Source organism: Eleginops maclovinus, chromosome 16 (assembly GCF_036324505.1).
Source record: "Eleginops maclovinus isolate JMC-PN-2008 ecotype Puerto Natales chromosome 16, JC_Emac_rtc_rv5, whole genome shotgun sequence".
Taxonomy (NCBI): domain Eukaryota; kingdom Metazoa; phylum Chordata; class Actinopteri; order Perciformes; family Eleginopidae; genus Eleginops; species Eleginops maclovinus.
The window spans coordinates 4528617-4672795 of record NC_086364.1 but is presented as its reverse complement, the minus strand read 5'-3'; the positions used below and the strand labels follow the sequence as shown (position 1 = coordinate 4672795).

The 144179-nt window shown below is 38.8% G+C and overlaps 6 protein-coding genes and 1 long non-coding RNA gene across 9 annotated transcripts in view; 4 read left to right on the top strand and 3 right to left on the bottom strand.

Annotated features, from left to right (window-relative positions):
* The window catches only part of casc3 (casc3 exon junction complex subunit), a 17833-nt gene extending 6667 nt beyond the window's left edge, over positions 1-11166 (top strand). Inside the window, 7 exon segments of the mRNA XM_063903522.1 lie at positions 186-618; positions 620-1061; positions 1936-2109; positions 5513-5611; positions 5693-5865; positions 6796-7015; positions 7980-11166. Coding sequence (XP_063759592.1) covers positions 186-618; positions 620-1061; positions 1936-2109; positions 5513-5611; positions 5693-5865; positions 6796-6942 — 1468 coding nt within the window. The 3' untranslated portion in view covers positions 6943-7015; positions 7980-11166.
* On the bottom strand, positions 2451-19274 carry LOC134877879 (uncharacterized). Of its 2 annotated transcripts, none has more exons than XR_010167627.1 (3): positions 19084-19274; positions 3742-3841; positions 2451-3044 (listed from the first exon to the last, which is right to left on the bottom strand). It is a non-coding gene; the product is annotated as an uncharacterized LOC134877879 (long non-coding RNA). The 2 variants fall into 2 exon arrangements; XR_010167628.1 differs by lacking the exon at positions 19084-19274 and adding an exon at positions 18862-19021.
* On the top strand, positions 18421-55517 carry rapgefl1 (Rap guanine nucleotide exchange factor (GEF)-like 1). The gene is made up of 16 exons (XM_063903524.1): positions 18421-19287; positions 19883-20145; positions 36412-36490; positions 39388-39586; positions 40275-40372; positions 41137-41249; positions 41439-41606; positions 42386-42483; positions 42693-42815; positions 43706-43884; positions 44434-44524; positions 44788-44838; positions 45031-45118; positions 46990-47054; positions 47629-47683; positions 48304-55517. The coding sequence occupies exons 1-16, from the start codon at positions 19085-19087 to the stop codon at positions 48426-48428; spliced, it is 1998 nt and encodes a 665-aa protein (XP_063759594.1). The 5' UTR covers positions 18421-19084; the 3' UTR covers positions 48429-55517.
* Positions 55518-59371: 3854 nt separating this feature from the next.
* LOC134877876 (nucleoside diphosphate kinase B-like) lies at positions 59372-65695 on the top strand. The gene is made up of 5 exons (XM_063903551.1): positions 59372-59598; positions 61978-62110; positions 63697-63798; positions 64661-64773; positions 65421-65695. The coding sequence occupies exons 2-5, from the start codon at positions 61994-61996 to the stop codon at positions 65536-65538; spliced, it is 450 nt and encodes a 149-aa protein (XP_063759621.1). The 5' UTR covers positions 59372-59598; positions 61978-61993; the 3' UTR covers positions 65539-65695.
* Positions 65696-69403: 3708 nt separating this feature from the next.
* On the bottom strand, positions 69404-94784 carry LOC134877855 (MBT domain-containing protein 1-like). Of its 2 annotated transcripts, XR_010167624.1 has the most exons (19): positions 94682-94784; positions 92393-92630; positions 91595-91728; positions 84391-84502; positions 83539-83618; positions 81400-81517; positions 80761-80895; positions 80089-80177; positions 79082-79180; positions 78014-78149; positions 77181-77236; positions 76939-77043; positions 76579-76726; positions 76210-76292; positions 75394-75631; positions 74670-74738; positions 74429-74448; positions 74130-74312; positions 69404-73150 (listed from the first exon to the last, which is right to left on the bottom strand). XR_010167624.1 is itself a non-coding variant. In XM_063903523.1 (18 exons), the coding sequence occupies exons 1-18, from the start codon at positions 94700-94702 to the stop codon at positions 73041-73043; spliced, it is 2154 nt and encodes a 717-aa protein (XP_063759593.1). In that variant the 5' UTR covers positions 94703-94784; the 3' UTR covers positions 69404-73040. The 2 variants fall into 2 exon arrangements, 1 of the variants encoding a protein (XP_063759593.1); XM_063903523.1 differs by lacking the exon at positions 74429-74448.
* Positions 94785-96305: 1521 nt separating this feature from the next.
* On the top strand, positions 96306-113798 carry LOC134877992 (uncharacterized). The gene is made up of 9 exons (XM_063903729.1): positions 96306-96624; positions 97738-97866; positions 100331-100413; positions 101154-101313; positions 106988-107134; positions 107580-107711; positions 108461-108684; positions 108791-112818; positions 112963-113798. The coding sequence occupies exons 1-9, from the start codon at positions 96427-96429 to the stop codon at positions 113037-113039; spliced, it is 5178 nt and encodes a 1725-aa protein (XP_063759799.1). The 5' UTR covers positions 96306-96426; the 3' UTR covers positions 113040-113798.
* An 8585-nt stretch (positions 113799-122383) lies between these two features.
* Positions 122384-129366, bottom strand: LOC134877873 (uncharacterized). Its single transcript, XM_063903548.1, has 5 exons — positions 129105-129366; positions 128886-129010; positions 128368-128653; positions 126374-126428; positions 122384-125798 (listed from the first exon to the last, which is right to left on the bottom strand). Exons 1-5 carry the CDS (start codon positions 129292-129294, stop codon positions 125729-125731), a joined length of 726 nt encoding a protein of 241 aa, XP_063759618.1. The 5' UTR covers positions 129295-129366; the 3' UTR covers positions 122384-125728.
* Between the last annotated feature and the right edge of the window lie 14813 nt (positions 129367-144179).

Sequence of the window (144179 nt, the reverse complement as noted above, 5' to 3'; positions counted from 1 at the left end):
GCTCGTTGACCGCAGACCTTATTCAGGCATCTAACCAGAAACACATTTAAAAAGTATTGACTTCCGGAAGAAGGAGCAGGAAGAGTTCAAATGCTCACACAGTGTCGGTATAATGACTAAATCATGCACCCCTCTATACCAAGTAATGGTCTCTTTATCCTGTTATCATGATGATATCTCTGCAGACAGAGTGTGTCTCCGGGCAGAGACAAGCGCTGGAGGGACGGAGGAGAGCGACCGGTCCGATCCTGGCACAGCGGAGGAGGAGGAGGAGGGGTACACCGAGGAGGAGCTCCATCCTCCTCCACATCCCCTTCCAATCTTCCTCTATCTTCCAATCAGCGGAGCAGCAACGCCTCCAGACAGCCTCCCCCCCGCAGCAGACCATCTCATCCCCAGCAGAATCAAATGCAGCTGCCGCCTCAGTCCCAGTACAGGAATAACGAATCAAACGCAGCCCAGATGCACCCCAGAGAATGGCCGGGCCCTAAAGCTCAGTGTGAGCCCACAGGAGACAGGGGAGTGGTCAACCGGGGGGGGCGTGGTGGGGGGAGGGCGCCCTCTGTGCTGGTTGAGGACATTACCGTCAGCCACGGAGGTGCTAAGGAAGTGGACTCCAGGCGTTGTAACCACGTCACAACCAGGGTGTTACCCGTCTGCGTCTCCGAGGCGACAGCAGCAGGAACTACGAGGGAGCGGTGACAGGTCTTCCTCTGCCGCTGACCCCCCCAAACAGTCAGCACAGACCAATCGGGAAGCCTCCCCCCCTGCAGAGCGGCCGGTGGAGCGTAAATCTTACTCTGCGGCCCGCAGGACTCGCTCTCGGCCCTCCGACCTGGGCAGTAAACAGCCGTCTATTGAGGAGTCTGCAGCTGTAGGGAACTCCTCCTCCCCCGGAGACGTGGGGGGGAAGAGCTGGTCGGGGGCAGGCAACGGGCCGAGTCTGGCGGGAGGAGGTGGCGGCGGGCTCGGGGAGCTTGACCAGGACGTGGCTCAGCTCAGTCTGGTTGGACAGAGCTGGAGCCCCAACCCAACTTCGTACTTCCGCTCCGAGATGAGGGGTGAGTGCTGCGCTGTTATCACCCCCTTCATGCTGTATAAGGCCTCAGGGCTCTCCTGGTCCGGCATCGGTTCCTCTGTGCATGCATCAGTCTCGTCTTCCAAAAGCTATCATAAATGGACCTTTTTAAAGGGAATAGTAACAGACAAACATTTCTGTTTCAAAGAGAACATTGTTTTTTCTTATCCACCCCGACCATTTGCCTATCCTTTGTGAAATGTCTCGTTCACAACCTGTAACCTGTATGCGAGTTTCTCAATCATCACATATCCCCCGTCACTTTCAGCCGTTCTCTGTAAGCTAGTGCATCGATCTTAAGGCTTTTTTATGCCACTTTTTACCATTCCCCTTCTAAAACATCAAATTAAGTTACTTTTTTAAGGCATAATTCCTTCAAATTCAAAACTCGAGGTTGATCACAAACATGCTTTCTTGAAGCAGGTGGTGAGACGAGATAAATAAATCTTTCACTTTCAGCAACGTCCGTATACTAGAGTACTATACTACTTTCAGCTTTATTTTTTACATCTGTGGTTTTTTTCCTCTATACATTAACCTGATGAAGTATTTTAGTCCTATGAGATTAAGGTATCAGAAACATTCTGAGAAAATGTTAGACATGTAATGAAACTCATCTTTGAAACTGCTTCTTTCTCAGTTTTTAACACTTTGAATCAGAGCAGAGGGGATGGTATAAAACGCTGTTGACGATGAACACTTTAGAAATATTAACCGTAAGAAACTGACTACAACTTCCATGATCAAACTCTGCTTCATCAGCACACCAAGATCCAGCTTTCTTCAACACAGACCCAAAAGAAAACGAGAAAATGAAGAGGGAAAATATGACCTGTAATACTGTTTCCTGTCCGCAGGCCTCCCCAACACCATGCACATCCCTGGCAGCCCGCCTCAGTTCTCCAACATTGAAGAAATCGGTGTCGGCTCAAACCGAGCCAAGCGATACTCGTCCCAACGTCAGAGGACCGTACCAGAGCCGGCACCGCCCATGCACCTGGGGGTGATTGAGGGGCACTACTATGAACCCAGTAAGGCGTTAACCTGATCAAAGCATCAAATTCTTCAGTGTTGCACTTCCTCCTGCTCACCAGCAGAGAGCATGAAAGGTCAAGCATAAACAAATGTATTTTGTTTACACATTTGTTTATGTTGGGCAGATTTGTTTACTGTTTCCCAGCACTGGTTTGGTTCCCAAATGTGTTGCTCTTTGAATCCAGCCGAAACGTCTAGCCGACCAGTGAGCAAAGTTAACTCCTAAACCGAGGTCCAACAGATGCGATTTTGAATGAAACTACACTGTAAAATTTATAGTAAAAACAGAAATTCTGTAAACCTAATTAAGGTCTTTCTCAGAGATAAACACAGTACGCTATATTACAGTATTTTATTGTTGTATTTGAAATGATCAGTAAATTACCGACAGCTGTGTTTGCCAGAAATTCCTTGCAAAAAATAAGCAAAATATATTACAAATTACGGTTGGTTGGCATAGATTTTACATTCCGTAATTGCTGATGGTAAATTACAATGAAAAAAAAACAAATAAGCTCACAGTAAACCAAGATACAGACTATCATTGACAAAGCTTAAGAAACTATCTTTGCATTTAGGCATTCTCTGTGAAACAACTGTTGGAACTGGCCCCGAAGCAAGAAACTAGTCCAGTTAACTCAGAGTAGTGTTGAAACCTTGAAAATACAGCATGTGTCCATATGTACAAAGGATAGCGGCAGTAAAGGTATTTTATGGTGGAATGAATAAACATCACGGAAAGATGTCCCACTTGCCCTCGATCCATCAAGAGTAATGAGTCACAGAGTCCAGACCTGAAGAGGGCGCTCACCATGGGGCAGGCTCACCCAAACATGGTGTCCATAAGACCGGAACTTAAAGCATGCATATCATCGGTTTTGCTTGAAGACTTGTATGTTCAGGTGTTCACTGTGGACTGGAATGATCGCCTCTGCAGACAGAAAACAGACACAAAGCTTAAGTTAGCTAGGATTGTTGTAATGCTGCAGAGACACATTCACAACCTTCTGATAAACTGAGCTCAAATTAACTCTACATAATGAACCTGGCACTCTCAAATATAGTTCTGCAGATCATTTTTATAACAGAATCAGAGCTGGAGTTAAAAAATAGAAATGTCTTGATCCGATCCAATACCTCTACCGATCAAAGGCAATTTTGAACTGATCCATATTGGTTATATGAAACTGATTGAATAGAACAACAAATGTGTGATTAAATCAGCAGCAGAATAGATAACTTAAGCTGCCCATGGCTAACATCAACAGAGGTTCCTAATGTAATGCGTTGGGCTCTATTCAGTCAAATATAAATGTAATGCTCCAAATCGTGACATCATGATGTATTAGACAGAATCTTGTAAAATGTTTGAGAGAAATTTAACACAGTTGTTTAAAGGAAATGTTTCACAGCAATAGAAAATAATTTTAGGGAGTAAATGATTTGTTTAAGTGAACACATGCAGCTGTTTTGTCTGGGATACAGAGTATCAGCACCGGGATTAGGTATGGAAGACCATCAATATCAAATGACTCGGATCATTATTAGCATCAGCAGCATTTACTTCCCTTTGTCGTCTTGCAGCCTGAATACAAAGGTGTTACCACTCCTCTCCTACCACGGCTTACCTCTAATAAGGTGTCCGAGTCATTGGATGTTTACATCATTTCCGCCTGAAGACTCACAAGTTCTTGATCAGGGGTTTGATGTGGGCTGGCAGGATCCTTCCTGCAGCCATAAAAAACAACAAAGAAAATCATAGTAAAGATGATGATAACAATAATATTAGGATAACTATTTATATAGTGCTTCTCACAACAAAAATAAAGAGCTTTACAATAACAAGTATAAGAAATAAAAAACTAAGCATTAGAGAAGTCAAGAGAAAGAAATGATGAAATGCTCAGCAAAGAGTAGGTTCAACCTTTTGTAAACAGTCACATTTATAAACATGCTTTAGTAAATCTAATAGATTGAGGGAGAAATTGCTGACATTCTGAGAGGCTGTCTCCTGATGAAGAAACATCAAGAAGCGGTTGCAGTACATGCAGGTGTAATAATCGAGTTGGATGGGTTCAGATTTTTTCGTTTTGTGTTGGAGCATTTGATGTATTGATTGCTGACAGCATGCCAACAGAATGTTAACAAATATAATATATTATTCAATTTAAAATACAGTTTGATTTTTATCTAAAAAAGTGTTGCCCATTGGAAACAGTAATGAGTAAAAATAATGTTCTCGTTTTTTTTACCGTCAAATTAGACACATGGACGTATTACAACATATTTAAACATTCGACCTTGATCAATCAAAAGGAACAAATCTAATATTTTTAACATCTTGTTTCTGTAGAATGAAGTTCTTGCTGAATAGTAAAAGGTTTTAGACTGTACATTTAAATGTTCTCCCCAGCAAAATGTATGATTTAAAAGGAATAATACCGTTCATTTTAAAGTATTTACATTTTAGTTATTTTATGGTATTTTGTCCGTTAATTTTTACCTCTATGTATTATTAACAGTAAAATGTTGTTTTCTACATATTAAAGCAGTACAATGTAAGGTTAGGTACTTAATGTTGGATTACGGTGATTCACTGCATCTACTACGGCGATTTACTTTAGGGGAGTTTACGGTCTTTAGCGGTTTTGCTATTTGCCTTTTTTTTTTTTACCATAATTCTACTTTTTTTTCTCCGACGGGTTCAAAGTCGTCAGCAATAATGTCATCAGCGCTGTGCAGATCGTCTATATCACTACCTTCACTAACTTTAGAATTCCCTCCGCAGTAGTTTAAGTCTGCCATGATTGCTCTAAAAAAATCCAAACAATGCCACGTGTATATTCTGATGCATTTCATTGGCTAAGAGGCCGATAATTAATGCAAAAAAATACCAGAGAGCTCTTTTACCAAAAATGACGTATCTGCTTTCCCTGCTTCAATGGTAGACTGATGCAACAGAGCCCCCGGCTTTAATGGGTTAAGACTCACAAGAACAGGAACATTTCAGTTTTGCCAAAAAATGTTTTATTACACATGAACTATTTCTGCAATACCTCCCTTTGGGGGATTTATACTTTGTATTCACTAACTCCAGCTGAAAGTGAATTTGAAAGACAAGAAAGCCGGGTTTACCCTGTTTTTGTTGTTTTAAAATATCAAGAACTTCGATATCAACAGTGTTTTGGATATGCAAAGATTTAGTTTTGTGTATTGTTTTCAAGTGTTTAGGGGTTGATGATAATTAGAGTGTAATATTTAGCTTAATTTTCTTTATAAAATGGATTAAAAACTGGAGTGTCGTATTATAAGCTAGTGTGTATTGTGGATTAAAAAGGAGTACAGAACTTGAGGAAAGTTCTGATTATTGTTAATAACATTTCTCCGCCTGTCTTTCAGTGTCGTACCAGGGACCAATATATGCCCACGGTGATGGACCCGCCCCCATCCCGCCGCAGAGCATGCTGGTCCAGCCTGAGATGCACATGTCCCACCCCGGTCAGTCTGTTACCCTCTGCAGTTTTTAAAGATAAAGCACTTGTAGCTCCTTGTCACTTATTTTCTCCTCCTTCACCTCAGGTCTCCATCCCCACCAATCAGGCGGCCCGATTGCTAACCCCGCCCTCTACGGAGGCCCGCCAGTTTCTCTGCCGCCGGGGCCGGGGCAACCTCAGCAGCTGCTGCCCCCGCCGTTTTACCCACCGCCGGGCGTCATGACCTTCCCGTACCCCGCCATGTACCCGACTCCACAGGTAGGAAGTCATCATTTCACCCTCATAATTCTGGGATAATAAAGCTTTATTCATCTCAGATTTTCAGGTGTCAGCCCTCGAAAGTTTTTGTAGTCGACCAATAGTCATCAATTCAGGCGATTAGTCGACTAACCATTGCACGTTTGTTATATTATGATTATTAAAATGATTCAGTTTCAAAGGCTGATAAAGAACGTAATTATAACAGCATGGTACATTATGCTTTATATACAACATAAAGTGAAACTGTAAAAATGAACCTTTGAAATAAATGTTACACTTAGAAAGCGCATGAGTCTCAGCGCACCGCACGGACGTCAGCGGTGTGAACAGTTTCTATCATTAATATCTGAATATATTATAGCTTTATATATGTTGATACAGAGCTAGGCTGCTGCCTGACTCGCTGCTGTTTTCCTCCGAGTCTGAGAAAGAACACACGTTGTTGGGGATAATCGTGGTTTGTTATGATGCCGGCATTCAGAGAGCTGCGCTCCGATGGCGTGCATATTGAAGGCAACTTTATGCCTGCAGAGTTTGTATGTCACCTTGTGGGGCTCATCCTTTACATGATCAGAAAGATCCCAAACTTTGGATTTCCTGCCTTACAAAATTAACTGAGTGACTAGGCACAGCTCTGAATGAAGTGTGAGGGGTTTCCAAGCTGTAAAGCACACGCAGCTCACACGTACCCTAACCCTTTGATGAGTAGGATCATTTAAAATGATCCCACTAAGACTTTTTTTGCCGACCAACATTAAGTCGACTAATTTGAGCAGCCCTGGTGTCAGAGCATCAATAAGAGTAAAACAAGAAGAGGTAATACAAGGATAATACACATTCCCTTCATTATTCTCATCTATGCAACAGGAAAAGTGTAAAGTTGTGTAAATGTTTGTGCTGGTGATAACAAAGCGTGGTGTCCCTCAGGGTCAGGCCCAGGTGACGTACGGCGGCGTGACGTACTACGACACCATGCAGCAGCAGGCCCAGCCCAAGCCCTCGCCCCCCCGCCGCACCTCGCAGCCCGTCACCGTCAAGCCCCCCCCTCCGGAGTTACGCTTCGCCTCAGAGTGACACCGCTCCCTCACTCCCCCCCCCCCCCCCCTCGCCATCCAGTCTCAGCCTCACTCCCATCGGAACACTACAGGTGAGTCACTTCCCTTCAGTCTTTAATTTGACTTTAAAGAGTCAGCCTTTAAGCACTTCCGGTTCGCTCGTCTGGAGGGTTTTTTGCGTGTTATTTGGGAAGATGTGTGAACTAAGTGTTGTGGTTAATATAAGCTTTGAAAACGTTCGTTCTATGAAATAAAATCAGTAATTAATCAGACTGAGACTACTAAAGTCATCGCGCTGACCCCAGCGTCCGTGATGTAGTAACTGTTTTTTGTCTTTCTTTTTTGTAAATTGGTTGCTTTTAAAATAGGAGGGAATTTTAAACTTTGTTTCTTTAGAATCTCATATCATTGAATTTAATTTAATTTTTCATGGAAAATATCTACTTTAATCTCTGAGATTATAAATGTCTTTTTTCCGGTTGACTTGACCAACTCAACAAAGGTTTTTTTCATGTAAATGTAGTTGTACCACTGATTTCTCAGAATGTTAAGTGTCTTTCTTGGAAATATATAATTGTTTTCGTGAAAAATGACCACTTGAATCTATGAGAATATCAATGTTTGTTCTCTTGCATTTAGCAATGTATTATAAGGTTTAGGTTTTTTCTAGTGAATTAAAATCTAAAGGAAAATCCAACGTAACTTTCACTCAAAGATCCAACGTAACTTTCACTCAAAGATCCAACGTAACTTTCACTCAAAGATCCAACGTAACTTTCACTCAAAGATCCAACGTAACTTTCACTCAAAGATCCAACGTAACTTTCACTCAAAGATCCAACGTAACTTTCACTCAAAGATCCAACGTAACTTTCACTCAAAGGGGTGTTTTTGTACTTTTCCTGCAGTATAGTAAACGATTACTTCCTCCCCCTCTGCTGTGATTGTGTTATATGAAAGTGTTGGGGGAGAACTTTCTGCCACTGTTCACAATATTAGCTTTCTGTAAAAAAAATCAAATTTTTCTCCTAAAATGAAATGTTTTTGTGTTTGTAGGAGCCGGGTGGGGGGTCAGTGAGGAGCTGCGGTCCCCACCAACACTGTCCAGGAAGCGGGGGGGGGACTCGCAGCAGGAACATTATCCTTCTTTTTTATTGTTTTCCCCGTTTTCTCCTCTTTGTTCCCGACCCTCTAGCAGTGAGGCAGACTGCTCTGTAACTCGGCAGCCGCAGGGTTGATGCCACCAACGTGTCTTTGAGCAACAACAAAGCTGAACCTGGAAAAGTAAAAAAAAAAAAAAGTCTCCAGAACCCTTATGAAGCATTTAACATGGCACACACGCATGGACCGGCTGTAGTTGTGAAAGGTATTTTATTTATTTTGACGCGGAAGTTTCGTGTTGCGTCGGACTGAAGCAGGCAATATAAACGGTCTCCTTTTTTAAAATCTGATTATCACACTGTACTCAGCTAGTCCGTTTTATTTGTCCTTTTAAAGTAATCAGAGTTAATGTGCTGTTGGAGAATGGGTTGAGTCTGAACGCAGGCGACCCGGTGCTTCCTGTTACAGCTCACTTGATGGTTTCAGGTTTTTTGTCCCTTCTCACAGGCTGACAGGCAGTTCCTATATTCAAAGATCTCTGCATTCATTACTATAAATGACTCTCAAAGTCAGAGGTTATGTCTATAAATGTCATGTATATTCAATTTAATAGGATATAAAACAGAAGCAGCAGATGTTCATATTTGAGGCTCAAAATAATATTTTCTGTGGTTACCAAATAAAACATGTTAAATCAGTGTTTAGTACCAAACCCTGTAAGGAAGTGAGAAATGTTTATTTTTCTGATATAAATGGTTTTCCTCTGTTCTATTACCTACGAGGTTTTTTTCCAACAATATTAGCACCAGTATTCTGCTTTTATTCTTTGCATTACAAAAAGCTCAAATAGGGAAGGAGGCAATATAAAAAGTTACGAGTTGTAAATGTACGAGAGAACATGACGTTCCAGGGAACATTTACGTTTTTGTTCTTGTCATTTTTTCTCGTAAAGTTAACGTAGATTTTTTTGGACAGTGTACCCATTGAAGTTTAGTTTTTTGTTTACAGAAATGTACATGTTTGTTTCCGACTTTGAAATAAGAGAGCAGCGGGAATCCAATTCTTCTTATTTATTTTTTGCTAAAAATTCAAATTTCCCTGAAACAAAAACATCACACAGAGGGACTTTAAAGGTTTGGATCAGAGTTGTGAAAGCTTCTAGAAACATCATCCTGGCAAAAAAGTTTTTTCCCGTCAGCCACTGCTTCATTAACACAGAAGTCAAAACCATGTAGCTCAGACTTTAGAAGTGGGTCATTATCAAACCAGCTTTTTATGTTTTATTTCCCGACGGCAGCTTTTCACTGAGCAGAGTGGAAGTGTTGGCCGTCTGACAGAAGCGTTTATGTTGCTGTATATAAAAAAATCTAAATGTGTATATAGAGGCTTGAACAGATGAGAGAGCAGTAAGCATATTCTAATAAAACTACTAGATCTGATTCAGAGCAATCGGCAGGGACCTCGAATGTTAACGGTGGATTTAATTTAGGGACAACAAAGGAGCTGTGTGGCTTTAGCTATGATTTGTATGATTACTTTTCCTTGTTTAATTTTAATACTGTTTTTCCTTTTTTATTGTTAGTAAATGCAGGAGTGTCATGAGGATGTATTTGTTTTCACGTACACTGAGGAAACCACTTTATCTAACAAAGTATTCATTGTTTGTCCTGCAGCAGAAATACACTTTCAGAGACAGAAGTTTAACCAGAATTAAAGTGTATTTCTCACGCGTTCGCATCTTGCAGCGCTTTATTTTACGTCTACGGTAAAGAATGATGTGATGGTGGTTTTAAAAGCAGAAAGATTTCAATCATTCAATGAGAATCTGTTAAAACAGGTCAATAAAGAAGCTCATTTCTGCAAGAAAAAGTAAAACAGTTTCTGGAGACGTCTCGATGTTTCACTTTAGGTACTGATTACCATTTCTATCGAGTATTCCACTGAAAATATATTCAATTAATCTACAATTAAGGGTTAAAACAAGAATTTATAGAAAGCCAATCTAAATTTCCGAGGTTAAAGTTGTGAATATGAGGAGAAAACTGATATTCTCAAATATAAGGGAAAGTATGTGAGAGTTTTGTTTATTCTGAACTGTGGAATTTCATAACCTCAGGGAATATTCTTTGTTTTCTTTTAGTCATATTTTTTCTTGTAAATGTACCTCTTTAATCTCTGAGATTATTCAAATTGTTTTATGACCTTTTCTTATTTTAAGAGGACTGCTGATGTCGTTATTTGGTTTTTTTTTTTGTTCTCAAATTTGTGAATTTCTCCAAGTATATTATAGTTTATTCAACACTAAATCCCATTAAACTATTATTGTACATTTATGATTTTCCCGTGGGGAGGAGAAGTACCCCTTTAAATGTGGAAATTTGAGTATTTGCTCCTTAATCTAGAAGAATATTCCAAATCCTTTTTTCAAATGAACTATTAGTTTGAAGTTATCTCGTGTTTTTATTCATAAATGTAGCACTTTTTCTTGACATTTTTTTCTTTTATGTTGAGATTTTTTCTCGGAAACTTACAACTTTAACCTCGGGAACATGATTTTTTTTTTTCTTGGAAATTTGCGGCTTTTATTTTCAAATTCTCTAAGACCTGTTTTTTCTCATACATTTACCACACAATTGTTTGGAAATTCTGTTCAATTTCAATTATCAGGATGTTTAACCAACATACCCTTTTCAATTATTAGGATGTTTAATCATCATACCTTTTCAGTGTTTGTTTCAGATATTTTTGCTTTCAAAATTCATAGTTGTAATTCCTGGAGGGATGGAGCGTGAAAACGTGTTTTGGGGTGATGCATGACGCACATTCAATCTGCCTTATGAGAGGGTGAAACTCGTTAGAGTCTAATTGATTCATCAGCGGATTATAAATGTTGTGGATGGTAGAAACATTAAGGGGCGGACTCGTTTCAGTCCAACCTTTTTTTCTTTCTTTCTGAATTGCTACTTTCATGTTCGAGAAGAAAGTGGTTTGGCGGCAAATCCGTGGACTGGGCTAACTGTTGGCGGCCATGTTTGTTCCTTTTAATGTTACGGTGAAAACTGCATCCGTGGTTTGTTTTTGTTTGTTGGTGGAGAACGCTGTTATCCACACAGAGGATCAATAAAGAAAATGATTGAAACTTCCTGTTTTTCTTAGCAAGTTATTTTCCTCCTTTACTTCCTCCTCCTCTCTTCTTTAGTTCATCCTCTTTTCTCCTTTCTCTCATCCATCTTTCCTTCTTATTCTCTTTCCTTTTTTTACTTCTTTCCTTTCTCCCGTTCTTTCTCATCGCTTCCTTTCCTCCGTCGAATTCTCATTCCCTTTGTCTCCTCCTTTACTTCCTTTATTCTCTCACATTCTTGCCTTTGCTTCTTCCATTATTATTTCTTCCTGTTTTCTTTCCTTTCAATCCTCCTTCAATTCCCCTTTTCTACCTTTCTTTTTCTACTTTTCTCCTCATTTCCTGCTTTCCTTCCCCTCTTTTCTTTTATTTCATCCTGTTGCTTGCTTTTTACTTCTAAAACCTTTATTTTATTCTTCCATTTCTTAATTTCCCTCTTTGCTTTCATCTTTCACTCTTTGCTCCAACCTTACCTCTTCTTTCTGTCCTTAACTTCTTTCTTTTGATGTGACCTTTCTTTTCTTCTTCCTCACCACCTTTCCTTCCTCCTTTTCACTTTAACTTGTTTCTTCTTATTATTGCCTCCTATTATTATTTCTTTCCTCCTTCACTTTGCCCTTTCTTTCTTTACTTAATTATTTTGTTACTCCTTTCCTCATTAACTTCCTGCTTCGCCCCCCTCCCTTTTATTTTTCCTCCTTTTTTTGCTTACTTTTACTGCTTTCTTATTGTCTTTCCTCCTCTCTTCTCTCCCTTGCGTCCTCCTTTCTTCACTTACACTTATTTGTTATCTAATCTGTATTTTTCCTACCCTACTCAAACACACAAACACACTTACTCCCACACACACCTGCTCTGACCGTTAACATGAATATTAATCAGCTGGAAGAGGGGCTGTTATGTAAACTGTTTAATTGACAGTGCTGACAGCCAATCAGAATGCAGAGCTCCCGATGAATATTCAGCAGCTGAACACAAAGACGCGCTCTCTAATTTAAATCCTTCATTAGACTCACGCAGCATCTTTCAAACACACAACTTTATTCAAATGTATTTTCCTATTGATGATGTAACTAGGTGGAGCCGTCTGATTGGCTTCTTATCAAGGATGTAATTGCCACTTGACCACTCATACGTCAGCATTACTTTATTGTCTTTATATCTGTAATTCCTTCTCTGCTTCATTTATATCTTCTTTTCTGCTTTTTTTCTAAATGTTTTTCCTTTTTTACCTAGGTTCTGTTTGTTCCTACATCCTTTCCTTCACATGATTTTGTTTTTCTATTTTTAAATGTATTTCTTTTTTTTTTTTGGCCCCTGTCCCTTTTAATTTTTTTAAAATTAATTAATTTTCCTTTTTTCTTCTCTTTTAATTATCTTTCTTACATATTTTTTTTTCCTCAATATCCTCTTCTGGAATTATTTTTCTTTCCCCTTTGTAAATCAATACCCTAATTTCTTTTCCTGTTATATTGCTATTATTATTTTTATTCATTTCTCCCTTCTTCACATTTTTTACTTTTTGTACTCCATTTTATGTTTTTAAAATGTGTATTTACTTTTTATTTTTGTTACTCCTATTTATCCATCCCAAAATGTATTTCCATGTATTTACCAATTGATTCATTTTACTTTATATTCCATATTCCTTGTATGTATTATTCATTATACTTTTTATTCTTTCTTAAGTCATATCCTTTTTTCCTTTCCTCGAAAAAATATATACTCATCGATTATTTAAATCTCATATATGTCCTTTTATATTATTTTAAAAAATACATTTCTACAATGCTTGTTCTTTATTTATTTCCTTATTCCCCTATTCCCTTGTTTATTTATTTATTATTTTTTCATGGTTCTCCTATGACATCTCTGTAATCGGATCGACAAACTAAGGTTTATTCATTGGTTCTGTGGCATTGTATGACTTTTGAACAAACACACACACACACACACACACACACACACACACACACACACACACACACACACACACACACACCATCCACACAGTGTAACGTGAGTCATGTGACTGTCTGTCACTCGAAGCCACTGACCGTGTGCAGAAGCCCCCATTCTGTCATCCTACTGATCCCTCACACACACACACACACACACACACACACATTCTGCTCCAACAGGAGCTTCTGATGTTTTAGTAGAAGAAGCACTCACATATTTTAAGTAGCAGTACTAATACTACAGTAGCAAAAGTTAAAATACTTATTCTGCATCAGATTCTACCATTGGGGATCCCCCCTGCTGAAACGCCTCCATTGGACTCCTTTGTTTTCTTTGGGATCATAGTCACATCACTGTGTAACATCTGCCTTTTTGTTTGGTACACATTGTACGTGATAGGCTAAGGGGCATCTCTAAGCGGTTGACCAATCACAACTGAGCCGGCCAGCTAACCAGTCGGAGCAGGCTGGGCTCTGAGAAAAAGAAAGAGCTTTTTGAACATTAAAACATGGAAACTTTTCACAGTAGAGGAATCATACAAAAATGAAACCTGAAAATTAGCATAATCGGGCCCCTTTTAATCCTAGATCACAATCAAGTTTTTTTCCCCTGATTTATTTCCATTAGTCCAGACCACCTTTCCGAGAACCAGCGCCTTATCGTGGTGGAGAGGTTTGTGTGCCCCGATGAACCTGGGGGCTGTGTTGTCTGGAACCTTGTGTTCCTGGTAGGGTCTCCCATGGCAAATTGGTCTCAGGTAAGGGGCCAGACTAAGATTGGTTCAAAAAGACTTCATGAATGAACACACTTGGAAGCGAGGATACCCGGCCCGGAGGACGCCCGGGGTCCCCTTCTGGAGCCAGGCCCAGAAGGAGGACTCAGCGAGCGTCTGGTGGCCGGGCTTGCCACGGAGCCCGGCCGGGCACAGCCCGAATAAGCAACGTGGGCAACACCTCCGCTTCTCCGTCCCGCGGGCCCACCACCTACGGGAAACAACGATGGGGTCGGGTGCGCTGCCAGAAGGGTGGCAGTGAAAGCAGAGGGTCTCGACGGACCAGACTCAGGCGGCAGAAGCTGGCTTTGGGGACGTGGAATGTCACCTCTCTGGGGGGGAAGGAGCCGGAGCTTGTGCGGGAGGTGGAGCGTTACCAGTTGGATCTGGTGGGGCTCACTTCTACGCACAGCGTCGGCTCTGGAACCTTACTTCTGGATAAGGGTTGGACTCTATTCTTCTCCGGAGTTGCCCAAGGTGCGAGGCGCCGAGCGGGTGTGGGGATACTCACAAGCCCCCGGTTGAGTGCCGCTTTGTTGGAGTTTACCCCAGTGGACGAGAGGGTCGCCTCCCTACGCCTGCGGGTCATGGGGGGGAAAACTCTGACTGTGGTGTGTGCTTATGCACCAAACAGCAGTTCAGAGTATTCGGCCTTCTTGGAGACCCTGAAAGAAGTCCTGTATGGGGCTCCTGAAGGGGACTCCTTAGTCTTGCTTGGCCATAACAAACACCATGTTTGAACATAAGGATGCTCATAAGTGTACGTGGTACCAGAGCACCCTAGGCAGAAGGTCCATGATCGATTTTGTAATCGTATCATCGGATCTGAGGCCGCATGTTTTGGACACTCGGGTGAAGAGAGGGGCGGAGTTGTCAACTGATCACCATCTGGTGGTGAGTTGGGTTGAGTGGCGGGGGAAGCCTCTGGACAGACCTGGTAAGCCCAAACGTGTAGTGCGGGTGAACTGGGAACGTCTGAGGAGTCCCAAGTCCAGGAAGCCTTCAACTCACACCTCCGGCGGAGCTTTTCAGGCATCCCTGTGGAGGCTGGGGACATTGAACCAGAGTGGGCGGTGTTCAAAGCTTCTATTGCCGAAGCTGCGGCGGGGAGCTGTGGTCTCAAGGTCTTAGGTGCCTCAAGGGGCGGTAACCCTCGAACCTCGTGGTGGACACCGGTGGTTAGGGAAGCCGTCCGACTGAAGAAGGAGGCCTTCCGGGATATGTTATCCCTGGGTACTCCTGACGCAGTTGTAAGGTATCGACAGGCCCGAAGGGCAGCAGCCTCAGCCGTGGCCGACGCAAAGCAGCGGGTGTGGGAGAAGTTCGGAGAAGCCATGGAGAAGGACTTTCGGTCGGCACCAAAGTTGTTCTGGAAAACCGTCCGGCACCTCAGGAGGGGGAAGCAGGGTACCATCCAAGCTGTGTACAGTAAGGATGGGGCGTTGTTGACCTCAACTGATAGTGTGTTAGGGCGGTGGAAGGAACACTTTGAGGAACTCCTGAATCCGACAACTCCGCACTCTATGTTAGAGGCAGAGCTGGAGTATGAAGGGGGATCAATTCCAATCTCACGGGGGGAAGTCACTGAGGTAGTTAAACAGCTCCACAGTGGCAAAGCCCCGGGGGTGGATGAGATCCGCCCAGAAATGCTGAAGGCTCTGGGTGTTGAGGGACTGTCATGGTTGGCACGTCTCGTCAACATTGCGTGGAAGTCGGAAACAGTACCGAAGGAGTGGCAGACCGGGGTGGTGGTTCCTCTCTTTAAAAAGGGGGATCAGAGGGTGTGTGCCAATTACAGAGGCATCACATTACTCAGCCTCCCCGGGAAAGTTTACTCTAAGGTGCTGGAAAGGAGGGTCCGGCCGATTGTCGAACCTCAGATTGAAGAGGAACAATGCGGTTTTCGTCCTGGTCGTGGAACGACGGACCAGCTTTTCACTCTCGCAAGGATCCTGGAGGGGGCCTGGGAGTACGCTCATCCGGTCTACATGTGCTTTGTGGATTTGGAGAAGGCGTATGACCGGGTTCCCAGGGAGATACTGTGGGAGGTGCTGCGGGAGTATGGGGTGAGGGGGTCTTTGCTCAGGGCCATCCAATCTCTGTACTCCCAAAGCGAGAGCTGTGTCCGGGTCCTCGGCAGCACGTCGGACCGTTTTCCGGTGAGGGTTGGCCTCCGCCAGGGCTGCGCTTTGTCACCAATCCTGTTTGTGATATTCATGGTCAGGATTTCGAGGCGTAGTCGTGGGGGAGGGGGTTTGCAGTTCGGTGGGCTAAGGATTGCACCACTGCTTTTTGCAGATGATGTGGTCCTAATGGCTTCATCGGTCTGTGACCTTCAGCACTCACTGGATCGGTTCGCGGCCGAGTGTGACGTGCGGTGAGGGGAGGCAGGTGAGGCCGTGCCTCACCTGCCTCCCCTCACCGCACGTCACTGGTCCAGACGTACTAGTATTACAGTGTAAAATACTTTGTTACATGTTAAAGTCATTGGGTGTCTCATTCACTGTCCCTCAGGTTGTGGCATGTGTGTCTGATCTCCTTCTCTTAGGAGTATCTTTAATTTTGAAAGGTCGTTAACCTCTTTGAAATCTGGGATCACAGAGTTCAATTTGTTAAAGTACTTGTTTCTTATCTCCTTAAATGTTCCACACTTTAGGAGGATGTGCATCTCTGTCTCGGTCTCACCTGTCGTACAGTGACCACATGTTCTGTCTTCTTTTGGTTGCCAGGATCTTTTGTGTCCTCCTATTTCGATTGCCAGATTGTGGTCACTGAGCCTGTACTTGGTTAGGATCTGTCTCTGCTTTCTATCCCCAGATATTCTGCCAGTTCATCATCTCTTTTTAGTGCCAGTTAGCAATCTAATCTACTCTGGCTTTTAGTTTATTCTTCCCAATGTTGTAAATAGTTTTCTTTACATTGTGTTATAATCAGTTTGACTGTGATTGGTTTTTGGAGAGCAGTGTTGTTGTGAGATTGGTCAGAGTGGGTCTGAGAGGGGGCAGTTAGCTTCAGCACCAACTGACATAGGGAACTCTTTTCTGGGTTTAGCTCTTGACTTTGGAGGGCTTTGCAGTGGAGGGTGTCTAGGGGGCTGGATTTAAGGTGGTTAAAGAAGGTGAGTGCTCTCTTTTGAGTGTTAATGATCAGTGGGTATCTGCCTAATTCTGCTCTACATGCATTTGTTGGTGTTTTTCTCTGTTCATGTAGAATGTATCTGCATATAGAGATTCTGTTGGATGTTTGAGTTATAGCTCTGGTGACTATATATATATATATATATATACTTATATTCCACTCTTCAGGTGATTGAGGTGGTGTCAGTTTACTGTAACACATTGTGTGTGTGTGTGTGTGTGTGTGTGTGTGTGTGTGTGTGTGTGTGTGTGTGTGTGTGTGTGTGTGTGTGTGTGTGTGTGTGTGTGTGTGTGTGTGTGTGTGTGTGTGTGTGTGTGTGTGTGTGTGTGTGTGTGTGTGTGTGTGTGTGTGTGTGTGTGATCACATTACAGCTCATAATGAAAACCCTATACACACAGATCGATGACGGGTCATGTGACAGTATAGTGGATCAATATTCAGCAGATCTTTATGTTACACACACACACACACACACACACACACACACTGTTATATGTCCTGTATATACTGTTGAAGACCCTCCATGACATAATACGATTAAGCTAAAAGTCTAAGCCTCAAAAACACCAGACAATGCTCCTCATTTTCAAAATGCTCCCACTTTTGTCCTAATTTTCCCCAAAACGCACTAATAATCTTTTTGCTTCCCAGATAACATATATTTATTTGAAAAATAAATCCAATATTATATTATTTATAACAAACATTCTCAATTCCTTAAAAAAATATTTTAACATTTTCCGTGACCCTTTTTTTGCAAAATGATCCCATGTCCCACAATCATCAATATCTTTTAATGAAAGTCCATATTTTTCAATACTTTCAAAGCAAATATAATAACCTGATTAAAAATAATCCAAACTTTCAAAAAAAGTGTCCCATATTCTTGTTCTTATTTTTACTTTTTTTAAAGAGAAAAATAAAAGATGTTAATCTATATCAAAATATTGTATAAAATAAGTGTATTATTTTAAGTGTAATATAATACAAATAAAATGATTTAAACTAATATTACATCTATTGAATGTTATGATTATCATGGGTTTTGGAAAAAATATGAAGTGGATTTAAACTGCAATGATAACATTAACTGCAGATGTAAAAAGATATAGGATCCTAATTTCCCCTGAGATCTTGCGATGTTTTGGTATTTAGAATAAATGCACTGATGAGTATTCCCGCTGCTTGTCGTCAGGGATATTCTCATTTCCATCAATTTTACAGCACTGGAAGCAAATGTGCATGCGCGCGCCCTTGCTGTACGTGAGTCGGGAGCGCGCAGCTGCAGCAGTTCAGCGTGTGTAAGGGGAGGGGGGGGGGGGGGTGGGGGGAGTGTGAATGTTACGAGTCACTTCTCATTCCACTAATTTAGCAGAGAGAGCTGAAGAGGGGGGCGGACTGTCGAGGCTCTGCAGCAAAACACCAGAAAACCTACAACACGCAAACGCACCGGCGGGCGGGTTCATGTGCTCCAGGTGAGCGGGGAGGGAGAGGAAATTACCCCGCAACGTCGATCACTACTCCGCCGTTTATCCCGGAGATATCACAGAGAAACCCGCACCACACGCACACGGTGTACCGAAGAAACCCCTGCGGGACAGCTGCAGAGGCTCACGGCCGGGAAGGGGTTCATATTCTCGGGGTGTTTGTTTCTATTCCTTCCGCCCACGGACTGGAACTCGGTGTTTACGCGGCGGCCGCAGAGAACGAGGAGCGCGGCGAGGAGGAGTCGCTGCAGCCGGAGAGGAGCGGCCGAGCAGCGGACACACGGAGCAGCTCTCTGGGTGTTTTCCTATTATTTTTTTTTAAGGTAAAGGGTTAATAACACTGTTCGGTGATAATACCTGAAGAGGAGTCTAGCGCCCGCCTCCACCCCTAATGGGGTAAAAATCGGTCTGTTCTGCAGCCTTGGAGGGTCCGCTCACACCTGCTCACTGCGGGGGCTGTATGATGTAGCCCCCGCCTCTGCTCCGGTTCTCTGCATCACCATCACCATCCTCAAACGTCCACCATCTCTGCCCCCCCCCACTACACACACACACACACACACACACACACAGACCCACCATGCCTGCAGGGATGAAGCCGCTGGAGAAGTTCCTGAAGAAGCAAACCACGGCGCTGACCCGGGCCGGGGGTTTTGTCGGCGGGGTGGCGGATAAAGCCAGCGGGGGAACAGGGGCGTCCCGCCGGCGGGCAAGCCTGTCCCGGGTCGTTCCCTTCTTCCGGGAGACTTCACCTGAGAGTGGCCAGGCTCGGGAGGTGTTCAGGTAAGGTGTTTTATTTTATTTTTTATACGAAGATAAACTCATAATAGTTTATAGTGTTTTGTACCTGCCATGGCCATAGCGACTTGGACAGAGGCCCCTGGGTCAAAAATGTAGCAATGGTCCCCTAAATACAAATGCAAAGTGAAACTGGTCTATGCTTTTACACGGAACCGGAAATCAACCAAACTATGATTTGGGTCTGTTATTAGGGCAAAGTTGTTACTGAGGTCCTATTGAATTCCAACAAAATCTTTATTCCCTAAACACAGAGGTGAAGTGATAATATTAGTCATGTGCGGATCAGCACCTCCATAAATTAGGATAGTGTCTGTTGTTTAAACTGGTTTAATAAAACCTAACAGCTGTCATGCCTAATGAAAAGCATTTGACACAAAAACATGGAAATGTAATTTCCAGGACATTAAAGTTAGGGTAAGGTTATCGTTAAAAGATGTTCCAGAAGTTGGTTTCATCGTCTAAAACTTTGGTTCAATCAGGTCCTCATCAGTGGTCAACCTAAAAGATAGTGAATTTAATCTTTAGTTGCAGCCTTGTGTTACAATCCTTTAACTTTTAAACATTTGTCCCCCTGCAGCCCCGACAGTGAAGACCCCCCGTCCTGGCCCTCTGCCACTGGGCCCGGTCTGGTGTCGGTACCCGGGTCCGGCTCCGGGGACGTCCGCAGCCCGTCTCTGTCCAGCGACGAGCAGAGCTCAGAGGCCAGCCTAATCACAGAGTGCGTCGGGGGAGGAGGAGGGGTAGGAGGAGGGGGGACACCTCTTCCTCCCGACACACCAGACAATATCACCCTCGCTCTGCTGGACAGCGCGGCGGGAAAGCGATCCGGAGTCTGCACAGGTGAGAAGCTTTCTACGTATGACAAAACTGGATCTACACAGTGGTGCTCTGCCTTATGAAGAAAATGAAATACAACGATATATTTATGAAATACCTCGATATCGCCAAGACATTCTAGGGTTGACTGTGGGTGCTCTCACAAAATATTTATACAGTGAGATGTGAGATGTAATGGGTAAAGATGAGAACACTGTGGTATATTCAGAAAATTACATACATTTACACTGATGCAATATTACGATCCTAAATCTAAAAGGAAATCTAGTCTTATATCCCAATAACGATATGATTTTGATAAATAGCCCAGCCCTACTTAGTGTATGTCGCTGCTGCTGTTCACAGGGTTCATACTGGGTTACAGGATTTAAATTTTTTTTGACTTATCTTGCAGTTCTGAAAAGATTCACAATGTTTTTTGAAATCCTACCGATTCCTAACCAGAGGTGGATACATACTCAGATCCTTTACTTGTTTAGAAGTGAAGCTGATTTACAGACTTCTCTTTCTCAATGTAAGTCTATGGAAAAAGTGTTTTTGGGCCCATTAACACCACAGACACAAAATTTGTAGTAATATTACATATCGTATGTAAACATTAACTGGTTACTATAAGTGTTTATTGAATGTAGAATGATAAAATGTATGATAATTACTTCTATAAAGTACTAGAATACTACTAAAGAGTGGAATAATATGGAAATACTCAAATAAAACGTAAAATACTTGAGTAAATGTACTAAAGTACTGCTGCAAACTCTATTCTCAAGGCACTGTTATAACGTGGTGACCTGGTGTAATAATTACGGACTCGCTGTGATCTTAATCCCGGCAAAAACTGTCATGTAGTTGCACGATTAAGTCCAATATGATAATCCTTATTAATTTGATCGATATCGAGATCTTTATCAGGGTTTTAATTAGTTCTGTTAAAAAATATCTTTTTTCCTTTCATATTTAAGTAAACATGAAACTTCTTTTAGATCCATGTTGCTGCACCATATTATAAAAGTCTGACACAGCAATATTTTAAAATAAACTCCCTGATCACTGGCTGTCATATATGGAGTGTTTTTTTTAAATATGCAGCATCGTTTTCCCTAGGCAGAGGACAGATTTGAAATCGCAGGTGATTATGTTTCATGTGGAAATCATAGTTAAAATTTAATTTGTGAAGCCTGAGTTCATACATTCAGTCAGCATCTTTCAGATCTGTTTATTACAATTCAAACATCAACCCTTTTTTTTGGGTTGTCTCTGATATTTTCAGGCTGATGTTTTCATTCTGGCATAGCTGTGTTTGGCTGCATATATCTTACACTAGTTCATATTTTAAAAACACTATCAGACGAAGAGTATTTGTTATTTTGATTATTCTTATTCTGTTGCTGCTTATACTGAATTTCCCCACGAGGATTAATAAAGATACATCTTATGTTATTGCATCATTCAAATTGTTTTTCAGGCTGAAAGGAAACGTCATTTTCCAATGTGTGAATATTCTGTTTTGGTTATTTGATTTGTCCCGTTGGACATTTTTCCCTATATGTATGCCAAAGAGAACTAGATTAATTGATAGCGAGAATATTTTTTAGGTTCAGCCTTAGACTTGATGCATGAACGTGTAGCGTGCAGAGGGAAAGGAGCAGCTGCTGCAGGGAGAAGTGAAGGGAACAAATTGAATTTGACATTTTTAGGATTCGTCCTCGACGTTTAGACACCCAACTGTTTCTGTGAGAAAAATACCAGAACAGGCCTGTTTTCTGCAGGATGCTTTATAGTTCATATAATACAGACTATTCCTGGTGTGTGTGTGTGTGTGTGTGTGTGTGTGTGTGTGTGTGTGTGTGTGTGTGTGTGTGTGTGTGTGTGTGTGTGTGTGTGTGTGTGTGTGTGTGTGTGTGTGTGTGTGTGTGTGTGTGTGTGTGTGTGTGTGTGTGGTTACATAATCACTGCCGTCCTCTTTCAGAAACGCAGCCTGCTTATTACAGCTGAAGTGGGTGTGCATGCATGCGTGTACGTATGAGTTCCTGCAGGAATGTTTGCTTTTGTGTGCGTGTGTGTGTGTATGCGTGCCTGAAGCAGTGATTGGTGCCTGTAAATGACTACAGGGTGTGTTTGTGTCCACGTCTCATTTGTATTTTTCCAGAAACCAAAATACAAATATACATAAAATATGAATCTACTAATTCAATAAAAATTCAATAAAAAATAAACATACCTCTCACAATCTCTCACAATCCAAGCACACCATTCTCTCTTAAAAACAAGGTTATTACCTGTGTGTTAACTGCAGGCCAATCTACTCAGATCACACAAAGCCTTACTGCCTGCTGAGTTATCATATGTCACGCTGACGATCAATGTAGCGTTAAAAAGGCACATTTGTATGCATAATATCCTAATAGCACATTCTGGTTCAGCCGGCTCGCATAAATCAAACAGGTTTAACGTTCGCCATCGGACTGGACAAACGGGAAATCTACTCTCGTGAACACAACATTTCCAGAGAGTTATATCAGTTTATTGCAATCAAAATAGCAGACTCTGATTATTTGGGTTCATATAGCTGTAGAAAAACAGATTAGCGGTGGATAGAGATGTCTAGGTTTTGATAATAGACATTTTTTCTAAGTTTTTGTTTTTGTGTGAAAATCAAGCTGCTCTGGGATTTTTTTTATTTCTGCGTACTGTTTACTAAACACTTTAAAGCACATTCAAAGGACTAAATCTGGCATGTGTCTCAGAGATTTTAGTGTTTAGCTAATAATAATGTGTCTCAATTCGGCTACTTATGTCGTGCACTGTGAACATGTATGCTGTGGGTGAATTTCGACTTTGCAGTGTTTTCTTAAATCCCACGGCTGCTGTGCTCTGCCGGAAGGGAAGAATGCTGCTGCTAGCTAGCTAACAACAGTTTTTTGCAGTACCAAATTATAACAGCCTGCTCAATTATCCCTTTATAATTAACTGTGACTTATTTTTGGCACCAGTATTGTGGTACGTAACTTAAATAGTGAAATAAAAACACATGTATAACTTTCTTATTTGTAGTGCTGTGTCCACAGGAGCAACCGCAATCACAGCTAGTCAAGTAACTTTTGTTACGTAACCAAGATGGTGATGTTGAGTTTGAGAAGTGTCCAGTGATGCACGGTCTTTATTTTCACTTACATTTTTATTGACATTTTTATAAATGTACAAAACCACATATAGATCAGTATACAATTGTATTAACCCATTTAGGCCTAAAACTCCTGGAAAAAATGCCTGTAAAAGCTATGGGTGATTTTAGAAGACCCCCCTAAAACCTGAAGTGTTTCTGGAAATTCAGCAATTGTGTCAACGCCTACTAAATAATTGATTTCTCAGCCTCTGTAGCAGGTAGAAACAAAATTCAAAAAGTATTTGAGAGCTTACAGCTGTGGCTTTCATGAGTGGTCTCTGCAGGTAAATCGACTTTCACCCCTGGGGTGCGGTAGAAATAACTCTGTGGATTAGAGTGGTAATTCTCCGTCCTCCACTCGGTTTCAAAACCTTCGAACTCATGGTCATCATCGTCGCCGTCTTCAAACATATGTCTTAACCATAAATCCCGGTCGATTGGTTCGACGGGTTCAAAGTGAAAATAGGCAAGAATAACTGTAAACCTGTAAACGTTGCTAAATCTTATTGAAGCTAAAGGCTCCCAATAAACACTCCTTAAGTCTGCTTTTCAAAAGTACAGTTAGCTTGTAGGCTAAAAGGTAATTTTCCTGTTTCCAACATTAGCTAGATGTAGCTACATGTATCATGGTTTGGGAGAGTGGTTAGCTAGCTGACTGTAGCGTGAAGCCCTTGAGATGTCGAGGGCTGCAGCTATTTTGCAGGAGGACTATTTTGTAGGAGGACTCCTCCAGTTTCTAATTTTCCATAAAGAGACTTGTTTGCATTCTTTGACGAAGTTCAGACCATTGATCTTCCAAGGAATATTAGACATCTTTCTTTCTTTCAAAACGACAAGTAGACTAACTTTACTGAATTTACTACCACTGTACACCAAACAGTGGAGATCACAGGGACGTCTTGCAAACCCAAGTGAATATCTCACGACTTTATTCAGATATTGAGCTTTTCCGGGACATTGAAAACTCTTGAAAAGTCGTTTTACTATTGGTGCATATTTGAATTCACTTTATTTAACTACCAATTTGTTGTATTTTAGTTTACTGAAACCAGCAGAAAACTGGGTACAGGGTTTTGTATCAGTTTTGACAGCAACTGTTTTATAAGGAAATCTTTATAAATTAGAAGAACAAATGATGGATAATCCATTGGACGCTTTTAAAACTAAAGGGATTTTGTTACACGCATAAAATCTCGTTAAGCAGCTACATTAAAAACACGTCTTGCCATAGCTAGTTGACGCTAGCAATGAAGCTAAATGACATATACTTACATCTCAGTCCATTTAGCTGACCCTTTAACCAAACCCACTTACAATTACTTTAAATTACACTTGGATGTGTTTACGCAACAAATATGATGATATTCAACACTGTTGTTGCATATGTTTCTGACATCGTGCAGCCCTTAAACCCGACTCTGTGTGAGAGGACTGCAATAGATTTATTCCTGCATCCACCTGCCGTCCCTGTGAAGATATTTCAAAGATGTCATTAAAGGAACAAAGAGGTTCAGATATAAATATAGCTGTGTGAATGTGTGGTTCAGAGTTATTTTCAGCATCTTGAAGACAAAGATAAACCTCCTGTGTGTTTCACTTTAATATTTGGTCAAACATGTTGAAGGAAATTCTGCAGTGCATATAAAACAAAACGTTATATTTTATTAGAGAACACACTTTTACTAAGTCATGAGGACACCCCGCTGTTACTCGACACCATCATGAATAATCCACTTCTTGTTAAACTCTCTCAAAGGAAGCATTATCAGCTGTGTGTGTCTGTGTGTGTCTGTGTGTGTGTGTGTGTCGGTGTTTGTGTGTCTGCCTCTCAGTAGTTTGTCTTTGAGAGGCACGGTTGCTCCTCACAGGTTTGATGTCTTTACTGTAGGCCTGCTGCACATTTTACACCCTAAAGATATTGCACTTTTATAGCATTTTCATTAATATTCACGTCCTGCGATGTGTGAGTTTTTACAGATTTTTCTCTGAAGATGACGCTGTGAGTGAACAGTACTGTATAAACTATAAACCATAAAAATATATATCATGCCTAAAAACAAACAACAAGCAGAAAATCACCATAAAGATTCAGATGATTGTTTTCTAACATTATTATTAATATTATTGTTATTATTAACAATAGTAGTTCAGGCAGTCAGCTCGAGCACCAATGATACATTTACTCGTCCCTCTTACAACCAACCAAACACATTCTCCTGAACCTGCCGCTCTATTGAAGCTGCCAGATCTGCCTCTGCCTCGCTAATGCTACTGCTGCTTCCACGTTACTTTTCACCCCAGCTCCCACCTGTAGGCCCGGGGGGGATAGTTATCTAATCATCACTCAATGTTCTATGTAAATCTGTGGAGCGATGAGGCCGAGCCTAGACGCCAAACTCACACTGGATGCTTATCAAGAAAGTTTTGAGTTTTCTGACTGAATTACTATTACAGGAAACTTAGATTAGAGTTTATTCATCACACATTTTGGAAATTGTCTTGTTAAAGCAGCACCCTGTTAACAAGGCATTCCGCATTAGATAACAAACAAATATACTGTATATATTTATAGAATATCCACAGTATACAAAATATAAATATGTACAGAATAAGTTTGAATACACTATACTAGACCATCCTTCTACTATAGACATATAAACATAGGGAAACTATTTCGCACAGGTGTGTAAGGTAGTTGCAGTTTCTTCAGAATGAAAGTGAAATATATATAATACATAATTTGTAGCGCCTTTAACACGTCAAGATTTCCGTTTTTACAAATGGACGAAGGGATGGACAAATGGGATTTTTTTGGTAACGTCAGTAGTTTAAGTAGTCAGAAGTATAACATAACATAGGATGCTATTACTTGTTAGGTGTTAAAGTGTTTATGTTCATCATGCGTATCTGTGTGTGACTATCAAGCCTATTTGTGCCTATCCTATATGAATTGAGTACAGAAATCTATATTTGTCTTACTTTGCAACGCTAAGTAAAGGTAAAGCTAATTTAATTCACACCCACACATGTACAGACATAGACACCTTAATGAATACTTACAGAGTATGGGAACCGCGGCGCATTCTGGGGCATCCGTGGAGGATAGCATCTATAGCAATAGCAGCGGCCTTCTACATAAATCAGTGTTTTTCGGTCATCAGTGGTTTTGCTTCGGAAAATGAATAGAATGTGTCTGGAAAATAAACCCCCTTACACAGAAAAGCTCAAAGCAGAAACAAAGGAGCGTTATTGATAGAAATAAAATAAACAGATATTAAATATTCAGAGGCCCATGTCAAGTTTACAAATGGGTGGTACAGAACATTTAAATCTACATGTCTTTTTCAAACATATTTTTTATTTGAACAAGACAAGAACAAATATACAAATTGTCATATTTCCATACTTTTTTGTCTTGCTGCACTGATAATGAAACATTTCTAGTAAACCCAGCATACAATTCACAAGATCAAAGCAATTAATTAATTAAGATAACAAGGCACGATGGTTTGGGGGACCTGTCCTTGATCCTCTTGAATTCATTATACACTACATTATTGTAGTAGCAGAGACATTACAGGCATCCATCTCTTTAAAAATGTTTTAGTTAAAACAGCTTACGTTATGCTAACTGAACGGCAACAAAACGTTGGCATAATAAATCTCCCAGTATATGTACGCATACTGCATTATTTCCTGTTTTTAATCATATTCCCAGAGAAGTGGTTTGTGTTACTGTAGTTCAGCAGATGGCTGACATCCAACACATTCGGCATCTCTTGCTGATGTTTGCTACGTCTCCCTTGCTTCCCTGTTAGATTAAAAGAATGAAATGTTATCCCATGGTCCTTTTTTGTTTTGTTCGTTGTTCATAGAATAGGCTGCTATCGCCAGTAACATAACAGAGCATTCTGACCATATTTAAAATGAAGTCACGACTACTCTGCGCACTGTATAGGTCAATTAAATGTTGCGTTCGCTGGTATCCTCTAAAGAAGGATGACTTGCCATTGATCATGTCACATTCCCATTACCTGTACACGCTAACAGACACATAATTTGATTCAACGTTTTATTATTGATGTAAAATATTTAAAGATCATAATCCACCAGCAGGACACAATTAGTAATACACTTTACCCTACAGTGTAGACTGTGAATTTATTTTTAAGATAGGGTCAGAGATTTTTTTACTCAATGTATGGACTTTCTGATGGATTGAAGTATCGCTAAAGTTCACCAAAACATGATATATTCATTGTGGCAAGAAAGTAAAACAAGATGTTTTAGAGCTGCATCAAGACAAAACAATGACAAATAGGATCAACAATCATAACAAACCTTATCTATAAGGATCTTTAAATTTGGTTATTGGAGAACATTTGGCCTCCTTCAGCAGTTTCCTCTCTGCGAAAGATTCTAATAAAAGTCTACGTCAGAAACGTGATGCAGATGTGTTTGTACCTTTTGTTGTTATGATGATCAAAAACATTTTTCTCGCCATTAGATGCATGACTCATTCTCAGGTAAAGAGCTGCTTATCCACATCTAATGGCCTGCAGGAATGAAAAGAACATTTGAGAACATTAACTCAAGAACGCCCAACCAAAATATCTTAAGAGGGTGGAGGAAATAAAATAAATCTTTAGGTAGAACTTCTGCGTGTTCTGGGTGTGTCGCTCAGACAGTAAGGATAAGAAAATAATGATGTGAACGAGTGTGTACTTGTACACAACTGCACTCCATCCTGTAAGTTTCATCACCTATGTTTATATTTATTTCAAATTTGACATGGACAAAAAAGTTGTTATCTATAAAATCAAAAGTAAAAAGAAAAGTTTGAAAGAAATAATAATTAAAAATGAAATCAAATTTTGATTTGTGCCTGTGTAAACATGTACAGTATACATTCATTACATAACATTTTGGTTTATAAACTATTGGTATCTGTGTAATGTTCCGTTTGAACAATGTGCAGCTGCTGGTCTCTCCCTCAGTGAGACTTGCTTTATGCTGATGATGTTGTTCTCTACTGTCTCAAACTGAAGTGTGCACATAGTACAAAAGTTCTGTTTTTAAATACACCCCAGATGTTGATACCAGTTTACCCTTTAAAAAAATACAGTATTTACATATACATAATTTGTCAAATTAATTGATTGCTATTTTCTACATTCCATCCATATTACACCGTTTTCATACCCGAGTTATGCAGATATTACAACCACATTAAACCTATGTTACAGCAATAGTTCACACATCATAGTAACACTGTTATTGCACCAATAGTACACATTATTAAATCCCTATTACACCCATGTACCCCAATATCACACCCATATTATACCGATGTTATTTCACCTATATTTCACTGTTTTTAGACCCACAGTACACCCATGTAACAACAATATTACACCATAATTACACTGTTATTACAGCCATTTTACACATGGACACAGCCTTTCAAATCTGCTGTCTTCCCGTTTTGTGAGTGTTTCTGGTTTTTGCTCAAGAGCGACCTATTACAATAGTGTCTTCAATGACCTCTGGTCTCAGACCGTAATAATTATCTCCACTCTACTCACCTATTTATCATTTCTTAATCAAATAATCAAGCCTTGAATTATAACAGTTACAGTGAACAGCGCAGAGGATTACATAAAGCATTGAAAGAACACACAAACAAACAGACAGCAGTTGCTAGGGGCGACCACTTCACAGTAATATCACTGCGCGTGCATGCAAGTGTGTATCTCGCAAGGAGGAACAGCAAGACGAAAAACTTTCCTGACAGTTTTATAAGAGGAACAAACCTGGCAAAGCTTTTTACACACACACACACACACACACACACACACACACACACACACACACACACACACACACACACACACACACACACACACACACACACACACACACACACAGGTGCAGGCGTGTCGAGGCAGGTGTGTGTTTATTTAAAGTTTCATGCAAGTGTGAAAGGGGGACAAGTTTGGTGAGGATTTCTTCACTGATGCCCTTCCAGACTTTTTAATACCACTAGGAATTCTTGTTATTCTCTATTGTTCTCTATTGCACTAATTATTTCACCGTTTTGACATTAAAGGGGCCCTTTTATTCTTTTTGGGGTTCTCCCTCTCCTGTAGTGTGTTATATATAACATTTTGTATGTAAATGGTCTGCACCGGCTAAAATCTCTGTGTTCCATTCGTAGGAGTTCCCCAAAAAAAATGTTTAAATGTATCTTATATCACTTTGCTACGTGAAGAAAAACACGTCTAAAAATCCTTGCCATGTCGTAGCACTTTTAAGACTTTTGAAAGATGTATTCAGCACTGGTAACGGCTTTATTTTTAGATTAATGAATTCAGTGCCATTTTCAGTGTCTGCAGGAGTTACATTGTTCCTGTGATGCCGGGTGTTTGATTCCTGAAGCCACTTCATGAACATGCTGCCCACTCACTCACCTTCCTCCTCCTCAGCTTCCTGTTTGCGAAGATGTGTGTGTGTGTGTGTGTGTGTGTGTGTGTGTGTGTGTGTGTGTGTGTGTGTGTGTGTGTGTGTGTGTGTGTGTGTGTGTGTGTGTGTGTGTGTGTGTGTGTGTGTGTGTGTGTGTGTGTGTGTGTGTGTGTGTGTGTGTGTGTGTGTGTGTGTGTGTGTGTGTGTGTGTGTGTGTGTGTGTGTGTGTGTGTGTGTGTGCAGATACATAAGAGGCTCTTTAGCACCTGTTCACATAGCAACCAGCTCTCAGACAGACGTGGAGGAGGGGGGGTTATGTTCTTGATGATATATCCATCTCTTAAGTTCAGCTTCTTCTCTTCATTGACATTACATACATTGTTAACATGGCTGTTTATTTCTTTATGGTTTTCATTATCAAAACTGTACCACCTTTATTATAGTCGTGCATATAAAGCTTCTTAAGACTGAAATACGGAAACCTCCAACTTCTCTGCAGAAAACTATAAAATTGTTGCAGTACCTCCCTTTTGACAATGAGCGTGATATTAAAGGTGCCCTATTATGCTCATGTTCAGGTTCATATTTGTACGTTGTGCCTCTGATGTCTCCATGCTTTAATGTTCAAAAAGCTCTTTATGTTTCTCATACTGCCTGTGCTGCAGCACCTCTTTTCACCCTCTGTCTGAAACCAGAGCCCAGTCTGCTCTGATTGGTTAGCTGACCGGTTCGTGGTGAATGCTCAACTGCTTAGATATGTCCTGCCCCTTAGCCTATCATGTACAACGTGTTGGAGAGCTAGCCAATAGGTTCGCCAGTGTTCCATAGTATTGTCATTATGTGACGGAAGTAAACAAAGGAGTCCAATGGAGGCCGGAGTTTAGCCTTTGCAGACCATTTACATGCACAACAAACCTAAACAACACACTACAGGAAGGGATAAACCCCAACATCATCATAGGGCCCCTTTTAGAGAATGAAGTCTTAATATTGTCTTAATAATAAAATCATATAGTTATAGCGTGTTTATAATCCAGCAGAAAGGATTCGGGCATGTAAGGATCTACATGCCAGAATCTAAAGGAATTTTGTATGCATGTATGAATATAATATATTGCTCAGCAGCTACATTATAAACAACAATCCTTGTTAAAATCAGCAGCAGAGCAACGTTAACGTTAGCTGTTATTAGCATGCTACAAATGTCCCATGACATCACATATCATTTAGCTGACCCTTTTATACAAAACGACTTACAACTGATGCACTCAAACATGAAGATACAAACTCAGAACAGCTAAAAACCTGCAAGTATATTAGCTTCAAATAAGCCTACCATTTAAGTGCTACTTTTTATTGTTTTAAAATTGTTATTATCTTTCTAATTATTACTATTAATTGTACTTGTATCATTTATTTTGTATTTAGATGTATTGTTATGTTATTTTGTTATAATGATGAGCTCATTTCAGATAAGAAATATTCAGAAAGGGTTATTTATAAAGTACTATAATGTGTTGAAATGTAATTTCGTCTTGAGCTATTTCATGTTAGCCGTTTTAACAACCGGTGGGCATCACAGTTAAAGGAAGTGCCATTGAGTTACATCATAATGTGTTTAAGTTATAAAAATGTAATTCTTTAAACCAAAAATGTGCATATCTTGAAGGAAAAGTTTTTTTTCCATTGATACTGTATATTATTAGCACCTTAAACCTGTGACACCTGGAACTATTGTCCTAAGGAACCCTAAAGCTGCCTTTTATTTAAAATTATTTTAGGTTTGACTGTTTTAAGTCTCATGTGGGGCAAATCAATAAGACAATAATTAAATTTAATGAGGTAACGTATTTAAAACCATTGATCAATAGAGATTACAGAGCAATTACTGCAGATTCGATAAAATATGTGAGGATTTGTCCTCCAAGACATGTACTTGTACTGGAGTATTTTAACATTGCTGTCTTGGAACATATACTGAAGTATAGTGAATACTTTCTATAACTGCAGTATAACCTCAAAGAGCGTGTAGGCGTTTACATCCCATCAGGATTCACGCTTTCTCTCCTTTTCCTCCCACGTTCACACCATCTCTCTCTCCTGCAGCCTCACATGGGTTTCACTGCAAATTCATTAACATGTGAATGTTTCCCATACGGTATATAATACACGTGACCCACACGTGAGCTGATATTGAATGATTTCTGGGTTTGGTCAAGTATTCAATCTTAACTTGTTTCAAACAAATTACATTGAATTTAATGTGATATTAATAATTATATGATAAACTGATGTGAGAATTATGACATTTTTAATTAGGAATTAAAGCACACTATAAGGTTTAATTAAGCTCGCCAGAAGTTAAGTGACTAATTAAAAAACTATATATATTTAAAATAGAAATACATTTGAAACACTATTATAATTTACAATCATTGCTGTTATTTTCTGTGAGGTACAAAAATAGAAATATATTAAAAATGAAATAATACACAAAAAATGATAATAAATAGCTGCTTTATTTCTCATAAAGTAACAAATATTGAAAAAGATGTATCTTTAAGATCCAATTTTAAACAACTACTATTTTTTGTGAGGTACAAACACTCTGTAAATGTAGGACACCTACTTTTTTATTAATATTCTTCTAATTCTGAAACTGTCAGGTAAAAATGACATTTTTCACAGTTCTGTCAGAAAATGGAAAACAGTGCCAGAAGGAATTTGAAATTAGGAGAAGTTGCAATACTTTTACTATTTCTAACTTTATAATACAGTAAAGTACAATGGTATTGTACACAGCTTTTATTTTATTGGCTAAGATACATATTTAATCAACACAATGCAAATATAAGGATCTGCATAAAATCAATATTAAAGGTGGTAAATATATATACAGTGGAGGAAATAAGTATTTGATCCCCTGCCAATTTAGGTAGTTTACCCACTTACAAAGAACGGTTTATTGTAACAGGGAGAGACAGAATATCAACAAACAAATCCAGAAATGTACATTAAAAAAAGATATAAATTAATAAGCATTTAATTGGGGGAAATAAGTATTTGATCCCCTTGCAAAGCATGCCTTAGGGGAAGGAGGTTATCAGCCAATATTTTATGGTTCATGGCCCCCATCCATCCTCCCCTCGATGTGGTGAACCTCCCTGTCCCCTTAGCAGAGAAACCCCCCCAAAGCATAATGTTTCCAACTCCATGCTTGACGCTGGGGATGGTGTTCTTGGGGTAATAGGCAGCATTTCTCTTCCTCCAAACACGACATGTCGAGTTGGAGCCAAAGATTTTGACTTTGCTCTCATCTGACCTCATCACCTTCTCAGAAGCCTTCTCTGAATCAATCAGAGGATCATTAGCAGACTTCAGACGGCCTGGACATGTGCATTCTTGAGCAGGGGAAGCTGCAGGATTTGAATCCATTACGGCGCAGTGTGTTACCAATAGTTTTCTTGGTGACTGTGGTCCCAGCTGCATTCAGATCATTAACAAGTCCCTCCTGTGTAGTTCTTGGCTGACCCCTCACCTTTCTCATGATCATTGATGCCCCAAGAGGCGAGATCTTAGATGGTGGAGCTCCAGACCGAGGACGATTGATGGTCATTTTGTGCTTCTTCCATCTTCTAATAATCAAACCAGTTGTCTCTTTCTCACCAAGCTGCTCGCTGGTGGTCTTGTCTTCTATTCCAGTCTTGTGCTGGTCTACAATCTTGTCCCTGATGTCCTAGACATTAGTTCCACCATGATCACAAGACCTGTCTCTGGTCTTACCCTCGGTGGAGAGGTTGTAATCTGATTTATTCACTGTGGACAGGTGTCTTTATCCAGGTAACGAGTTGACATCAGGAGTACTTTCTTAATGATAGAGGACTTATGTAACCACCCCGTGGGAGCCAGAATCCTTGTTGTTTGCAAGGGGATCAAATACTTATTTCCCCCAAATAAACGCAAACAAATTTAGATCTTTTTTTTAATGTAAATTTCTGGATTTTCTGGGGGGATATTCTGTCTCTCACTGTTAAAATAAACCATAAAAATTACAGACTGTTCATTTCTTTGTAAGTGGGTAAACTAACTAAATAGGCAGGGGATCAAATACTTATTTCCTCCACTGTATATATATATACTCTTAAGAGTTTGAAGGGTTTCCCTTGATTTTAGTTTCAAGGGGAATATGTTTCTTTTTTGATGTAGCTATGCTAGCATGCTATGCTATGAATCAGAATAGTTTAAGTACGAGGATTTTGCTTTGTTGTAAATGGTGCATACAAAGACACAGAAAGAGGAATGTTGTTTGAATAAGATAATAAAAAGAGCAAAAAATAGTAATATTAAAAAAGCTACGATTGTAAATAATTAAAAATGAAAACAATAGTTACACCCCCAAGATAAAAAATATATAAGAAACTGAGTACAGTAAAACAAATTATAACAAATAGTATTTTTTCAGTCTTTGTGCTAAACTTGGCTGACATAAAGCTGATATCAACAATCTGCTACAATCAACAGAAAATAATCTCCAAGTATTCCCAATATTGATTAACCCTAAATGTAACGTTTAATGCAGAAATGTGAGAAAATGCTGTGTTCAGTCTTTCACATACGGAGATGTTCTGCCATTCTTATATTATCATAGTGATTATCTTTTGGTTGAAACTGACAAAACTTAAACTAAATTAAATTTAAATATATCTTCCAGGTGCTATGTGCTGCAGGCTGCTCATAATCACAGTTAAATATCATTACATTTTACTTCAGATTTGATCTTTAACACAGTTTGGTTAGTTTCAGTCTTTGTGTTTTCGCTGCCCTGCTCTCTGCCTGCAGGCTCACATTGTCAGCAGCTTTGGCTCCATGTTTCTCTTTCGTATTCAATCGGCCTGTACAGCAGAGAAACTATTTTCTGATATTTTATACACCAAACATTATTCTGTCAATCATCCGTATAAAAAATGAACACTTAGTTGGAACCTTTTTGCCTGGAGCCTCCATGAAGACAAACGGTACATAAAAAAACAGATACATGTGAATTATAATACAACGAGAAACAGTAACAGATATAAACATCTGACAATAAAAAATATCATGTAGTTGGGATTAGTCTAGTGTAGTATTAATTGTATGAAAACACACACACACAACACACACACACACACACACACACACACACAACACACATACAACACACACACACACACACACACACACACACACACACACACACACACACACACACTTACAACACACACACACACACACACACACACACACACACACACGTATGACGTTCTTTCCACTCACTGTCGGTTGTCTCTATGGTAACCGCCTGCAGAGAGGCGGACCCCGACACGCCCACTGCAGCATGCATCCCACACACACACACACACACACACACATACACACACACACACACACACTCACACACACAGAGTGCATTTTAGTAAATGCGATCGTTGTGCAGCATTCAGACAAAATGTTTTTCTGTTTCTTTAAAAATAGAAACAGTTCTGGTTCTGCACATTCGAAACAACATGGCCTACATTTAGTGTGTGTGTGTGTGTGTGTGTGTGTGTGTGTGTGTGTGTGTGTGTGTGTGTGTGTGTGTGTGTGTGTGTGTGTGTGTGTGTGTGTGTGTGTGTGTGTGTGTGTGTGTGTGTGTGTGTGTGTGTGTGTGTGTGTGTGTGTGTGTGTGTGTGTGTGTAAATATATGTTATGCCTCTTTAACAGTTTGGTATTTGACTTTCTGATTTGTTTATTTTTTTACGAGAGGAAATGAAAACCTTTATTTTTAAATGTGGCGTTATACTTGGAGTAATGTTGTAGCCTTAGTTTTGACATATTTTCTTCTTTATTTCTGTACTTATTTATTACATTGAAGTTTCAAGTCTGCAAATGACTAATGTTCCCACTTTTGATGACTGCTGATTATTTCCTATCTTGGTAATTCTTTTAATGATGTCTTTTGATGTCTGATACGTTCACATTAATATGAAATGAAACAGATAAAAGCATTCATTTCTGAGAGGCTGGAAACGGAATTTAAAGACATTATGTTGTTGAATAAGGTTTTGTTTGGATTACATTTAACACATTTCAGGTTAGTGTTTTAAAACTAAATACAGTATGTTTTTTCCAATAAATATCTTAAAGCCATAGTTTATCTACGAAAAAACACTCCAGTAGAAATATATACCTGCTCAACTCAAATATTGATGAAGTCATTCGTTTTGTTAAATTCTCCAAAAACTGTTCAGAGATCGATCAGTGGATGCTGATCAGAATAGCCTCCAGGGGCAACTGAAGGCTATTTAAATGATGGATTAATGATTTGATGTTTAAAAGATCAAAAGAATTGTAACAATATCCATTTATATTTCTCAAAGATGAGATAATCACTTCATTAAGATATAAAACAGAAAATGTTCAGCCTCTTAAATAGGGAGGTGTTCAGCTTTTCTCTGACATGTTTTTGTGATGAATGTCACGATTGTCTTTCTTTTAATGGCTCAGGTGATTTGATTCGAGTCTTCGTGTGTCTGCTGTCTTTTTGGATCATTAGCGATATGTTCTGGGTGGTGTTCAGGTACAGTCTGTAAATCTAACCTCTCTGTGTTTTTGTCTCCGTGCAGAAACCTTGCTGGATGACTTCATGTTGACACATCCCATCTTCATGGCGGCCGACAGGTTCCAGCAAGTCCTGCTGCAGCAGTATCCTTCACACACACCCTCACACACACATACCTTCCTTTCTGTCTGCATGGCACCTAATGAACATGCAAACACGCATGCTGCTGCATTCTGCTCACAACCACTGTTTATTCTGATTCAATGGATGTTTTTATTTTGAAATTGTTTGGTTAGGTTCAGTCTTTGTGTTGTTGGGCCCTGCTCTCTGTCTGCAGGCTCACACTGTCAGCAGCTTTGGCTCCATGTTTGATTTTCCACTTTAATCTGTACAGCCAAGACAATCTAAATGCACTATGCAGATTCCCATGAAATGTCTCCAGAGGATGGACCATTTAGATTTAAAAGACCCCCTGAACCCTCTTGTTGCACCACCCTTAGGGAAAACATAACATTTTCGCTTTGATGCTTACAAAAACCAAGCTGAATGTCCATTATAATAAGTTCTTTAAACAAAAAACATGAAGTGTATCTGATGAAAAACACAACATAAAAATGAATATACCTTTGCAAACTAGAACAGAAGTATGTAATAAAAAACAATACCATTTTAAACAATTAATATCATTACTTCCCCGAATTATAGAGGGATGGAGATTTTTTTATTTTCCTTTTTGCATTTAATTTCTCACTGAATACCATGACGTCATGAGTGTTATTTTGTCAGATTTTGTTTTATTTTAGTCTTTTACCAAGTTTTAGTTTTAGTTGACTAAAAGTCTGAGCAGTTTATATTGTTCATATTTTAACCTTGTAAAACTCAAACACACACACAAAAAAAATATAAATAACAAATCATTGCTTTTGAAATAGTGAAAAAAACCAAAGGTGAAAGAAGTATTTTACATCCCGACCCCGACTTTAGACCAGAAAAGTAACGACTATAATAAAGATGAATTCCTTTAGTCAACTTAAAGTTCACTTAAGCTAGGACTCGATATGTACTTAAGTAGCAATACTACAATGTAAAAATACTAAGGTACCAGTAAAAGTTCTGAATTCAAAATTGTACTTAAGTAAAAGTACAAAAGTATAAGCATTTAAAAGTACTTGGAAGTACCAAAAGTAAAAGTACTTGTTATGCAGAAAGGCACATAAAAACACCATATATTATTTATTATTTAAAAAAATGGTGCATTAAGTAAAGTACAACCTTTGCCAACAAAATGTAGCAAAGTATAGAGTAGCAGTAGTAATGTTAAAATACTCAAGTAAAGTACAAGCCTCAGTCTGGTCTGTGGAGATGTTACAGTAAAAGGTGATATTAAAACAAACGGTGAATAAAACAGCTCCTTCAGTGCAGACAGAAGAGTCCATGAAGCAGGATGAACTGACACTTACAAACTCACCCACACAGGGGGGGGGGGGGAGAGGAAGCGGAGCAGAGAGGTGTGTGGGAGGAAGAAGAGTGGGAGGGATGGACGAAGACAAACACTCACTTTGGTTTTTTATTTCTTCCAAAGAAAAACAAAACAGAAAAAAACGTCTTTAGTTTCAGTAAGGAATAGAATCGTGAAGATGAAACGCTCAGGGCTCACTCAGTCGGTAAATAAGGATGTTTTTGCACATTTGATTTGGATGAAATACAAGGAAAAGTGATTCATGGAGCCATGGATTTAAGTAAAGATATGCGTGTATTATCTCTCAAAACTAAACTGAATGTACCTTTTTGAAAAGCATCATACTAAATATTTGATGACTTTATTTTTAATATTCTACGGGAAGTCTCGGACGGATTTGTTGGCAAAAGAGCTGGAAAAGTGAAGAAATGTTTACCTGCACTAATAAGCAATATTATACTAAATATTACAATATCGTGATTTAGAACAGGTCAGGAAAGCAGCTCATTATAATTCATTTTCACATTAAGACGTGTCTGTTATGCGAAAATGATTCAGTCTTCTGGATGTGTGTGTGTGTGTGTGTGTGTGTGTGTGTGTGTGTGTGTGTGTGTGTGTGTGTGTGTGTGTGTGTGTGTGTGTGTGTGTGTGTGTGTGTGTGTGTGTGTGTGTGTGTGTGTGTGTGTGTGTGTGTGTGTGTGTGTGTGTGTGTGTGTGTGTGTGTGTGTGTGTGTGTGTGTGTGTGTGTGTGTGTGTGTGTGTGTGCGCGTGCAGTGATATGTGGGTCATCATGGCGGCGTCTCTGAAGCTGAAACATTGAAACTAAATTTAAATATTTAGTAGGGCCCTTTTTTTTTTACATTTACAGCTTCTCTGGCGTTATATTTTATGGATTTTTCACCCTAATATCAATACAAAAATCCTCACAAATCCCTTTCAAATTCAAATATCAATAACAACAATAATAACTTTGTTGTTATCACTCAAATGTCTTTATAGAGTATAACTCGTCAGTGTCTGCCGAATTTGTATTAATTGAATAATGATACTAATAATATTATACTATGGATGTAAGCTTTATCTTTATTACTAATAGAATGATAAGGATATTAGCTTTATCCTAATAGGCTATTATTTAAAACTTCTGATATTTCTGAAGCCTTATTAGTGTGATTACTGTACACAAATATCAGCTGTAAACACAGTAAATTTACATGCAAAAAAACTCTGCAGCTGCTTGATTTATTAAAATCTCCTTCACACATTTTTTTATTGTCCGTTTCCAATGACACATTTAAATATGAGCTTTTACTTGAGAATTTTCAGTTAACCTCTTTTTGTTTTCCATATCAGGATTTGAAAAATGTTTAATTTTACATTTCCATATGAAGTTTCTCTGTCATTTTTAAGTATTAATTAAATAATTAATTTATATATTATTATTTATTATTTTGTAAAGCTTTTTTGTAATGTATCTGCCATTTTTCCCTTTTCACTTTGGGCCGGCGTGAATTGACCCTCCGCTTGCTGGTGTGGTAAAGTTTCTAAACTCCAGTTCCCGCCTTAACTTGACTCCCTCAGATTCAACCTGGAGACGGAGGGGAAGCAGGGCGAGAGGGGAGGGAGGGAGGCACAGGGGGAGAGGAAAGATGGAGGAGGAGAGGGTGAAGGGGGGATGGGCCGAGCAGAGCGGAAGCAGGCGGTGCTGAACGTCGCCTTCCGATACCTGGAAACCTACAGAGAGCTGCTGCAGGAGGAGCGCAGCAACAGCTTCCCAAAGGTCAGTGCTCCTCAAATCTCACATTTGTTAATTATTCTTTATTTCTTATATACTCCACTTTATATTTGTATCATTTTTTTATTTTTGTTATTCCTCTTTATTTTTTATATTTATATTGCTTATCTTTTTATTCATTCTTTAATATATTCCCTTTTCTTTTCCCTCCAAAAATACTGTATGTATACTCATGGTTTTTAAAACATTTGTTTTCCTTGTTTGTCCTTTTATATTATTTTATAATTATTTTTCTTATTCATTTATTTTTATTTTTGTATCGATCTCACACGCATGCATCTACATATAATTACATACAGTATTTGAATATGTTTTTTTGCTCGTGATCTGAGTCATTTAAAGGTGTAATATTCAGCTTTTCTGCATTAAAATGTATAATAACAAGTGAACCTATTTATTTATTGATATTTACTTAAGTTCTTCTTATTTGTTAAAATCATAGAAAAATGTCCATAGTTTCTAAAGTAAATCTAATAAACCATTTACTAATGTTTATTATGAATGTGATTTATTGTTACATTTGTATTAGATGTGTTTTCTTAGTACTTCATCTCTATTTTTCTCTGTTTACCAGAGGTGAAAACCCAGTCAATGCTATAATTGATTATATGTTTATGGATAAAGACGTTACTGTTGGTCATTCTTCGTGAGACAACAAACTGTGTGTGTGTAGGAGCTGTACATGTGTGCGGTTCAGGAGCTGAGCCAGAATCCTGAGCTGGTGGAGGACGTTCTCAAACTGCAGAGATGGACCGAGATCTTACACTGCCCGTAAGACACACACACACACACACACACACACACACAGTACACACACAGTACACACACAACACACACACACACACACACACACACACACACACACACACACACAAAACCATACACACAGAGAACATCATACGATACTCACAGTGAAACTCACTCACTGTGATACACATACGCATACACAAAAAACACACAAAAAACACAGACATGGACACTCAGTAAAATACACACAGTAAAACACACTCATAACAATAATACACACACACTGACACCCAAGGTAATAAACATACTAATGCAGACAGTAATACACACACTCACACTCACGACGATACACACAGTAATACATACAAACACTCACAACCACACACAATAACACACACTCACAACTTTCAAAAATACATACAATAATAAACATTACACGCTCATAATAATACACACAATTATAGACACAGTTGTTCACACTAATACACTCAAGGAAACACACAATAATACAAAGAGTGTTTGACATGATGTGATGTATATGAACTACATAACAATAATGAATATTTATCACATGTATCAAATATAAAAGTGTGTATAAATCAAGTTTAGATTTTTTGTCCTGTATTTAAAATAAATTCACAATGTGTTTATAATAATTATCATGCAGTAATGATCATACACTGTTTTTATTATAAGTGTTATCACGTATTATGAGTTTATAATAAAGATGTATCACATAATTATTACACATTTATCATGTAATGATTTGTATATTATATGTACTATAGCTCCGATGAGGAGAAGGAGATCAGGAAGAAGCAGGTCCGTCCTCTCTTCAGACACTTCAGACGCATCGACGCCTGTCTTCAGCCCAGAGAGGCCTTCAGGGGCTCGGACGAGAGTACGACACACACACACACACACACACACACACACACACACACACACACACACACACACACACACACACACACACACACACACACACACACACACACACACACACTCTCATGCTTTTGTTCTTTTGAGATGCAGTACAAACAAAATGTCACTAGTTGGCGCTCTAATATCTCTATATCTGTGTGTGCAGTCTTCTGCAGGGTGTACACCCCGGATCATTCCTACGTCACCATCAGGAGCCGTCTGTCCTGTCGGGTCGGAGAGATTCTGGCTCTGGTCCGAGAGAAGCTCCAGTACAGTGAAGACCAACCGGTTCTGCCCGGAAACCTCATCCTGGTGGCCGTAACATCTGCTGGAGGTCAGCGCACACTGACTTTGACCGTTAACAATATGTTGCATTACGTTATGTTTACGTTTTGATCTCTGATTGTCTTTCATAAAAGGATGTCACAAATCGTATTACCAGTGAAATTCCATTATTCTCGGTATCAATTCGATACCATGGTGAAAAAACAATAAAATAATAATGGTATACTTTAACATACACTCAACATAATCCTTTTTAATATCTACTTTATATTGCTGTGAAAACATCTTCAATAACTGCATTTCTCATAATTCAATGTATTCAACCCAATTAAACACATCATGATATGTTTATAATTTACGTACGCCCAGTAGAGCTTGAACTACTACGTGTTTTAGCCAAGCGGGACTGCATCTGAGCTGTTAGCAGCTTACAGCTAATGTTAGCTAGCTCACCTGGCAATTTCCACAAAGACTTATTGTTTACCTGTAGCATTATCAGGTACAATATTGGAGAAGATCTGTTTTTATCACACACGTTTCCCAAGACAACAGTTCTCTTTTAGTTTTTTGATACCCCAGTACCTGTTGTGCTGTAAAAAATACTTCTTTTTTTTTTAGACATTTAGCATCAACTTGGTACTAAAGTATCTGTTCTTGTGACATCCCCAGTTTGGGTTGATATTCAAAATAGGAATTCTCTATTAGGTTGGTAATAATAAGCTTAACCACATACTAAAAGTAGTAAAAGCACAGAATCTGAATATTTTGCAGTGGTCTCTTGTTTCTGTATATATTCCCATGTTGACGGATTTGTGTTGTGTGTTTCAGAGAAGGCAGTGTTTCGTCCCAGTGACGAGGCCGTGTTCACCACGCTGGGAGTCAACACCCACCTGTTCACCTGCGAACCCACCGAGCTCGAGTCGCTTGTGAGGAAAAGATCCCTTTTTTTGGTTTATACAGAAAAATGACAGAAAACATGGTTTGGTTTTCTTTTTTTAATTATGACTAAGTATCACATTTATGGTAAACAGTTTTAGTTTTGGAATACCTTTTGTTTCTATATACTTGTATTATCCACAGTGGTAAATGAGAATGATTTAAATGAAAAAGTATGATGTGTTTCCTGCACCATCAGCTCCCTCTCCCTGAGGAGATCCACTGGACGCCCGGTGACAGCAAACTCCACGACATGTCAGCAGAGGAGGTCTCCAACCAGCTGGTGGTGTTTGACTGGGAGCTCTTCAGCTGCGTGCACGAGGTTAGCTGCGTGTAAAAAAAGAAGTGGTATTAGATGTTTGTTGAAACCTCCTGTATTCTTGTGAAAGTGTTAGGGTAAAAGTGATTTATTATACTACAGACACCGTTTTCTTTTTATTTCAAATGAATTAAACAAAATGAAATGCCAAAAAAAGTACTTTAAAATCCTGTTTTGGGGCCAGTTATGTTTTTTGAGTAATTTGCATTGTTTTTATTTAATTTTTTAATGTTCACATTTTAGTCAACAATTTTTTCCATTTTCATTTGGCTGTATCTACAGAGCCGTGCACGAGGTTACTGACACGGTTTCTATCGCCACCGTGTGGATTTCTCTTCTCGTTACTAAACACAACAGTAGAGCTTGTCCATGCAGAGTTTTAACACAAAAACTGAAGTCATTTGAATTCTTAATACTTTTGGAGTGTCTCCGTGACTCAAGTTGTGTTCAATACATTACTATGAGGATTTGAGCTGTGAATGTTAATTACTTTGCAAGTTCATACGTTAAACAGTGACTCATTACATTTCTCTGGGACCCCGTATGTTTAAAACAATTTTTAATTTATTTCTTGACTCTTTCTCGATTGTCCATGACGGGGACGTTTCTTTGGGACTTCTTCAATTTGTTTATTACTTTGTAAATAATTGTATAACAATGAGAGCTTTTCATCGGGAGTCTGTTAGTTACTTTGTGATTCAGAAAGGTTTTCTTTGAGACCACACATCTTTCTGTGACTACGTACGTTTCTCTGTGACTTTGTAACTGTAAATATATTGTGACTTCGTAAATGACTTTGCGACTCTACGTTTTTTTCTGCGTCACTCCATATTTTTAGCAAATTCCTCGTTAACAGCTCCATTTGTCTTCTTCTTCGTTGGTGTCTCCTGCAGGTGGAGTTTGTGTGTTATGTGTTTCACGGGGAGCAGTCTCGCTGGCGCCCCCTAAACCTGGAGCTGGTACTGCAGCGGTGCAGCGAGGTGCAGCACTGGGTGGCCACAGAGATCCTGCAGTGCCAGTCGCTGCCGAAGAGGGTCCAACTGCTCCGCAAGTTCATCAAGATCGCAGCGCTGTGAGTCCACATAGCATTTACTCATAGTTTGATATCATTTGAATAATGTTGTGTATTTATATGGGGTTTTTTTTGCCATTGGTTTTATTAATTTTATTTGTATTGATGACAGCACTTAACCCACGTGACAACACTTACTGAATAATTACAAACATACATATTTATATTAGAAATACTAACTATTTTGCACATTTCTGAACAATACTACTTTTCCTCAAACTACACAGCTTTCCATTAAGTCAGATATACATTTTTTGTCTTGTACTTTCTTTTTTGTATATTTATATATATATTTTTTTGTTTTCACAGTCATTTCTGTATGCTCTCTGTTTGCTCTTATTTTACAACATCATTGATCTTACTGCATCTATGTTTGCACATTTATGCACCAAAGAAAATGCCTTGTATGTTACTAGGCCATACACCTGATTGTGAGCGATGAAGACAGAAACACTGTGTGTTCTCAGCCCTAATGTGTGTGTGTGTGTGTGTGTGTGCGTGTGTGTGTGTGTGTGTGTGTGTGTGTGTGTGTGTGTGTGTGTGTTTCAGTTGTAAGCAGCAGCAGGACCTGCTGTCCTTCCTCGCTGTCGTTCTGGGCTTGGATAATCCAGCTGTCAGCCGACTGAGACTCACCTGGGAGGTAGGACACACACCTGATGCCGCCCTGCTTCACCTGCACAAACACACCTGCTGTGTTTATGTTAGTCACTGACTTACACAAAGATCAGAGAGTGCAGGTGTTCTGCCCTCATTCTATTCTATAATATTTAATTATTTTTAAGATTGAAATGAGAGAAGACTGCTGACAAGGTTTATTTCAGTTTAGTTTAGTCCTTAAACAAGTATCCTTTAATATATCATTACCTTATACTTGTTACATATGATGTTTGTGTGTGTTTTCAGGGTCTCCCAGGGAAGTTCAGGAAGCAGTTTCAGCAGTTTGAGGGCACAGCGGTGAGTACATTTAAAAAACAAAAATATATATATATACTGTATATATATATTTAACATCCAATGACCTTAATATGCTTACTTTTTATTAATCTTGTGTTTTGAATCCAGGATTTTAACTTGTATTTGAGTATTTCCCCCGAAGGGTATTTGTTTTTTACTGCAGTAAAGTACCTGAACACTTGTGATTTGCAGGATCCCTCCAGGAACCACAAGTCCTACAGAGACCTGATCACCAGCCTCAGACCTCCTTTGATCCCCTTCACACCTCTGCTGCTCAAAGGTGAGGCTGCACTCAGGACATCTGGGCTTATTCAGACATCATTTAGTATCAGAACAGGCAATTAAAAAAAAGAAAGTGGAATAGCATCAAGACATTTGAGTAAAGTTTCTAAAAATTGGGTTTAATGCAAAAAAGTTCAAGTGGAAACAAGACGAATTGGAAATAGTCTAAGAAATTGTGAAAAAACACAGAAAAAGTGGAAAGGCTTAAAATGTGAAAATATAGCGCAGAATAAAGTTTAAAAAGTTAAAATATCTTGCTAAAATATCGCAAAACATTAAAAACACAAAAGCAATCTTAATAATCCTGAAATCTCTCCATCTACTGTTCCCTGCGGTGTTAGGTTGGTGTATGGATGAAGGATTTAGTAAAAAAAAAACAATGCATTATATTTCATTTGTGGAGTTCAAAAGTTTAAAATTGAACTTCTTTTAAACTTATCTTCTTCTGCATTTAAAAATATAAATACTGCTGTATGCTCTCACACAACAACAACAACAACAACTGAGTTTCCTCAGTTCATTAAATAATAATATTAATAGTTATTATTATTTAGACATATACATTATTTATTTATAATTAGTTTTGAGACTGATTGTCCTCCAGCTGTGGAGCAGATGTGAAGCCGTGTTAGCACGTACACTCCTCCTCACTAATTAGCACTTCTGGCTAATCAGCCCAATTTTACCCTTAAACTGCTACACACAAACACACACACACACACACACACACACACACACACACACACACACACTTCAAAGACTCCTCTTTATCGTCGCTTTTCCTCTTTTTTCATCTCTTCTTTAATTACGTCTCATTCAACATTCACACATACATATTCAAACACGCAGACGCACGCCGGCACACACACAAAAAGCCAGTGCACAAACACACTCGTACACACATAAAAACACACACTCGTCTTTCCTCAGCTTTCACTCGTTCAGTTAGAAACGACTTTAAATAGGATTACTGTACACACTGTACGCCTCTTACTGTGTGTGCGTGCGTGCGTGTACCTTAGTGTGCCTTAAGCTCCCTGTCTCCATGGTTACTAGGAAAAGAGAACGGAGGAAAGGATGGAAATGAATAAAATGGTTCAAATGAGAAAGAAGATGTGTGTGTGCGTGATGTTGGTGCGTTTTCTTTTTACTATATGAAGTGCCCCGCGCTTTGAAAGCAAACCACCACCAGAGGGCGACCTCTTAGTTCCACTGGCTGTCATTAGGGATACTACACTACATATTTAATTATTTAATAACATTTTGATGCTCATTTCAATCAAAACCAATGAGAATTGGCTTAATGTCTCACAGCATACAATAACATTTTTTATTTTTTTTAAATATAGAAGTGCACCCATGTGGAATATCATATTTACTTCTACTTAACATTCAGTTTACATACCTGTATTTTATCAATGCATTCGGCAGCATCAAATTATCTATCCTAGTTGAAACATCTTAGGGCTTTCTTTTTTACATCTTAAATATCCATTTGTAACAATCGTAACATTTACCCTAATGTAAAATTGTTTACTGTGTAAATTAAATATTAAATGAATTAAAATACAGTTCTTTTGTGAAATGCTGAAATATTTTTCCCAAAACAAAGAATTACAGACACAAAGATTAGAAATACTAAAATACAATCAAATACAAATACATTTAGAAGTTCTTTAATATTATCTTATTATAATTCTTGTTATTTTTTATTGTTTACTCCTTTAGACATCAATTGAATCAAGGATAGAATCTGAAAAAAAACAACCCTAAAGCGATGTATTACGATTAACAGAATCGAGCTTGTGTTTTTAGTTTGACTCAACCTTGGACTCATTAATGAAGTGCTTTTTGTTTTCTGTTTCTCAGACTTGACGTTTCTTCATGAGAGCTGTAAGACCTTTCACGGAGAACTGGTCAACTTTGAAAAGATGGTGAGTCAATTTAAATAACTGTTTAAATTCATATTGAGAAGAAATTCATATGTGAATGTTGTTGAACCTTAAAGGCAAGCATAGGTTTGTGCTTTAGGTTTGTGCTGACAGTAAATATATATAAACATTATCCTATTGTCGCTGTGAGCCGTGGGGCTGCAGAAACAAAATGATTCTTTATTATAAACAAAATAAATGGATGAATAAATCAATCTTCCCCTAAATTAGCCAAATAATATTTCAATTAAAGGTAGGCAGTATTAATTAATTAAAGGTGACTTTCTGTTTTAATTTGCTTTTTAATTTTTCAACATTTTCATTAATGACCTTATTCTTATACATTCTTTTAAAATGTTACTTTTTGTTTATTTTGGCTTTTATCATAAAATATTACATTTGCATTCATTTGTAATTAAACTGAATTTATTACAAAAGAAATGATTTAACTTATTTTTGCGTGTATTTATTTTATTTTCCATCCTTTTCAAAGAAAAGCTTTAACAGTAAATTGTCAGGTCATGATTGTCAATGATGGACACTACACTGACACGTCTCTCTGTTTCCCTTCCTGCAGCATAAGGTGGCGGAGATGGTGAGGATCATCAGGCGGTACCGGAGCAGCCAGCTAGGTAATACACTCTCTACATCTAAAACAGCTGATATACACCAACCAGCCACAACATTATTGACCACCTGCCTAATATTAGGGAGGTCCTCCTTTTGCGCCCAAAAAGCCCTGTCCCGTTGAGGCATGGACTCCACTACACATCTATAGTTGTGCTGTGGTTGTTCACAAGACGTGAGCAGCAGATCCTTTAAGACCTGTAAGTTGCGAGGTGGGGCTTCCATGTATCAGACTTGTTTATCCAGCACATTGATGGATGCTCGATGGATTGAAATCTGGGGAATTTGGAGGCCAAGTCAACACCTTGAACTGGTTGTGGTGTTCTTCAACCTGCTGAAAGATGCCACTGCCATTAGGGAATACAGTTTCCATGAAGGGGTTAACATCATGAGCCTGATGTTATGGCTGATCGGTGTATATATTAAACAATAGTGTATCAAATGTATAATAAATAGGATATCAAATTAAATCAAATGAACTATAATAAAGAATACTGAGAAATAAACTCTGTAAGCAAAAGTAGATGTTTGTGTTTTCTTGATGGATACTATTCACTTTCCATGAAGTGTTTCTAACGTCAGTGTGTTTTCTCCTGTTTCCGTGTCTTCCTGCATCACCTGGTAGCCATGGATACAGAGACGTCCCCCTCCCACCTGCAGACAAAGGCGTACGTCCGGCAGCTGCAGGTGATCGACAACCAGAACCTCCTGTTCGACATGTCCTGCAAACTGGAGCCCAAAGACACATAGAGGGGGGGAAAAAGATGGGAGGGAGATAAATGGAGGAGGAGGAGAAAGCTGTTGTTCCAGCAATTGCTGCCTGGAAACAATAAAGCTAACGGATGTAAACAGAGTCAGAAATAAGGTAAAGACGGAATCTCAAACTGGAACCACACTACATCCTTCTCTTCATCTACTTCCACCTGGAACACAACAAATAACGTTTTACGAAGACTTCTTGATCAGCAACATGAAGAGAGTTTGTCAAACTGGACCAACAACTCGATACACACAAACATTTTTTTCCTGATTTTCGTGATCCAGTCAGAGCTCGTATTTGAAGATGCTTGACCCGAATATAAGACAATAGGACAAACTACGCGGGAGTTTATATCTTTTACAAAGCGAAAAGGCTACACAGTCTTTTTCTAAACAAGTCTTGGAAAACTCTCAACGTGTTATGGCTGCAATTTAAAAGTATTTTTTGCTTAGGAAGGTTTCTTTTAGCTAAACGCCCAAGTCCTCAGGAGGAACGCAAGTTTTAGAACCAGATTTCACAGCCTCCAACGCTGTGTCCAGTTCTCTTTGTACATATTTGGAAATGACCCGACAGTACCTTAATGGCAGCCATGATAAGATCCGGGGGAATAGTGTAAGTGCTAATGGAAGCTTCCTCAGTGCTCCGTTATCTCTTTTAGCATACGACCATACTTTAGGAGAGGAAAGAAGATAATGCCCTTCCACAATTTCTTGAAGCAACAACACCTAAAGGCAAAGCTCATCACTAACATCCAGAGGGATATCTTCTTTTACTTTTCCAATCAAGGTAACGGAAGAGCAGATTAATGTTTTTCTACTATATGTCCGCAGCCGTTGGATGTTTTTATCATCTTTTATTCGTGTCAATACAGTACTTTTCGAAGGGTGCATCTCAGATCTACACAAAGACAGCTGCTTTGGGTCATTTTTGGCACCATCAACCAGACGCTGCACTTCAAACCGATGGCTTGTTGATCCAACGTGTTGGGAAGCATGTCAGAAACACTGGAACAGAAATATATATTTTTTTTTTATCACAAGCATAATCCATACAAGCATCTTGCAGACGGATCGATTCTTTATCCAACAGACGGTGCAATTGTGGAAGTTTGGTTCTCCAGGATATTTTCTCAGAGGATGCAGGACACTTAGAACCTCCTTTACACCTGGATTTAGTGTGCTGGGAGATTGGATCAATAGACACCTTGGGTCGTTTGACCAGATGTCTTAAGTAGTGTAAAAGCTAATGCATCCTGATGCGTCTTCAACAAGGACCAATCAGGGAAAAACGTCATCAAAACTGCGGGTCTCCTTATCTTTCTCATCTCTAGTTGGTTCTCAAATCGCTTACACTGAAACTATTTTGATCACTGGCTTATCAAATGTTAGAAAAATGTCCATCTCAGTTTCTCGAACAACTAATTTATCCCAGATTAATCGATAATACAAATATTTGTTAGTTCAAGCCAATGTCTGAACATTACAGTTATGCCGTAGAAATAGGTTACGAGTGGGCTTAACATCCTGGAACACGGCGAGGATTGTTTTTGATTAATTTTTTTCTTTTAATTCCTGGCAGACAAGACAAAGGTTGGCCTCCTGCCCAATAAAAACAACCACCAATAAACCATATTTGCAAAATGAAATAATGTGAGTGTGATCCGATCAAAGGCTGTAGTTTGAGATGCATTTAGAGAAGCTTCCTTATGCCAGGTGTAAATAGGGTCTTTATCTCTTCAGTAACAACCAGAAACTAAATAATTCTAGTCACTCTGAACCTTCGTAGAGACCCGTTTGATTGCTGATGGAATCTGTCAACTTCAAACGTCGCAAGTTTACGCGCAAGACGTCTGCGCTCCGAAAACTGGATTTCAGGTCTGACTATATTTTTCCATCAAATTTACAAACTCTTTAATGTTGAATAAAGGGCACAACGGACATTGTGGATCTGTAGCTGAACTCTCAGCGGGGGATTGTATCCATGGTCTACATCCGTGGACTGCTGACCTCTGATCTGTGGTTCCTGTCAGCTGCCATATCCCACACAGGGCTGTCAGGAACTTGGTTTGTTTTATCTGATTCCTCCGTGATTTCTCAGACTTACTTCAGCACATCGTCACGGTGCGTTCATGGACTTTGATCAGTTGACAGGAAACGTTTCTCAGAGGACGTTCAGGATGTATCCTCGCTGGATGAGAGTGTGTAGATGCTGGTTTTCTACCCAACATGATCTTAAATGTTATGCTGAAGACGTTTGGTCCTTCCTGCTTTTTGTTCCAGGTCTTTGATGACACACATGAAACGTCTCTTTACAGTGTTTGATGATCCAACCAGTCTGTTTGAGTATTGACGTTGCACTCGCTTTAAAGGACCATACCGCTGTTTTTTTCTACATGTTTGAACCATTTTAATCTAAATCATGTTCACACTGCCGAAGCACTACTCAGTGTTTATTTTTCCAATATGGCGTAATTCTTTCGAGACGGCAGCAACTATTAGTTTAACAAAATTGTCATGAAAAGCTGGTTTATGCGTATATCTCTAGCATCAAACATCAGTCAAATTCAATATTCTAGAGAAATATTGACAGACTTTGTCCAATAGAGAGTACAAATGACCATCTGTTTTCTCAGAATAAGACTACTTCTAAAAATGTGTTCTTAAACTATTAAGAGGATAAATACATAGTGTGCATATCTAGAAAACATAGACACATTTGCAGATAAACAAAGTTTAAAACAACGGTTTTGTCTTGGTAGACGCAGTGAAATAACTTGAAAGATACAATTAATCAACACATAATATTACAAACTAAACTCAATGAATTACACTTTCTAGGTAAACTGGCTAGAACATGTAAAACTATAATATCACTCTGAGGGCGTAACTCTCTGCCAAGGCAAAAGGTGCATTCAGTTGTCCTACAGATGGTCCTATTCCCCAAGATGGAACCTTTTAACTAACAATAACACAGACCCTTCAAAGGAGATGTGTGTCGGTGGTCTAGTAGTTATTTAATGAATAAATTATCCCAATATATTTTGACACAACTTGGTTAAATGTATTGTATGCCGTATAACCACCTGGTATTTATGTGAAATGTAAAGGTTTATTCTTTGGCCCATTCTACACACTTTCACCAAGTTTCATGAAAAGCTGCTGAAGGCAAACAAACTGAAAACATGACCTCCTTTGGGGAAAAAAACAGCTATGGTCCTTTAATAATGTGACTGAAAATGCTAACAAGTGGATTGAACTGATTACCACAAGACAGCCTATCAGCTGTGTTTACGGGACAGAAATACTCCAGGGAGATGAATACAATCGTACGAGAGGGTTTGACAGAAAAAAACCTTTTATTTTTCCTTTTTTCCTCAGCATTTGGGATCTAACTGCTGTCACATTTTAATGACCAGTCAGCTGTAAGGAAGGACCTGATCAAAGCTGCCCTGCCATTGGTCTGTTCTGATGGCAATAACAGGAAGTGGAGCTTGTTGGTCAACCTATCGCAGCAACAAAGCACTTTTGCCAAACCTCAGGGCTCAGAGACACAGAGAGGTTTTGTTTACTCTTTATTCTAGATTTTCATTAGAGTTCAGTTCAGTTGAGTCCAGTTGTGTTGCGATCAATTGGTTCCGTGTTTGTACAGCTGATCACTCTTCAGTCATATTTACTATAATAATCGAAATCTACAGAGTTGTTGTTTTTCTGCTGTGATCACCACCAGGTCTGAGTCCAGCCTGAACGCTCACACATTGGTTAAGATCTTTTCTTTTTGCAGAGCACTGAAGAGTTTCCCTCTCAGATGTTGTACATATTATATATTAAGAAGAAAATATTAATATATCACTTTGCTAATACTCTGCTGCTCACAAACATACATTTTTTAAATAATATAATAATATTTCAGAAAGAAGTTCTTGCGATGATGTAATTTTATACATTTTGCTATGTTATGATTACAAAGTCATTATTTATAATGTCGTCATATGCCTAACATTCATTCGTAACATGCACATTCATGTATTCGTAATATTTGAAGATGACGTCACATTTTATTGCAAAATAATGTGTTATATGATTTTAAAAAGTAATTTGTCATAATGAAGTCGCTTTTTTCATAAATAATTCACAATGAAATCATTTAATTTAATTTCATCAGATTCTCTAAGTATATAGCAAGCAATACAAGAAAACAATCCCGCGGTATTCTTGAATTATCAGTTATATATATAAGTTAATTACTAATCAAACTTATGAATAACTAACCGAAATAATGTCTTAAGTTTAATTCATACATTTCAATTCTCTAATTCTAAAAATAAACTAAAAGGTGAATTATTTTGGAATAAAATTAGAATATGAAGAAATAATGAGTATATTTGACTCTTTTCACATGAACTGAGCCGTTATCAAAGAATATGTAAACAAGCCTCCTTTACATTCGACATCTATTTAAGGATTTACAGTTCGATAGGTACATTTATTTGCATAAACACATTTTTTACTTTATGGTTGGGCTGAGACTTCAGTGCGTCAGAACGGTGCACGCGTTTGTATAAATTATCTAAAAAGGTGTAAATGGTTTTAAAAGTGTTCTCTGTGCTCAGCTCTGGTGGCAGTGAGACTTTGTCATTCTCCATCTGTACCATAACATCCTGTTTGTAAGAGCTCAGTGAGGCAGATCCCTTCCAGAGACAAGTCTGCCGATTCAGGTCAGAACAAGAACAAGCAGTTCAGCTTTCAGACCCAACAGCATAATTAAAGTCTGCTTTATTTCAACCTTTACAACCTGGCTCTTATTTTGGTTGTTTGGTGACTTTATGGACAGAAAGAGAAACTTTTGAAAAACGAGATTTCAGTTTTCAACATTTCAAATATTCAAAAACATGACGTGTGAACTGAGGCAGCTTGATTCTGAACGGGAAAAAATCTGCAAAATGTCTAGCTGACAAGATCTTATAGCTAATATAAAGTTTTAAAAAGTTCACAAGTTTGTTGGAACAGCAAACATTTTTGAAAACAAAAGAACAGGCTTTTGAGAACAAGTTAAAACTTTCTAGAATATGTCTTCAATCATTCAAAAAGAGTCGGACTTCAGAGAACAAGAGTCCATACCTTTTCGAGGATGCAAATTCAACCTTTCAAAACATTTGAGAAGACAAGTTTCAACTTTTGAGAACAACAGTTTGAACTTTGGAAAGCTAAAAACAAAAAACATAAGTTTGACTTTCTTGTTCACAAGTTCAAACTTTCAAGAACACTAATTCAAAGTATTATAAATATGCTAATCTGAGACCAACATTTTGAGAACCACATTTTGTGTACACAATTTTGAACTTTCAATGAAACCCGTATCAACTTTCTAGAAGAAGTGTTCAAATCATGGAGAGGACTAACTTTCGAGAGCAAGAGTTTGACATTTAAGCGGGACTTATTTGTAGAACGTGAACACTTTTTTGTTCAAAATCCCATACTGAGTCTGAGAATGCATTTACAGGACTCAATATTTGCTGTTGAAGATTTTGTTGAGATGTTTTTGGTGGTTTGGTCGCCTGAAAAGTGTGAAACCCAGTGAAGATGACACCATCACTAGTCTGCCGGTGGCTCTCTCAGGACCACTTCCTGGGTGATTGGCGCTTTATGATTATAGATCCCTCCTTAGTTTTGGGCAGAAACAGAAATGTTGAATCCCAACTTTCTCTAACCCTAACCTATCTTTAACGTTTCACATGACCTAAACAGACCAAACCTTCCAGATTTCGAACGTTTCGCAGCTTCTGCCTGTAATTCTGCTGGGATCCATCGTTTTTGGAGGCGGACGGTCTCTTGGGTCGAGGCTGTCTGCTGTGACGCCGGCATTTAAACAGTGAATAATTAAAAAAGTGTACATACTGCAACCCTGTAAATAGGCAAATACTAACGGAGACTCTATTTTATGTATCAGCTGAAAGAGAGTGATGCTTACTCGATGAGAAATATTTGATTTGATGTTTTTTATTTGTAAAAGAGAACATGTACAGTGACGATAGAAAGAGAAAGAAATGATGATGAATATATGACTTTATGAATTGTACAGTTTAATCTCTTCAGTTTGATTGTTCTGTTATTTTCTATCTAAGCTTGGGGTTGTTTCTGTTAGTTTTTTTGTACAGAAGTGGCTGTTTACATCGATTACAAGTCCTTATTTCTGTGAACGTCAGACAGACAATTTGATTGGAGCCGAGATCTGGGAGGAGGCGGGTCTTGCAGGATTGGTGTCATATTAACGAATATTATGGAAACAATTTGGAACAAAGTTATTCTGTGAAATAAATATTGGAGCGACTAAGGACATATTAAATCCTGTAATTGATATATGCTATGTTATAGTGTTATTTTCTTTTTGACAAACAGTTCACAGTATTTAATATCCCACAAAGGGTTCATTTTATTTGTAAATTATATTAAAAGCCATATTCGTGGGATAATACGTTGCTCATTGTATTAGGAAACAATGCAAGATCAAGATTTCATTAGAGATTCATTTACTTTGAACCTGTATTTCATAATAGGATTCTTTTTCCTATATGACTTCATCATCCTCATTTCTTTTTTTCCCTCCTAATCATGAACGTCTTTCCCAAAATGATGATGTTATTTTTGAAACCACTGATTTACTTTCGCATCATAGTGATGTACTTTATTGTGTCATCTATTTTTCTGCAAAACCAAGCCATTTTCCAAAGCCTTGTAAAGAATGTAAGGATCAATGAAGGTGTTTTTGCAGTTTCCCTAAAAGTGAGACTTTTATTTTGAAATAAGACTTAAATATAATATAAATCCCTTGTAATTTTGGGGAAAATTGACGAAAAAAACCCAACAATTTAAAGCTGGATGTGTTTATTTTTTGGTGAAATTAATATTTGTATCTATTTATTACACTTCATCTAAACTACTGTATGTTTAAGTGTTCTTACAGTTTAAGTTTCTGAATTGATTTGAAGTTCAGCATAATTGTTGAAATAGATTTTGATCTCGTCTCCTCCAGACTGACGCTCCATCTGCTGGCACTGAAATAATAAAACCTCTGGACAACAACACATGTGCGTTAGAGTTGTATTTACCAGCCAAACACTACACTAACACTACTAACTATTTTATGTTAGAGGAATCGTTTTATTTTAGCATGCTAACTTATGTATGTCGTTGTTTCTGCAGATATTCATTCCTTAACCAAAGTATTTGGATGTGCTAATTCTTACCTGTTGATGGTGCCTTCATCTGATAGACTTCACATTTGCTATGTGTATTACTAAGCACAATGAAGGGGCCAAAACTGCAGTTCCTCTAATGGCCACTTGAGGCATTAAAAGTGAGTCTCTGCATAGACCCCATGTACAAATGCCCCACTTTATAGCAGAAATAAACATGTTTACTGCCTGATACCAAAAGTGTTTTTGTGTTCAATAGATAATTTTGGTTTTTGAATACAACGTCGCTGCTTTAATTATATTAAGGCTTAAAGTTAATATAATATATATAATTATTTGAGGTGTGGACAAAAAAAATAAAAGCTTATAAGTCTCTTATGAGTGTCAGTTGAATTAAATATGTAACGCAATATAAGAAAGAAATGAAGTGCAGTGTCCGTGCCCGATAGAGGTTCTGGAAAATTGCTATTATATATGTGCATCTTAGTAAGCAGTACATGTTACATGGCATGGACCACAGGAAACTTAATGTGGGCTGCCAAGCATCCAACACATGCAGATTTTGCCATGGCACTGCAATAGTTCCTGCAACACAGCACACAGACAGCACGTACAGAGTGGTGATGCACTCAGCACCTTTCAGGTTCATGTGTCCCGAATGTATTGCCATGTAAGATGGCAGTCGAGTGGCTGCATTTAAGGGGAGGTGTGTTTGGATTTCAGCTAATAGGCTCCCTTCTCTCTGCAGGATTGTAGCAAGGACCAGCATGCCCCCTGGGAGGAGAGCTTTCCATCCCTGATTAGGAGAAGGTTTATATTTAGGGTCAAATGTGGGGGAAGGTTGGAGCTCCAGATTAAAGATATATATCAGAGGGTGTGTTTGCATGTCGGCAGGTGTGTGTGTGTGTGTGTGTGTGTGTGTGTGTGTGTGTGTGTGTGTGTGTGTGTGTGTGTGTGTGTGTGTGTGTGTGTGTGTGTGTGTGTGTGTGTGTGTGTGTGTGTGTGTGTGTGTGTGTGTGTGTGTGTGTGTGTGTGTGTGTGTGTGTGTGTGTGTGTATTAGTTTCAGCTGTTATATAACAGTTTGAGGACAAGACCCCTCCATTACATAATACATCACACCTGTTAACCCTCCAGTAGGTGGTTGCTGTGCTAAAATAACTATTATAATTCTGGATTCTCAAAACCTGAGTGGAATCCCCAGAGTCCTAAAAATGAAGCCAATTCCAAAGCGCCTAAACCTGCATTTTCTCTGATATCCAGCAGGGAGCAACATCACTGGTTGCAAAATAAGTCCCAGAAATCTAGGAGAAAATGATTTCTCATTTGAAATGTTTTACCTCAGTAGTCATTTTCCTGGCGGGTCCCTGGTCTCAACCTCTAGTTTCAAGTCTTCTTCAATACTGCGTGATGAGTAAAATGGTAAAAAGCAGCATTTGGTTCAGGGAGGGGCTATTTTGTGACACACAAGTTAAGTGTACCAATTTTGACCCCTCAAAATGTCTTGCTCAGTGTGGCATTGTACTATGCTTCACCGTCTTGGTCGGTGTTGGCTCCAAAATGTTAAAATGATGTTAAGTATACAAGTACATGTATTGTAAGCCTACCCACTGTCAAGTCAAAGTTTTATATTATACTATTGCTATTATTTCTAAAGCTTTAACATGTAGGCGTTACTTATATGTTGTAGCTGCCTGACTTTAAGCTAATACTAGCTAAAATACAAATTCATATTTTGGAATAAAAGAATAAAGTAGGATTACAAACTTGAGTGACACAAAAGAAACTCAGAATTGTAGTTACACCACTGTTCTGTAAACTAGCCTCACTAGCTTTAGCCTCATCTGTTGACATCTAACATTAGCTTACTTTGCCCGCTAGCAACAGTTGTTATTTTAGCTAACAAAAACTAGAAGTTGTCTTTTTCTACTTTTGCCTGAAGTCAAGGACAATATTTTTCCTTCATCTATGTGAATGGAGATGGTAAACCTTCCACAGTTATTGTTGTTAGCCATTAATTTGCTCTTCCAGATTAGAAAAAATGGTTAGCGACAGTTTCTAGGTTGTGCTAAACTTAGAAAGTGGTTTGTTGATTCACATGCCATACTTTGTCCAGCCCATTATACAAAGATAAAACCTGCATGGAAACAGAATCTGAAGCTCTCTGATTGGACGGTTCTTTTACATATGCTTTTCAGTAAAATCTGACCATGCCCACTGCTCTAGTTGGTTTATATCCTCTGTTATGGCCTAATGGAGAGGTTTCCATATTGCGCCACATAGTCACTAATATATGGATAGACAGGTGTTGCAGTAATAATGATCCCATTCTTCACAGGCCTCATTATCTTCGGAACATTCTGACATTAAAATTATATTTTTTTCAGACAGACAAATGAAGAGAAAATTAGCTGTCTGTGTAAGTGTGTTGGATGGGTGTGTTTAATGTCTCCACGGTTCTGAACTCATTCACCTGCTGCTTCGCTCTCTCACTCAGATATCCGGTGTTCAGATCACCTGCCGCGTCTGTGAGTCTGTTTATGTGTTGCTGCAACACAAAAACTGTACTGCTGCAAAATCAAAATCATGATGCGAGTCATGGAATGACGATAGGTCTACATTTGATTTACCTTTAGCCGCCTCATGGCTCACTTTTCATCATTCCACTAACTAGCAAAACATTAGAAATTGGAACGTATTCTGTTTGATATCTTGGATCACTTAAGCAGCTGTTGTGTGGTGTTTTCAAAAGACCCAGGGGATTATGGGTACAATGCTTTTATTACATATCATTTAGCTGACACTTTTATTTAAAGCAACTTACATACACTTCACTATGGGAGCAATTTTGGGTTAAGCATTTTGACCAAGGACACTTTGACGTGTTAGCTGCAGGGGGTGGGATTGAGACGATTTAGACTATGCTAGACAAACGTCAGACCCACAGGTCAGACTGAGTGCATTTGTAGTTTAACTGACCTAAATTAAACAAAAGGCAACATAATTGTTCATGTTTGTGAAATTCAGAAGGCTTGCTTTTTCAAAAATGTCATATATTTTCGTAAATCTAAAAATGTCCTTATATTCAACAAATGTCCCCACTTTCTCAAACTGTCCTTATTTCCAAATTGGTGTTTACTTTTGCAAATGTTTAGAGTTATAACAAATACATTTTTAACTTTTTCCTCAACTTTAAAAATGTGTTTATGTGTTCTAAAAAGACCTCAACTTATCCAAACATCTTCACTTTTGACAAATGGTCCCAAAAAAATGTCTTACTTTCTGAATAGGTCTTAGCTTTTAAAAATATGGTACATTTAAAGAAATGTCCTAATTTTTCAAAATTGTCTTCCCTTTTATAAAATGTTTTCCCTTTTGACAAAATGTTTCACTTTTTGCAAATGTCTGCACTTATAATAATACACAAATAATATAAATCTAATTTAATTATTGAGATTTTTAATGAGAACACAAGTACTTAATAATGTTATATTGCAGGTGAAGTTTCTTAAACTAAGGACATTTTTTTATAAAGTTATTTGTGATAAATGTCTTTTACCAAACATCTTTACTGCCTTGTCTTTCCCTAGACAGCTAAAAATGCACTGTGTACACACACACACACACACACACACACACACACACACACACACACACACACACACACACACACTCACACACACACACACACACACACACACACACACACACACACACACACACACACACACACACACACACACACACACACACACACACACACACACACACTGTTGAGTGCTGAAAAAATCTGTCAGCCAGAGACACAGATTCAGCCACTCAAACTTGACCCGCATAACCCACCTCACACTTTTGACCCCCCCCCCATACGCAGTCTTCCCTTTAAATAGAGCTTCTCTTGGTGTCTTCGGCCTCGGTGATCACATCCCTGCTGCTCGTCTTCACAAGCTCTCCTCAACCCAAAGCCAAGGTAGATATCAACACACTCTCTCTCTCACACACACACACACACACACACACACACACACACACACACACACACACACACACACGCACACACACACACACACACAAACACACAAACACACTCACACAAGTACACTTACATAAAGTATTGATTTACTGTTACTCAAAGTCAATTTAAAACTTCACATAATCTCCCCAGAAGGTTTTAACTGCAATCAGGTTGAAGATGCATGCAGCACATAATTTCATGCTGCTAATATAGTAAACAAACAAGTAGTAAAAGCACTTTTGTTGGACAGTCAGTTAGATATGTACACGTGCATCTGCTGCATTGAGACGCTGGACAGCTGTACACTGGCAGTAGTGTATTCAATGACTAAACTAAAGGGACACCATTTTTCATTTGTTCAGGACTCAAATTAGGGTTAACAAGATTTTCCTCCATTCAATTTATAATCTGTGGATGTATATCAGCCTTGGCCAAAACCACTCTTCACAAAAACATTTAGATTTGATTTTGAAATGTGCAGTTCCATGTTTTTTAGAAATGCACAGAGACGTACAAAGAAATAACAGTTTTGAATGAGTGCACATTTACAGCAGAAAGGTTCCTGCAGTGAAATTTAAACACATATTGAGCACACATCATCTTTCCTCCACACACTTGAAATCATCATGAATTATTTCACCAGCTTATAATAAACGTAACTCTTGTTTGAGCTCAAAGAGATCATACAATTAACATTAACATATGTAGTCTCTCTGTGCGGTTAGTTGAAGTTTTGAGATATTTGATTATTTCTACTAAAGAAGTCCTGACAAAAACTGTTGAGATTGTAAATAATCATGTTTCTGTAGTAAATGCATTTCAAATGCAACATTCAGAGCACCATGTGTTTTCAAATAGCCCTTAAGCTCACAAGATGTGCAAATAAAGAACAAACAACTATGACATAAAGATAACTTTTACTGAAACCCATTGAGTTATTCAAGTTTTACATTTTCTTTGAAGATGAGCTAAACATTTTTTAAATGTTTCGTTTTGTATAACTAATACTATTACGTGTTAGCATTTCGCTAGCCTAGCCTCAAAATGGAACATAACTAAGGAGACAATTGACAATTTTAGTGTGAGTTCAGGTTTGTTTTGATTATGTTTATGACATTTATATTTAATATGGATTCATAAAACTCCAAATCAGAAACATACATGATACAACACCCTCAATATTCTGATAGAAGGACAAAAAAAAAACCTCAAAACATTTAAACAAAGACAAAACTTCACAAAAATATTTGAAATGTTTTTTAAACTTTGCAGTATTTCTTTTTCATTTTATTTTAGTTGTACCTATTTTATTCAAACAACTTTAAAAATATATATATATTGGAGTACAATGTGTATTTTATTCTAACTTGTATATATATAAATATATATGTTTCAGAATTTTCTTTTTTCAGAAATTGAGCAACTGTGTGTCAGTATTTGTGTACTTTATTTTGCGAGGGGCCAAAAAGGACACGCTGACTTTGATAAATTAGCAGACCATGACCTCGATATTTGACCCTGAACCCTAATTATACTCCTAGAAACCTCACCCCTGCAGTGTAGAGGGGTTTTTATTTTCCGCTGTCTCAGCCTGAATTCCTCCCACAGCCACCTGCTGATATCGGCTTAACATGAGCAGACACAAGCTGGCAGTCTGTTAAAATTAGAAGGCAGTCGCTTTGTTCAGTGCCATGAGCAGGAGTCCGGTCTCCAGGCAGAGGGACCAGAAAACTTAAGAGGAAGTTTTTGATTTCACATACTGCAGAAATGTCTCTAATGAGGGGTTATTTAATATGGTCTTAATGGAAGAAACATGCAATGGAGACATGATACTCAGCAACAACATGAAATGAGAAACACAGCAGAATAACCCTTTAATATAAATTTAACACAGGGGAAAACTAAAAAGCTGAACAAATATTTAAAATACTTAATGAACTTTATTTATAAAATATTGCAATCAAGAAAGAAAGAATCCGACTAAATCAGCAGAAACACAAACAAATCAGTAGACAACAATCTAATACATATTTAAAGAGCAATAAAGGTAAAAAAGAAAGATTCATGAAGATACAAGTAACAATAAGACTGTAAAAAATAATATTCCATTAAACACTTTAAGAGTAAAGAGCTCCCCATTGTCTGTGAACAAATATTCATTTGTATTAAAAAAATGAAATGATTAAAACACTTACAACACATCTTCTTACATGTTTGCCTCTTAGGACATACAAACAACATGATCAGGAATTCAACACACACTATTTATTACCTGAGTTTAGTTCATAACTTTGTCCTCATGGATGTTTTTCTTATTCACTGGTGTTTGTGCAGCCTTCTCTCAGTCGACATGGAGCAGACCTTCATTGCCGTTAAGCCCGATGGTGTGCAGAGGGGTCTCTGCGGAGAGATCATCAAGCGCTTCGAGACCAGAGGCTACAAGCTGGTGGCTGCCAAATTCATGCAGGTAAACTGGACATCTGTTTTAATGAAAAGAAAACAAGAAAACGTTAAAAAATATCTAACATTCTTACAGGGATGTATAAAGAGAAATCAGTGACACCAAATCAAAATGAAAGTTAGTTCATATTAACTATCGATGAATAGATTTAAAAGCAACATTATCAGCTATAGTAGTACACAAACCTGGAATTAAAACAAATTAACCAAAAATAACAATCTTACAACTTACTACAATGTTGTTGGTTATTTTTAAAATAATAATAAACAAGATTAACATTTTAAAACTTAAATACAATAACAAATATATTATATAAGTAAAAAATAAAAGTCAGTGATTATTAGTCAAAACGTTAACATTAAATAAATGAAAGGAGAACTTACCTCATCCAAAGTGGATGAACATTAAGGGAAAGGGTCAAATTGAATATGTTACATTTTCCACATAGAATCGGAGGATGAAACCCTCTTTATTTGTCACATACATGCACACAGCAGAGCACACGCAGTGAAATTAGTCCTCTGCATTTAACCCATCCTAGTACTAGGAGCAGTGGGCAGCTATTGTGCAGCGCCCGGGGAAACATGTGTTGTGTTACTTTATTAATAAAACTTATTTGGGGTTGTTTTTATGGATAGACAGGTGTTGCATTTAGGGACATTAGGAATCAAAGAATCAACAATAATAATATAAAATATCGATTAACTGCGAAAACTTGCCTCCAAAATTATTCAGCGGGTATGACCTTACAGTACAAATGGGTATCAAACTTAACTCCATATGTTCTTAAATTAAACTTGTTGAACCATAAAAAAACACTGAAGTAGAGGAAGGAAGTTGTGCCAGAAATTCCTTCTCTGCTTCATATTGTGTTTTGCATTCTGATGAAGTTAATTTTAAACCACACACACCCCATTCTGAGAAGTGACAAAGAGATAGTGTCCTTGCTCTTAATGTCAAAGAAGTGGTCCTCACAAAGATATAAGGACAGGAATACACACACATAAGAGCTGACAGCTGTTGAGGTGATGAATGTTGCAGCTACTCTCACACACAACGACTCACACACATATCACTATCACACACTTACTGTAGTTATTCACAGCTGTCGTGTGTGTGTGTGTGTGTCCTCCACTGTCTAAGTGTAGTATTGTGTAATCTACATGCATGAAGATGAACTCAAACTGATGTTCAGAGTTTACATACATTTGATTTGTAACAACAAAGTTTAAAGTTATTTTAAAATAAATTAAAGAGTTTAAAAAAGAATCAACCAAATGTTTTTAAACCTTTAATAACATATACATGATGCAGAGATAAAAGTGATTTTCAGGCAGAATTTTGTATTAAATCGTGACTTTTGGTCAGATAAATAAAACAGAGAAACAAATGAAATAAAATGTGTTGTAGGCGGGTAACCTCATGAAACAATGGAATGTTTTATGCATTAATAAGGACGTGGTGTGACATAATTTATCAGAAAATGTAAATAGTCAGGCAAAGTACAAGTATCTCAGGCAAATGCACTTTATTACTTTGCAGCTTTGAGTATTTGCATTCATATTTTCAATCTTTTTTTATTTTGTTTTTAGTCCTCTGAGGACCACATGAAGAACCACTATGTTGACCTGAAGGACATGCCCTTCTATGGTGGTCTGTGCAAGTACATGTCCTCTGGACCTGTCTTCGCCATGGTAACTCACTCACACACACACATACACACACGCACACACAGTCATCCTGCACATCTCCGGCACTCAGGCAGATATCTTTCTCTGTTTACCCTCCCCTCCTCACACCCTGTTTGTTTTCACTGTCTCCTTTTATGGAGGGGACTGTGAGCAGGTGTGATCAGAGACATTTCAGAACATAAGGTCAACTTGAAGACGATTACAAATATTTTAAAATATTTTTTCTCAAGTCTGATTAAGAATCCATTTTTTATAATACTTATTATTGTTTGCTGCCTACTCATAATCTTAAAAACCATCTGGTCTCAGTATGAAACCCACAATTATTTTGTAAAGAATTATATTAATACATTGTGTAAATGTTTATATTTGTATCCATACAGTTTTAAAAACAGACTCTAACATTTTGTAATGAAGAGTTCTTTCAATAAATATCCTAATCCTATTAAACTGCTGTTATGAACAAAACAATGGTTTGAATGTGAAAAATGTAAAAAGTTATTTTCTAACAAATTGTTTAATCTTTATTTCACATAATGTATTTATGAAATGTTTACTTTTGAACACTAATGCTCCATATGATTCAGATTTTGATCAAATTAAAACCTTATACTGATTTAATGCATTTTATTGCATCATGAGCTATTCTCCTTGTGTTTTAAACCTGTCTGATTCTACATTGGCTTGTCATTTTATGATGCGTTTATTTTGTACACAGGTCTTCATTTTTGGGGGGAATCTCCATAGTGTATGGGCTGTATAAATGAACTTGAAAAGTATCAGCCTTTTGTTTTAATCCACATTATTTTGCTTCTCATTTACATTGTGAACATGCACCCCCTGACAGTGTGTTGTTGTGTTGCAGGTGTGGGAGGGTCAGAGCATTGTGAAGCTGGCCAGGATGATGCTGGGTGAGACCAACCCCGCCGACTCCAAGCCTGGTAGCATCCGTGGAGACCTGTGCATCAACATCGGCAGGTGAGTGTACAAACACGCACAGAACAAAAGAGTAATGTCATACCTGAAAAAAAACAAAACAACATCAAATAGAGTTTTTTAGAAATGTTTTCTATGACGTAGTGGTGTGACGATTGTTTTTTTAGGACACACTTTCCTTTTATTTAAAATACATTATTTAGTCCTAGTACAGTACTTCAATAAAGTATAGCAAGTTATAAAAAAGTTATGATATTGTATAATATGGCATTTTAGAAAACCTTTTTTGACATGAAAAGAAAATAGGATATGAACTTTCAGTGACAAGTAACTTTTTGGTTTGTTCATTTAAACGAATAACACTTAAAATATTATCACATACTTAACTATTGCTTTATAACATCCAATACTATGGTTATTATATTTCCTTTTGATTTATTACATTTTTTATGACTTTATCACATACCATATACTATTATATGAATATATCATGATTTTAGTTTAGTTTTTTTAATAACATTATAGTGTGTGATTTTTGATGAGTTTTTTAATTGGTGATTTATAAAATACTATACCATGACATAGTTTGAGTTTTTAGTGCTTTTTAAAGACTATAATATAACTTACTACACAAAATCATCGCTGACTTTGTCTATGATTCCACTGACCTTCCTCCTCTGTTTCCTCAGGAACATCATCCACGGCAGCGACACCCTGGAGAACGCCAAGCGTGAGATCGGTCTGTGGTTCAAGCCCGAGGAGTTTGTGACCTACACCCCCTGCACCCAGGCCTTCCTCTATGAGTAAAGTGTCCACTCATCAACCAGTAAACTCCACCCCACTGGACCCCACTGACCCCGCCCCCGTCACATCCGTCCTCCCTGCAGACGAACCCCTGACTTGGTTTTCAGTCATCAATCCAAAACATGTCCCACTTATCAATAAAGTCTCATGTTAACAACTATCACTGACTCTGTATCAGAATTCATTTCACAAAAAAACCCTTCATGGTATATTGTTGAATATATCATCACATTTTTTTTTAAAAACAAATTCTTCGGTGGTAAAAAATATTCGAAAAAATACATAGTAAAGCATGCGCAAAAATCAATGTGCAAAACTCATTATTTTCTCAAATGTTTTTATTGCATAAAAATGTAAAGTGGGGCATCTAAAATGTAATAAATTCTTTACAATCATGCTGCCAAAAATTGCACAATGTATTAAAAAAAGCTTCATGAAAGTTAACATCAGTACATAACTACATTTCTTTTGTCATACACTTACAGTATATAGATGTATTTCTATATGTAGGTTTTTTTGTACGTTTTTATTGAGCTCAGTAAACGTCATGTTCACAGCACGAACATGTGGACAAAACGGACATTAACAGTATCGGCAGGTTTCCGTTAACCTCATCAGTGTGGGACACAAACAGATTCAAACCTACATTTTTTTGTATCCAATGGTACATTAATAACCAAAGTTTGGTTATTTTACGATTTTAAATGAACACTGCACCAGAGGAATATCAAATTAAAATAATGCGAATAAACACACATCTTCTATCAGACAGCGGACGTGGTTGCTTATAGTTTTGTCAGGTTTTTCTTATCTCATTCCTACAGATTAAATATCTTCCACAGATCCATGGACATTTTTCAAAATCTTCTTGATTGAAAGTAGATTTTTGCACATTAGCATTAGGTGTTCTTTTACACGTTTCTTTGAGATGGATCCAAACCTGATCCTGTGTTGGATTGGATCAAACAATAAGCAACTGATCAAAGACCATCAATCTTTGACTTTGACCTCAACTTAATGATCTTCAAATATTGTACTAATAAATGAAAGATGTTGACCTTTTTTTCACAATTTAATCGTCTCGAAAACTTCTGGACCTGATTCAAGACCTCTAATCTCGAAACAAAACACTAACACCAAATTTGTTCAAGACACTATTTTATATCCAATCCTTTTACACAATCTTTGTTGAAAATTACACATTTTTAAAATTTGTTTTATATAGTCTTGATTTGAGTGCAAAGTTTCGTACCCAATTCAAGTCCTCTAATCTCAGAATATCAAACTCCTGACTGATTTCATTATACACTGCCTGGCCAAAAAAAAGGTCACTCTCTAATATTCGTTGGACCGCCTTTAGCTTTGATTACGGCACGCATTCGCTGTGGCATCGTTTCCACAAGCTTCTGCAATGTCACAACATTTATTTCTGTCTTGCATTAATTTTTCGCCAAGATCTTGTTTTGATGACAGGAGATTCGGACCACTGTGCAAAGTCTTCTCCAGCACATCCCAAAGATTCTCAATCGGGTTCAGGTCTGGACTCCGTGGGGGCCAATCCATGTGTGAAAATGATGTCTCATGCTCCCTGAACCACTCTTTCACAGTTTGAGCCCGATGGATCCTGGCATTGTCATCTTGGAACATGCCCGTGCCATCAGGGAAGAAAAGATCCATTGATGGAATAACCTGGTCCTTCAGGATATTCAGGTAGTCAGCTGACCTCATTCTTTGGGCACATTGCTGAACCTAGACCAGACCAACTGCAGCAACCCCAGATCATAGCACTGCCCCCACAGGCTTGTGACCTTTTTTTTGGCCGGGCAGTGTATAAACATATTTTGTCCTTAATCTAAGAGTTTTAGTATCCAATCTGTTCATTATTGGCCCAACCATTTTCATATGATGCAATTTTTGACCCAAATTCTCCAAGGCATTAAAGTCATTACATTGACTTATTGATCTCTAAACTAGTGTTCTTGGTTTTTTATATCAGTGTCAGGTTTTTTACTTGAGCTGATCGAACCTTTAATCTTAAACCAAAATCTATATCAATTTTGTATCAAATCCTGTCAAACATTAGGACCTGACCACATTTCGGAGCCCTTTTCTGACCAAGACCTTTTATTTCAAGTACAACCCTTGGGACTCTAATTCAAGATCTAAAACGTCAAGCTAGAAACTCAAGATTGATTTGATCATTTTAACCCGATCACTCATTTAAAGACATTCAACTCATGACCTTAACTCAGTTATCTCCAAATTGTGTACTTTGTACTGTCTTTGTTTGGGTTCCTCAGTCCTCTTATCTCAAGAAATTGCCTGACATTTATTGTCTCCAATATTTTGTACTTCGATCCAGTTTTGTCTGATTTTTTGTACCTGAACTTATATCTTTAACATAAACACTTTTGGAATTGACTAAGAATGGAGTAAGAAGGAACAGCCCCATAATGAGTCATGATAATCGTTGAACTATGCTTGATACATATAAATAATCCTTAGATTCGATACGTTCTCAGTTATGACATTAAAACTGAGAAATTGGGTTTGAAGAAACTAAGAGCAACCACAGCTGATCCTCCGGTCTTAATGAAATATTGTTTTTCTTACGGTCCCACACCAGTCAACTAAAATGCCGCTATATTAGACAAAAATCTATAAAACCCATGAAGTCATCTTTCCAATCACTGATGTACACACTGAGTTCACAAACTGAGGAGGAAGATAGCAGAATTCAAGGACTTATATCAACTTGCGTCATAGCAAAGACAAATATTTTTACCTTGAAACACACATCAATCATTTTCTGCTTTTACAAAATCTGTTGCTTCCAGAACAGGACTTCTTCTCCGGGTTGCAGACAGTCTGTAAACATCCTTTCATAGAAACTTTATCAAATGTGTATGTGTCATCCTTATAGCACCATAAAACAAATGAGACGGTTAGAAGATTACATAGAAAAAGACAACACTAACCACAACACACACACACAGACACACACACACACACACTGCAAGCCCTATGAAATCCGACCTGTTGATGTCATCATGCCTTTCCCCCCTGAACAACTAGCACCCAAGGAAAGCAGTTCCAAAAAATGTAAATAATAAATTACAGTCAAAATTCTGAGTAACTGAATAAAATATGTGACAATATTTGAAAAAAAGCTGAGTTACTTTGGCAAATTGAGTTAGAAATTAGAAGCCCAAATGTCATAGTATGATAATACATTTCAGATCTTTACTTCAGTATGAATTGATGGAGGAAGTCTTAAGTTAAAATATATATTTTATAAATGTTTACTTTACCTACATTAATTATGAATTAATTAGTTTAAAGAAAAAAGTAATTTGCAGTGTTTATTTTGGCACCAGATTTGACTGTCTTTTTGTGATACATCTTACCTTCAAAGCTCACCACAACATTATGTTAACGTTAGCTTTCCCTTTAAACATTATCTTTAGATTTTATTTTAGGCAGTTTTTTTTTTTTACATATCCAGCATAGACTAGAACATTTTAGTTCTACATTTTTGAATGTGGTTAGTTTTTATTTTCAATGTTACTTAAGTTATTTAGATTGTCTAGATTTGTTCATATTCAGATTGTACCCAAAATGTAAACAAATCATTTCTGTCGTCACTGACTAAAATAAAACATTGATTAGATTGCCTTTACACGTAGTTGCTGTCGAATGTAACTGTATTAGGATGTCTGCGTTAAAACCTATCATTGTTCCAAAAAACCAAATAGTAACATACGTTACGTGTCGTAAACTAAGTACTAGTGGTAAGTTAAATATGTTATGACAGTAAAAATACGTCAATGTTGAGTTTTCGTTTCACACAGGACACAAAACATGAAACTTCTTTTCTGAAAACCTTATTTCTAGGAGTCCTGGGTGATCAAATACACACAAACTAGGGAATACATTAGTCACATTCCAAATGATTCATTATTTAAACTCACTGCAATTTTACCAAATCTACAATCGCACTTACATAGACAAGTGTATACAAAACTGACACTTAACAAAGACAAACAAATGTCACAAATATTTTATCCAATAAAGTTTTAAAAGGCATCTTTTGTCTTTATGTTGTCCTTTCACACCAAGGCGTTTTCATCACAACAAACTGAGCATCTCTAAAAAGTATTAATACTTCAATTAAAATATTTTAATGATCTTGTTTAGTGTTAAATTTAACGTATGTATTTATTATTGTTCTTTGTTTACCTGTAGCTTATATTTTAAATACTTATTTTGTATGTTTTTTTAAAATATCAATCTTTAGTAGAATTTATGTTAAATAAAAAATACTCTTCTATGTTTTTGAAATATCCTCTGTATACCATATTATACAATTTTGTTCCAAGATCCAATTAATCCTTACTTCTACATTTTTTGTGAGGTATCAATAGTTAGCTTCAGAAAACATTCACTCCTTTAGATGTCGAACACAGTTGTTATTTATGGAGTCTGACATTTCCTGTTTTCATCAGATTCCTTCACATTCATATGGTTGAAATCAGGTGACCCTGGGATCATCCCAGTGCTACTTTAAGTTGTATTTTTGCTTTTTTAAACAAAACAAGGGAAGAACCAAAGGAAGATTACTAAGCTTACAAGCAGTGTTTCTAACATTCAGTTATTAACATTAGTTATAGTTAATATTCATTTAACTATTGACACATGTATATGATTTTTTAATTTTTACATATAACAGCTTCATTATTTCAGAATTGATTAAATATATATTTTGATTCATTTTGTATGCCTTCATTGAATTAGATAGCTTTTTATAAACTCAAAAAGCTGCCAGAATGCTGATTTATATATCATTTTTTATATAAAACAAGACAAATAATTAGGTCTGAAGTGTAGTACTAAATGCCCGGTCTTGTTATTTTTTTTTCAGTTTGTTGGTTTCTCAGCTTCTTTTGAAACTTCAGATGACAACGTCGATACACAAACTATTTTTCTGGCTTTCCTAAACAGCATACACTCTCAGAGTTCCCTTTTGGTTTACTAATGCTTTAAATAGATAACTCCTTGGATGGACCACATGTGATTTTTTTGGGGATCTGATCAAACAGGATTTTTATTCTGAGATAAAAGACTATGCCTCGGATGCATTTGAAAAGTAATTGAGGACAAATGCCAAGATATCCAATAATAAAGCATTTGTGCTGAAATTAAAACATCGAATTGGCACCAGTATCAAAAACTGCGATACTCAGACGGACATTGATCTGTTATTGCAATCGTTTGGACGTTTAGTTATTGCAGCTTCTGTGGCAGAGCCCTGTGGCTGTGACTGAACTGAAGAATATATTCTTAGAGAAGATTTTTTCATTTAATTGATTCTGAACACACAGAAACAATATACAAATAACTGGAGCTATAGATTATCTGGCCTGCTGAGAATTCTTTTGTTACCCTGCAAACTTTCAGCAGTGTTCAGCAGCAAAACAAATAAAAGGAGTATCTGTTGTTGGCTGGTTTCTTGCTTAATGGCATCCTGACAACTTGTTCCAAACCAAAGCGCACGCACGCACACACACACACACACACACACACACACACACACACACACACACACACACACACACACACACACACACACACACACACACACACACACACACACACACACACACACACACACACACACACACACACACACACACACACACACACACACACACACACACACACACACACACTTTTAAATGACTGCTAATCTCAACATGACATTACACAGCATCCAGTATTATTATTACGTCAAGAGTTTTGACCCTTAAACACACAACAAAAACACCTAACAAATCCTGGTGTTGTAAAAAATCTTCATAAAAAAGTTCTGTTATGTTTTTCCTCCGTTGATATGTTATATTTTCACAGAGGAACCAAAGATGAGTAACACTGTCCTGGATGTAGCTGTGCATCATCATCAGCTTCATTATCTAAACTTGTTTTCTTTCCTCAGTCAGAAAAGTCTTTAAGAGCATGTAGTGAAAGTTCTAACAGCCCCTTTTCCTCACATGGCTAAGAAATCAGCAAATGGTGGCAGGAATTAAGGGCCCGGTCAGACCAGAAATAATGATGCGAAAATTTCAGCTGACAATCTATTTCTTTAAAAACTAGTTATATTAATTTGCTCATTTACAAAACCAAATAAAAACATTATCTCTTTAATATCTTGTAAGCAACCAAGCTAGCTAGCTTTGTAATTGGCTGTTGATATGCTAGCTAGCTGGTGGTCTTTTGTGGATGGTTAGTGCTACTGTAGTTCTAAAAAACGATTAAATAGACTTTAAATAGCGAAATACACAATTAAGTCATTGTGCTGAGATGTAGTTTAACATGAACATTTTGTCCGGCTAGCGGCTGATAGTAAGTTCTTCACTGGCAGTAAGTAAGTAATGTGTTAGCTTGGCATGCTATTTTGGCTGGTTACTATGATTCCAGTAAAAACACTGCAGCTCTTATAATACAGATTTTTGCAAGATAAGAATAATAAAATAGTGTTAATACAACAGTTTGAGACAGTCAAACATTTGGCTGGTATAAAACAGTTAGTTGCGTGCTAGCTTAGTGTGCAATTGTAGCTGGCTAACATGTTTCCTGCAAACATGCTGGAAAAAAAGCCTTCTTCTGACGACAGTGGGTGCACCAATATAGCAGCTTCCTAACTGGCAGTTAGCAACCAGTTAGCTTGCTGAGCTATTTTGTCTGGTCAGCAAAAGTACATTCCAAGCTAGCTAGCATGACAACAATTAGCATACATCCGTAAATAGTAATTTTGCAATTAAAGACCATTTATATTTAGCTGTTATATTAATATTCCCTAATTTAGTATTTATATATTTATTTTTTAATAACCCAAAATGTATTTCTTAATTCCTCGTACTACTCCTCACCTTGTTTGCACATTTGTTTTTTAAAAGTTGTCAGTAGTTTCTATATTTTTATTTACTTACAATTGAATCATTGTAAAATAGGATCCTAGTAATTCAATTGAGGTTTTATGAAAATAATGTATTTTTTGTGTTATTTAAAGTACTCAGTTTGAGATACTGTAAAAAATGTTTAACTGGTTTATTAAATATCCACCAAGTGTACGTTTAAAATGGGAGAATGTAAACTCGCCCTAGAAACTACACCTCACAAGACATTAAGACCTGATTGTCCTAAATGTAGATATCAACCCAACTACCTCACCAAGCTAGCAACCAAGACTTTAAGCCACTTTCTGGTTTGACCGGGCGAAAAGAGAAGGACTTGACATAAAACTGAGAAAAAAAGTGAAGTAACGTTTGTTTAAAATTTTGAAACAAAAGCTTAAAAAAAAAGAGTTTTGGCCGAAGCGAAGTGCATCATGTAGCTTATTTAGCCTGTTCAAAGTGTCCAAAAAATGATCTGATTTAATCACAGTAGATAAGTTTGATGAGTATTGAAACTCAAAAAATCAATGGAGAGATGAAACAGACAGGGATGAGTTACTGCTTCATGTTGGTGAAGAATCCTGCAGAAGATCCATTGGTTTCGGTTTCAGTCCTTTCAGAATAAAACTCACTTCCTTCCAAGTTTTCCACTTTAATCTGTGAACCTGCAAAAACAAAAGCAGAGATAAGAAAATCCCTCAAATCAGTTCAGACATTTTTTTGCTAAGTTATAGAAGTATTATTAATATGTTTGGTGTTGTTTTTAAATGTTATTCTATTGCATTCTTTTATTCATTTCGCTGTTAAAGTCATTGTTTTATAGTTTGATCTTTGATACTATGTGGTTTTTAAATGAATGGAGGAATTACTAAACTGTAATTATTAGCATTGCTTTTTTGTGTTTTTAAGTGTATTCTTCCTACGTTTTCTGTGTTTACATGGAAAAGAAGCATTGCATGTTTTACCAACTTTGAAAATGTTGCACAATAATAATGTAATTATGATTATGTTTTTATGTATTTATTGGCTTATTTTTAACATTTATATTTTTACATTTATTTCTATTTTATTCAAAATATGTTACATGCTTGCTAATATTTGATTTGGCTGTTACCATAGGAATGTAACTTTTGTTTGTTTATTTTAATGATATTAACTGTGTATTAGTAATAATGTTGAGGTAAGAACTAAATCAACATGGGGAAGGTGCCACTTTGGGCTTATTTGTCAATTTAACAATCAGTGGATTACTGGAGAACATATTGAGTAGCTTAATCCAGAATTAATTTAATCATCCATCCGAACAATAACAACATTAACATCCTGCTTTTACATAAATGCACAAGTATTAATAATGTAATTTTATCCTATAGAATAGTTTAAAAGGCACAGCCTGGGACATTTTCATACATTTAATAACTGAACAACCTAGTTATTATTTAGTGAAATATTATTCTTCAGAGATTTATCGCAAAATGGAGGACAAATCTCCATACCATTGTGTTTGTTATTTATTTTCTATTTATATATTAATTATTGGTGCACTGCCGTATAACAGCAGTGAAACACTACTTGTTAAGTACTTTTACTGCAGTATAGTGTCTGAATACTGAATGATACAACAGTATTTATGTATTTGTGTACCTGCCCCCCCATCAGTGTTGGGGCTGCTCTCCAGGTCAACTGAGGCGGGCGGGACTGCAGGAGTGGGGGGTGATAGGTAATTTGGTGGTGTCTCGTTCTCGTCTCCAGATATGCTCCTGGAGAGGCCCGTTACGACAGTGCCAGAGAAGCTGACTGGTCGCTTTGCAATAGGCAACTTCCTTTCTGAGAGGAGGAGAAGGTGAAGTCAGTTAAACTGAAAAAAATAGATGATGCAACCAAAAGTATTAACTAAACACTACAATAAATGTAATTATTAAAACTAAAAATAATATTCGCACCATTTTTTGAAAGGATTCTCCTTGTAATTCACAAAAAATAATAACAGTAGTTATACATACATATATAAATATGCACAGTATTTTCAGGATCAAATTATATGTTTGAATTAAAAACACAGGCACATGCATTTTTTTTAATTATAAGAGAGGAATTTATGATTGTAGATTATAAAGTAATATATATATTATCTAACAATATACATTTTTTTCAGTGAGTGCACCGTGTGTTTGAGAGGCGTACTTTTCTTCTGTCCCTTATACTGCTGAGACTTCTTCCTCTGTTTGGACGCTGACTGTAGTTCTCTGGAGCCTGAAAACATTATTATCTCAATTAGCTCAGAATAATTAGCTCAAATTAGGGCTGTATTAAATAGCTTGAAGCTTAATTCATAAGTTGACATTCAAATGCTAATAGTATAACTGTTATACAATTAGTAGAGCAGGATTTCAGTGATGGCTGCGTAGAATCTTTTCAAACTTGTATGATCCTTTGTTATGTACCAAAACGGACCATTTCTACATAACGATTCTACTTCAAACATATATGTTGATATTTAGCTTTTAAAAACAATATTTGTCATTTTTAATTTAAATTAATATCATCAGATGAAGTTTTTAGATATTAATGGCAGATCCAGGAGAAGTTATGGTGGTGTTCACAGGAATCAGTCTTAGGACCACTAGTACCAATCTAATACATGTAAATATATTATTACATCTGCAGTTGATTAAGGTTTATATTTGGTTGTATTAATAAAACAATTATAGATTTAATAAATTCATGTTTTCTTTAACCAAGCATAGTGCTGCAAGACATATTTGTTGATGTTTTTTCTCAACAACACATTTTTGGACTTGGGAAGCGCAAACCTGAGGTGCCTAAATGCTAACTCATCTCTAGGTTTTAGGAATCTTTCCTGCAACATTTTATTAAATCACAGTTTATATGACAGTATGTGTGTTACCCGCATTGACAGCAGGCGGCTGCAGCTGATATCCGGTCAGCTGACACCACCCCACCGGGTAGAGGTCAGGTGACTCGCAGTCCACCCACTGATCATACTCGTCCTCCCAACCATCAAAGTGTATCCGCAGCAACCGGTGGACAATGCGGGTCACCGTGGCTACGCAGACAAGCCGTGGCTCCATGAGGTCCACAGCCTCCAGCTTCATGCCGGGACAGAAACCGTGGTTAGGGACTTCCTGTGAGGGCGGGGCGGAGGACACACCAGGAGTTATAACTACATCAAATGAAATATGATTAATACTGTTATTATTCATTTTCATTTGGCATTACTTTTTATTCACATGGTTTTTATTATTTGAACTTTTCATCACATCATAATTGTAATAACTTTTTACCAATCATAATACCATACTGTATCATCAATATTTTAAACTCAAAACTTTAGTGTGAAATAAAATGATCTAATGCCCCCACCCTTTTATAAAATATTTAACCGTTTGGTTTAATGAATAAATGACAATAGAAAATAACAATATTTTCATACTTTTGAATAATAACTATAAAACGCTTCAAACAACAAAACAACAAACAAACAAAAAAACAAAACAAGATAAAAACAAAAATAATTAAATTAGGAAATAAAGAGACAGAAAACCTCAATAATTAGAAAATAAAAATAAAATACAAATAATCTTAAAAATAAAAAAGGGTATTGTTGGATATTTATTTTCATTTTTTCCCCCACATGCCCACAAAAAGTTAAATAAAACTGCAGGCTGAAGAATGATTTCAAAACCGCAGAGAGTGGGCTCACCTTGTTGAAGAGGTTGACCGGAGCCGCCAAAGACTTGCTCTCCTTCAGATACTCAAACCATCTGAAGGGAAGATTGCTGTAACCTTCAGACACAAAAACAACATTCATCCACCGCTGTGATTCTAACAAACGTTAGCCTCTGCATCTGATTCTTCTCTTTTAACTTTGGATCTTTAATGTCTCAGGATGCTGTTTGTCGAATAAATTAAAGTAATATTGAGGAAGAAAACAGACTGTGAAAGTTAGTCCCATTTATTTTGGTAAATAATGATAATTTAAGATAATACATTTTCCATTAAATTACTAGAAAATATTGTATATATTGTATGAATTTAGATTCAGAAACATGACACCATAATGAATAAATACCTCTGGGGGGCGTCAGCTCGATGTTGTTGATCTCACAGAACCCAGCGGGGAAGATGGAGGGAGACATGGAGTGATAACAAAACCAGTCCGACCCGTCAGCCGCCTCCGAGCCGTCGATACCGATCATCAGATACCCATCTGCCAGCACCTGAGGAGGAGGGGATACATCTAGTGGATTAATATCAGGGGATTAGTCAGGGGTTTTATTTATCATTTTAATAATTTAGGTGACTAAACAGGTAGTTTAATATCTGGTGATTTCATTTTATCTGTTAATCAAGTGGATTAAAATCAGATGATTCAATACCAGGTGATTAGTCAGGTGATTTTTCAGAACCATTAACATTATTTTCAACCCACCTTCCTCACTGTGGCCACGCAGATGGCGGACAGGTTCAGAGGGTCGATGGCTTCTAGTTTCATCCCGTCTTCAAACCAGGAGCCGCTCTGATCCACCTCCTTCACCTGCACAGATACATTGCTCAAAGTCATTTATTTTTCCGAGCATTTTGTCTGTTGGTATACTTGGAAGAATGTCAGAACAAACACCAACTGCACTCAGACAGTAAAATATATCCTAAATCATGGATAAATAACGTTACCTTAGCAAAGAGCCGTCCAGGAGCGTCCAACTGAGCACTCAGCTTCTTCGACACATCTGGAAGAATATAGTTTCATCTTCAGTCTGCTGGCTTAAATTAAACATTTTCTAAATTCAGTCTGGTGTCATCTGCACACATCAGTGAATCTGATCTTTGAGATTTTCATCACACATTTTTTATTTCCTATTTTCTTTCAGTCAGACAACTCAGGTGTTTCATTAATACGTTTATTAGAAACAGTATATAGTTTGAGTTTGGCGTCTAGGATCGGGCCTCATCACTCCACATATTAACATAAAACATTGAGTGATGATTAGATAACTATCCCCGAGCCTACAGGTGGAAGCTGGGGAGGAAGCTGGGGTGGTGGTGGGGCAGGCGAGCATCGCCAACGTGAACGCAGCAGCAGCAGCAGTGAGGTGAGGTGAATGCAGCAGCAGCAGTGAGGTGAGGTGAATGCAGCAGCAGCAGCAGCAGCAGTGAGGTGAGGTGAATGCAGCAGCGAGGTGAACGCAGCAGCAGCAAGGTGAACGCATTAGCAGCGTGGAAACAGCAGTAGCAGCAGCTGCATTAGCAAGGCAGAGGCAGGCGGATCCAACATCTTAAATAGAGCGCCAGATTAGGAGACTATGTTTGGTTGGTTGCAAGTGTGACGAGGGGCGTTATGTGCGAATGTATCATTGGTGCTCGAGTGGACTGCCTGAACTAGCTCGCAGGCTTCGCCCCATTTATTGTATTATGGAATTGTGATGCAGTTCTGGTACAAAACAAACTTTGCAAGTTATTAATATAATTAAATAAGATAAATAATTTGAGGTTCAGCTGGAACCCACCGGATCGTTTGAATCTGTGTCCGATGGAGCGCGACCAGCCGATGCTGTGGATCAGAGGACTGTACATGTGACACCAGAAGTCATCGGAACCGTCGTCACACTCCTCGTACACGAGGCGGAGGCGACCCCCGATCACCTGTAACAGCAGACATAATCATCATCAATCATACTATACCATTACAGACGTCTCCATGTATGTGACTGCATTTCCATTATCTTGCTAACCCACAGACCTAAATGTTATTTAAGTTTAAGTAAGAAAGCATAATCAGCGACATGTAGTTAAAGTATCAAAAGTACCCAATGCAAAACAAAACGAAAATACATTTTCAATAAACTCAAAAAGCTCAAAATCAGTAGAGAAATTACTTAAAAGTTATAAAGTATGAACTCTTCAACGACTAAGCCATTCCATGGCTAGATTTACTTTAGAACAAATATCATCTTTCATTAAATCTAAGTAGTAAGTAGTTAAATATATTTCCAAAAGTTATTAAAAATGAAAAAAACAAATCCTGCACCACGTGATACACTTTTACTGTGATGCATTTTATTTTGGGAAAACCCAGAAAAAAAAGACAAAAAAATCGTATTAACAAATATACTTCAAAAAAATCGTATAAACAGTACCAAAATAATTAAACAGACAGACTAAAATAATAAAGACGACTTAACACAATCTTTAAATCTTTTAAGGCAATAAATATGTAGAAAATATGACCAGGACGGGATGTAGACGGCTTAAAAGATGATCACATTTTGAAAACCTCCAAACTTATTCTGCAAAAGTATAACAAGCTTTATCAGTCTTTTATTTTGAAAAACAAAACAGAACAAAACAACAAAATAGAGGGGAAATTTGGGACAATAAAACCAGGCTTGATCCATAGAGCTTATACCTTTAAAGTAATATTAAATGCCATAAAGTTTTAAAGAGAGCTTTTGCACTAAAGATGTGCAGACTGTAGCGTTCTTACAGTAAACAGGCACGCACTATTAAACGGAGAAATGCATTTAAAAAGAAAATGTGTTCATTTATTTCATGTGTGAATATTGTGCGAGTCCCACCTGTTCAACCAGAGCCACACGAGTCCGACACAGGTGAGTTTTATCCACCACCTCTACCCTCATCTGCTTCTTAAAGGGAACCCGCAGACTGTCCTGCACCTGAGGAAGGTTACAAAGTGAAGACATTTAGAAAAGGGCTCCACAAATATGGGCTTCTCCATGGTCACTATGTTCATTAACTGTTTATTTTATCTTTAGGCCAGTTGAGCCCCTGCTGCTGTATGAAAAAAGAATCCCAATTTGGGACGAATAAAATACACATAGTGTTATTTAACGTTTTATGTTTTTTTGCATCTGATAGCAACAAGCTGACACCAAACTATTTAAATTATAATGGTTAGCATTGTCGCTGCCTGCAGTGCACTTTTTATAAATAAAAACACTTTATTTTACACAAAAACCCTAAACTTTGAAGAAAACACAGTATAGTGACAAAGAAACTGAGCTTAGAGCATTTAACATTTAGCATTTGCACTATTATGCTTATTGAGCATGTTATGTGCACTATTTATCTTGTAATAGCTCATATATCCTCATTTACTTATTCACAAGTTTAAAAAATACAAGAACAATCATACGACATAATGGACACGGAGCTATAGGAAGCTTGAGTCCATTAAATATTATTAAATCATCTAGTAGTGGAGGGTTCAAAACCATAGGTAAAACTAACCATCTATAAACTTAACCAATCCAACCCTAACTTAATAGCCAAACCACAATAGTTATTACATCAGTAAACATTAATTTGAAATAGGTAATATATATAAACACAGACATATTACAAGAGAACATATGAACATATGAATATATATGAGATACAGTCAACTTGTGTACTGTACATACACTTGTGACTGATGTGTGTGTGTGGTGTGTGTGTGTGTGTGTGTGTGTGTGTGTGTGTGTGTGTGTGTGTGTGTGTGTGTGTGTGTGTGTGTGTGTGTGTGTGTGTGTGTGTGTGTGTATGTGTGTGTGTGCGTGTGAGAGTGTGCGTGTGAGAGTGTGACCTTGGAAGGAAAGTCCTGGGGCAGCGTTTTGGACCCCGTCAGTCTTTTGATGAGGAAGGTCTTCCAGTTTGTGATCCTGTGCAGGATAGCTACATACACACATCATCAATACATAGTAAAATCATCTTTAGATGGATTTATGTTACTAGTATTTATACAGCACATTAAGATATCTGAGGATGCTAGCTAACTGAGGATATTTACTCATATAAGCATAACATTTCATAACTTGATAACTCAAATTACAGACTTTCTTTCTGGAAGCTTTTTTAAGTCTCAGATTTCACAGAGTTGCTGCTTGTCAAAACTTTTTCAAACATGCATTTAAGTATTTGTAATTCATTGAAACAATATCTGTATAAAAAAAGTCATGTTACCAACCAAGATGTGATGTTTTAAAACCAATAAACTTTGACATTTTTATTTTATGTTTAGGAACTAACAACCATGTCTCTATTTAAATGGGAGTGTTTTTAAAACCTATTTCAAATGTTTGCATTAACATTTCTATAAATAACCAGAACTTTGTTGACCTGTTCTGATTTAGCTCCTGAACTACAGTAAAATACATTGTCCCTAAAGCATGTGTAACTTTGTGCTCTTTCTCTGGAGAAATCACTCTCAGGAGTTACAGTATATCCACTCCATCAGACAGGAAGTTCAAAGTCTTACTCTGAGGGGGGACCAGGGGTTTCCCTCCAGCAGCACACCAGCCCACCGGGTGGATGTCCGGCACACACAGGTTCAGCCAGAAGTCTCGGGTGGAGTCGCCGTCGAAGCCCTCGTAGCGCATCAATGCTTTAAAACCTGCACACAGACGACGGGTCAAGAGGAATTAAAAAGGGGAAGAACTGCACCACTATAATAAACGGTGTAGGTGCTTAACATTATTTTGGATAAGCATACAACAAAACAAGTCAAAAATAAAATAACATGAATAATAGTGATTTGAAACAAGATTTAAAATGTATCTGGGTCATTATATCACCCAGGTAAATTTACACTGACAGAACAAGTAAGTGATATGAACGACTAAATACAGAAATACAGACAGTGAGAAACAACAATTAAATTCAGAAATGCAAGATGTAAAGAACGACAGATGACTTAATGAAGTGTATGTTTAGAAAAAAATGTAACCAGGCTTGAAGGCTGATTCAAAGTGAGTGAACATACAAAATATATTCCGCACCACTATATTAAAACTCAATCTGTGATGACTTTGGTTTCTGAAATCTTCTGGTTCGACAACTTATGGTTAGATATTTGAAAATAGATTACATTTTCAATATAATATTTAAAACATTTTACCAGCTAGTTTGATGATGCCAGCGATCCAGTAGACCTTCATGGGCAGACCGCTGTCTGTGTTTGTGACCTCGACCCGGACGCCTTCACTGATGTCGCCCCATGACTTCCCCATAGGGACCTAAACACAAAAAACTGATTAAATTAACAACAAATAAACCACGGGCATAAACATTGCATCTTAGCTGAAACGCAAACAGAAATGCTTCATGTTGCTGTACCATTTCTGGGTTTTTAGGAGTCATACAACTGACTCGTTTTAAGGTTTTAGGACTCATTATGCTGACTAATTTCAGGGTTTGAGGACTCATGGTGCTGACTAATTTCAGGGTTTGAGGACTCATGGTGCTTAGTAATTTCAGGGTTTGAGGACTCATGGTGCTGACTAATTTCAGGGTTTGAGGACTCATGGTGCTAACTAATTTCAGGGTTTGAAGACTCATGGTGCTGACTAATTTCAGGGTTTGAGGACTCATGGTGCTGACTAATTTCAGGGTTTGAGGACTCAAGGTGCTGACTAATTTCAGGGTTTGAGGACTCATGGTGCTAACTAATTTCAGGGTTTGAAGACTCATGGTGCTGACTAATTTCAGGGTTTGAGGACTCATGGTGCTGACTAATTTCAGGGTTTGAAGACTCATGGTGCTAACTAATTTCAGGGTTTGAGGACTCATGGTGCTGACTAATTTCAGGGTTTGAGGACTCATGGTGCTGACTAATTTCAGGGTTTGAGGACTCATGGTGCTGACTAATTTCAGGGTTTGAGGACTCATGGTGCTAACTAATTTCAGGGTTTGAAGACTCATGGTGCTGACTAATTTCAGGGTTTGAGGACTCATGGTGCTGACTAATTTCAGGGTTTGAGGACTCATGGTGCTAACTAATTTCAGGGTTTGAAGACTCATGGTGCTGACTAATTTCAGGGTTTGAGGACTCATGGTGCTGACTAATTTCAGGGTTTGAAGACTCATGGTGCTAACTCATTTCAGGGTTTGAGGACTCATGGTGCTGACTAATTTCAGGGTTTGAGGACTCATGGTGCTTAGTAATTTCAGGGTTTGAGGACTCATGGTGCTTAGTAATTTCAGGGTTTGAGGACTCATGGTGCTGACTAATTTCAGGGTTTGAAGACTCATGGTGCTAACTAATTTCAGGGTTTGAGGACTCATGGTGCTAACTAATTTCAGGGTTTGAAGACTCATGGTGCTGACTAATTTCAGGGTTTGAGGACTCATGGTGCTGACTAATTTCAGGGTTTGAGGACTCATGGTGCTAACTAATTTCAGGGTTTGAAGACTCATGGTGCTGACTAATTTCAGGGTTTGAGGACTCATGGTGCTGACTAATTTCAGGGTTTGAAGACTCATGGTGCTAACTCATTTCAGGGTTTGAGGACTCATGGTGCTGACTAATTTCAGGGTTTGAGGACTCATGGTGCTTAGTAATTTCAGGGTTTGAGGACTCATGGTGCTTAGTAATTTCAGGGTTTGAGGACTCATGGTGCTGACTAATTTCAGGGTTTGAAGACTCATGGTGCTAACTAATTTCAGGGTTTGAGGACTCATGGTGCTGACTAATTTCAGGGTTTGAGGACTCATGGTGCTTAGTAATTTCAGGGTTTGAGGACTCAATGTGCTGACTAATTTCAGGGTTTGAGGACTCATGGTGCTGACTAATTTCAGGGTTTGAGGACTCATGGTGCTTAGTAATTTCAGGGTTTGAGGACTCAATGTGCTAACTAATTTCAGGGTTTGAGGACTCATGGTGCTGACTAATTTCAGGGTTTGAGGACTCATGGTGCTTAGTAATTTCAGGGTTTGAGGACTCATGGTGCTGACTAATTTCAGGGTTTGAGGACTCATGGTGCTGACTAATTTCAGGGTTTGAGGACTCATTATGCTGACTAATTTCAGGGTTTGAGGACTCAAGGTGCTGACTAATTTCAGGGTTTGAGGACTCATGGTGCTGACTAATTCCAAAGTTTTAGGGGGCATGATGCTGATCATCATTTTAGGGTTTTAGGACCCATAATGCTGAATCCTTTTAAGGTTTTAGGACGCATAATGCCCACTCATTTTAGGGTTTAAGGACACATTTCTGCAGGAAAGGTGTGTGTACATGTGTTGTGTGTGGTGGACCCACGTGTTTAAAGCAGTCGACAGGCGCTCCCGTGGCAACAGCGTCTTCTAAGTAACGACCCCAGTCGAACATCTCCACAGTTACTGCAGCAAACACACAAAGAACAGATGGTTTAAATACTGTATACCAGAAGAAGAATAAATACTTTTGAAAGACCAGTTTGCCAACTTCTAACATCCGACGACAATGTGTCAGAATGAGGTGTTCTATATACACTGCCCGGCCAAAAAAAAGGTCACACACTCTAATATTCGTTGGACCGCCTTTAGCTTTGATTACGGCACGCATTCGCTGTGGCATCGTTTCCACAAGCTTCTGCAATGTCACAACATTTATTTCTGTCTTGCATTAATTTTTCGCCAAGATCATGTATTGATTACGGAAGATTCGGACCACTGTGCAAAGTCTTCTCCAGCACATCCCAAAGATTCTCAATCGGGTTCAGGTCTGGACTCTGTGGGGGCCAATCCATGTGTGAAATGATGTCTCATGCTCCCTGAACCACTCTTTCACAGTTTGAGCCCGATGGATCCTGGCTTGTCATCTTGGAACATGCCCGTGCCATCAGGGTAGAAAAAATCCATTGATGGAATAACCTGGTCCTTCAGTATATTCAGGTAGTCAGCTGACCTCATTCTTTGGGCACATTGCTGAACCTAGACCAGACCAACTGCAGCAACCCCAGATCATAGCACTGCCCCCACAGGCTTGTGACCTTTTTTTTGGCCGGGCAGTGTATATATCTGGGCCATTTATAGTACTTCTCCCAAATCTAGTCAGTCTTTATGGAGTGTACTAGCAGGATTTGAAGCCATTCATAGGTTAGTTAGTGAGTTAGTCAGTGTGAGGACTCACCGCTCTTCTTGAAGCCACCCTGCTGGTTGGCCTGATGCTGAGCGTACGCAGCTAGTTTTGTCATTAGAGGCTGTTTCTGCAGAACTTTGGCCTTCTTAGTGGGCGGCTTCCCCTTTAAGACAACGAGACACAGAGACAGGTTATGCTAGGTGTTCTGCAATATGTACAGTGCCTTGCAAAAGTATTAACCCCCCTTGGTTTTTTATCTATTTTGTTACATTCCTACCTGTAATTTAAATGTTTTTTAATCTGAAATGAACTGCCTGTGCAGCGCGGTATTTCGGCTGTTTGGCTCATGAATCGGTTCATGTATATGAGCAGTCTTTCTCGCTTCTGCAGAAAATTAATGAAGGACAATAAATGACGGTCATTTCCCAAAAGGCCTGAGTTTGTGTACGTAAAAACATAGCCTGCATTAGGAATAAATGTGTGCCAAAGCGCAGACTCAAGCGGAGTTGATCAAGGTATAGCCAAAACTGGTTTATTGTAACATCAGCAATAGAGGAACGCAGCAGAACATCAAACAGACATATAACATATCAATACTTACATAATAATCTTGAAATAGTTAACAGCATGGATAACAGCATGGGTTGGCACAGTAGCCATGCACGCACATTAACAGCGCGCAGCTGACTAACGCAGCAGAACATCAAACAGACGTATCAATTATCAATACTTACATAATAATAACAACAATAACAACAATAATAATAATAACAACAATAATGTTAATAATAATAATAATATAATATAATAATAATCTTGAAATAGTTATTTAGAGGAAATGTTTTTTTGGGATGCATGAACTGCCCCACTTGCATGGAAGGCCCCAGCTGCTCAGTGAGATGGCTGCAACTGCTTCTCTTTCACTAGGCCTCTGATGTCGGATGGCGATGATGATGAAGCAGTTGATTTTCCAGGTTTTGGTCTGTTAATCTGGAGCGGAACCGAGATTTTGCAAGAGTCAATTTTGAGAAGAATTGCTCACAGCAGTAGGTTGTGCCAAATACAGATGCAAATCTCAGTGCATGTCAGGAACATCTTCAGTAGGCACATACAGTTTATAAAGCTCAAGCAGAGGGAGGTTGTTGTACTTTGCTTTGAGCTTGTCATTGCTTTGCAGCTCAAGGATTTTGAGTTGCAGTTTGTCAGGCACGTCAGCTGGTGCCACATTAAATGGAGTTGCAAAAATGTTGAGTTTGTTCATCTTACTTTTAATGTCCTGAAACCTCTCACCAAACTCTCCACACTCTGCTGCATACTCAGATGTCATAGCAGGCTTCTGATCTTGCAAAGTAGGAAAGTGCACGCTGTTGCCCTTTACCAGTTGCATTTGCCACAGCTTTAATTTCGCTTCAAATAACTTAACATGGTAGACCAGAGCACTGAGAAGCTGGTTGGTTTCAAGGTTTCCAGGTTTTATTGGTCATATGCACAGCAGATACAACGTACAGTGGGGCAAAAAAGTATTTAGTCAGCCACCAATTGTGCAAGTTCTCCCATTTAAAAAGATGAGAGGCCTGTAATTTTTATCATAGGTACACTTCAACTACGAGAGACAAAATGAGAAAAAAAAATCCAGGAAATCACATTGTCTGATTTTGAATGAATGAATTGGTAAATTCCTCGGTAAAATAAGTATTTGGTCACCTACAAACAAGCAAGATTTCTGGCTCTCACAGACCTGTAACTTCTTCTTTAAGAGGCTCTTCTGTCCTCCACTCGTTACCTGTATTAAATGGCACCTTTTTGAACTCGTTATCAGTATAAAAGACACCTGTCCACAACCTCAAACAGTCATACTCCAAACTCCACTATGGCCAAGACCAAAGAGCTGTCAAAGGAGACCAGAGACAAAATTGTAGACCTGCACCAGGCTGGGAAAACTGAATCTGCAATAGGTAAGCAGCTTGGTGTGAAGAAATCAACTGTGGGAGAAAATGGAAGACATACAAGACCACTGCTAATCTCCCTCGATCTGGGGCTCCACGCAAGATCTCACCCTGTGGGGTCAAAAATGATCACAAGAACGGTGAGCAAAAATCCCAGAACCACACGGGGGGACCTAGTGAATGACCTGCAGAGAGCTGGGACCAAAGTAACAGAGGCTACCATCAGTAACACACTACGCCGCCAGGGACTTAAATCCTGCAGTTCCAGACGTGTCCCCCTGCTTAAGCCAGTACATGTCCAGGCCCGTCTGAAGTTTGCTAGAGGGCATTTGGAGGATCCAGAAGAGGATTGGGAGAATGTCATATGGTCAGATGAAACCAAAATAGAACTTTTTGGTAAAAACTCAACTCGTCGTGTTTGGAGGAGAAAGAATGCAGAGTTGCATCCAAAGAACACCATACCTACTGTGAAGCATGGGGGTGGAAACATCATGCTTTGGGGCTGTTTTTCTGCAAAGGGACCAGGACGACTGATCCGTGTAAAGGAAAGAATGAATGGGGCCATGTATCGTGAGATTTTGAGTGAAAACCTCCTTCCATCAGCAAGGGCACTGAAGATGAAGCGTGGCTGGGTCTTTCAGCATGACAATGATCCCAAACACACCGCCAGGGCAACGAAGGAGTGGCTTAGTAAGAAGCATTTCAAGGTCCTGGAGTGGCCTAGCCAGTCTCCAGATCTCAACCCCATTGAAAATCTTTGGAGGGAGTTGAAAGTCCGTGTTGCCCAGCGACAGCCCCAAAACATCACTGCTTTAGAGGAGATCTGCATGGAGGAATGGGCCAAAATACCAGCAACAGTGTGAAAACCTTGTGAAGACTTACAGAAAACGTTTGACCTCTGTCATTGCCAACAAAGGGTATATAACAAAGTATTGAGATGAACTTTTGTTATTGACCAAATACTTATTTTCCACAATCATTTGAAAAAAAAATCTTTAAAAATCAGACAATGTGATTTTCTGGATTTAGGCTTCTCCCATCTTTTCAAATGGGAGAACTTGCACAATTGGTGGCTGACTAAATACTTTTTTGCCCCACTGTATATGTTGGCAATGAAAATCTTATGTCCCATGCTCCTCCAACAACTCAACATACATGGTGCAAATAAGATAAATAAAACAGTGCAAAAACAGAGAAGAATATTTACAATAACAACAATAAAGATTTGAGGATGTGAAATATATACATATGTGGAATACATTGAGAGTATTTAAATACTTTACTCTGTTGAATGAGGAGGTATGGGCAGATGCATATATTACGTATAACAGATGTATATGGCAGATATGTATAATATATAGATATGTGTACTATAAACAGATATGTATGGCAGATGTGTATAATATATATATATATATATATATGTGTGTGTGTACTATAAACAGATGTGAGTAGACATTCACAGAGGTCAGGAGTTCAGCAGTCTTATAGCCTGTGGTATAAAACTGTCTCTGAGTCTGGTGGTCTTGGTCCGGATGCTGCGGTACCGTCTGCCAGACGGCAGCAGACAGAACAGATTGTTGCTGGGGTGATGGGGGTCCTTTAATATCCTACCGGCCTTCTTCCTACACCGCTGGGTGTAGAGGTCCTCCATGGATGGCAGCTCCGTCCTGGTGATGTGCTGAGCAGTTTTCACCACCCTCTGTAGAGTCTTACGGTTGAGGGCGGTGCAACTGCCATACCAGGCGGTGATGCAGCCAGTCAGGGTACTCTCGATGGTGCACCTGTAGAAGTTGCAGAGTATCCTGGAGTCCATGTTGAACTTCCGCAGCCTGCGGAGGAAGAAGAGCCGCTGTCGAGCCGTCTTGGATATGACCCTGGTGTGATGTGTCCATGTCAGGTCCTCACTGATGTTTACCCCGAGGAACCTGAAGCTGCTGACTCTCTCCACAGGAGTCCCGTCGATGGTGATGGGTGTGTGTGCCTCTCTCTGCCTCTTCCTGTAGTCCACAATCAGCTCCTTTGTTTTGCTGACGTTGAGATGGAGGTTGTTGTCCTGGCACCAAGATGTCAGGGCTCTGACCTCCTCTCTGTACGCCGTCTCGTCGCCGTCTGTGATCAGGCCGATGACGGTCGTGTCGTCAGCAAACTTGATGATGGTATTGGAGCTGTGTGTGGCCACGCAGTCGTGCGTGAACAGGGAGTAGAGGAGAGGGCTGAGCACACAACCCTGAGGGGCTCCGGTGTTGAGGGTCAAGGTGGAGGATGTGATGTTCCCCATCCGCACTGCCTGGGATCTGCCCGTCAGGAAGCTCATGATCCAGTCACAGAGGGGGCTGTTGAGCCCGAGGTCCCTGAGCTTAATGATGCGCTTGGAGGGCACAATGGTGTTGAATGCTGAACTGTAGTCAATGAAGAGCATTCTCACATAAGTGTTCCTCTGGTCCAGGTGGGAGAGGGCAGTGGTGAGGGAGATGGCATCATCCGTGGAGCTGTTTGCTCTGTAGGCAAACTGCAGGGGGTCCAGTGAGTCAGGGAGGGAGGAGGTGATAAAAGTTTTGACTAACCGCTCAAAGCACTTCATGATGAAGGAGGTGAGTGCAACTGGGCGGTAGTCATTGAGGCAGATGGGTTTTGTCTTTTTGGGGACAGGGACAATGATGGACTCTTTAAAACATGTGGGGACTACAGACTGGAGCAGTGACCTATTGAAAATGTCTGTGAATCTGCCAGCTGAACTGCACAGGTTTAGGCTGGGAGAACAGTCCGAAGAAATGATCTCCACATCTGAGCACCACTTGTTGTTAATCATGAAGCAGACACCTCCTCCCCTGCTCTTCCCTGAGTTTATTGTCCGGTCCTGGCGATGAATGGAGAATCCGTGTGGAGCAATGGCGGCGTCCGGTATCGTGGGGTCGAGCCAAGTCTCCGTGAAAACCAAAACATTACAGGTCTTAATGTCCCGTTGAAATGCCACCCTGCTACGGAGTTTGTCCAGCTTATTATCCAGGGATTGGACATTTGCCAGAAGTAAACTCGGTAGAGGAGGCCTGTTTTCACGTTTCCTCAGCGTGACCAGGACCCCGGCCCGGGAACCTCGTGGTCTCTTCCTCCTGCGCTCCACAGGTAGAGCTCCAGCAAGTAAACACAGAGACTCTCCATTGTTTGCAGGTCGTCGTGGATTATTGCTGTCCACCAGCGACCTGATGTGTAAAAGTTGTTCTCTATCATATTGGATGATAGGGCTCGCTTGGGCGGTTTGCATGTTGCAAAAAAAGTTAAAAACAACCAACAAAGTAAAACAATAAAAACACTAAGATGTGGAGTTGTTGAGGAGCTCGAGACACGGCAGCCATCCTCGGTGCCATCTGGAGCTTTGTACCTTGGAGCTTGACCTTCAGCTCAGAAAGGTGTTTGGTGATGTCCACCATGAATGCTAAATCACACAGCAACTTCATCTGCTATCACTGAGTTCATCGACAGGCTTGCCCTTCATTTCCATGAATTGTTTTACTTCTTCCCTCTTTTCTTTTCTGATCAATGCGGTTAATCCCTTTTGCCCGCCGACCATGGCTGGGGCCCCGTCTGTCGCTAGGCCACTTAACTTTTTGAAATGAAGTTGAAACTCCTTCATAGCTGACATAACTTGCCCAAATAAATCTGCACCTTTGGTCGTGCCATGCATGACTTGCAGTGAAAGCAATTCCTTCGTTACATCGAACTCTGCAGTAATCCCACGCACAAAAATGGCTAATTGGGCCGTATTCATGGTGTCTGTTGTCTCATCACAGGCTAGTGAAAACAACTCGAAATTTTGTGTTGTGTCCTTCAATGATTGTCCAATATTCACTGCCATATCCGTAATCCGATCGGCGACAGTTCTTCGCGATAAACTTACGCTTTGGAACAATTTGACTTTGTCAGGTGCAAGCAGTTCTGCTGTAGCGACAAGACACTCCTTCACAAATTCCCCATCTGAATGAGGTTTCAACTTCTTGGCGATTAACTCACTCACCACAACGTTTTCTCTCTCCAAATTTGGCCTGGTGAAAGCCGCTTGTTGGGCACCCAAACTTCGTTTAAGTGCGTCTATTTTGTCCTTGCGTGACTGGCCATGCAATTCACTTAGCCTAGCATGTTTCGTACTGCAATGACGTTCCAGGCTGGTCTTTTTCATTATAGTGAGCGATTCTCCACACACAAGGCAAACTGGCCTGCCTCTTACTTCAACAAAAAAGTAATCCTCAGTTCATTTTTCTTGGAAAACACGACATTCATTGTCAACCTTTCATTTCTTGGTGGAAGCCATGTTAGCTGTCAACGGTTAGATTTAGAAATGACACTGTGACTTGTTTAGGCTGCCTCAGCGTGACCCTCAACAATCAAAAGTAAACAAAAAGAAAATTTAACTTTTTCTCCTTCCATCCTGCTTCTCCTTCAACTTCTTCCTCCACTTATGCTTGTAATTTATTAACATTTAATTTGATATTATTAAAAATAATAATAAATATATATATATATATATATTTATTTTTGGCCAGATTAAATGCTTTGGCGGGCCATACGTCCCCCCCCCCTGTTCTAGAGCAAAACCTGTTTCAGTCTGCCTGTGACTTGAGACTGGGACAGAGGTTCACTTACCAGCAGGACAATGACCCGAAGCGTACTGCTAAAGCAACACTCTTATGGTTTAACCAGAAGAATTTAAATGTGTTGGAATGGCCTAGTCAAAGCCGAGACCTCAATCCAATTGAGAATCTCTGGTTGGACTTGAAGACTGCTGTTTACCAGCGGAAACCACCCAACATCAAGGAGCTGGATAAGTTTTGCCATGAGGAATGGGCAAAAATCCCAGTGGCAAGATGTGGCAAGCTCATAGAGACTTATCAAAAGCGACTTGCTGCTGTAATTGCCGCAAAAGGTGGCTCTACAAAGTTCAGACATTAGGGGGGTGAATAGTTATGCACGCTGAAGTTTTCTGTTATTTTGTCCTTGTTGTTGTTGTTTGCTTCACAATAAATAAATAAAAACACATCTTCAAAGTTGTAGGCATGTTCTGTAAATGCAATGATGCAAACCCTCAAGCAATCCATTTCACTTCCAGGTTGTGAGGCAACAAAACGTGAAAAATGCCAAGGGGGGTGAATACTTTTGCAAGCAACTGTATCTTTATGCAGATGACTCCATTTCTTACTTCACTGCCATATCTCTCTATGCGCAGATGGCAGTAGTTAGAAAAGCTGGAAACTTAATTAAAAAAATATTTTCAGTAATAGCAATAAGAACTCCTGAAACAGCACCAGGTCTACCTGCAGTCTTGCGAGGATGCTGGCCTTCTTGGAGTTGGACGAGTAACTCCTGGAGCAGGAGACGCTGCAGAAACGTTTGGTTTTACTGTAGAAAGCATCTCTGACGCCCACCATGCCACACATCTCACAGGTCGCTGAGAATCAGACATACAAATAAAACATGAGTCACTTTGTTATGAAAGTAAACATTAAACTAATAATATAAGATTATTCTGGGATAACGATTAATCAGATTAAGAATGAAAACCCACTTATTATTAGCAGATTAGAAGACAGTGCTATCGAGTGATTGAACAAAACCCTGCGAAAGTCTACCAACTCAATGCAAAGAAGTGAGAAGAAAACACAAAATGTACATTCCAGAGAATGATTCGAGGAAATACAGTTAAGTCTCTCTCATATCATTAACATTTTTACCAATCAACATCATCCTGGATTTATTTCTGCATCATTTTGATACGTTTATTGAAATTGAATCACAGAAATATTTTTATTTTGGGTTCTTTCGTAAACCAGATTAATTAAGCCGAGTGAAATGATACCCAGTCAAACTCATGCCATTCCGAAAATACTGTTTGGTGTGTCTATATAAATCATCTAAATGCTATAGAAATAGATTCTTGCTGTGTTTGGCACAGTGTAGATGCTAAACTGCCTTTAAATAACAACTCACACAGAACTAAATAGTCTATTAGTAGAGAATCAACAATGTGTTAGTCCATCTCCAACTCTTTGACTTCCCGTCTGTTTTTAACAGTTTAAGGACAACAATGGAGGGAAGGGATGTATCAGACTGACCCATGCCGGCCTTTCCGTCGGGGTATGTGTACACCTGCCCGTTGGTCTTGATGAGAGTCAGGGAGGAGGAGGGGTTGTAGTGAGGCCCCCCTCCTCCCCCCAGCTCCTCCTCGTCACTGTCTTCCGGGCTGGAGGCGCCACTCCCCCCGCTGGACTCGGTGCTGCAGCTGCTCCGGTCCTCCTCGAAACCGTCCAGCATCCCGAATGAGTCGCGCCGTTTCCTGCAGGGACGCTCCGCCTGAGGAGGAAGCAGCTGCAGTTAAACACAAATAGTTTTGGAGGCATGTGCTGCTCACTTGGATACTAAAGGGACTTCCCACTCCCACTCTGCCTGAAGCGATTCTATCGGAACTAGGTCGAAGGTTAAACACCTAAGCAAAATATTCCCTAACACTCTTATGTTCAATTCATTACCATAGTGCCATCACTATGGAACACAAGCTCTTCTATTGGCTAGCGCTCAAACTCATTGTTCCTGATAGGCTAAGGAAATCTCCAAGCGCTGAACCAATCACAACATAGCCGGCCAGCTAACCAATCAGAGCAGACTGGGCTCTGGTTTCAGACAGAGGGTGAAAAGAGGTGCTGCAGCACAGACAGTATGAGAAAAATAAAGAGACATGTCACAGTAGAGACAAAAAATACAAATATGAATCCTATAATAAGCATAATAAATAAATGTTATTAAATTTACGTCATATTGAAATGTTATGGTTAATTAGTGGGCAGAGCACAGCAATTTCCCTCGGGATAAATAAAGCTTCTTGAATCTTGAATCTTGAATGTAGGTTTAAAACATCAAAATGTGGTTGGTCTTAAAAACAGTCGATGAGTAACTGAGAAAAAAACAAATACAAAACAAAAATACTAATATAAAGATCCACAACCAATAAAAAAATCACTGACAAATGTGAATTTAAATAATAAAACAAAAAATAAAATTCAAACAATTATTGAGATAAACAGTGTATACAAAATATTTAGACATGGATTTATTGGTAACACAAAAAACAATTAATAAATGATATAATGTAATATACAACACTCACAGATTGAATTGTTGCATTATTCATATTTTTATGTTCGATTCTTTGAGTTTTGCTATGACTGCTGAAAGGTAAGGTACTGAAGTAACATTTTCATTGCTTTTAGTTAATAACTTTTTATAGTGTGGTATTACATATACAGCAATCTGAAGAATTAGTTAATGTGTAGGAAATATTAAAGAAACAATGGGATCAGTGGAATAAATTCTTGCCACTGTTGATTATCGATAATATATTGAGTTCCAATATATTGTCCAGGGTAATCATGCCATGATATTTTCATATTGTCCCAAGCTTAGCTGCAGCCAATAATTATTTCCATTATTGAATAATCTGCAGATTTATGTCAACTAATCATTGCAGCTCTATTGTTAATAATCTAATTTAGGCTCAATTAATCATCTGATTTCACCACACACATATAGTCCTGCTGCCAGCACCACTGCAGTGCGGTGCACAGAGAGCAGAACAGGAAACTTGAGTATATGAGACAAGAAATGACCTCCAAAATCTAGACGATTTTAAATTCATTTGATTCCAGACAAAAGAGTCTATATGTTATATTCAGAACCCAGATTGTGCATGATTCGGTTAAAGCCCATCTTTTATTCGGCGTACATAAAATATACCTAGCACAACAGTATGTTATGGAAATTGCATCCAATTCTCAATGAATTCACCTTGCCTATCGCCGCTCTTCACTGTGCAAAGTGTTGAGCGTTGTGAGACTGTAATGTAAAAACAGCTATGCGATAATAAAAAGGGACATTTCCTGACTTACAAACTGCTTCGTAAAATAAATGCTTGCATTATTAAACTGTGTCTTGTCCTTTTTAGTGAGCAATGTAAAGTTCTGGTCAGTGAAATGTGTGCCTTCTGTCAACAAGAAAGGAGTCCTGATTTAGCTTGATTTTGCAGTGGAGTTCAGTGGATAGAGGTGTTGAGAACAGGCGAAGCAATTACAAAAAGGCTATGTTTATGACCGAAATAAATAATACCTGGACGGTATCTGTTTGCCGAATGATTTTTAATATTGAGCTACTAAATCTACATGAGAATATTATGTTAATGAAGGATATTTTATTGTCGGATAGAACTAGAACTTAAAAGTAGAGGATTTCTCAAAGGAGTTTGGCCTTGACTCTGAGCGGTCCCTCTGAAGCAGCCTTCAACACCGCTGATACAGCCACAACAAAGGACTTGAATGCGGGTTCCCGCCGGACAGACAAGCCGGAGAACTCACCAGATCTCTGGGGTTTTCCATCAGGCCGGGCCGCGGGGGGACTGTCTCACTGAAACCCTAAAACCCAGCAGCAGACATAACAACAAAATGATCATACCTGTAGTGCGCAGGCGCATGGACCGCTGCTGCTCATCTCTTATTGGCTGATGCCTCTGCTCGTGTGTAGAGTTCAGATGAGGTGATGTGCCCGCCAGCGACCCCTGCTGGACAGGAACAGAAGTGTAATACCCAATAATAAAAAGGATGAATAAAAAAGTTTAACTTATTTGAAATATTAAAAGTAAAGTATCACGTAGAATGGACGATTTTGACCTTCTTGTTTATTATTATTATTATTATGATTATTATTATAACAATAGTAATAATATATATTTTTATATATACAATTATATAGCTGAAAGAAGTGGAGCTAATTTTACACACAATATATGCTTTATTGATATTGTTAAAAACAGATAACGTTTCTTTTTATAGCAGCTTTAAAAACCCACATTATAGTGTTCAAAAAATAAAACAAATTTCAATAAAATGACACATGACAACATTTTTCATTTCAATTGTATATATTCTTTATTTGTACAGTGAAACATTGACAGCAGTTTTTAACTTGTAATATACTCAGATGCTAAAGCTCATTTCATCACCAGTACTTTGAGGAAAAAAGCATTAAAAGGAGTATAATCTAAGATGACTTGTGGAAAAATCACATTTACGTGTGTTTTTCAAAATTATTTAAAAGAGGATAAATATGTGGCTTGCGTTATATTCTTAAAAATTAACTAGTTATTAAAGCTGGCAGGAAAATGTTATCGAGAAAGTTTAATATTTATCTGAGATATAAAATGGCAGGAAATGGAAGAACTCAGGTAAAGTAACACCATTTTAATTATGTGAATTTCCCCAGGCATTAGAATTTAATATATTTTCTTACGTCTATCATGTTTTGGTAAAATGTTGCAACCCTTGTGAAACTTCGATTTATTAACATATTCATCCTTAAAATATTTCACAATAACCATGTTTAGTTAGAGGGGGTGTTTTCTTGAGCAGAAAAAAAACGTCATGTTTAAAGCAGGGAATTGAATCTGTATATTTTTAAATGTGTTTATGTCTTGAAATTAAAAATAAAACACCATTACTATTCTGCATAAAAAACATTTCCACATCGTTTGCATAAACTGAGCACAATGTAAGTTTTATATTTCCAAAATAAAATATGCATTAATATTTATTCAACAAAATTAGAAGATTTCCCAATGGAGTTGTGCTTTTCTCCTTTCCATTTTTTGATGCATGAACCAACAAATTCCTTTCCACACCTTTCTACAACCAGATGTTCACATTAAATATGATCTGACAGTTGTCCTTTGGCCCTCAGGTTACACAACACAATGATCCAGAACATCTACAGGGCAAGTGAAAACCTGAATGTCGTTTTCTCACAAACTTTACACTCAAATAAGCTAATAAGGGGAGGGGCTGCTTTGCTGGAACCTGTTCTAAATGTCACGATTTAAAGGTTAGGATGATTAAACCTGAGCTCCATCAAGTCCTGACATACCTGCGATGGAAGCTCTTCACATACAAAGACTGGAGTGTAGACAGCTGCTGAAAGAACAGATTTAGATGTGCAGTATAAGAATGAGACACTAACCTTCACACCAGAGAAAAAACACTTTAAAGGAGCAGGGAGGATAGATGAGTTTAAATGTCATATCCAGAAGTGAACACAATTGAGAAGTGAGATGATACAGGTTCTTCGTGCAGGCAGAGCAACCCATGCCTGTGTGGGTTACCGTGTTCATCATGGACCTGGAGTTGTGGTGCATTACAGCACGGCTCCTGCAGCTGGGGCTCCGGACAGCAGCAGGAGTTTCTGTCTGTCCAGAGAGAGGCTCACCATGCAGCAGCTCAACAGGAGGATGGCCTCATACCTGCAGCAGGTAGGAGATGCGTGAGATGAAAATAAAACAACATTTTGGATCCAGCAGCAGCAGCAGCAGCAGCAGCAGCAGCAGCAGCAGCAGCAGCAGCAGCACAGAAACACCAACATTTAACTGATAACTGATGGTTCATTACTGTTTGAAAAGCATGTGAACATTAAAATAGCTGATTTTTTTATGCTCCAGGCGGAAATATTCAAAAAACCTTCCCACTCTTATCTCTGACGTATCTCGCCGCAGCAGCAAAACAACTTTAAGCATTAAGATTTATAAGTGTTTTGCAATTATTGTTTTAAAGGGGAAGGATAGCATAGAAGTACCAATTTTTTGTCAATTGAGTTGTTCTTCAACTGAGCACAGTTGTTTATTTTCTGATACCAAAATTCTTTAAAAAGTAAAAGAACTTAAAACTAGCAATGGAGTTTTGAATAGCCTGAAACACTGGTTTTATGAGTTATTCGTTTTCTCTTTACATTTTCTTTTAATGCATGTGGTAAATCCCCCCCAGTTGTGTTCATCATCGATAGAACAACAGCGAACAATTGACAACATTTTAGTTCAAAGTTAGTTTTTTTTACATCAAATTATTAATTGAATGGATTGCTATACTAAATACATTCAGTTTTTCATTTTCTCTATTTGTTTTCTCTAATTTTTGCGATGGAAACGTTTGCTATGGCTTTGCTACATTATGGTTCACAGCAATACAGGTTCTGCAGTTTTTTTCTTTTGAACTTAAGCTTAAACTTAAACTAATTTGTGTTTATTTTATAATCTCTTTTATTTAAGTTAGTTTTCTGTTTAAATTTCCTTGCGTTTTGCTGTTTCTTTAGCCAGTTCATTCCTCTAAAAATTAACATAAAGAAGAAGTGCAAGAATGCAAAATCGCTCATGTGATGCGTGTTGTAAAACTTGAGATGGTTTGATTTAAAGAAGCCAGAAAGTTGGGAACTATTGGTCAAAAAAATCTTTCCATTCTGTGATTTCATTATTTTCCTTCATTGGATTCCACAAGGCTGTGACATTGTCTGTAATGAACAACAACTTCACATTGTTTAATTAACACAATGATATTAAATAGCATTGGTTGTCACCTCTGATTGGTGGATGCAGGTCCAGAGTCTGGAGGTGGCCAATCAGGGGCTGGAGCATCAAATCCAGGAGGAGCTGGACAGGAAGTGTCCCCAAGAGCTGAGTCAGCTGGACGGACACCTGAAGGCAGTGTCCCTGCTGCAGGATCAGGTGACACAGAGAGAACACTCATGAACCAATCAAAGAACAACAACAGCAGTCTGATCTAATCCATTAACTACCATAAGAAACCCAAAAAAGAAAAAAGTAAAGAAAATATGCTAACAATATATGAATTGCAAAAAAACGTTTTAAAAACAAATTGAAATGGAATAAATAAAATAACATGACAACAACAAGATGAAGGCCAAATAAAGTGGAGAAAAAGAGATACAAGCCAAACATAGGCCGATTACAGGCCAGGTAAAGGTCAAATAAAGACCAGATGTGAAAGCCCATAAAAGAAGTACAAATCATTTTAAGACGAGGCAAAGATGAAAGAAATATCACATAAGGACCTAATACAGACCAGTCAAAAGCAACTAAAAATAAATTGAGCCAAATTACAATCAGTAAATGCCAAGTAAAAATCTGTTTAAATGAGGTAAATGCCAAAGTCAGGCCTGATGCAGCTTGCAGGGGAATGGAGGTGTAGCTTCTTCCTGCGGCGCTGACTCGTCAGGAAGTTTTGCTTCTGTTTAAAGGTTATACAGGTTGAGACGAGACTGACTCTAAAATGCCACGATTCAAATGTCAAAGATTAAACTTGAGCTCTCTTGAATTCAACAAGACCTGATCATTTATCAAAGAACGAGCTGAAGAGGTGGGGTAAGTGTGAGAACTGTTTACGTATATTAACTTATTAATATAAGTCACATTCATCAATGTTTTTTAATCATTTTGACCCATTTTTACCACAGTTTTATAACTTTTTGTAGCAAATTAACTGTGGTTTTGGAGGGGTTTTCCCTTTTTCAAGCAATAATTTAACCACTTCACCTATTATAAGCTTATTAATTGGACAGACCTCTTTAAATCTGATGTCTATAATCACCACACACGTTGACTGTGATTTATACTGTAATTGTAGTTTTAGTTTCTGCTGCCAGAGGACAGAGTCAAGACGATACCCAGTATCATGAGCTGGCTTTCAAGTCCCAATTCAACTTAAATATGTCCCCAAGTCAATACCAAGTCAGTAATTCATGTCCAAAATCAGGAACAATTCCCCAAATCAGGTCAGAAGCAAACACAAAAATTAAAACCAACAAATCACAACATCGAGTTGAAATACAGTCTAAAATTATTATTATTATTACTAGTATTTATCACCAACAAATCCTACAAATGCTTGAATCAAGACCAATACGTCTGAAAATCAAGACAAAAATCAAAACTCGAGTCCCAATTTAAAATAAACTAGTCCATCTCCAGTCGTCCCAAGTCAAAGCAAACTTATTGTCTATTTTACCAAGAATGGGACCATCATTTCTAATAACACTCAGAAATTCTTCTAAAATGACCTTTGAGTCCTTAAGCTGCCTTCACATGATATGCAATTTGCCCTTTCTTACTGTTAGGTTGGGCGTAGAGCCTTGCAGTTAGTGACTCTATAGGTCACCTATTGTGCAAAATCAGGAAAAAATATTCTGTCTCTTTGTCCTGATCCATCTCTATAAAAACCTGTCTGAAAATGAGCTGATCAGGTTTGGCCACTTTCTGATGTCACAATGTATTTTGGGGTTGTGCAACCACTAGCCATCCAATAACCAATCAAGGTAACACCCACCCACCTAATCACCTGAATCTCCTCCTAGAGCAGCATTGTGTTTTTTAAACCAATCATCTCTCAGAGGGGCGTGGCCAGCAGCAGCTCATTAGCATTTAAAGCTACAGACCCAGAATCAGCACTTGTGGAACAGGGCTGAAACAGAGGGGGTTTACATGCTACAATGGTCTGTTTGGTATTTCGAGCCAGCACTTCAGAGACATGTTTTGTGTACATCTGACACCTATAGTATATTGTTGAAAAACAGTCAAATAGGGGACCGTTTCTATGGTTACCTCCTCTGCTAGCTTGCGACGCGACACACAGATGTCATCTGATTTGTTGCGCATCAATAGGTCAGCTGTAAACAAGGTCAAAGTTGAAATATTCTGAACTTTGAGTGTGGTGCGGGACACAGATGTTAACGCTTCCAACTTGTCGTGCGGCGGCACTTTTGTCATAGAAACACGACAATGCCAGTGCACGGCAATTTCGCTGCTTGTCATGTGACTGCAGCTTAGGTCATGGCCCAATTAAAACTAAGCAACCCAATCCTCAAATCAATACTAATAACCCAAAATGAGGTCCCTATCAGAAGACATCCCAATTCAAGACCAATTTGTCTCGACCCAGATTAAGTCCCAAGTCATGACAAGCAATTCCTAAATGATTATTTTTTGACTTATTTACAGACTATGTACATGCAGGTTGCGTGATGTTCTTAATTTAGTATCTGTACGGTTGATTGCAGTTATAGTAGTAGTATAGTAAGTTGCTTTGGATAAAAGCCTCAGGTAAATTAAATGTAATGTTACGTTTTATGTGAAATTACAATGTATAGTTGATTACTCTCGCTCTCGCTCTCAGATCAGTGATTGTCTCTCGGCCCAGGCTCAGGTGAAGCTGCAGCTGCTCGGTGCAGAGCTCGACGCCTTCGACTTCAGCTCCAGGTACATGAAAATAACACTAAAGGTGCAATGATTCATTGATCAATGAATCAATAAACATTCAAATGTAAGTTAATTTTCATTCTTTAAAGGACTTTTTCGGCTTTTTCAATATAGTGATATGCTGCTTTTGTCTTATTCATATCACATAAAGCGAATATTTTGGACATTTCAAGACATCACCTTGGAGTTTCTTTTACTTTTTCTGAGATTTTACAAACCACCAATTTCTAGAGAATAATCTTCAGATCAATCCATGATTAGAATATGTGTTAGTTGTAACCCTACTGAACATTTAAAAATACCAACTAATGTTTTTACTTCAAAAGCGTGCTGTAGATCACGGGTTCCCACAGGTTATTAAGTTAAAAGGTGTAAACATTTAAACTATATCCCAGCATTACCTTTTTTATTTGAAGAAAAATAAAATACAATTGTGTTAATTTATATTTAGGAAACACAGGATTGATAATATCATTATTAATATCCATTCATATATTATATTTCAACATACATATTGTTGTTATGTATGTTAGAACAATATGCATATTTTTTTCTTTATATAAATATTGCTAATATATTTCTTCCTTTGATCACAAAATGCAATTTTAATCCAGGACAAATGCAGTTTTCTTGATTCTGATTGATACAAAATTAAAGGAGTTCAGGTTTGAACAGTTATCCACACAACTCTAACACATGCACATGTAGAGATTTCCCATCATGCGCTGCTGTGTGAGCAGGTGTGATAAGGAGCGTGAGCGTCGTGGAAGTGTGGAGGCAGAGCTCGGTGACCTGAGGCTGCTGCAGGAGGGGCTGCGGCTGCACACTCTGCCAGAGCTCCACAAACTGCTGAGAGACCTCACACAGCACCTGATGGAGCTGCAGCAACAACACCGGCAGGTAACAGCACCATGCATCACACCGGCAGGTAACACCACCATGCATTACACCAGCAGGTAACAACACCATGCATTACACCAGCAGGTAACAACACCATGCATTACACCAGCAGGTAACAACACCATGCATTACACCAGCAGGTAACACCACCATGCATTACACTGGCAGGTAACAACACCATGCAACACCATGCATTACACCAGCAGGTAACAACACCATGCAATACACCAGCAGGTAACACCACCATGCATTACACCAGCAGGTAACAACACCATGCAATACACCAGCAGGTAACACCACCATGCATTACACCAGCAGGTAACAACACCATGCAACACCATGCATTACACCAGCAGGTAACAACACCATGCAATACACCAGCAGGTAACAACACCATGCATTACACCAGCAGGTAACAACACCATGCATTACACCGGCAGGTAACAACACCATGCATTACACCAGTAGGTAACAACACCATGCATTACACCGGCAGGTAACAACACCATGCATTACACCGGCAGGTAACAACACCATGCATTACACCGGCAGGTAACAACACCATGCATTACACCAGCAGGTAACAACACCATGCAACACCATGCATTACACCAGCAGGTAACAACACCATGCAATACACCAGCAGGTAACAACACCATGCAATACACCAGCAGGTAACAACACCATGCAATACACCGGCAGGTAACAACACCATGCATTACACCGGCAGGTAACAACACCATGCATTACACCAGCAGGTAACAACACCATGCATTACACCAGCAGGTAACAACACCATGCATTACACCGGCAGGTAACAACACCATGCATTACACCGGCAGGTAACAACACCATGCATTACACCGGCAGGTAACCCCACCATGCAATACAATTAAATTCAAGTTTTTTTTTCCCAATTAAAATCAAGGTAACCCTTTCTATGATGCCCATGTCTTATCAGAATCAGTATGTCTATAATATATTATAAACCTACTTTTAATGGATTACAATCATATAGATCTTTTTAATTATGGTGTCAAGCATTCATAAGTAAATATTGATAATGTTCCAGAACCATTAGACCACATCATAAAGCAGTCTATTATGACTTTTGAGGTCAGAAATGTAAAATGTAATGACAGCTGCTTATTCACTGGCTTTTTAGTATTAATTACTGTATATATATTTCATATATATATATAATACACATTTTAAAGAAGAATTATACACATTATGTTAGGATTAAGAAACATGATGAGTTATAAAAGACAATTTTTAAAAATAATTTACTAAAATAATTTTACTGCATGATTATAAGATGGTGATGCATTACAAAAAGTTAGTAGTCAACAAAAAAAATAATGTAATGCATCATATTTAGATTGTTATTATATTTTAAAAGAATACCACGTATTCTTAAAAGGACATAATGCATTATAAAAAAGGTAGTGATGGTTATAAAAAATAGTGTTATGCATAAGATGAAGATAGTGATGCATTGTAAAACATACTGCCTGGCCAAAAAAAAGGTCACACTCTAATATTCGTTGGACCGCCTTTAGCTTTGATTACGGCACGCATTCGCTGTGGCATCGTTTCCACAAGCTTCGGGAGATTCGGACCACTGTGCAAAGTCTTCTCCAGCACATCCCAAAGATTCTCAATCGGGTTCAGGTCTGGACTCTGTGGGGGCCAATCCATGTGTGAAATGATGTCTCATGCTCCCTGAACCACTCTTTCACAGTTTAAGCCCGATGGATCCTGGCATTGTCATCTTGGAACATGCCCGTGCCATCAGGGAAGAAAAAAGTCCATTGATGGAATAACCTGGTCATTCAGTATATTCAGGTAGTCAGCTGACCTCATTCTTTGGGCACGTTGCTGAACCTAGACCAGACCAACTGCAGCAACCCCAGATCAAGTTTATTTGTATAGCACCTTTCAACACAAGGCAATTCAAGATGCTTTGCAATAATGAAAGACATTAAGAGCTGTTAGAAGTAGTGCAGCAGAAACACATTATAAAAAGGCATTTAAAAGCAAAGACTATAAAATAAACACAACAGGTATAATGTACATGAATAAAAGTCACAGTGCAATGTTAGATCAGAACAGTTCAATTAAAAGCAGCGGCAGAAAGAAATGTTTTCAGCCTGGATTTAAAAGTAGTAAGAGTAGCAGCGGCCCTGCAGGGTTCTGGGAGTTTGTTCCAGATATGTGGAGAATAATCACTGAACGCTGCTTCTCCTTGTTTAGTTCTAAGTCTGGGGACAGAAAGTTGACCCGTCCCAGAAGACCTGAGAGTTCTGGATGGTTCATAATGTAGCAGGAGATCACAAATGTATTTTGGGCCTAAACCATTCAATGCTTTATAAACCAGCAGCAGAACTTTGAAATCAGTTCTCTGACAGAGAGGAAGCCAGTGTAAAGACTTCCGAACTGGAGTGATGTGATCCACTCTCTCAGTGTAAAGACCTCAGAACTGGACTGATGTGATCCACTCTCTCAGTGTAAAGACTTCAGAACTGGAGTGATGTGATCCACTCTCTCAGTGTAAAGACTTCAGAACTGGACTGATGTGATCCACTCTCTCAGTGTAAAGACTTCAGAACTGGACTGATGTGATCCACTCTCTCAGTGTAAAGACCTCAGAACTGGAGTGATGTGATCCACTTTCGTAGTGTTAGTGACAGTAGGCGGACTTAGTGATTGTTTTAATGTGACTGTTGAAATTCAGGTCAGAGTCCATGACTACACCTAGGTTTCTGGCGTTAGCTGTTTTTTTGAACATTCCTGACTGAAGCTCAGTACTGACTTTTTGTTGTTCCTCCTTTTGTCTTTGTTTAATTGGAGAAAGTTCTGACTCATCCAGTCATTGATTTGTTCAATGTACTTACTCAGTGTTTTAATTGGAGCATAGTCTCCTGGTGAAATGGTTATGTAAATGTGTGTATCATCTGCATAGCTATGGTAACTTGTTTTATTGCTTTTCATTATCTGAGCCAGTGGTAGCATGTAGATGTTAAAGAGAGGAGGCCCCAAGATGGAGCCTTGAGGAACCCCACATGTCATATTTGTCAGCTCTGATGTGTAACTGCCTATAGAAACAAAGTGTTTCCTGTCCTTTAAGTAAGATTCAAACCAATTCAGAACTGTTGCCGAAAGTCCCAACCAGTTTTCTAGTCGGTCCAGTAATATGTTGCGGTCAACAGTGTCAAATGCAGCGCTGAGATCAAATAATACTAACACTGAGATTCTGCCACTGTCTGTGTTTAAGTGGATGTCATTAAAGACCTTAACAAGAGCAGTCTCAGTGCTGTGGTGCGGTCGAAAGCCTGACTGGAACACATCAAAACAATTATTTACATCCAAGAAATGACTCAGTTGTTTAAAAACTACTTTTTCAATGATTTTACCTAAAAATGGGAGGTTTGATATGGGCCTGTAATTATTCATTACTGAAGCATCTAGATTATTCTTTTTTAAGAGCGGTTTAATTACTGCAGTTTTCAGGGCCTGTGGAAATACACCTGAGCGAAGAGACTTAGCACTGACATAGCACTGCCCCCTACAGGCTTGAACAGTAGGCACTAGGCATGATGGGTGCATCACTTCAGCCGCCTCTCTTCTTACCCTGATGCTCCCATCACTCTGGAACAGGGTAAATCTGGACTCATCAGACCACATGACCTTCTTCCATTGGAGTCCAATCTTTATGCTCCCTAGCAAATTGAATCAGTTTTTTCCGATTATCCTCACTGAATAGTGCTTTTCTTATGGCTACACAGCTGTTTAGTCCCAATCCCTTGAGTTCCCTTTGCATTGTGTGTGTAGAAATGCTCTTACTTTCACTATTAAACATAGCTGTGAGTTCTACTGTTGTTTTTCTACCATTTGATTTCACCAAACGTTTAAGTCATGGCTGCCCAAATTGGGGCCCGCGGGCCAAACTTGGCCCGCGACCGATTATATTTGGCCCGTGCCTTCCCGCACTGTCCCACCATAAACGATCAAAAGCTCTCGTTGAAAATTATTTATTGGCGCACTACCAAATATTGCCATAGGATGGCGCTGTTGAGCTCCAGTCAGCTCCTAGCTATCCGATAACGCCCAAGACTAGTGAGTGAGAGGATTCAAGGATGGAGCGTAGTAGGCTGTGGCACACAGACAAACGAAAATTTAAAAAAACTTGGGAACAGGACTATTTTTTTACCGAGGTAGATTCCAATGCAGTGTGTCTGGTATGTAAGCAGAGGGTCGCTGTTTCAAAGGAATACAACATTCGCCGTCACTATCTAACTAAGCATGCGGCTGAGTTCGCAAAGTACACTGGAGAACATCGCAAGGTCAAGTTAGCAGACTTGCTAACAAAGCTAACCACCCAGCAGCGAACTCTACTTCAGCCGTCGACTGCACAAGAAAATGCCACTCGGGCTATGTGGATGCAGTCAGTGAGGAGCTTCAAATGGAACTTATGGAACTTCAGTCTGATTCAGACCTCCATAGCAGGTTCAGAGAGCTTTCCTTACAAGATTTTTACAGGTCTATTCCCGCACACAGATATGGCAAGATCCGCAAACATGCCCAGGTTATGTTATCCCTCTTTGGAAGTACTTATGTCTGTGAGCAGGCTTTCAGCCTTATGAATCTTAACAAGTCCAAACTGAGGAATGCTTTATCTGACTCTCACCTACATGACATTCTCACTTTGTCAGTTAGTCAGCTTGAACCTGATATTGAGAGGCTTTTAAAAACCAAGAACAGGCTTCATGTTTCCCACTGATTGGACTACTACAGGCAGAATATGTAGGCCTGCCCTAGGCCCCCATTGTGTCACCTGGGAGTATGGTAGGCCCAAGGACTGGTAATGTTCCACACCTGTCCACAAATATTTCATAGTGCTTCAGTTATTTTTTTAATTTAAAGAAGCCAGATCGATGTTATGAAATGTTATTGACCTAAATGTGAAGCACAATAAACAGTGCAATTCATTTTTCAAAATGACTTTGTGATATAGTGTTTATTTTGCACACGTATGCTTAACTTACACACGTAATGTACTGCACTCATATATTTACCGCACACTTAATGTACTGCAAAATTATCATTTTGGCCCTCGGCCCTCCCCTCACGTTCAATTTTGGCCCTCCATCGGGAAGTATTTGGGCACCCCTGGTTTAAGTGATCGCTGATCACAATCATTCAAGATTTTTTTCCGGCCACATTCCTTCCTGGAAGATGATGTTTCCCCACTGTCCTTCCAGTTTTGACCAAATCTGACCCTTCTGAAACAGATTAACATATTTTCCACGACCACAGGATATGTCTTTCGACATGACTGTTTAACAAATGAGAAGCTACTCACTGCATCAGTTAGGGTTAATAACTTGTTGCCAGCTGAAACATAATCACCCATGCAGTAATTATCCAATGGGAGGCTCTTACCTATTTGCTTAGTTAAATCCAGGTGGTGAACGTTTTTTTGGCCCGGCAGTATATTTGAAATGCAATATAAAAATTCTACAATGCATTATTTATTCACAAGTACCTATATATACACAAATATAAAATCAGAATACAATCTCACAAAGTCTGTTTATAATATATCAGAGCCAGGTGTGTCATAGATTATTCACATGAACATATACCTTCTGTTTCTTGTCCACCTGTCCAGGACACGCAGGGTCTCTTCGCCCAGGCATCAGGGGGTGTGGCTGTGGAGATGCAGACGGCGGGGTCATCAGATCTGATGCAGCAGCTGGAGCACCTGAGGAGGGCCAGTGAGAGCCTGCTCCACAAGAAGCAGTGCTCCAACACCCAGGTAAACCACCATCTGCAGCACCGGCCAAACCGGCCTAAACCCAAGATGCAACATTTCTAAAAAGAAGTTGCTTTTTAATTTTACTACAAACTAATATACCATTTGTTTCCCAGATTAAATGGTTGCTTTATAAAATATAGAAAAATAATGAAACATTCTCAGAATCTGAAAACAACATTTTCTGAAAAGTTTGCATCTAAAATATCTTGAATGATTAATTGATTGATCAAAATAGTATAAAAAGTATATATTTTTATATCTGCAAATTTGTGTAACTTTAATGTTACCAGTTTGTAATAACGATTTTAATAAATACTAACTTGCTAGTTAACAAAACTTGGGCTTATACTTACTTTACTGTTAAAAAATGAAATAAGTACTTTTTCATTAACAAGGGTTATTATAAAGGGTTAGCAAGTTTTTAATGTCAGGTGTGTGTGTTCAGGTGTCTATGCGGAGTTCTCCGGCAGTAACCTTTGAGCCTCGAGCAGGGTCAGCGGTCGTCCAGGCCGAGGTTGAGGAGCTGAGGAGAACCGCAGGAGGTCTGGAGGAGGAGCTCACACAGCTGCAGGATCTGGTTAGAGACACTTGAAGTGAAATCATTAGTACTGTGTAAAAATGTAGTTGATGAGAGACTGTGATTAGGATATAAACATTACAATTTCCACAAAAATTCGCAGAGAATACCCACAACATCTTTAAAAAGTGTCTTCGATCTACTGGAAAATGCATCGTGAAAGCTGACAGCCTAAGCTGAAAAAAGGGATGTTTTCAAACATCATCATAATCAAAGATATAAGATGTATATAAAAATTCCCAAGGTAAAAGGAATCAATAAAAAATAACAATCTAAAGGCACAACGGTCAATACTGTATATATACAAAAACAAACGCCACTTATAAATGGATGAAGATTAATATATTACAGTAAAAATATGTACACTAGTGCAAATGGTTGTCAAATAGCAGCGTAGTTAAAGTGTCTGGTTAAAAAGTGTCTGTCTGTCTCTGTCTCTGTGTTTGTAGGGCGGACTGTTAAAATCCAGGTCAAATGGGGCAGGGGGGAGAGGTGGGAGGGAGGGCAGAGAGTTCAGCATGTAACGTGATGGGTGTGGGGGCTCTCTTCAGTTTGCGGATGAAGTAGTGTTGCATTGCTGCAGACTAAACTAGCTTACACTATATTAGAGTATAAAGAAGTTTAAAACATCCACAGCAGTAAAATGCAACATATTGCAGCAGTATTTTTAGTCCAGAAAAGATCATATAAAATAATAAAATTATACTTCACTACATTTCAACACTGACCCTATCTGTCTGCATTTGTAGAACATGGTGTTGGAGGCCTCAAGTCTACAGCAGACAGAGTCCTTTGACCTGCAGCTGGTGGACCTGGAGCAGAGAGCATACGTCCTTGGCAGATACCTGGACTCAAAGCTGCAATCTGCAGCTCAGCGGGCTGCAGAGCATCAGGCCCTGCTGGAGGTTAACAGCAGACTGGAGACCCAGATAAAGGACTACAGGGGGCTGCTGGATGTATCGAGTAAACAAGGGTAGGACATTAATACAATAATATCATTTTCGAAACGTACTTTGCAAACCTTGTTGTTCGTTGAAGTAATTTTTTTCATATTTTGTCTTTGTATTTCCCGTTGAAAGGTTTCCAAATCCACAGACAAACTTTACAGCTAACGTCTCATTGTTCTGTGCTAAAACCAGCTCTCCTGCCTACAACAAAAACATCATACCAAACGGTACAGTAAGCATTCGGGGTGGAAATCTCAGGATGACGGGGGATCAAACTGTCTCTAGAGGCCACACACACAATGTCATCCAACAGCAATCAAAGAACTCACCATTAAGATCAAGTAACACTTCAAATCTGACAGGATCATTCCACAAGTCTGAAAACCAGGGCACAGGAGCTCTTACTAAAAGAACAGAGAGTGAATCCATGACCATCACAAAAACAGTCAACAGAAAGGGAAGTTCTGTGGAGGATAAAGTCCATACTAAACATTGTGAGCTGCAGAACTCGTCGAATGTCAGTACTGAGATTAGCCAAGAATTAGAAGAACGGGCTGGTGGCAAAGCTTCTACACCGAAGATAACTACTACACAAGAAAACACGACATTGGCAAAACCAGAAGATTTTACTTTTAAACAAACTACCACAAAAACTGGTTTGCAGGCTGATCAAACAAGGAACCATGTTGAAACAGAAGTCCCTCAAAACATTCCTTGTGTGGAACCAGACATGAAGCAAGAACAGCATTTGGCATCAACTGAACCTAGTAAAGGAGCTGATGCAGAGGTAAAGAAAGAGCCAGAATCTACAAAGGTTGTGTCTTTAAGTCTGAAGAATCAAGCAGAAGATGCAGGGAAAGTTACAGTTACAGCATTGTTTGCTTCTGTATCTCACATTCTTACATCTGAGGAGGATCAGGGTAAGGTCTCTAGTGAAGTAGCTGATATTACTGCTTCTAAAGTGGAGATTAATACTCGACAAGGAAAAAACACATTAGTTCTTGACACACACTTTGCCAAGAGTGCTGCTGTTGAAAAAAAAACAGAACCTTATAAACAAACGAACGCAGTTGATAAAACAGGGACACACGTACAAACAGAGGTTCCAAAAAACATTATTTGTGCAGAACCAGAAGCAAAGCAAGAACCACATTTTGCAACAACCGATCCCAGCAAAGAGACCACTGCAGATGTAAAGAAAGAACCTGAATCTATGACCTGGGCTCCCAAAGATTGCACAGACAAAGGTCCTGCACAAGTTGTGTCTTTGAGTTTGGATACTCATACTGATGGGGGTGAAGTTGTTGTTACAGCATCCGTGGTTTCTGTATCTCACATGCATGGGTCTGACGAGGGTCAGGGTAAGGTCTCTGTTGATATGATCCTGATCGAGGACATGGATGTAGAAAAAGAAGAAAAGAAAGAAGAAGAAGTAGTAAAAGTAGAAGGTACATTCCCCAATGCATCGAATGGTGAACACAGAAAAGTCATGGCAGAAGCAGATATACAGTCCAGTAATGCAATTGCTTCATCTGGTGGCCAAGACAGCAAATACAACAATGAGAGTAAATCTCCAAGTACAGAGATTTCAAAGGAACTTGAATTAGAAGGGAACTTTTTTGTGGGTTTCCATGATACCCTTGAGGAAAAGGTGGACCCTACTGAGTCAGACAACAATATCATTTATATAACAGACCAAGAAGCAGTGAGGAGTATCACAAAGTCAAGAAAGTCAATTTTAAGTTTAACAGATTCTGGTGTGGCTTTGTGTTTATCCGACCATGAGGAGATTCTGAGTCCAAATAAGCCATTTGCATGCTTAAGTCCAGAAACATTTCTAAGCCCAGATGAGACCGAGGTGTTAATGAGCATGACAGATCAAGTATTTTGCCCCGTTGATCCAGAAGAAGATGTTAAAAGTCCTGATTCTCTTATGAGTCCAAATGACACAGACATATGTTTGAGTCCAGTTGAGGTTAAGGTGTGCCTGAGTCCAAATGGTGAAGAACAAGAAGAAGAACACGAAGAAATCTGTCAGAATCTAACTGAGGCGATTGCACACGTAAGACCAGTTGAGAAATACGTTCTCTCGACAAAAGAGGAAGGCCAGTCTCTGTCCTTTAGTAGAGATCAAACTTTGCCAGAAGAGGTAAGTAATAAAGTAAGCGTTACAGTGAGAGATGAGGATAGTTTGTGTTTTGAATCATGTCCAAGCAGTCTTGAAGGCATGGAGTTTAGAAGTCCAGGTGGTCGTAGTATCATAGCAGACAAAGAGGAAGAGAATGGTTTTGGAGGTCTGTATCGTAAAAGTGTAAGAGATATGGGAAATCCCATGGAGAGTAACAAAGATACAACTCGCATTGTAGATAAAAAAGAAGTTCAGAATTTAAAGGAAGGAGGCAAGTGTGACTCAGTAGACGAGAAAGAGACAGCCAGTATGGATGGTAAAGGGAGGAGACAGAAAAGCAATGATTGGCTGGGTGCTAAGGAGACAAGTAACAGTCAAAAAGTGTTTGTAAGGTCAGCTAGCTTTGTAAGTCTCCCTGCAAATGAAGGAACTACCTTTTACGATACGGCTAATAATTCAGGAGGTAGTATTATGTCAAGTAATCTGGCAGGTAGTATTGGTGGCGTGGCTGCAAATTCATCAGGTAGGGTCAGTGGTAATGCAGAAGCTGTGGTAGAGGGAACTTTTAGGCAGAGAAGTGGAAACTCGATGGTTTATGGTGGCAGTCTTGAATGCAAAAGTACAACCTTACCCAGAACAGGGAGAGAAGAAAAACTGTCAGGCAACACGCTCCCTGTAGCAAGCTGGTCAGAAAAAGGGTGGTTCGGCAGTAGAGGAAGTGAGGAGTGGGTAGTTTATGGTGGCAGTCTTGGACATAAGAGCAGCCTTGATGGTGGCACTTGCTTACCAAGTGAAAGGAAAGAAGAAGGTCCATCAGTTGCCTTAAACCCTTCAACAAGTGCATCAGAAAAAGGAAGATTCGGAAATAGAGGGAATGGAGAATGGAGGGTTTGTGGAGGCAGTCTTGGACGTGAAAGCAGCTTGCAGAGAACAGGGAGTCAAGACAGTCCGTCAGTAGGAATGATCCCTGCAACAAGTCCACCAGAAACAAGAAGGTTTGGAAGTGGCGAGTGGATGGTTTCCAGCCGCAGTCTAAAACGCAGTGATAGTGTACCCATCCCACAGAGCAGGGACAGCCAGTCAACTGCCATGCATCTTCCAACAAGTCCTCCAGGAACAGGGAGATTTGGTCTCAGAGGGAGTGGCGAGTGGAGAGTCTACGGTCAGAGTTCTGGACGTATAAGCAGCAATACCTTACCCAATGCAAACAACGTAGAAAGCCATTTTATGGCAATGCAACAAGCAACAAGCCCACCAAGAGAGCAGAGGCTTGGCAGTGGAGATAGTGGAGAGTGGAGAGTTTATGGTGGGTGTACTGGACGTTTGAGTAGTGCCACTAATGCAGACAGGGTCAGTGTCAAAGCGAATTTTGGCAAAGTCATCAGTCCGCCAAGTAGCTACACAAGTACTGCACGAAGACTCAGCAGTACTGGTAGTGGTGGCAGGCTCTCGGGTGGTGTTGTTAGGCGCAGTAGCAGCGTAGGTAGTGGGGGTAGTTTGAGTCGCTCAGGAAGTGGAAGCAAACTCAGCAGCTCACCAGGGAGCCATAGGATCAGCAGCTATGGGAGATTCGGCAGCACTGGCAGCGGCGACTCAAAGCCAGTTTACAGCTCAGCCAACGAACGGAGGAGCACAGTAGGTAGTGCAGGGCGATCAGGTGGAGGGGGAACAACCAACAGCCAACGAGCCCAGAGCCCTGGTTGGCTGAGCAGTTCACCAGCTGGCGGAAGAGGCATGGGAAGCACTGGGAGTGCATCTAAATGCAGCAGCGGAGGTAGCAGTGACAGAATTAGCAGCCGAGGGGTTGTAAGGATTAGCAGCTCCCCTGGGTCAGGGGGGACCAAAAGCACTGGGGGGAGGGTCATCAGCAGCAGCGACCGGCCAATCAGGAGCACAGGCAGCGGAGCCGGAGGCAACAAGGAGAGAATCAGTGTGTGTAAGATGGCGGCGCTGTCAATCTCTGCAGCCGGAAGGGAGAGAAGTCAGGAAAGACAAAGACAAGCTCAACAAAAACAAAAACAACCAGCTGCAGGTGAGTTTCAAATAAACCAATATTTGTGAATGTGATCATTGCCGTGAGAAATACAATGAAGATTCTAGTTACCAAAAACAACAATATAAAAAACACATTGTTGTAAACCAGTATTATCAATTAATAATAACCCTTCTCTTGCAGTTACTTCTCCCCTCGTGCAGCGCTGGCTGACCACAGGTGTTGGGGTCACAGGTGACAAATCTGATGACATCTTGTGAATGGACCACTAAAGAGAAGCGGTGTGACATCATGTTCAGTTACAGTATATATGATAGTTATGGTGTGGTATTACGTGGTATTTCAGTTCAGTGGTTCACTAGATACATTGGCGGAAAGGTAGATAAACAAAATACTTTTTTCAACTTTTCTCCTAGCTTTTCTGCTTTAGTAAAATATTTAGTATGTTCTGCCCTCAGTTTCAGTTTGTGCCCTAAACTGTTTGGATTATTTTAATGTGAAAAATGTACATCTTAATCTGTGGAATATATAAGTAATTCACAAGTATCTCTTAATTGTATGGAAAACTTTCAATGAATTCCACCAGTCTTACATTTCCACATTTCTACATAGGAATAGTTTAAAATCTTTATGTGTTTAATCAAAACACATAAAGATTATATTCAAATAACAACCACTGTGTAGTTCTAGTACTAGAGTAGTGTTAACGTTTTAAGCGACTTTATAAGACTTTTAATCATAATCATCACTTTCATTCTCTTGTTTTAAGTTTTAAAGTTGCACAGATATTAAATGTGGTTTATATCCGTTTCTGTGTCTTTGTGTTGCATTCATGTTGCCAATATAATCAATATTTAGCCTCACTGTTCATGTTGATTCATACCTTTTTTAAAGATTTTATCTGGTCATGTAGTTTTCTCTGTGGTGTTTAGTCTCTGTTTTTCATCATGTTGTTGTAGTTATTTTTCAAACTTCATATAGTTGTACATTTTGATCTGAAAATAAAGAAGATAAATAACCAGGCTTGTTTTCTCCTGCTCAGTTAAAGAATGAAAAATTCTAAAATATATGTTTAAATAATGCAAACTAGGCATGAACTTATTTTAAGTGTAGGCTACTTATTGGCATACACTTCCAGAGCACAAATGTGAACATAGGATAAAGCCAGTTAGAAAATTCAAATTCATCACATTTTTACTGAGGGAATTTGGTTATCTCTTTGTATAATTTCATATATCACTGTTGAAAAGACATCAGTAAAAAGTATATTCATGTGTTGTTATCCAAAAACGAGTATGCTCTTTACAAAGTCAGTCTCTTAGCTCCTGAAATATAGTTCAACATTGGTAGTTAGCATGGATGGGGTATATAATAACACATTATACTTCAAAATGTAAAACAAAATATCCTAAATAGGTACATCTATCTATAAATGTGCATAATAATTAAGTGTGTCAGAAGAGACTCAATACATCAGAATGATAATCCCATTAGGACAATAAACTGCTCCTCAAGTAAAGTAACTGCACCAAAATATGTACTATAGAATGTACTGAGTTATAGTAAAAGCTTCTTACTGATTAAAGACCAATGATCTGTAACTTTTACAGCAGCCGAGTCATAGACAGAACGACGTTTACCTATTCTTGAATTTCTTAATATTTCAATTATTTTTTCTTACAGTTTGTTTATGCACCAATTTACCAAAGAAAATTCCTTGTAACGAAAACTTATTTAGCAATAACCAGATTCTGATTCCTACTGATAACGTTTTTACAACACAAGATTACCTTTTACTAAAATGTGCTAAAGTATGGAATTGAGTGTAAAAATGCAAATTGCTATAAACACTGTTTTTTGTTTTCTCATAAAATAATGAAGTAATTAAATTAAAATGACATGCCACATGCATGTGATTATTCACCCTTATTTGCTGAAAATGTTTTCAATTTAATTTAATTGAGCATGCTTCATTTTTGACAGATTAAAAAAATGCAAAGTTTCAAAAAAAACAATTTCTCATGTTGTTTATTACTATTTGAAGTAAGACCTGAATCATTTTCATTACATACAAAAAAGTATTTTCATAACATTTGAAAAGACAGGTAGCAAACGTACGTTTAATGCTTGTGTAAGCTAGCAACTGAAATGAATATTTATATATATTTTTTCTTGTACGTATAAAAATAGTTCAGTATTGCACAGGTTATACAGCACTGTTTGTTGGGGCTAAATATCACAAATAAATACTTTGTCCCAGACATTTTTTCACCGACAAGCTGTACACAGTGTACTGCAATACACAGCTTTACCGTTATAGTCACGAGATAAACAATTAATAGTTCATTAAAGGATTTCTCTTTCCACTAGATGGCGCTCTGAAGCTAACCTTTGAGAACAAGTGGCTCAAAACAAGGAAACATAAAAGACATTTATCAGGGGTGTCGGAGTCTTTTTGATCCTGGGCCTCAGCATTATAGTAACCCTCAAAGGCCGGTTGAAACTGAGAGACTATATGCATTGTTCTACTCTTTATCATGTTACAAAAAAGCCTATCCATTATTATTATTATTGCTTTAAGTAATAACTTAATAAATAACTACATCTGAAAGGATACATCGAGGGAAATTCATTGCAAGCTGATATTCAAGTGTAAAACTATTGTATAATTTGCTTAAAACGTGATTTTGGTAACAATAACACATGGCTGCATTGATACTGTATGCATGCAAGTGGACACACAAATGCTTTGTGAGCACACACACTGACTTTTCTGTTTTTACATTACATAAATCCCACTCATTTATTAAATTAAGAAACTCTCATCATTACTAACCATCAAAGATAAAAAAGAATGAGTACGTCATCTGAATTTGGCAATTTACGATTCTGAAAGCCAAGGCTGTTTTAAATTGAGATCGGAGAAAGACCCACTGTCCTGTAACCTGCCGTGTTACTATCTCAGCACTTATTTCAGCCTGTCACTCATTATTTCAGCGAGGCATAGAGAGGGGGAGCGGCGTGGAGGAGGAATGTGAGAGCAGGACGAGATCGCCAAGTTGTCATATTTCCTTAACAAGCAAATACGAGGCTCATATTCAGAAAGCCAGGACTCTATTTGCTTATATCAACACAAGTTTTTGACACAAATCCGTGTTTATCTGTCGTCTCTGCAAATCCGATTTATTTTAATAAAGCCAGTCACATTCTGGTGGGAATGCAGGCTGCCTTTAACTCTTGGATTTTAACGGGCTTTCTGGTGGCTAAGGTTAGATGACATGGCTCGCTTTTGGTTGAAATGTAGTTGTGAATTGTATTCCTTAAGGCACCGTCACTGACTGCAGTGTAGCTAATACAACATGCCGGTTCGTCTCCATAAATCACAAACATGTTTTTACTTTCTCATCTCTCATAAAATTGACTTCCCTTTGGCATCAACTTTTCTTTTTTTTTGAGCTTTTGGTACTTATTCCCTATTACTAAGCTAGAGCTGCGATGCAGGAAACAACTCATATAGATACGCTTAAGGGCACATTAAACAAAAATGAGATGCATTGTAGGACATGTAATTTCTTGATACCATTTTTAAAGTGGCAGATATGACATAAAATATATTCGTTATAAGCTCTCCTGAGCCACATAAAATGAGGTAACGGGATGGTATATAAAATGCATGGTATTTGTAGGTCACTGGGTCCAGTACTGTTATATAACCAGATGCTTTCCACTGGGAGAAAGTGTTTGTGTGTGTGTGTGTGTGTGTGTGTGTGTGTGTGTGTGTGTGTGTGTGTGTGTGTGTGTGTGTGTGTGTGTGTGTGTGTGTGTGTGTGTGTGTGTGTGTGTGTGTGTGTGTGTGTGTGTGCATGAATCAACATGTCCATTGTAATCACAGGTAATTTCAAAAGATCCTGTTGGAACGGAGCCTACAAAATGTGAAGTATGGAAAGTGAAAAAACAAACAGAGAAAGTACTTTCCTCGTGTCTCACATGCTCACAACAAAAATAATTCTGTGACAACGCCTATACCTGGACGTGGATCAAACACAATATGAAGTGCACTTGAGACTTGTTAAACTGTAATTTATCCAAATGATCCAAGCACTAAATTGTTTTCATGTTCGGTGAGAAAATCACAATGATTAAATCGGTTATGTTTGATTTATTGCAAAGACCTACTGAGCAGGGTTATTTAACAAGTCTTATCAAAACGTCTTCCTAGATTACTATAAAGTGTGGTTATATTTGAGATGTACTGACATGTGGTCACGAATCAATGAAGTTTGGTGGAGAGATGCCAAATAATAAAAAGGGTATCGGTTGTCTTATGAAATATTACTTTTAAGAATGAGGTGTTATGTATTTAAATCTATGTTTTAGGTTTGATAACATTTTTGTAAAACATTTTACAACTTCAGTTTTCAGTTTTTCAACACATTATTTTGAATATTGATGCCAAAAAGGTTGTAGACCCCTCAAATCCCCCTCCAGGTGGCATTCCCCAATGAATAAACAACATACGACAGAAGGAAAAATAAATGATCATAGAAATCAAATATATAAATAAAACAAATAAATAAAAGAGGGAATAGACCAACAATAAATACATACAACAAAATAATGATGATAATAGACAGTATACAAGTTAATACTCAGACATAATAAAACATCACACACATAACCCAAACAAAACATTTTAGTTTATACTATTCCGATTGCCAGCCTTCTAAATCCTTAGAGTGACAAGTTTGATTATCCAAGATTGCAACAATTGCACAGTGAATCAGGTGAGGGATAAATTCAAAATAAAAGAATATAAAAATGGAAAAGAATGGAAAACATAAAAAGCAATATTTAAAAAACAAATAACATCACATGGGTAATAAATAGCAACCACGTTTTTTCATATTTGTGAACTAAACTATCCAACCCCAGCATCACTTCCCTGATCCAGTGAATATAGGAAGGGGGATTCTTTCCTTTCCAATTCAGGAGTATGAGACGGCGGGCATGTAAGGACGCATAGGCAACTGCATTTTTATTGAGGGAGGAAAACCCTAGTCCTGTGTCAACAGTTCCAAAAACAGCTGTTTGAGGGTTAGGAAGCAGGATCCTGCCAGATATTGCAGAGAGTGCTCGAAAAACAGAAGCCCAGAAACTGCTTAATGACGGACATAACCAGAACATATGCCCCAGGGAGAGAGGGGAATAATGACACCTGGGACAGGTGGGAGCGACACTGGGAAAAATCTTAGCTAGTCTGTCGTTGGAGTAGTGTAGTCGGTGAATACCTTAAATTGTATTAATCCATGTCTAATACAGAAAGAAGAGGTGTGTGTACGTGAAATAATGTTTTCCCAGGCTTCCTCTGAAATAGAATCTCCAATATCCCTTCCCATGCTTCTTTAGTTTCATCCCATGTGGGAGGGCATTATTCAGAATAAATGTATACTGTATATTCTGGACACAGCCCCTTAATTAAATTGATTCACATCAAGAACTGAGTGATTTCGATCTTTAGAGGGTGGACATGGATATCCTGGAAAATGTTTAGAAGCAACACACCTAGCCTGGATGTATCTAAAATAGTGAGATTTCAGTATGTTGTGATGTCGACACAAGCGCATAAAGGATGCAAAACTGTCGCCAGTAAAAATATATTGAAAATAGACCAAGCCACTTCTATGCCAAACAGCAAATGCCATGTCCAAGCGGGACGGTGCAAAAAACTGCTTATGCCTTTCAGATTCATATGTTTTTTAAATTGACCCCAGATCTTAATTGAGTTTTGGACGACTAAGTTTGAGTTAAACGTGTTTACTTTAATATTCAATGGAAGGGGGGCAGTTAAAAATGAGATTGGAGAAATTGGGAGTGTGGACTCCAACTCCATTGTAGCCTATATTGGGCCCCCCTTGTCTGCAAATGTGGTAATCCAGTATGTGAGCTTAGCAATATTAGCTGCCCAGTAATAAAATAGGAAATTAGGTAGACCCAGACCCCCTTCAGATTTGACCCTCTCCAGGTTTGCCTTCTTTGTGCGTGCATGCCTATTATTCCATATAAACGCAGAGATAAGGAAATCTAGTTGGGCAAAAAAGAATTTTGGGAGAAAAATCGGAATCATTTGAAACAGGTACAAATATCTGGGCAAAATTGTCATTTTAACAGCGTTTATCCGCCCTGCTAGTGTGACAGGTAGCTTTGACCACCTATCTAGATCATTCTTGGTATGTTCCAAGATAGATTTGTAATTGTACTTAAAAATTGTCTTAACTGAGCCTGCTATCTCAATACCCAAGTAAGTAATTTTTTCATTTTCAATCCTAAACGGCAGATGACCATAATTCTCCTGCCTTGCCAAGTCATTGAGAGGAAACAGAAGAGATTTTGATAAATTAATTTTGTACCCTGAAATACTCCCAAATCTCTGCAGATATGGCATGCTTTCTATTGGGTCTGATGTTTGCAAAAGCAGGTCATCCACATATAGAGATGTTTTATGTACTATGTTGCCTCTGGAAACGCCCTTAATCCTATTGTCCGATCTGATAGCAATCGCTAAGGGTTCAATTGCAGCATCCCTGCCTTGTTCCTCTATAAAGCATAAAAAAATCAGAAATAAGACTGTTTGTTTTAACAGCGGCTGTGGGTGCTATTGTCTTAATCCACAAAAAACAGGTCCCAGTCCAAGTTTTTTCAAGGCAGCAAAAAGATAGTTCCACTCAATCCTATCAAACGCCTTTTCAGCATTAAGGCTTACGATCATTTCAGGCTGCACTTTATATTAAATACATTAAAAAACTATTGTCGCCCAGGAATGAAACCTGTTTGGTCTATATCAATAATGGTAGGAATAAAGGCTTCTAATCGCTGCGCAAGGACTTAAGTCAATATTTTATAATCGCAACAAAGAAGGCTGATTGGCCTACAGCAGGGGTCTCCAACCTTTTTCCTTCTGAGAGCTACCTTTAAAGAATAAAAATGACGGAGAGCTACTAGTGTTTTATATCACGTGTAACATTTATTCACACATATCTAAATCACCCGAATAAAGTTTCGTTTGGCACAAGCATTTATGAAACACACATCCAACACTCACTATTTGTGTAAGAACATTAAAACTTAAATTAAACTAAAGTCTGCATGTCAATGCCTTTCTTTCTCTTTTCAACAACATATGTTTTTGCATGAACATTTTCAAAATATTGGCAGCCAATACTCACACTGTCAAAATATAGAAATGTAACTAAATATGTATCAGTATGCATGTTTATGCATTTCTATATCTTTTCAGCTATCACTGATAAACTCACTTATTTTTTTGCATAACATTTAGAAAACACTGACCTCTAATACTCACACTTTGTGTGAAAACATAGCCTAAATTGAACTCATCAGCATATGCATTTCTTTATCTGTTCAAACTATAAAAAATATTATTAAACTCACATATTTTTGCATGGACATTTACAAAACACTGACGTCTAATTCTCACACTTTGACAAAATGTAACTGTCAGGTCCAAAACTGACACTCGCAGCAAACACTGTTAAATAAACACATGAGACATCAGTTAAGGTTGTTAAAACTTGCAAGGAGAGAGTGCAGGAGACAGTGCAGTTACAACGCCCCCACAAACTCTGCCTGTCCCGCGCACCTCCCTTTCTTTTTATTAATTTTAGGATGCCCTAATCACATAAGCACGAGTCAGCATAGAGGGAGGGGACTGTGAGGCTGCTCGTGTCCTCTAAAGTACATAGTTGCTTTATATGTATATTTGTTGGTGTGTGTGTGTGTGTGTGTGAGGAGTCTTCCTGCACGTGCGTCCTTCGGTGGTCATGTTGCAGAGTGTTGTCCTGAGAACGTGTTCGCCCACACGTTCTCAGGGAGTAGTTTCTCATACCAAATATCTGTACAATCATAACAATCATACACGATTAGGATATGGTAGACAATGATAATGACTGTATTTAAAAATATAAACATTTATTTACATTTAATTCTAACAGTAACGGTTGAACTTATCTGTCTGTGCATGCATTTCTTCACATTTTCAACTGACACCTTTGAAATCACATACGCTACTATTGATGACAAACAATCATAACTACTTTCCTTTGTCCACATCAGACTTTCAGTCATTTATTCACTAGCCTACATATTCAGTCAAGCACCTTTAGATAGTGAGATACCTGGCACTGCATGGAGCCAACAAGAGAGCTGTATGCTGGAATATACCCACTTAGGTTCCCTCTTATAGAGTCTTTCCAACGTTCATCTGTCAGTCTTGTTCTGAACTTAGATTTAATGACATTCATGTCAGAAAAGGAAGAATTTACAGAGGTATGTAGACCCAAACAAAGCAGCGGTCTTCAGAGCTGCTTGACAGATTCTTATAGTTTTCTGGCTCAACCAAGCTCCAGAAATGTTGTGCATGATGTTGAGATTTCAACTGGACATCATTTTGGAGGTTTAAAAGTTCTTTGAGAAGGTGCTGTGGACTGTGGTGAAATGGCGCTCCACATTGCATTTTTTAATCGACCGCCAAGCTTACTCCGCGAAACAAAAGTCTATTTCCCAATTCTCATGAAAAAACTACGTTTTCCGCCTCTTTTTGCATTTAGCGGCCATGGTCGTTAGACTGGTAACATAACGAAACTAACCCAACGTCTCTGCTAACATCACTGAATTTAGGAACTATGCCGGTATCACGACCAATCAAATTAGACAGTGGCATAACTTGTTTAAATGAATGGCAAATAATAACTTCATGTCAGAAGGGGGCGGGATATGTGTGAATTCAATTGGATGGAAATTAGAATTGGCTAAGCAAGTAACAAATGAAATTGGCATATTATGAAAATTTGTGTTTAAATGTAGACTATTTGGCGAGCTACTTTGAAGGGGGTGGTGAGTGACTGGTAGCTTGCGAGCGACGTGTTGGGAGACCCCTGGCCTACAGGATTTACACTGTAAGGGATCCTTGTGTTTTTTCAATATCACTGAAATTGTCGCTTGAGAGAGTGTTGGTGGCAATTTGCCATTAGCCAGTGATTTGTCATATACCAATTTTAAAACCGGCACAAGTTTCGAGGAGTATTCCTCATAAAACTCGATGGGAAACCCATCCGGGCTAGGTGCCTTCCATGTACGAGACAGTCTTATTGCGTTTTCTATTTCTCCAACCGTTAATAGCTGTTCTAAGGAGTACTGGGAGTCTGGTAAAAGTGTTGGGACATGTAAGGAATCGAGAAATGACTGATTGATATCAAGTACAGCAGTAGTGCGTAAACTGGTCATTAGTTATTTGACGATCGCGCAGAGTCGAATCAGAAGTTGTGTTGATCCTTTGAATCATCTGAGCAGCTGACTGCTGCTTGAGCTGAAGTGCAAGGAGCCTCGATGCGGATCCGCCCTCAAGTCGGCAGATCCGCTGTACTGTCTCACTCATTTCGGCGATGCGCAAAAGATATGCCCCGCCTTCGGACAGCGCCCCGTCAAACAGCGGACCCGCTATGGATCCCAGGCGGATCCACACATCGGACGTGCCTTTTTTCTCATCACTGACGGTTAGAGAAACAGCCAGAACGGAGCCAGAACGCTTGGATACTACCATGGCGGCAGAAGCTAAAAAAAATCTAAAAAACTTACCCAGTCCATCTGTCTTATCTGCAATGCAAATGTGTCTCTACCACAGAAAGGGAATTTGGAGCGGCATTTCAAAACGGTCCACAAGAGGTACGATACAAACTTCCCAGCTAAATCACCACTGCGCGCCCGAAAAGTCAAGGAATTGAAAAGTCAGCTAGCAGCACAACAGTCCATTTTTACCAGGCCCAATACCACGAGTAAGGCAACCATAGCTTCTTATCGTGTCTGTCGTGTTCTTGCAAAAGGAAAGAAATCTTTCAAGGATGGTGTCAAGTTATCCAGATGTTAAGATTCAGATTCAGCTCTGCCCAAACTTGAAAACGGCTTGTTCAACACAAATGATGCAAGGGGACAACTCTGTTCCGTTCTGGTGATTTATTTTCTTTTAGATTGATGGCACAAAGTGAAATTCCAGAGGAAGAATAGGTGGATACCCTTTAAGAAACAAAAGGGCAAATTACATTCCACATCAGTACGCATCAATCATGATCATTAAACTAAACATCTCATTTAAATTCAAAACAGATCAAAATCAAACAGAAAACAGCAAACAAATGATTCTTTCAAACTAAATATTTGAAGTCCATACCAGTTGCGTCTGTGGTTGAACATGAGCTGTCAGTAGGCTGAGGAGACCGAGCAGAGAGGGCTCCCCGAGCTAACTCCAAACATTTTATACTCATGCTTGATTAGAGGTGCGCAGGTGAAATCGGTCCCTCCAGAAACATGGGTTGCATACTGTCTGTTGAGTGTCTGGGTGAGCTCTCTTTGCCCCCTTCAGGCCTGGAGTTCCTCCACAGATGCTGGTCCTATGCTCACACTTGTTTGACGCCACAGATGGTGAGATTGTGAAAGAAGCGTTCATAGAAGCCGCAGATTCGCTTTTTGCCGATTTTAAAAATCGAAAGGAGATTGTGTCTGCTATTCAGGATGTGCAGCTATCAAGAAATTCTGTTACACGGCAATGAGAGGGAATGGCGGAGGATGTTGAACAGCAATTGAGGAATGATATTGACACATGTGTTTTTCTCTGTAATTCCATGAATCCACTGATACTGTGGATGTGGCTCAGCTATTTGTGTTCATTAGAATGGTTTTCGACAATATGAGTGTAAAAGAAGAGCTGCTGACCATTTTGCATTTGAAAGGGCACACAAGAGGCACAGATATTTTTCAGGTTTTTATGGAATTCGTTAGTAAGTGCAAGTTGCCCCTCTTCAAACTTGTCACCATTACAACCGATGGGGCTCCAGCAATGATTGGACGTACTGCTGGGTTCATTGGATTGTACAAAAAGTCTGAATCTTTCCTGGATTCACCAGAAAGGGTTGTGCGGGAAGATTTTAAATATGAAAGACGTGATGGATGTGGCTAACAAGATTGCGTGTTCTGTTTGGGCCAGGAGTCTGCAGAGGCAATTATTCCGTGCGCAACTGGAGGGGACCGGTGCAGAACACACAGATCTGCTGCTGCACACAGACGTAAGGTGGAACGCTTTTCTAAATTGTTGCCCGAAATTAAAGAATTTCTGAAACGTTCAAACCATGCTGAATGCACAGCTAGAAGACAGTCAGTGGCTCTTGGATTTCGCCTTTCTTACTGATCTGACTGACAAGCTCAATAACTGGAATCTAGAGCTGCAGGGTAAGAACAAACACATCATCAGCATGATCAGCTCCGTGAACACCTTTAAAAGCAAGTTGCTGCTGCTATCAAGCAGGTTGCAACAGTGTGATCTGCGGAACTTTCCACACATGGACACAGAACTTAAGCGTCAGGGCAAAGACTGTGTGGAGCTTGAGAGTGCAAGTTATGATGATCAAGTGCAAAGCATCTTGTCAGAATTTGACAGGCGCTTTACTGACTTTGCATCCATTGAGCCTGTTGTGAGTTTTCTCAGTTTTCCATTTGGGGAAAATATAGATGTGGATTGTATAACGTCCAAAGTGGCATCACTCTTCAACCTGGATAGCGGTGCTATTGAGAATGAGATGCTCACACTAAATAATGACATTGAGCTCAAATCAAGAGCTACACCTCTGACACAAATGTCCAATTCTGGAATCTAATGCAGAAAGAGAAGTACCCCAACCTCAGACAAACTGCAAAGAATTTGACTGCACTTTTTGGATCAACATATTTGTGTGAGTCTGCCTTTTCACATATGAAAATCATTAAGTCAAAATACAGATCCACCATGACTGATGACCACCTTGCGGCCTGCTTACGGCTGGCACTCAGCTCCTACTGTCCGGACTATGAGAGACTAGCTTCCTCCTCTCAGTGCCAGAAGTCCCACTAAGGTAGAGAACCACTTTTCCAACTTGAATTAGCCATTGTATTAATTGGTTTGTATGTTGTTGTGTTGTTACGGGCCAGTCCTAGGCCTACTTGTGCTTATTCTTTGCACGACGTACATTTAGTTCAATAAATGTATTATTATGGTTAAAACTTGATCTTTGTGTCAGAACATTGTGTTATTATATAGGTGCACAATTAATTGTGGCTACGCTATGGCTTTCGATATGGCTTGGTAGATCTCAACATACTATCAACTTTAAAAGTAGATCTTGGTTCAAAAAAGGTTGGGCACCCCTGGTCTATGCTCTTCTCACGGAAGCCTCTGCATTTCCTCAGAGGGTGGGGCTTTTTGTGCAATGGGCAGTGTTTATCTTGGTCAATTCGTTCTCTTCTTACTTTAGACTCAGACTTGGCAGTTCCTGAGACCTGCGTCTTGTGGACATATACAGATGTCTTTGTGGGCCTCTCGCATTTGTTGTTTCTCTCTGCCGGGGCTTGCGTAAAGAGGTTTAAGCTTGGATCTGAGCGCGCCTTTGCCTCTGAGCGAATGAAGTTTACCAACACGGAGAAAGGTGGGAAGCTAACAAAATGTTCTTGTTTGTATCTTGTCCCGAAGTATAGCCACTTTTCTTGTATGTTGTATGGGAGTTTCTCAATGATAGGCTTAATTCCTCTGGAGGTATCCAAATACGACAAGCCTGCGAGGTAGCCATCTTCCTTTGCGGCTTGTAGCTCTCACAACAGATCGGCTAGATCCCGCAGTCTCTGTGGATCCTTTGTTGTGAGCTTTGGAAAGTTTTCCAGTTTGCTGAACAGAGCCTGTTCGACGGCCTTTGGTGAGCCATATATTTTGTTGAGGCGATCCCATGCCATGTACAGTCCAGTAGCCGGATTCTAGAAGCTGTGCTGTTAGCCGCTTATCTCTTGATATTGAGTAGCTCCGTATGATGGCTGTGTTGCAGTCTTTTCACTGTCATGGGCTATGTTTCCATTCAGCTTAAACACTCCCAAAAATCCCAGGACACAGATGATTCGTTTCCATGAAGTTTACTGTGAATCTTGTGAAACTGTAAAAACAATACAATGAGATACCTGTATTATAAACACACACCAAACACAATAGCATCTGTGTAAACATCACAGCTTGGCTAGCCTAGCCACGTAGCTTATATGATGAAATACGATCAAGCAAACCAAAATAGCAAGCAACAGTAAAACGGAAGGCTAACTTTAGCACTAACTTAGCCTAGCAACACAGTTAGCGTCTTAGCCATCTGAATATACTCACAAACTCAAAATACTTGACGACGTAATGTTATAAGATGCATTCATACTTACAGACTTTGCCTTAGCAAAGAGAGGGAAAGAATAGCCTTTAACTGAGGAGCTGATGACTGGATGTGCTCACGCAACTGTATCTGATCGCGGCATGGCAAATGTACTTCCTGTCTCCCAGCCAGCATGCACTGCTTATATATACCCATGGTTACAAAAATAACCCGATCACATTAAACTATGATAGCAGAATAACAAACATATTTCTAAAGGCATAACACTTACAAAATGCACTCACTCTAAATGTTTTTATAAACAACATGCAAATGAATATGAAACTAAATATCCTTAAATGGACATCAATTACCTCGGTTGTCCAGCAGGACTTCTCTGGTAGAAGTTCATGATGGACTTCTGTTTTACTGACAGGTAAAAGAAAATAACAGCAGGTTATTCAGGTAGTTACAGAGATGATATTGAAATGTACTGTTAAATGATTGCCTTTTCTAGTTGTCCCTGCCTTAAGCTCTCCTTCTTTCACTCCTCATGTGTCCCTCTTCTTCCTTGTTATGCCTCTCTCTCCCTGGAATGTTATGTCCATGTCTATCTCCTTTGTCACTTTCTTGCTCTTCATCTCTTTTATCCCTGTATTCATCCTGCTCATTTCTGCCTGTATTCATCCTGCTCTTCTTTATCATTGTTTATTCAGCTTCTTCTTAGTCCCTGTTTTCTCTTTGAATGTCTTTGTATTTTATATTAGCCTTTTGTTCTGACTCCTGTCAGTGACTGCAAAAAGTAAGTTTCCCCCTGGTGGTGTTTTTGAGTTATTGCAGCTTTAATTACCAGGACCTTCAGTGTTCAGTGGAACTAACAGTGAGTAGAGATGCACTTGGTTTATTTGAGTTGTTTTATGGCACTGTGATCTTTAAGGTGATGTTGAGGCATTTATTTTAAGTTACGAAAACCGTGCTAACTATACTAATGCTAATCGCGACGCTAACAGTTAGCAAGAGGCTAGTTAAGTTGCTATGGCTAATTTAGTTCATTGTTGAGCTTCATTTGTGGTGAATGAGTGAATTTGCATTTTATTGCTGCCTTTTATATTATGATTACTTTCCTGTAGGTGCATTTATGTGATATGGTGTGTGTTTACTGGAATGTAATGAGTGTATTTCATGTATCTGTACTGCAATATGTGTGTTCATCTGTGTTGCAGTTTTACCAAAAAACATAACTGAGAAGATTCAGTAAATCAACCTCAACCAAAGCTACTGGGTCTCTTTTTATTGGTTCGCTATCTGTCAGCCAGGACAGAATACATTTTCTTTGTCTTCCTTTATCAATTATGCTTTAGTCTTCATATTGTGGCACAGTTGATATCAGTCATACTAAAGCCTAACCCTGCAAGCTTTGGCCTCAGCAAACCTTCCTATCACTGACTCCATAATTTGTAAAGTCGTCTGTTGTTTTAAAAACAATGGATGTGACTTAAAGTAACTTCCATTACAAAAGTCTTCATAGCTGTCTTCTTTTGATACACATGGTTTAGCAAGCAGTTCACAAATATAGGAATTGCGACAGATAAATTTGATCGTTTCCAAAATCGGAACATAAACAAAACTGTCTTTCACTGGGACTTGATCATAAGTACCTGTATTTTTGTTTCGCCTTGTATCATAACAAACTCCTAAAAATGTTTCCACTGGCTCCACAATCCCCCATTTATCAGTGAAATACTTGTTCCTTTTAGTTTCACTATTATAGCTCTCAAATGGGTTTTCAAAATGATCAAAAACTTTTTCCAATGTAGATCTAACAGAATTATCTATAGGCACAGCAGACAGTACTTTTTGCTTAACTTGAGAATGCAGTCCACCAGCAAGTTCTTCCAAATCACTGACAATTCCTGACACTACACTTCTTGCTATACCACTACCATGAAGTTTAGCAACCATTCTAGAACAAATATCGTTAGTAGTGTCTTTGATCCCTTGACCTGATTCACTGTTTTCAAAACTCCCAGCTTCTGGGTTCTGCATGACACTTGTTCCAGCAACTTCTGTAGTATCATCTCGTACACTGTCAAAATCAGCCTGAAATGACTCAGAGATTTCTGCATCACCACTTTGACAAGAATCCTTCTCATGGACACTATCTAAATGTTTTTTTTAAACCAGAGTATGCAGAGAACTGAAGCCTACAAAAATCTTGTGAACAAGCTAACTTAAACCTGGTGCTTGGATATAAACTGTGGCCAATTCGCAAATGAGTTATGAGTGCCTGGCTTGTATCCTACACTGATTTACAGATAAAACACTTTAACATCATCAATTTTCATTTAACCGTTTGCCCTCAACTCACACACTCTTGTGGGCTCAGTCGTGTTAGCAATATCGATGTTATAGATTGTCGTCTGCAGGAAAGTGTAGAGCTGGACCAAGGACTCATCATAAGACAGGTTGAACACGTAGTGGGATTCAAACAGTTCATCAAAGGCACTCAGTGAGCCGGTGGCTTGGCAGGGGATGAGCTGTTTGTCAACGGCAATATAGAAGGTTTCAATCCTGTTCTGGGTTCGGCCAACAGCGAGGATGTATGGTTGTTTACCCTCTCTTTCTTGCAGGTGTTCATCAATACTGCAGCATGACTAGAAACAAATGAAATAAACATGAACACCTTAAAGTGACGCTTCAATTTCTGCCCCCTTGGGTTGATGTTCCTTACTGAAAGGTCATTCCCCCAAAATAATTTCCCTGCATTTAATCATTAATTTGGAAACAACACGCTCAAAAGCAGCAACTGGAGAGTAAGAGCAATGAAATGCTTACTGCAGAAAAAAGTGTATTGCGGGATTTAAAATTATGTCACATGTGCCTTACCTTGTGAAAGTGCACCATTTTGTCCACTGCATCACTAGCACTTATTTTGGTTCTCCTCTTTCGTCCAGCTGTGGGTGGCAATAGATGGAGAAGCAGCAGCAGAGAAGCCATGTCACTGTCCCAGTCTATCAGGAGAATAACAAGGCAGATATTAACTTTTAATAGGAACAGATGAAACAAGCTATTTTGAATATCAACCAAGTATGCCGTAAAGCTTACCATTTGCATCGTTCTCTGTGAGTTTCTCTGCAGCTTTTAGAAGTCGGCCCAGCTCAGTTGACTGAGTCAGCTCTTTGGCCTCTTTGATGACCTTGGGCTTGAATGACGTGTCCCACTTCTCAAGCTTCTTGGAGGCTGTTTCAGCACCAAACAGCAGCAGGAAGTCTGATTCACAAGTGATTTTGATCATATCGATACATGGTATGCTATTCTGAACTTTCTGAAACCACTGTAAATCAGAACAAAGATCTTTGAAGATAGAATATAGTCAGCAGGCCAGGTAGATCAATTAGAGCTACTGCGGACTTCATGCTAACATCTAACTGAGCATAACACTGGAGATTAAAGGCTACAGTTCAAAATAAGAGAAATGTGCAACTCACTAATCCTTTGACATCTAAGAAGCGTGGAAATGTTTTGAAGATATCTGCAGTTCGTTGTGGGTAATGCACTAAGTCTTGGTGATGTTGGAATGTCATCTTCATGTTCGGAAATACACTTGCTTCGTCAGGAGAATGAACAAGAAATGAAATAGCCTCCCTGCAGGAATCTCCATCAAGCTGCTGAGGCATTGTGGTGCCTGATCTTCGGCGCTTTGGCCCTTGTTCTTGAGGCACTGAGGTTTCCTTAGCTGGCCGTTTTTCTGTATTCCTGGACATGGTCTTGAGACGCCACGCTAAAAATCCAGTTCCTTTTTCCCCAACATAGAAATGCTCCTGTTACATCAAAATGAATAAATTAACATCACAAAAGATCTTCGAGCAAGAACAGATTCAGCATAAGGAAACAAAATAACTTAAGTAATAGGTTTTCTATTGTCAAATGAATGTACAATATCCAGTATTTTCCAATCAGGACCTTATAGCTATGATGGTTGTTTTGTGTCTTTAACAAGTTTAGCATACACTGTTTCCATTGTGGTTCTATGACACCAAAGTCAATATCAAAAACAAAACGACACAAAATAGAATTGTAAAACTTACATAGCCCTTTGGAGAAAAAAGGGATCCTTCGGTGAAGGAAATAGTCTGATAACTCCCAGGGCATACTTCTCCTTCTACGTACGGGAAGGAATCCTTCTATAGAGCAAAGACAGCAGTAAATCTTTCATTCGTAACTAGTTTCAAGTAAGTTTTACCTCTATAGTACAAGACAAAAGCCACAATATATCATTATACGAGTGTGGCCCTTCCTTTCACTTCTTTCCATTAACATTTTCGAATCTTACCCATGTCTTTCAATCATATCACTCGCCAATATGTTGACAAGCTTTCTCCGGGTACGGTGCCTCCGGGTACGCTGCCTCAGTGAATTTTCTGACTTGCGCTCTTCAAGAATATCCTCTCCTCCGGGCTTCCTAAGCAAGGCTGTTTTTACCATCTACTCGCATAAAAGGACGAAAAGTTTTAAGTGTTCAATTCTGTGTATCAGTTTAAGTCGTTGGAACAAATACATAGGCGTACCACAACATGTTTGTATAGACTAACTATGCATTCAGACCAAGAGATGTAAACGCAACAAGAATGACAGTGGTTATTCATTTTCTATTTCTATATCAGTTGAAAACTGCTCAACTTTATGCAGATTAGATATGACGCGGTTTAGGACATGTACAGTACATGCATTCAAATGCTTCATGTTTGAGCGATATGAGTGATATGAGACAAAGTAAACTATTTTACAGCTTTTGTAGCTTGGTTTGAACGCACAGTAAGGGTAAAAGTCCAGAGGGATGCAGGGCAAAGCAATAACATTTTCTTTGGAGTGAGTCTGGAATAGGGCTGCACGATTCTGGAAAAAATGTGAATCGCGAGTTTCTTGATAAGAATTGGGATCACGATTTTCTGCACAATTTTTTTAAAAAACAAATTTAAATGTTTATTACACTCATTAACTTTGACAAAAGAAAAGACCATTGAATAGGCTATTCAAGTTCCATACCAAAAAAGTGCAATTTCTTTAAAGAACATACAGCACATGGCTCTGAATAAGGTTGAGGCAAAGTTGAGGCAACCTGATTACTCTCTCTATGAAGTTCACCTAGACCAGACATTCACACACATTCCAGTAGCCAGAACATTGTAATGAAAACACAGAGATGACAAACTTAACCACAGGCCAGGCCCACTGACTTAGTCTAAAATGAACCATAACCTGACAAAAGAAAAGACCATTAAATCGGTCATTCAAGTAAAGTACCAAAAACCATGTGATTTCTTAACATGAAGCACAAGGCCCAGAATATGGGCCTGAACATGGCCCTGCATAATTGACTCAAAGGTTCTTTGCCAAGAACACAAGTTTGTCAACATTTTGAGGCTTCAGTGATGAATGGTGACAAGTCACAATGTTCCCCCCTGTACTGAACAGCCGCTCAAAAGGTGAGCCTGTGGCGGGAATGCCCAGGTATTTCCTTACTAGCACAGACAGTCGTGGATATTGACCCTTATTTCGCCCCCACCAGATTAAGGGGTCATCTTCACTGTCGATATTGCTTGTCAGGAGATATGACTCTAGCTCTGAGGACGCCGCTTGCTCTAGATGTAAGGCTGGGTCTGACTCCTTATTGTCTTTTGCTGCTTTAAAGAAATCTTTCGGCCCTTCTTCATGGGAGGTGCCAGGGGAGCAGTTGAGGGGGGACTTTGCTGTGAAAGAATGAAGAACATTAATATATGTGTACATATGTAATATCACAACACTTTAAGGACTAAAGTAAATAATTACAGTTGTATAACCAATTTAACATGATCTTACCACAGCTGGAGTTATGCCAGTCATCTCATCCATCAGTCTTGCTCTAACTGTGGCTTTGTTCTCCTCTCTGATGTAATTCATTTTGAATCTAGGATCGAGCGTTGTGGCTATATCGGGTAGATCCAGAGTTTTCGGTTCTCTGTACTTCTCTTGCAGGTATCTCAGGATGTTTGACTTAAGTGATTTGGTGAAATCTGTGTCATCTTCTTGCACAGCCAAAACAGAGGTTTCAAAAAGACGGAGAACAGGTTTCACGGAGGAGATGCTCACGTATTGTTCTCCAGAGAGGGCATCTGTGAAGTCGGCCAGTGAAGTGAGGGTATTGCTGATTGCTTCAAGGACTTCAATATCTTGCCATGTGGGAATCAGATGTCTAACCTTTCGATCAGGGGAGAGGACATGCAAAATAGCTGGAAGCTGTTCAAGTAGCCTCTGAACCATCGCTTGCCTCGATCCTCATCTTGTTGGGCACTCCATTTTAAGTTTATGCACCAGCAGTTTGAGTTCCTTTTGGGCCTCAGCAAGAGTTCTCCTCCGCTTCCAGCTGTGACTGAAGGAGCCCACAATCTTTTTTCAAAGATCTGCAGCACGGTCAACTCGTGAATCTTTCATGGCATTCTCTAGAAGGGAAAGAAATACATTTAGTCAATACATAATCAATTATTATTATTATTATTGTTATTATTATCGTTAGTAGTAGTAGTAGGCCTACAATAGGTTAGGTGTAGTTGTAGTAGGCTATATAGTCATTAATGTATATATACATCTATAACCTAAGGGTCATGTTGCTGTTTTAAAATAGGCTATATAGGCAACATGGTAGAATGACTTAAAAATGCTCACCAATTGCCAGATGTAGTCTGTGGCCAAAACATTGCAGCCTGGTCCAATTGTTGATGGAAACTGCTTTCACTATGTTTGGTCCATTGTCTGTTGTTATGCACGCCATTTTCTCCTCTTCCAAACTCCAAGATGCAAGGGCCTCCTTTAACCCCTGGGCTAGAGATTCGCCTGGGTGATCTTCAGGGAAAAAAGCGGTCTGCAGGCACCTGCTTTTCATGGTAAAATCAGTCGCTATAAAATGGACAGTCAGACTCATATATGGTTCCATGGTCCGACTGGACCATAAATCAGATGTTGCTGAAAAATAATCCACTTCCCGCAATTCTGCCTCGACAATTGCCCGCTGATCGTTTTACATGGCAGGTAGTGCAACCTTTGAAAAATAGTTGCGGGAAGGCATCGAGTAGCGTTTGTCCAAAATGTTCATCATTTTCCTAAATCCGTCATGCTGTACCGTGTTTATAGGGGCCATATCTTTAGCTAGGTGGTAAGAGATTGCCGCTGTTATCTCCTTGTGCCTACTGGAGTTTGGTGGATATGGTATTGCGTTGTGGATGGTTGCCGTTATAGACGTCTGTTTTTTCGGGTGACAGACATTTTCAGAGTTCTTGCTTTGTACGGCTTCATTATCGATTTGTGATAGGTTGAGGGAGAAAGCAACTACACTGGTGCTTGCGGGCGCTTGAGAAACTCAGAGGGAACTAGGAGGGTTTATTTGTGGTGCAGTTTGTGAGGAACAAAAAACAAAAGAATTGTTGTCATTCAGAAATGAGATTTCATGCAGGTGTGAATCGAGATCACTGTTTTTTAACGATTTATCGTGCAGCCCTAGTCTGGAACCACATGCTTTAATTAGTGATAATTTCAATTTTGTGTGACACTATAAATGACGTTATCTCGAGACTCTCAATTAGCTCTTTTGCAGTCTCAGACACAGAACTGTTCATGTCTTCTCGGCTGGATCTACTTCGGCCTGTAGGAAGGCCCTGTTCTCTTAGGTCACTATCACTTGAAGAAAGTGACATGGGATCCGTGAGGGAAGATCCGAGTGAATCCGAGGAGAATGGTGTTGAATGAGCTAAAGGAGATAAATCTTTACAAGAGACCTTTTGATTAACTAAAATTTTAGTATAACATTTTTAGGTAACCTAATGGTACTTTATTCAGATGATTCATCAATCCAGTTGGTAGCTTTAGTTATTACAATAATTCTATAGTATGGAGTGATAGACGTCACATCAAATAAGTACGGTATAACCCAACCTTGTCTTGCCCATTTCACAAGGAAAGGTCAAGGTAAGCTGCATAAACGAGCCCAAATTCATTTTTGAGATTTAATGATGACACCTACCTTCATCTGAAATCCGTTCACGTACTGTCAGGCATAAGTCTGGATGGGCCTCCAAGAGCTCAAGTAGAATGTGTTCATCTACTGCTGTGTTGGTGTCATCAAAAATGTCAAGTTGAGCTGCATCAGGAAGCCCAAACTTGATTTTGACTGAAGAAGGAGCAAAAGTAACCAGATAAAGTCACCTGAAGCCTTAAACAGCACAGAATGAAGGACTAATCATCATGCTTTTAACATTAAAACGTGTCTGAAATATTACAACACTTATAGACAGCTATATTATGACAATATATATCTTAGGCTACCTTCACTGATGAATTCCAAATGTGTGAAACCTGTGTGCAATTTGATGTACTTCTTTACACTGTGATATTGCACCTTCAGCAACATGGCAACAAAACTGCACCTGGTGAAGAAAGTGGGAAAACCATTAAACCTTTTAACATGATCATGTTAGGTTGAAGTGGCACTCAAACAACAATGCAGTTTGCTAATCCCAAGCAACATTCATAAAATATGGTATTGCATTTGCAACGTGATACCCTCGTGACTCGCGACCCTCTTGACTAGCCTTGAACTATGCTGGATGACAAATTGGAATTTGAATTGCTTCACAAGTGTGCAGTGAAAAACAACAGAAATGCTCTCACTTTCTCGCTCTCAAACCGACACACACACACACACACACACACACACACACACACACACACACACACACACACACACACACACACACACACACACACACACACACACACACACACACACAAAGCTGGCTAAACTCATTAGAAAAAATAATTGTCTTTAGCCCAAAACTAAAATGCATATGGCGAAATATCTTAACCGTCAGCATCTTTAGCTACTTCAGACAACATAGCGACCCCCTCCCAACATACTTAGGCAAGTAGGCAATTGTACTTAAAATAGGATGGTAGCAATATATCCTTTAACAAACACATTTCAGCATTATGTACAACTTGAAGGTTTTTGGAAAGATTTGGTGTGGGTTTCTTACATTTCTTGAGACAGAATCCACAATTTAACCCTTCTTTAATGTATAGTATCTTATGACCATGTTTTCTTTTTGTCTTTCTGGTATGATTGGTTTGTATTTTCCTTTTTACCCCACCTTTACCTAAATGAACACACAATGAATGTTATATTTTGGTTTTAATGTTTATGTATATATTTTTCATGATGTATACTCAATAATCTGTCCCCAGTTTTATAAGTGTATATACCTTATCCTATTAAGAGGAAGGTAGTGGTCGGACCTGGGGGGGTGGGTGGTTGTGGGTGGGACGCAGGGAGGGAGGGAGGGGTGGGCTGACCCTGTATATTCCACACTTGTTCAGCCCTGTGGTTGTTGTGTTGTGTTTAAAATGTTAAAATCAATAAAGACAATGTTTGAAAAGAGTTATGCAATGATTAGGAATAAAATGTCATTAACCCTAATCTAAGAACGATATTAAAGTAAATTGATTACTTTTCGTTACTCTTTGATAACCTCAGTACCAAATGTGCAAATAAAAACAAGAGAAAAAAGAAGTTGAAGAAAAACGTTTCCATCTTTGTTGTTGAACTACAACTAAAATCCACAAGAAATGTATGCAGTTAAGATGACAATTCCTATATACGGTATTTTTGAGTTATCTCTTGAACTTCTGCTTTAAAGTAGCCTATATGAAAATAATCACATGATGTCAGTATGAACTTTTAAACATATCTTGATGCAGATTAATAATGTTGCTGCTATTAAGATTTTCAGTGTAGTGCAGCGGTTTGGAAGGCCCTTTTGTTGAACAATGAACAAACACAAACTGCTGATTTAAAGTAAGAATTTCAATGTTGTTAAAATATGTTGTAAAAAAAGGAATGCTCGATGCAAATCTAATACTCTTATAATTGAGTCCACCAAAAAGAAGAAGACTGTTGCTGTGGCATTAGCAATCAGCTTTAATGTCGAAAAATTGAGTGCAATTGATTGTAGAAATATATTCAACAAGAATTGAAAGCTATGTTTTTACAGCCAAAAGACAGTGTGGCGTTCTGGCTGTCCTGACCCACAATCCTATGCACTTTTGATATATGAGCGAGAGGGTCAAAGTTTGAGGCAACATGTTAGGACGAAGTATGTAAGTATATGCTGCATCCAACATTAAGAGCTGCAGTACATACATAGAGTGAAAGGAAAACAGAGCACACAGGTACAGAGAGAGAGAAGAAAGAAGTAAGGTGTCCCCAGACAGTCTAATTTTAGCATATAACGATAGTGATTTTGCTAACATTTTGTAAGAATTCAATGAATTTTGATAATAAATAAAAAGAAAACGGTCTTTCGCACTGTTAAGTTTACTTTTTTAGAGCTTAGAAGAAGAAGGAATGCTTAATGGTCCCACAGAGGGGAAATGTACATTCTACATTTGACCAATCCTAGTGTTAGGAGCAGTGGGCTGCCATTATGTATGGCGTCCAGAGAGCAGTGTAGGGAATGGTGCCTTGCTCAGGGACACCTCCGTAGCACTTGGTCTTTCCGTTACTTGAACTTCCAGTTCCCAAGCCAAGTCCCTATGGACTTTGCCTCCACCGCCTAGCAGGATTAACACATCAGTGTGTGGTTCAATAGAGGTGCAACAGGCACATAGATATATTGGCACATTTAGTCAATAACAGATTCATCAAAGAGCAGAAACTTGGCAGCAGATTAATAAAGAACAGATCTGACGACAGTCTTTAAGTGTAGTCATTGTGAAACAGCCCTGAGAATATAATTACATTTAGTCTCTTACATTGTATTCAGTCAGTGTGGGTTTAACTAGTTAACTGATTAAAATCATCAAAACCATGAGGCAACATGATACAAGTTTTGTGTTCACATAAATCTGAATCATCTCTGTCATTACAAGTAAACACTCCTGCTAAATTTGTTTTCCCTTTTTTGCTTGAAGTACTTCTAGTTAAACTCAATGTGTTCAAAAGGAAAAGCTTTGTTAATATATGCAAGCGCACGAAAGTCAGTTGAAACGATCTTAAGTTGGCAGAAAGTTCAAGTCCTGCGACCCTGCTCTACTCCTCTGTAGTTCATTTATAGCATAACTTTAGCATTTTGCTTCTGTTATGATTAGAAAATTATATTATATTGTGGGGATTATCCAGCTGAACAAAACGTGCATTTATCAAAGAGGCCATGTTCATAATGCAGTCATAAGTCATTACTGAGGCAATATTATATGTGATATTTAATGCGGCCTATGTTTGTGCAGGATGGATGGAACAATCTTTGAATCGTGGTGCTCTTTGGGGGAGGGAACACCCACAAAATAGGCCACTTTGTTGTCTAAACCAGGTGTTACAGCATTTTTTTTAAACTCTAGCACCCCGCATAAATGTACAGCTTTATTCTTCTAAAATAAACACAAAAGTACACAAGGAGTTCCTTCAGAGCATTACGTTTTGTTGACTTTGTAGACCACCATGACTGTCTGGAATGGAAACAGTTCTACCACTTTACCCTGAGGGCAAAACAAAAGCACAGGTTACACTCACCTCAGCGTTTTCTTTTATGATAAAAAAATGATGTTAGGCAGAAGGTCTGAAAGAGAGGTGTGGGCACGTTGGAACAATGCACAGCTTTTCTGAAGTGAATCAGAGCCAAGGTGAAACAATTCTGCAGCAGAGAGATGTGTTGATAGCTAAAATGACAAAACTGAAACTATTTACTTTGGTAGATTGTATGTTGCACTGCTGCTATGTTGTTACTATAAAGCATACGACAAAAAAGCCTTTCACCTGCTATTAAGTGATGAAAAGAAATAAGGAACTTTATTTAGAAAAAAGGTGGAGTCTAGGTTTCCGTGAGAAGTGGAGACGACGTTTGACGAGCGATGATAGTTTGATGTGCAGATAAAAAGTGAAGAAGTAGATTTACGAGGAAGAGAAAGCCTGGAGGCTCTCAATGGAAACCAACAAAGAATTCAGGTGCTGCCTCACCCTGAAGAGGAGTAGGAACCCATGCTTATTTTATCTTAGATATATATCTAAAATCTAATTAATGTTTGAAGAATGTTATCTGATCTTTAACAGAATCCTGCTGCTGTAATTACCTTGATTACACATTTACGGTACTTGTACTTTCCTTTTTTTTTTAAAACTATGCATCAGAATATAAAGTAATTAATGAGCTTGCAGTGTTTCCCACAGATCTGAAATATACTTGGGGGGGTGCAGATGACTGGGGGGGGGGGTTGTGCTTTACCTTTTAAGTTTCCGCGTCGACACACGATAGTAGAGCGAACAGGTACAGGAGGCGTAGAGCGAGGAGATCATTGTCAACTAGTTAATCGATTGCAGATGGCGTCGTGCTCGCGGACGGATAAAAAAAAAAAAAAACTAAATGGGTCGTGACATATACTTTGACGGCCGTTAATATACCTGGGTGGCCCGCCCAAGTAAAGTCTATGTGTGGGAAACCCTGGCTTGAGTCTTACCTTGTACCACTGTCGAGGGCTGGACATCATGCTGTATTGAAGGACAATAACGAATATTGAGAAAATGTTTACTGATGTGATAAATCAAGACAGAAAAGGCCAATTTTTTCATAGAGATCTATATAATTTCAGTGTTTTTCTACAGGTTGTGGCTATAGAGGGTTTCAAGAATGAAAAAGGGAGGTTCAGCGCCAGCCACACAATGTTTCCAAAGTTGCGATTACCCTGCCAGATATATATTAGATATTTCCGTAGCCAGATATCAATTATGTAGTTGAACAATTGAACAAATTAACGAGATCTCTCTTGTTAATAATAATAATAATAATAATAATAATAATAATAATAATAATAATAATAATAATAATAATAATAATAATAATAATAATAATAATAATAACATGCACAAAATAAGGATGTGCAAACATAAAATGAACCTACACTTAGGTAATTTTGTAAGTTAGCTTGGCCTTCCATACACCCAAATGGTGTTTAAGGTCACGCAAAAATTGATTTTGTAAAACTTTTCCAAGGGTGGAGATTTTGGGAAACTCAGTGTGGATGTTAGTTAGGGTGTGTTTTTGGCTTTGCTAACATCTGAGTTCTTCCTTTTTACGTTATCATTAATAAGACGACTTGTTGTGCAAATGTGACATAAAAATGTGACAAGTGGCAAGATGAAGCTGTTTCTTTTAAACAAACAATTGCTATATTAAAAATAATCCTCAACCAAACAGAACACACTGTGTGAAACTTGTGACCAGCGTTGACCAAACCAACACTTTCTGAGCATTTAAGAACGACATCATTTCTTTTTTAATCTTCTAATGAAAATAATCGTTAGTCACAGCCCTAATGGTTCAGGTTTGAGTTCCTTTTAACTCCTGCAGGTTATTAAAGATGTCAGGGACACACCTGGGTTAGCCCTTAGGCAAACAGTCTTATGTAAGGTTGGTGCCGCAGGCTGATGGTTCATGAATGGGGGGAGGGGTGGCGAGCTGGAGCAGGTTGAGTGGGTCGGGCAGTTTTCCCCGAGGCGGAGGAGGACAGAAATGTTTTGGGTGTCTGTGTGTGTGATTATACAATAGCTGTCATTCATTGAGCAGAGCGGACGTCATATTCCTGTCACTGTATGTTTAGAAGCTGCCGATGATTTTTTTATTCTGTGCATGTTGCTCTGACAGTAAGTGAAGAGTGAAGACAAAAGTAAAACCTCCTGGGCACGCAGAGTGTGCCAAACCTTCACTGTCAGAAAGCATTTTATAATAAGTCTAGTCAGCATTTTTAGCCGAACTTTGGCAATATGGGTATGTTATGTGCTTTTTAAGGTCATGAAGGTTTTGATGACTTTAAACCAAGGGTGTTCAACAGAGGGTCCTTAGAGTTAAGTTAATGTTTGTAATCTTTTTGAAGTGTTTTTATTACTTATATCAACTGTAGAGAAATCAGTCTGTTTGTACAAAATACAAATAAAACAATTTAAGGTACGCAACATGCTGATCTTGCCTTCATGCAATTTTATATGTTTGTTTTAATCAGTGTTTTATAATGTGTAATAAATGTGTTCTGTATTTATGTGACAGCTCTGTTTGAAAGGAAAAAAAGTTAGAAAATAAAATGATCTTTTATTATTAACCCAAATAACCAAGGGCAATCACTTAGTTTGCAAACCTGTGCTAAATCACTGTGCATTGCAATCCATGGCATAAAACAGGTTCTCATGCTTACTATAATCATTTTAATGGCTCGGTGTTGTATGCACCATTAAAATGCACGTTTATAGAGTATTGGAGTAATGAGTCCTATAAAACCCGGAAAATAATTAGTAGTTCACCACTTCCGTTTCCCTAGTCTCGAAGTCAGCGTTTTTTTGGAATGTGTTTGTGGTGAAGAGCCTGGAATAATAATACATTTTATTTCATAACAAATTTTATTTGTATAGCAAACTTTAAAAACAACGTCATCTCAAGGCGCTTCACAATGCTATGAGAAACAAAACAACAGCATATTCAATAAAATACATTAGGCTAAAGGAGCCATAGAATGAAAAACTGTATTCACCTTGGCATAGTTGAATAAGGAGAGTTCGGTACATTGAGCTGACATACCATGAACCTCAAACACCATTGTTTCCTCCTTCATGTGCAAATCATGAATATGCATATCACAGCGGTAAAACGGGCGAATTACAACAACCCCTGTGTGTTACGTCACACACGGTAGTCCAGCCCCAACATTTGCATACACCAGCTGGTGGAAACACTAACGCTAACACTTACCACTCCGTAACGTTGCTCTCCAATCTCCGACCAACTGGCTGTTCTTCAAATTCATCGGTTTCCTCCTCCGATGAAGGCTCCAACATGTAAGGCTGGATGCCAATAGCCTCCATGGTTCATCTCTCACAGTTTCGGGAACTTCACTTACTTCTGTGGGCTCTGAGGCAGCCATGGATTGCTCCTTGTAAACCAGCCAATCAGAGCAGAGCTCGTCATAATTATTTAAATGAGCCCCAAATAAGGCAACTCAGCTTGTTTCATTCTAGGACCAAATCAGAGGGTTGTAAATGGGCCTGAAAAACCACATCTGGACATTTTTTGGATCAACCAAAGTTATATACCTTCTTTGTAGACATCAGAGAACAATTTAAAATACCAGATAGATGCTTTCTATGGCACCTTTAAGGAAACTAGAGAGCTGAGTTTTAAAAATATTTTTAAAAAGGGTTAAGAGTTGCTTAACCTCTCACTAGAAATGTAATTGTGACTGCCCAATTCGCAGACAAAAGCGCGAGTTGGTCCGCCATATTGGAACGTACAGCAACCCAAGTAAAACATTTTCCACAGCGGTGTTCCGCAAAGCAGAAGAAAAACTAAAAAAGCCTGACAACATTAATCTGATGAGTAATTGTTATTAGAACTTCAAATTTTCCCCTTTTAGTTTTTTTTTTTCACCCTGGAAAAGTTGACGATCACGTGACATGGACATTGGTCACTAGACATAAATTGGAAAAATATTGTAGCCATGTCACGCTTTGAGAGGGATTTTTGTGAACATACTACGTTTTGCCCTGTGGACCAACGTAGCTATTAGACTTGTTTTTGTGAGACTGGGTTGGCTCAGCCATGTAACTGTGATGTAGTTTGTTTATAGCTTGACTTTAATGGAGTTAATATGCGGCGATTAACCTGCCTAACATAACATGCAAGTATCATAAACGTGTGTTGGCCACAAAGCTTGCTTTCTTCATGACTGCACTTCGTATAAATTAATAACGATGTTAAAAACACAACACATTAAGTCCCATTTAAGGGAAAACAATGTAAAAAGTATAAAAAACTTTAAACTGGAGCCGTCTTGCACAGAAAAGAACACATAAAACCCAATCGGAAGGAAGAAACGATACAAAATTATACTCATTTTCAGGTTCATGTTGTGCCTCTACTGTGACATGTTAACATACTTTAATGTTCAAAAAGCTCTTTATATTTCTCATAATGCCTATGTTGCAGCACCTCTTTTCACCCTCCAGCTCGGTGCCAACTCTCTTATTTGTCAATTCGTAGCTCCTCGATCCTCGCTGGAACCGGAAGTTGCTCTGGGCCGCCATCTTAGGAGCGAGGATCGAGGAGAGATAACCAAGGAGCGATATCCGGGAAACTACCAGACCATCCTTCAGGGAAATCGTCAGTTGCTCGACACGCCCCCTTACTGTGTATCACTCACTGATTGGAGGCTGCAGGGCATTTTTGATCAGATAGTTCTTAACATCAGAGCAGTTTACCAGAAGAGAAGACGCATTATACAAACCTCAGTTTTATACTGTTTGTTTTTCTAACATTTATCATGTCATTGAAATTAAGTGATCATACATTTGAACAACAAAACGGACCACATACAACTTTCTTGATCTATATATATATTTCTAATTTTATTTTTATTCATTTCACACTGTCACAAGTTATTGTAATTCTTCCTGATTAAATTAAGCCTTGACAGTTTTAAAAAAAACACAATGATCATATCCTGGATTTTTTGATTATGAATAAAAACCAGAAACTCCCTGTGGAGAGAACACAGGGTTTTAAGCTTTTGCAGTCCATTTAAGTGCTCATAACCCACTTTACGTAACACAAGCTCAAAATAGTTTAATGTTTTGTTCTAAGACATACAATACGTCAGTAAATAGCCCACAGGGGAAAGCTTCCATATGTCATGGTTGCCTTAATGACACTACCAAACCTCTGCACATTGTACATAAAGGGGCAATGGTTTTCCCTGTCCAGAAAAATGAGTCTTAGTATATCCTCCTCTTCTTCAATGACCATACATTTAGCAGTTGTCTTGTGCTAATTCAAAGACTGCACCTATTGGAAGTATCACAGTTTGGCCACTTTTTGATGTCACACTGTTCTTTGGGGTTGGGCAACCAGTAGCCAATAATCAAGCATGGTAACGCCCGTCCACCTTATCACCTGAATCTTCAGGTGGGGGGCAGTTCATTTACATTCAAAACTACAGATACAGAATCAGCACTTTTGAAACAGGCAGATTCCACTGCAGATCGGAAACACCCCCCCACAGCTGCAGTTTGGCTCTTGTCAAAGTTGCTCACAATCTTACGCTTGCCCATTTTCCTGCTTCCAACACATGAGTGTTGTGGACAAAGTGTTCACTTGCTGCCTAACATACACCACCGACTGACAGGTGCCATTTTAACTAGATAATCAATGTTCTTCACTTCACTTGTCAGTGGTCATAATGTTATGGCTGATCGGTGTATAATATGTTGTTGAAAAAGAGTATATCAGGGGACCTTTAAAACAGAGCAGTTTGCTTTGGAGGCAGAGTTTTTCCTCCTTTCAAAGCCAATTGATAAAAGGTCTCTTTAACAAACATGTTCCACAGTGTCTTAATTGAAGTCAAATTAAATGTTAAGAAAGTGAGTGTTGTCCATACCTGTCAGTTTGGGCAACAAACTCGGGATAAATAAAGCTTCTTTAATCTACATCATGGGAACGGGCCTGCAGCAGATTACCACGCCGACACACCAAAACTTCACAAAATATGAATTTCTGATATTGCTCGAGGATTCATTTATTTGAAAGCAGCCACCTGTTGATGTGCCTGTCATGTAATCGCAGTTATTACATGAGTACATGTCATGACAGAAGTCAAATTCGGCATGTTACGCAACATGCATTGACCTATCATGTAAAGGGCATTTGTGTTATATACATGTGGTGTGGGAATAACGGAAAAAAAAAGGTTTGTATTATATTTCTTGTTTGAAACAGCTTTGAGCGATTTTTTGCAGCGTCCATGTTGTTTCCACCTAAGGCTTGAAGTTCATAAAGACATTGGAAGTTACAAGTTGGAAGAAATACTTAGAAACTCTGGGAATGGGACCAATACACAAGACCCGAGCAAAATTTCACATTTTCCCAAACGGTGGTACTACAAGCCCATTTAAGACCGTGGGCACAGAAGTACTTTTTCCCATTGACTTACATTCAGGAAGGAGACATCTGTCAATCAGTGGATATTTTTTATTTAAGTAAATCATACCCAGTACGAACGTCTTAATAGCCCTTAATTAAAACATTAGGGTCTAAAAGTTGGAAAATGCTCTAAAAGCCTAAT

What these genes read in the sequence shown, in the direction of transcription:
- LOC134877992 (XM_063903729.1), top strand. Translation starts at nt 96,427, where the DNA reads ATGATACAGGTTCTTCGTGCAGGCAGAGCAACCCATGCCTGTGTGGGT. An exon ending in TGGCCTCATACCTGCAGCAG is followed by an intron (nt 96,625 to 97,737) that starts GTAGGAGATGCG and finishes TGGTGGATGCAG; the next exon opens with GTCCAGAGTCTGGAGGTGGC. An exon ending in GATGTATCGAGTAAACAAGG is followed by an intron (nt 108,685 to 108,790) that starts GTAGGACATTAA and finishes TCCCGTTGAAAG; the next exon opens with GTTTCCAAATCCACAGACAA.
- rapgefl1 (XM_063903524.1), top strand. Translation starts at nt 19,085, where the DNA reads ATGCCTGCAGGGATGAAGCCGCTGGAGAAGTTCCTGAAGAAGCAAACC. An exon ending in GGCCGTAACATCTGCTGGAG is followed by an intron (nt 41,607 to 42,385) that starts GTCAGCGCACAC and finishes TGTGTGTTTCAG; the next exon opens with AGAAGGCAGTGTTTCGTCCC. An exon ending in TCTTCAGCTGCGTGCACGAG is followed by an intron (nt 42,816 to 43,705) that starts GTTAGCTGCGTG and finishes TGTCTCCTGCAG; the next exon opens with GTGGAGTTTGTGTGTTATGT.
- LOC134877873 (XM_063903548.1), bottom strand. Translation starts at nt 129,294, where the DNA reads ATGATCAAAATCACTTGTGAATCAGACTTCCTGCTGCTGTTTGGTGCT. An exon ending in AAATGGTGCACTTTCACAAG is followed by an intron (nt 128,654 to 128,885) that starts GTAAGGCACATG and finishes ATTTGTTTCTAG; the next exon opens with TCATGCTGCAGTATTGATGA. An exon ending in AGTCCTGCTGGACAACCGAG is followed by an intron (nt 125,799 to 126,373) that starts GTAATTGATGTC and finishes TTGTTTTTACAG; the next exon opens with TTTCACAAGATTCACAGTAA.
- LOC134877876 (XM_063903551.1), top strand. Translation starts at nt 61,994, where the DNA reads ATGGAGCAGACCTTCATTGCCGTTAAGCCCGATGGTGTGCAGAGGGGT. An exon ending in TGGCTGCCAAATTCATGCAG is followed by an intron (nt 62,111 to 63,696) that starts GTAAACTGGACA and finishes TTTTGTTTTTAG; the next exon opens with TCCTCTGAGGACCACATGAA. An exon ending in CTGGACCTGTCTTCGCCATG is followed by an intron (nt 63,799 to 64,660) that starts GTAACTCACTCA and finishes GTTGTGTTGCAG; the next exon opens with GTGTGGGAGGGTCAGAGCAT.
- LOC134877855 (XM_063903523.1), bottom strand. Translation starts at nt 94,702, where the DNA reads ATGGAAAACCCCAGAGATCTG. An exon ending in CCCAGGACTTTCCTTCCAAG is followed by an intron (nt 79,181 to 80,088) that starts GTCACACTCTCA and finishes AACCTTCCTCAG; the next exon opens with GTGCAGGACAGTCTGCGGGT. An exon ending in GTGTGGCTCTGGTTGAACAG is followed by an intron (nt 78,150 to 79,081) that starts GTGGGACTCGCA and finishes CTGCTGTTACAG; the next exon opens with GTGATCGGGGGTCGCCTCCG.